The sequence below is a fragment of the Chiloscyllium plagiosum genome, unplaced genomic scaffold (genome assembly GCF_037043375.1).
Source record: "Chiloscyllium plagiosum isolate Xiang-an unplaced genomic scaffold, Cpla_swu_hap1 HiC_scaffold_22, whole genome shotgun sequence".
Taxonomy (NCBI): domain Eukaryota; kingdom Metazoa; phylum Chordata; class Chondrichthyes; order Orectolobiformes; family Hemiscylliidae; genus Chiloscyllium; species Chiloscyllium plagiosum.
Genome location: NW_028270160.1, coordinates 19583789 through 19727967, shown reverse-complemented (window position 1 = coordinate 19727967; position 144179 = coordinate 19583789). Strand labels below are relative to the sequence as shown.

The 144179-nt window shown below is 41.1% G+C and overlaps 1 protein-coding gene across 1 annotated transcript; it reads right to left on the bottom strand.

Moving 5' to 3' along the window:
* Window positions 1–24927: 24927 nt before the first annotated feature.
* Window positions 24928–142434, bottom strand: cacul1 (CDK2 associated cullin domain 1). Its single transcript, XM_043712850.2, has 9 exons — window positions 141954–142434; window positions 119442–119568; window positions 92234–92336; window positions 67651–67746; window positions 58785–58887; window positions 56164–56253; window positions 53103–53241; window positions 43534–43577; window positions 24928–31597 (listed from the first exon to the last, which is right to left on the bottom strand). Exons 1-9 carry the CDS (start codon window positions 142279–142281, stop codon window positions 31548–31550), a joined length of 1080 nt encoding a protein of 359 aa, XP_043568785.1. The 5' UTR covers window positions 142282–142434; the 3' UTR covers window positions 24928–31547.
* Between the last annotated feature and the right edge of the window lie 1745 nt (window positions 142435–144179).

Sequence of the window (144179 nt, the reverse complement as noted above, 5' to 3'; positions counted from 1 at the left end):
AAACTACCTCTGACATCTATCCTATATCTATCACCCCTCAATTTAAAGCTATGCCCCCTCTTGCTCACTGTCACCATACTTGGAAAAAGACTCTCCCTGTCCACCCTATCTAACCCTCTGATTATCTTATATGTCTCTATTAAGTCACCTCTCAACCTTCTTCTAACAAAGGAGAAAGTGAGGTCTGCAGATGCTGGAGATCAAAGTTGAAACTTTATTGCTGGAACAGCACAGCAGGTCAGGCAGCATCCAGGGAACAGGAGATTCGACGTTTCGGGCACAGGCCCTTCTTCAATTCCTGAAGAAGGGCCTGTGCCCGAAACGTCGAATCTCCTGTTCCCTGGATGCTGCCTGACCTGCTGTGCTGTTCCAGCAATAAAGTTTCAACTTCTTCTAACAAAAACAGCCTCAAGTCCCTCAGCCTTTCCTTGTAAGACCTTCCCTCCATACCAGGCAACAGCCTAGTAAATTTCCTATGCACCCTTTGCAAAGCTTCCACATCCTTCTTATAATGTGGTGACCAGAACTGTACACAATACTCCAAGTGTGGCCGTACCAGAGTTTTGTACAGCTGCAGCATAACCTCATGGTTCCGGAACTCGACCCCTCTATTAATAAAAGCTAAAACACTGTATAGCTTCTTAACAACCCTGTCAACCTGGGTGGCAACTTTCAAGGATCTGTGTACCTGGACACCAAGATCTCTCTGCTCATCTACACTACCAAGAATCTTACCATTAGCCCAGTACTTTGCATTCCGGTTATTGTGACCAAAGTGAATCACCTCACACTTCTCCACATTAAACTCCATTTGCCTCTCAGCCCAGCTCTGCAGCTTATCTGTGTCTCTCTGTAACCTACAACATCCTTCGTCACTATCCACAACTCCACTGACCTTAGTGTCATCTGCAAATTTACTAACCCAGCTTTCTACGCCCTCACCCAGGTCATTTATAAAAATGACGAACAGCAGTGGACCCAACACTGACCCTTGTGGTACACCATTGGTAACTGGACTCCAGGATGAACATTTCCCATCAACCACCACCCTCTGTCTTCTTTCAGCAAGCCGATTACTGATCCAAACTGCTATATCCCCCACAATACCATTCTTCCACATTTTGTATAATAGCCTACTGTGGGGAACCTTATCGAATGCCTTGCTGAAATCCATATACACCACATCAACCGGTTTACTCTCATCTACCTGTTTGGTCACCTTCTCAAAGAACTCAATAAAGTTTGTGAGGCATGACCTACCCTTCACAAAACCATGCTGACTATCCCTAATCAAATTATTATTTTCTAGATGATTATAACTCCAATCTCTTATAACCTTTTCCAACACTTTACCAACAACTGAAGTAAGGCTTACTGGTCTATAATTACCTGGGCTGTCTCTACTCCCCTTCTTGAACAGGGGAACCACATTTGCTATCCTCCAGTCTACGGCACTATTCCTGTAGACAATGACGATTTAAAGATCAATGCCAAAGGTTTGGCAATCTCCTCCCTGGCTTCCCAGAGGATCCTAGGATAAATCCCATCTGGCCCAGGGGACTTATCTATTTTCACATTCTGCAGTATGTCTAACACCTCTTCCTTGTGAATCTCAATCATACCTAGTCTAGTAGCCTGTATCTCAGTATTCTCCTCGACAACATTGTTATTTTCTGGAATGAATACTGTCGAAAAATATTAATTAAGTGCTTCCCCTATCTCCTCTGACTCCACACATAACTTCCCACTACCATCCTTGATTAAAATAGGAAAGGTTCCTGTAGAATAGACAAATACTCATTTTGACAAGAAAGAGGTGGATGTAGATGCATATCAAATACTCACACTCAATACACTTAAACATAAGGCAATTGTTTTTTGCTGTCCTCCTGTCAATTTGAAGAATTGAAAGCCCATCCAGCAGTTCCACCTTCTCAGTTTTGAGCCATTCTAGAGCTTTCACTTCTGTCCCTATGACCTGGATATATTCATCTAACACCTCAGCCATGCTTCTTGCCTCCATGTGTAAAACCCCTTTTTTGTTCCTAATTAGCTTTATTCTTCCTTTTATCACCCTTTTACTGTTTATATCCCAAAAGAAAACTTTGGAATTCTCCTTTCTATTGGTCTTTTCTCATAATCTCTCTTTGCTTCTACAGTATGCTTTTACACTTTCTCTCTGTATCTTCTGATTGGTTCTCAATCGTATCTTCCATCTGACAACTGTGAGAAGCATGCTCAATTTCTGCTCAATTTAAATTTCTGTCTTCTTTTTCATCAAGGAAGCTCTAGATTTATTTTCTCTCCCTTTCCTTTTAGAGGGAATGTACCTTGACTGTATCTGAACCATATGCTCTTTGCAAGTAGCCCATTGTTCATTGCTTTTATCCCAGTCTATCTGACCCATTGAAGTTGGCTGTCCCTGTTTTTGGTGATGCTTATACTGGATTGTCTATTGTCCTTTCTCTCATCATCTTAAACCTCATGATAAAATGTTAGTTGAGATTCCCTACAGTATGGAGACAGGCCCTCCGAAGAGTAACCCACCCAGACCCATTCCCCTACCCTATATTTACCCCTGACACCAACACTATAGGCAATTTAGCATGGCCAATTCACCTAACCTGCACATCTTTGGATTGTGGGAGGAAACCGGAGCACCCGGCGGAAACCCATGCAGACACGGGGAGAACATGCAAACTCCACACAGAGAATCACCCTAGGTGGGACTCGAACCCGGGTCCCTGGCACTGTGAGGCAGCAGTGCTAAACACTGAGACACCGTGAATGTTATTTAAAAATCTTGTCTCTGCCCTGCTCCAATTCTAGTTTCTTGCACATTCTTGATTTTTATTGCTCCACCATCACCTTCAGCTGCTAATCCAAGCCTACCTACCCTTTATATCTTCCCCTCACTTTATGATCTTCCCTAAAAACTGTCCATATTGTCAAGGTTTTTTAAGTCATTTGTTCTAATATTCCTTTATGAAGAACAATGTCAAATTGCATCCATTAGGCCACTTGAGGAGGACTTTGGGACAGTTCACTTATGGGCAGCGGAGAAATGCAGGTTGTTGTTAGAAGACCCATCAATCATTCCTGCAATCAAAAGCCACAAAACAGCAAAAGGTTACACAGTCTGTTGTCTGATGTGAGGGAATTATGTAAGCAACACTGTAGTTCTCTAACTGGAAAGAAACTTGGAAATGTATGTGTCAGAACTATTCCAAACACAGCTTAGGTGTCACTTATTATAGTCTGCTAAAGGAAGCAAGATGTGCAATAAAGTTGTTAGTGTTGAATGTTACAGATCACTTAGGGAGACCGGGTTGCTGTGGCAACGTGTCGTTTTACATTCAAGAGTGATGAATAGTCTGAGAGAGGCTCCCAAGTTTTTTTTTCCACAAGGAATTTTCCCTGCTTTTACTGCCTCCCAGATGGAAAAGTCAGTAGAACCGGTGAATGAGACATACTAGTCTGACGTGTCTTGTATATTTCAAAATGGAGCAGTAGTATAACCAGTACATTCATTTCCAAGTATGACTTTCTTTTTCCCTCTGGGCTGCCATTGATGTGTGGATTGATACTTGACTTGCTTGGCCACATTATGATCGCTCATTCCTCGTGGATCAAGTCCCAGGGTTAAATTCCAAGCTGGATGTTCAGTTACAGAGGCAGGGACGGTGCCCACTGTGTCACAAGACCTTTCAGCCTCTGAAAAGGTGTCAATTGCACGATTACTATAGGAGATTAAAACAGATCTCAACAAAGAAACAGCCAAGAGCATTTCATAATTTCCACAATTTATTGCTTTCAGAGAGTGGATTCCTGTTCTACTTGTGCAGGACTGACTGACCTGTCACCTGCAGAAATGGGTTCCCACTAACAGGAGATCCAACTTGCTATTTTCCAGGATACTCAACCTGCATTTACTGACTACCTTCACATGTCAGATCCGTGCCACCAATAGATATCGAACAAGCTTTGTACAAATATGCTCTTTAGAAGATCAGGCAGCATCAAAGGAGCAGGAGAATCGACATTTCAGGCATAAGCCCTTCCTCAGGAATGAGGAGGGTGAAGGAGGAGGGAAAAATGCCGATTCTCCTGCTCCTTGGATGCTGCCTGACCTGCTGCACTTTTCCAGCAACACATTTTTCAGCTCTGATCTCCAGCATCTGCAGTCCTCACTTTCTCCTATGCCCTTTAGAAATCTATTTACAATGACCCTTTCCAACAGTACAATTTTAGACAGGGCCAGAAAGATATTCAGAAGAAACAGTGGGTGGTATAAGGAATAAAAAAAAAGCAAAGCAGCAATTTTGTTTTCAGAATTATATAAGTAGTCTGCTCAGTAGTTAATATTCTATTTTGAAAAGTGTGGCATTTCAAAATTATATTTATGCAAAAGCAATAATAGAAATTACTGAGTTGTGAGCAATGCTTCATATTCTATGTGTGTGGTAGATTAAGTATTTATCTGAATTTTCCTGATGAGAGTGCCTACCCATTGCTTTTTTTTTTAAAGGGAACTAATATTATACCTTAAGTCAGCATGCTTTGTTAACTAGATTATTCCAGTTTGAAAGTTTGAAAATCCACACTTTCTGATCATTTTAAAGGGTGCATTAGTAAAGGATTGTAAGCTGACTGGCATACCGTTTAAAGAATATGGTATACATGCATCTTGACCATATACGACCAGTGCACCCTTGCAAAACCCAAAGCAAAATCTTCATTGTTTGTGTGAGTCAGCAATTGGACAACATTTTCTGAATTTACAATAACTGGTTGAGTTCATAACATGACTCATTTGTACTTGCCAGAAGTGATGAACTTTCAGGAACAGAGACCTCCTTTCTGTACACAAGAAGAATATGTTCAAGCCTTATTGTGTATTTGTGTTATCTGGGAACTCAGAGATGCAACAGCTGCCCATTGCTTTTCCATGACAATGCTTTGGTCAATCAGAGTTGATCTACCAATGAACCAGCAGTCCTCACTTTCTCCTATGCCCTTTAGAAGTCTATTTACAATGACCCTTTCCAACAGTACAATTTTAGACAGGGCCAGAAAGATATTCAGAAGAAACAGTGGGTGGTATAAGGAATAAAAAAAAAGCAAAGCAGCAATTTTGTTTTCAGAATTATATAAGTAGTCTGCTCAGTAGTTAATATTCTATTTTGAAAAGTGTGGCATTTCAAAATTATATTTATGCAAAAGCAATAATAGAAATTACTGAGTTGTGAGCAATGCTTCATATTCTATGTGTGTGGTAGATTAAGTATTTATCTGAATTTTCCTGATGAGAGTGCCTACCCATTGCTTTTTTTTTAAAGGGAACTAATATTATACCTTAAGTCAGAAATTGTTGTAATCATTTGAAACTTGGTCTTCATCCATTTGTCCTGATGAGTGGAAGACAAGTAACTTTAGCAACATGCCTCCTCTCAGCAATATTCAATCCGCTCAAATCATGACACACCATTTTAATCAAAACTGGGAGAACATCAAGTCATTTACAGTAACCGAAAGCTCTGCATTTGATTCTTTAACATGTGTCCATTTCTACATTCAACAAGATTATGCTGGCGTCAGAAGTTTCCATGATTCATTTGTAAATGACTTGTCTTACAGCACAAAATGCCAGCAATTAGAACTAAATAGGCAAACACCATAAGAAAGGCCAAATGGACTTTGTTCACACTTTTGAACTGAAAAATGTAGTAAAGGATTATGGAGGGCAAAGTGTGAAATGAAGCAGAAAAAAATGGTGTTTGAATTTTCAAAGTCTGTTGGAGGGAATTAAGATCCATTGTTTGAAGTTCTATACATGCTGTCTCTAATCGATAATAACTTGCATTCATATAGCGCCTTTCGTGTAGCAGGACATTCCAAGATCTGCAACTGGAGACTTATCAGACAGAACATGGACACTCAATCAAGAGAGATAGTGTTAGAACAGGCATCCAAAAGCTTGGAAAACATGGTGGGTTTGAAGAAACATCTAAAAGGTGATTTCTCAGGGTGCAGTGCCTTCTATAACAAATTAGACCAAAGCTTTCTCCTCACATTTTCACCACTGTCTCCATGAATTATTGATTGGTGACTTTCCTCTGTCTTAAGAGATGATGGTTTTTGCTGAGGTGATCAATTCTATGTTAAGCAGCTCTCAATCTGGCTCAGGAATCCCAGTCCAGCATGACAGTCTGCATTTGGTGTGGATCAGTCTATTCCTTCTCCTTTTCAATTTAGCACTGCAACATTGTCTGTACAATCCTCTTAGAGCAGGGAAGTTCTATGCAGAGGTGAAACATAGATTCCAGTATGGGATAGTTAGAAAAGGTGATGGAAATAATGACCAAAAAGAGGTAGGCTTTGAAAACACTGCCGTAGGGAGAGAGTAAGCTAGTGTTTGTGAAAAAGAGGCTCAGAGGGTTGCAAGACTGCAAATTGCAAATGTCCAGCCTGAAATATTGTAAAATTCAAGTAACGTCATGAGAAATATGAGCATGATTAATCCATTCAACCTCTCAAGCCTGTTCCGCCATTCACTTCGATTGCAGCCTATCTGGGTGTGGCCTTAACTCCATTTTCCTGCTATTCCCTTACAACCCTTAACTGCCTCATCAGTCAAAAAATCCAATTCAGCTCTGAATATATTCACTGGCTCAGCCTTTAGCGTTGTCTGTGGAAGAGAATTCCAAATGATAACGAAATTCTGAGAGAAGAGATGTCTGCCCATCTCCATCCAAAACGGGAGAGCCCCTGTTTTTGCTGTGCTCCTGATTCTGGATTCCATCACAAGACAAAGTATCCTCTCAGCAGCTGTTGTGTCAAGCTCACTCATATTATTATTTGTTTCATTAAGATCACCTCTCTTTCTCTGAAACCTCAATCATTATAAGCTCAACTTGGTCAACCTTTTCTCATAATACTCTGTCAGCTGAGGGAACTTTCTCTAATCTACTTTCTAAGTAATTATAATTCTTCTGAAGGAAGGAAACAAATACTGTCGACAGTACTGGAGGTATGATTTCACCACTGCTCTGTACAATTATGGCAAGATTTCCTGACTTGTATACCCTATCCCTCTTGCAATAAAGGCTAACATACCAATTGCCTCCATAACCATTCCCTGCACTTGTTTGCTAATGTTTTGTGATTCAGATCTCTCTGTATCACGTTAAAAATCACAGTCTGAAAACACTTCAGCAGTCCAGGACATTCAATCTGGGACCTTTGGGTAACCATCCTCCAAGGTGAACTTTGGGACAGGCAACAATGCAAAGTGGCTGAGCAGAGACTGAGAGCCAAGTTCCGTACCCATGAGGATGGCTCAACCTTGGGTTCATGTCACACTACAGGTGACCCCATTTCACTATACACACACACACAAACTCCTACAGTCATTCCTACAGTTGCACACACACACTTCTACAGACCCATACACTTATGCAGACCCTCTCTCAGACACAAGCTCTCTGTCATTCGCACACACATACACTCCCACCCACACATGCGCCCTCTCACAGACTTACACGCCTTTACACTCACACACATTTACATACACACACTCACTCAGAGACAGTCATACTCCTCTGTGAGCGCGTGCACGCACACTCATACACACATTCGTGGGGTGAATTTGTACTTGCAGAATTACATTTTAATTTTCTCAAAAACTACATGAATCCATGTAAGATACAGTGAATCCCTTTTTTAGATTAGAATTAGTCTGAACATTGGGGCACAGACAGCCTCACACAGGGCACCTCACACCTTCAAAGCATTATCTGGGCTGATATGGCACCAATTGTTAATGTAACTTTTAAAAATGTTCTGAGATTTACATATGAAAGAACTGAAACCAACATGATCATCCTAAAAAACAATCTGGGTCTTTTTCAATCTGGCTCAGGAATCCCAGCCCAGCACGACAGTCTGCATTTGGTGTGGATCAGCCTATTCCAACTCCTGTTTCAATTTAGCACTGCAACATTGTCTGTACAATCCCTTTAGAGCAGGGAAGTTCTATGCAGAGGAGAAACATAGATTCCAGTCAGCCAAGGCAGCCAATCACATTCATAGAGCCATACAGCATGAAAACAGACTCTTCGGTCCAACTTGCCCATACCGACCAGATAACCTAAATGAATCTAGTCCCATTTGCCAGCATTTCCTCATCTTCCACCCCACCAACCTCCATCTACATTGCATCATCCTCCACCATTTCCACCACCTACAAATGGACCCTACCATCAGAGAGATATTTCCCTCTCACCCCTATTCACTTTCCATAAAGACCATTTCCTCCGCGATTTTCTTGTCGGGGCCATGCCCCCCAACAACCCACCCTCCCCTCCTGGTACCTTCCCCTGCCACCGCAGGAATTGCAAAACCTGCACCCACACCTCCCTCCTCACCTCCGTCCAAGGCCTCAAAGGAGCCTTCCACATCCAGAGTTTTACCTGCACTTCCACATGTCACTTACTGTATCCGTTGCTCCTGATGCAATCACCTCTACATTAGGGAGACAGGACGCCTATTTGCAGAGCGCTTCAGAGATCATCTCTGGGACACCTGCACCAAGCAACCCCACCATCCCATGGCTGAACACTTCAACTTCCCCTCCCACTCTGCCAAGAACATGTAGGTCCTGGGCCTCCTCCATCGCCACTCCCTAACCACCTGACCCCTGGAGGATTAATGCCTCAACTTCCGCCTTGGGACCCTCCAACCCCATGGCATCAATGTGGATTTCACCAGTTTGCTCATTTTCCCTCCCCCCCACCTTATCCCAGTCCCAACCTTCCAGCTCAGCACTATCTTCATGGCCTAGCCTATCTGTCCATCTTCCTTCCCACCTATCTGCACCACCCTCCTCTCTGACCTATCACCATCACCCCTCCTCCATCAACCTATTGCACTTTCAGCTCCCTCCCCCCCCCCCACCCGGCTCCACCCTCCCCTTTCCGATTCATGTCTCTACCCCCTTGGCTCACAGCCTCATTCCTGGTGAAGGGCTTTTGCCCGAAACATCGATTCTCCTGCTCCTTGGATGCTGCCTGACTTGCTGTGCTTTTCCAGCACCACACACTCGACTCTGATCTCTAACATCTGCAGTCCTCACTTTTTCCCTCTTAAACCTCTATTCATATATCCGTCCAGATGCTGTTTAAATGATGCAATTATCCCAGCCTCCACCACTTCCTCTGGCAGGTCATCCCATACACACACTAACCTCTGCGTGAAAAAGTTACCCCTTAGGTCCCTTTTAAATCCTTCCCCACTCACCAACACCCCTTTCCTCCTGGAGTATAAATTGTTGCAGGTGTTCGAAATTTGGCGATCTTGCAATGGTCCTGGCGAGTGCAAGATACAAAAAGCCTGAGCACCATGTGTCTCTTTTCAGCCATGTTGAAGTTGTGGATGATAAAAAGTTCGAAGGCAGAGTTTAGCTTGGCTGACTACCTGTGTAACTGAGAGTCTGGTTTCTTATGCCCACTATTGACAATGATTGTTATTATGCTGAAACTGGGCAGTTTTTTTGAATGAATAGCGATTTGGCGATGCAAATTACAGTTTGGAAATTTACCGTACTTACTGTGTTTACTCCCTCTCAGATGAAAAGTTAACTCCCTCCAATAATAGCATCAACAACCTCAGACAAATACTATTGCCTCTGCTGGTAGTAACTGGAACTACAAGGTGACAAAGTAGGATGAGTCTCTGGCCATATTACCCTAGTTTTGCACAGGCTCGTTAATCCTGAGTGGTGGCATTTATGATTATTTTGCTGCTCCTGTGGAGGGGTCACTGCTGTGCCATTTCTTTTGACATCCAGGTTCCGTTTTGCCGAGTACTCTCAGATTGAAAAAAAGAGAGCAGCAAATCTATGTTCAAAGTGGACATGGTTCCTGCGTGGAGGAAACCAGCTGGGTGAAGCCATTAGCTGTCGCATCATGACCAACAAAGGCTGTCAGTCTTCGCCTGCGTCTGCCTGCACTAGAGGTTTGTAAAAGGAAAAGTAAATAATGGGTCTTATCCTATCATTTATGTATCTTGAAGCCTCAGTTGTTTTAAGGTGTTTAAAAAAAAAGTCTACTTCACTCAGAGAAGTGCAGGATTATAACCAGTAAATAGATGCAGAATCAAGAAAGCAAAAGAAATGTTTCCGGGGTAAGATCTTGTCACTGCGGGGACTTTTGACATGTATGAGTGACCCACAACAGCAAGGCCCTGCAATCCCACAAACAGCAACAAGATGAATGTGGAGCATCTCGAGACTCGCCATTGGGGGAAAAAAAGAGGAAACCAGGAGGGAAAGAAAAGGAGTGTAAGGAGTGCATTGCCACACCAACGCCTCACCCCACCCCTTCCCATGACCGCCTTCTCCTCAAGTATATCAGAGACTGCGATAGCTGCATCAGTCTGTACAGCCACTTATGCACTCACCCAGAGTGTGGAAGAGAGTCACCCTTGTTCACAAGGGATCACCGATGGATGAATGAATTACGAACTTGCACCACTCCACAAAAAGACCAATGTCAGGAATGAACAGTCTGGATTGTCTCCCCTCTCTCACGTCTGATCCTTTTCAATTCACACTTCAGCTCAATATCTCTGAGCCAGAGTAATTCAAGCTGGATACAACTATTGGAGGTATATTTGCTCAGGACAGTCTCACAATCCACAAACTATGCCACATATCACATTTCAAATAGACAACCTGCCTGGCCATACTTTCATCCAAATTATTTGTTATTTATATACTTTAAATTTGTTTTAAATGTTTTTCTTTGGGTGCAGACTTACACTAAGCACTAAGACACTGAATAATAGGGCTCAATACTTAGTAAGCTCACGTTTATACAAACTATCGCAAGCGTTGAAGGCAAAAAAAGTAGCAGCTCCCTGTGTCTCTCGGCCCTGAATTCTAACACTCCCCAGATTCTCCAAACTCCAGGCTTGGTTTACGGCTACTTTATTTCACCGAGGCAAATCTTTATAAGCATCTCCTTTGCTGAGCTGAAGGTGAATGAATCTGTAGAGGGGACATGTCTTAGTAATGTGCAGTATTGTTTGGGTCTCTCAAAGATTTAGATTTTAGGTTTTATTGTCACATGTACTCAAAGACGGAAGTATAGGAGTATTGTGAAAAGTGTATAATGTCCCGACGCCTCATATGAGGCGTCATCTTAGGTACAAAGATACCTGGGAGAAAAAAACACTTAGGTACAAAGTACTCAGAGAAACAGTCAAAAAGTTAAAATTACCCTCATAGAATAAGTAGAGAAATTGCCGACTGACCGCTGCAAGATGTGAAGAATCTTCCTTGGAGTACGTACATTAAATCAACATTAAATTGCATGCATTTCATACATAGATATTTTTAAGTTATCTGTTCAGAAATATTATGGCACACCTCTGGAGCAGGTGGGACTTGAACCAGGGCCTCCTTGTCCAGGGGAGAAAGTGAGGACCACAGATGCTGGAGATCAGAATAGAGAATGTGGTGCTGGAAAAGCACAGCAGGTCAGGGAGCAGCCAAGGAGCAGGAGAATCAACGTTCATCAGGAATTCCTGATGAAGGGCTTATGCCCGAAACGTCGGTTTTCCTTCTCCTCGGATGCTGCCTGACCTCCTGGTCCAGAGGCAGGGATTCTCTGAGGTGAGCCCTTCTGTTGGGATAGAAGTTCCAACTTCAGCACTTAGCACAGCTCAGAATATTAAGTAGCTACTAATTTATTTCCACAGCCAAGGTGAAGCAATCTTTTAGCCTTTTAATCCTTTTAAATCAAGCATTACTTCCAATCCCACCAAAGGCACTTAGAGTAATTTAAATTCAATTGGTTCAAATTATTCCAAAAAAATCCTAGTCTCTGTAATGATCATGTTACCAATGCACACCTCTGGTTTACTTTATGGAAGGAAACCTGGTGATGAATATTTAAATGACTAATGGAAGGACAAAGAGGCATAGCAATTGTTTCCATCCTCCATGAATGGCGAACCCAGCATGCCCATGTCAAAAGAGGAGTCTGAAGTCTTTGCAATCATCTTCAGCTTGAAGTGCAAAGTGGTGGAACCACCTTGACTTCCTACTCAGTTCCCCAGCATCATAGATGCCAGTCATTGGAACATAGTTAGGTCTCTCAGCCTGTCGGGACTGTTTGGCCAAGAAATATAATCATATCGGATTGACACTCCAATGCCTTCTCCCCCTCCACATAATCCTTTACTCTATTGTGTTATGAAGATGTGAGTGCACTGTACCTTTAACAGAGTAAAAGCTAGCAGTGACAGCACCAAGTGTTCTCAATAAGACACAATGTAACAGGTGTTCCAGCTACCGGGGTAGCTAGTTGCCTGGAAACGACAAAACACACTCAAATTCAGCCACTCAGTTTAAATTATACCTTGAAAAATACCAAATTCAAGTTTGAATGGAGTATATTGACAATCTTAAAAGCCAAAGACACAATCCAATGCTTTGGGTTATAAGACTAGGGAAAAGTGAACAGTTGGGAAGAGAACCGCCATCAGACCAACAGCTGCAGACTGCTAGTCAGAACTTCCTGAGGGGTACCTGTCTAGAAAAGGGATTTGCACAGAGAAAAACCTCGACACTGACCTGGGAGGCAAATCTACCAAAGATAAAGAAAAGATCCGACCGCTGGCTGGTTTTAACATTTGAATTTTTCTGACTAGCATTATACAAGGGAAGGTAAATGATAGTTTAGAGGAAGGAATTGCAAACAGTTGTTAGCTAATTATTCTCTGTTATACATTAAAAAAATCAAGTTGTTAATTTTTACTTTCTTGGACACACGATTTTTTCAGATTACTGCATGGGATAAATCTTTTCTGTGTTACTGGTTTAAATTAAGCAGGAGGGTTGACCCAGTGTTGTAACAGTTTGCAGGCTCGTCCGGGATTTGAACTGGTCGAAAGTGAGGACTGCAGATCCTGGAGATCAGAGTCAAGATTAGAGTGGTGCTGGAAAAGCACAGCAGGTCAGGCAGCATCTAAGGAGCAGGAAAATCGACATTTCGGGCATAAGCCCTTCATCAGAAATGAACTGGTTTAGAATGATTTGAATAGATTTGGGGGTATGAAGAATCCCTGCAGATTTGTCTTTAAATAAAACATAGGTGAGGCAATTTATTTAATTTTGGTGACTTATGGTTGATTAAATTAAAAATGAAAGAAATGGCTCTTAAAATTGCTAAAGAGGTTCTGGGATTTGAAGTTGATTCTCAAATTTGCCAAGAAAGTTTAGAAGGAATGAAAAAAAGCCATACTTTTAGAATTAGCAAATAAGTTAGATTTGGGTTTAACCAATGACAAAAGTAAAGCAGAAATTTTATGGGAGTTATTCACATACTGAGGTGTATCGAGAAACAGATAAGTGCAGTAGAGGTAGAAAAACTTAACTTACAATTGAGGAAATAGAGTTAGAAGATAAGCAAAGAGAGAAAGGAAAAAGAGAGAAAGAGAAGGTTCTTGGCTGAGCAAAGAGAAAGGAGAGAAAGAAAGAAACAGAGACAGGAGAGAAAGAAAGAAACAGAGACAGGAGAGAAAGAAAGAAACAGAGAAAGAAAGAAAGAAAGAAAGAAACAGAGAAAGAAAGAAAGAAAGAAAGAAACAGAGAAAGAAAGAAAGAAAGAAACAGAGAAAGAAAGAAACAGAGAAAGAAACAGAGAAAGAAAGAAACAGAGAAAGAAACAGAGAAAGAAAGAAAGAAACAGAGAAAGAAAGAAAGAAACAGAGAAAGAAAGAAAGAAAGAAAGAAACAGAGAAAGAAAGAAACAGAGAAAGAAAGAAACAGAGAAAGAAAGAAACAGAGAAAGAAAGAAACAGAGAAAGAAAGAAACAGAGAAAGAAAGAAACAGAGAAAGAAAGAAACAGAGAAAGAGAGAAAGAGAGAAAGAGAAAGAGAGAAAGAGAGAAAGAGAGAAAGAGAGAAAGAGAGAAAGAGAGGAAGAAAGAAAGGAAAGAAACAGAGAAAGAAAGAGAGAAAGAGAGAAAGAAAGAGAGAGAGAAAGAGAGAAAGAGAGAAAGAAAGAGAGAGAGAGAGAGAATTTGAACTTGAGAAGTTACGACTTAGTCAGCAAAGTCAAAAAGACACAGTCCAAAAATGTGCAGGTCAGGTGAATTGGCCATTCTAAATTGCCTGTAGTGTTAGGTAAGGGGTAAATGTCGGGGTATAGGTGGGTTGCACTTCGGCGGGTCGGTGTGGACTTGTTGGGCCGAAGGGCCTGATTCCACACTGTAAGTAATCTAATCTAATCTAAACATACATAAATGTCAAAACTCTGCAACATTTTGATGAGAAAGATGTTGAAGCTTTCTTTATTTCATTTGAAAAATTGTCTAGGCAGATGGAGTGTTCCGAGCATTCGTGGGTAATGGTAGTTCAGACTAAACAGAGCTCGTGAGGTATTCGCCGCACTGTCAGATGAGGTGTCAAGAGATTATGATGAGGTGAAATAGGCTATTTTAAGTGATTATGAATTAGTACCAGAAGCATATAGACAGTGGTTCATAAACACAAAGAATGAACCCAGATCAGATTTATGTTGAGTTTGAAAGAATAGTCATTTTGATCGATGGATGCCTGCTTTGAAAATAGATATGACATTTGAGGCTCTAAGAGAGATTATTCTGCTGAAGGAGTTTAACAACTCCAGAGGTGGTAAGAATTCATGTGAAGGAACAGAAAGTTCAGGAAGTGAGAAGGGCAGCAGAATTAACAGATGAGTACATGTTGGTGCATAAGACAAGCTTCCGGCCAGAACTTTGTCCTGTGAGAGATAGAAGTTGAGAGAAGGGGAGATCCTAAAATACGAAACCAAGAGTTTACCACAGGATCAAAAAGAAGCCCAACAGGGTGGAAAGGAGGTGAAAGGCCTCAGGTGTTTCCACTATAATGGAGTGGGACACAGAAAAATTACAGTGCAGGTGGTTTCAGAAGGGCACAGGGCCTGAAGGTGGGATACGTAAAGACACAGTGCTGGTCATTAAAGAAAGGCATTGTGGGAAAAGATGTGGTAAAAGAAGCTAAATCAATGGCATTACTGAAAGTAGTAAAGGAAACCCCAAGAAGAACCAAGGAGCTGCAGGAGAGTGCACAGCCTAGGCAGGGGCTGAGTATGGAATTAGTACCTGATCTCTACAAAGAATTTGCCACTGTGGGTAAAGTTTACTCACAGAGGGAGAAGGACAAGAAGTTATCATTTGGAGAGATACAGGATCTAACCAGTCGCTGAAAGTAAGAGATGAGTGAATATACACTCTTTCTGATCTGTTACCCAACAGAGTGGTCATTTGTGAGGTAGATGAACAGAAATTTAGCTTATGTAAGATGAGGTTGGAGTGCCAACCCAAGACTGGGGAAGTTACAGTGGGAGCAATTGACCGAGTGTCAGTTCCAGGAATTCAGTTTGTTCTTGGGAATGATTTGGCAGGGTCCAAGGTGTGAGTGTCACCCCTTGTTGTGGAGAAGCCCAAGGAAGACCAAGAAACTGAGGAGTGAAAGCAGAAATATCCTGGCATTTTCCCAGACTGTGTGGTAACCAAATCCCACTATATAAGTCACAACACTAAGTGAAAAAGAGTAAAATGAAGGAGTTGAGGTTCAGTTAGCGGATACCGTGTTTGACGTAATGGTGCAGGAAAAACCTGAACAGGCAGAGGGTCGGACAGAAGTGTTTACTCCTGAAAGGCTGAGATACTTGCAACAGCAAGACAAGTTGGTAAAAGAGATATATGTGGATGCGTAATCTGAAAAGAAGGCAGAGAATATTCCGGAGGGTTATTATCTGAAAGGTAGAATCCTAAGACGGAAATGGAGACCACAGCAGGTTAGTGCAGAGGAGAAATGGGCCGAAGTGCACCAGATTGTGTTGTCAGTAGCACACAGACAGGTGGTGTTATGGGTAGCACATGAACTACCTGAGGTGGTCACCTAGGGGTACGAAAGACTCAGGCTAAGATACAAAAACATTTTTATTGGCCTGGAATGCACAAGGATGTGATTTGCCGTATGTGTCATACATGCCAAATGGTAGGTAAGTCACAGGCGGTAATAAGACCAGTACCTTTATTGCCACGTGGGTTATGATTGAATATGGAGGTGCACTCCTGAGAACTAAAAGTGGGAATCAGCATTTGCTAACTATAATGGATGTTTCTACCAGATTTCTGGAGGCAATTCCATTACGGAGTATTAAAGCAAAAAGGGTGGTAGAGGAGTTACAAGCTTTTTTCACATGGGATAGGCTACCCATCTGTTGGACCAAGGGTCTAATATTACTGCTAGGCTGTTTAAAGAAGTCATGGATAGTTTGTAGTACACAGCACTTTAAATCCAGTGTGTATCATCCTGAATCCCAGGGAGCTTTAGAAAGGTGGCACCAGACCTTGGAGACCATGTTGAGAGCATACTGTCAGGATTACCCGAATGATTGGGATAAAGGTATCCCATTCGTATTGTTTGCCATTAGAGATGCCCCAAATGAATCTGCTCAGTTTACTCCCTTCAAGTTAATATTCAGGCATGAAGTGAGAGGCCCTTTGTAATTAATTAAAGAAAATTTGACAGGACCATGGTCAGAGATCTCACACTTAGATTATGTATTGGAGGTGAGGGAGAGACTAAACTGAGCAGGTGAGTTAGCTAAACAGCACCTAAAGAGGACACAGTATAGAATGAAGCAGGTGGCAGATTAAAAACTCAGAGACTCTAACGTTTTCCGAAGGGGATGACGTGTTAGTACTGTTACCAGTGATAGGAGATCCCTTCAAAGCCAGATCTAGTGGTCTCTATCAAATTGAGAACAAGTTGTCAAGTGAACTATTTAGAGCTTAAAACTGTGTTGCTGGAAAAGCGCAGCAGGTCAGGCAGCATCAAAGGAACAGGAGAATCGACGTTTCGGGCATAAGCCATTCTTCAGGAATGAGGAGGGTGTGCCAAGCAGGCTAAGATAAAAGGTAGGGAGGAGGGACTTGGGGGAGGGGCACTGGGAATACGATAAGTGGAAGGAAGTTAAGGTGAGGGTGATGCTGCACTTTTCCAGCAACACATTTTTAAGCTCTGATCTCCAGCATCTGCAGTCCTCACTTTCTCCTAAGTGAACTATTTAGTCAAGATGCCAGATAGGAAAAAATGCATTGCGTATATCATGTGAACATGTTGAAACCGTATTATACTAGAGAGAAAGAACTGGAGAAACAGGTGTTAGTTAATGCCCCGCAGACGGAGGAATCAAATCCAGATGATGTGAACCTTGAGGTGCCTCAAAATAGATTAAAAAATGAAACCCTGAGGAGTGGGATAGTTTAGTAAGCTATCTACCTGTCTCAGGAGCATAGAATGCAGTTGAAAGATTTGCTACTGCAGTACAAGAACATATGTAAGAATCAGATGGGGAGGACCAATGCTATTGTACATGAAGTAGACATAAGGGAATACTGCTCCGACAAAACAACACCCCTACTGGCTTAATCCTTTTAAAGCCAGACAGGTCCAGATGGAGTCGGAGGTCATGCTCAATGAGGATATATTGAACCAAGCCAGAGTGAATGCAGTTTGCCAATCGTTTTCGTTCCCAAACCGAATGGAATTCAACGATTCTGCGTGGATTATCGAATGGTCAATGCCATTACAAAATCAGACTCTCATCCAATTCCTAGACTGGAGGACTGTATCGAGGAGGTCGGACAAGCCAGTTACATCACCAAGTTGGACTTAATGTGTGGTTACTGGCAGATACCTTTATCAGAGACGGTGAAAGAAGTTTCCGCGTTTGTAACCCCAATGGGCTATATATCAGTTTAAAGTGATGCCCTTTGGAATGAAGAAAGCACCTGCCTCATTCCAAACACTCATGAGCAGAGTTGTGGCTGGGTTAACAAACTGTGCATTCTATTTGGACAATAGAAAGATCACATGGTACAGTTGGCAGAGCTCTTTGAATGACGAGAAGCAAAACTGTTGATAAACTTAAATAAAACAGAATTCGCAAAAGCAGAAGTGATGTTCTTGGGACATATCGGTCACGGAAGGTTGACCCCACAGAACGCATAGTCGAAGGCCATTGAGGAAACGACCAACCTTGAAGGAAGAGGTGCTTCAATTCTTAGAACTCATCAGATTCTATCAGAAGTTTGTTTCAAACTTCAGCAATGTAATGGCACCGTTAACCGATTTGCTGAAGAAGAACACAAAGTTATGGTGGACAGAACTACGCCAGGAGGCATTCGACCATTTGAAAGCCATGCTAATCACCAAACCAGTTTTAGCTACTTTCCAAAGCCTTTTAAAAGTCACCATTGATGCTAGTAACATTGGGGTTGAAGCTGTACTCCTACACGAATATGAGGAAGGGAGTGAACTGCCAGTTGGTTACTTTTCGAAGAATATCAACACCAACCAAAGGAAATACTCCAGATCGAAAAAGAACTATTGAGTTTGGTACTGACCTTACAGCATTTTAATGCATATGTCACGAACAATGCGTCACAGTTGGTGGTGTACACGGATAACAATCCGCTTACATTCTTAGAACACTTTAAAGATAAGAATATGAGACTATTTCATTGGAGTCTTACGTTACAGACTTTTAATTTAAAATCATACATGTTGCAGTTCGAAAGTATGTAATTTCAGTGAATTTAACAGTTTAGATGAGATTTGTCTTTATTTAACGTTATGCATATATACAGGTAAATGGGAAGAAGTTAAGGTGAACTTGTATTAAAGTTATCCATATGTTATGGTAATGTATTTAAAAAGTAGAGTTAAAAATGAAGCCATTTCATTATAATGGTTCACTTTTTAAGGGAGAGGTGTTATGAAGATGTGGGTGTACTGTACCTTTGAGAGAGCAAAAGTTAACAGTGACAACACTAAGTGTTCTCAACAAAACACAATGTAGCAATGTGCTCGAGCCACTGGGGTAGCTAGTTGCCTGGAAATGACAAAACAGATTTGAATTAAGCCAATCAATTTAAATTATACCCTGGAAAATACCAATTTCCAATCAAGTTTGAATTGAATATATTTACATTCTTAAAAGCCAATGACACAATTCGATGCTTTGGGGTATAAGACTGGGGAAAATTGAACAGTTGGAAGGAGAACTACCACCAGACCAAAAGCTGTAGACTGCTAGTCAGAACTCTCTGAGAGGTACCTGTCTAGAAAAGGAGCTTGCACAGAGAAAAACCTTAACACTGACCTGGGAGAAAATCGACTGATGAAGATAAACAGATTCGACCGCTGGCTGGTTTTAAAATTTGGATATTTCTGTAAATCTTAATTTGGAGTTTTATCGAACCAGTATTATAGAAGGGCAGGTAAAAGATAGGTTAGAGGAAGGAGTCGTAAATAGTTGTTAATTATTCTAAGAAATAAAGTTGTTAATTTTTACTTTAAATATTTCTTGGCCCACTCAAAACTTTTAGATTAATGCACAGGATAAATCTTTTCTGTGTTGCTGGTTTAAATTAAGCAGGGGGTTTACCCTTGTGTCATAACAATTGATAATTAACAAATACATCAACTTCTTTTATATAAACCCAATCATTAAACTTCAACAGCCCTCTGGGGTAGAGAATTCCAAAGATTCACCACCCTCTGAGAAACAATAAATCTCATCTCAATCCTAAATGACACCCTTTTTTAAAGAAAATAAATGTGTGTCACCTGGATAAGACTCTTCAACCAGGGGAAATATCTGCCATCTACCATCCGTGTCTATCCTTTGAAATCTTTTATAGGTTTCAGTTATGTCTTCTCTCATTCATCAAAACACATCAAAGTACATGTCCAGATTGCTCAATCTCTCTTCATTGGCACTCCTGCCATCCCAAGCACAAGGCTAGTGAAGGTCGTTATATTCCCTCTATGGTGATAATATCTTTCTGGATATAAGGTGACCCATATTAGATACAGTATTCCAGGTGCAGTCTAATTGAGCTCCTATACAATTAAAGCATAACTTCACTATGTATGTACACAAATTCTCTTGCAAAAATGCTAACATCCCATTAGCGTTGCTTGACTTATTGGCAAGGACATTTAGATTCCTTTGTACATCCACACTTCCTAATTTCATACCAATTAAGAATTACTCTGCACATCTATTTTGCCTGAGCCAAAGTGGATAACCTCACACTTTTCCACTTATTATATCCCAGCTACTTTGTTCTTACCCATTCACTAAGCCTGTCTAAGCCCTCCTGAAGCTACTGTATATCTTCCTAACACCACATTCCTGCTTACTGTTGTATCGTCCACAAATTTAGGAATATTACATTTGGTCCCCACCTCCAAATCATTGAGATTTATTGTGAATAGCTGGGGCCCAACTATGGAGCTTTGCAGTAGCCCACTAGTCACAACCTGTCAACTTGCGAGTGACCTAGTTAGTCCTACTGTCCGTTTACTGCCTGTCAGGCCATTTTAATCCTTTCCAGTACATTACTTCATATACCTGGTGCTTTAACTTTGCTAATGAACCTCAAAAACCCATCAGCAAAGGGTACCATAGTCTCTTGCAGAGTTTAGGTTTTACTGTAATTAAAGGCAGTAAGCTAATTTCTTGTCTCCTAAAAGCTTTACTTGGCTATTTTTTTCAAAGTCTTTTAACTTTCTGTAATCAGCACATGGATCACAGTAAACATTGAAATGTTGATCTCATTTTCAAGAAACCAATTGGGTTCACCTCACTCTTCGTAAGGGAAAGAAAAATTCTGTTTAATCCTGAAAGTATCATAACTGTTTGATACCATCTAGTTTTTCACATAGTCCATAAAAACAGATATTTAGTCTCAGCACTTAAATGAAAATAAAAACACAGGTTAATAAGAGCAGACAAAGTTGGAGAAATGGAACAGGGCACTTTGTATTGTGCTAATGGAAATGCCTGACTTCATTCAAAGCCAGATTTCAATAGCATGTGGAGAGTTATAACTGAAAGTACCTATATTATTCCTGTGCTACTGATGAGGAAGGAAACACATACAATGCATTCTACTGCCCTTGCAGATCACCTTTCATTTTAAAGATGTCTGCCTATTTATCACTAATAACATTCAGATACATGAAAGAACATTCATCTGTTAAGATTTCAATATGCCATTAAAATCTTTCCCACACTAAGTCAAATTCAAATGCAGCTTCAAAGTAATGCATTTAGCATGGCTTCAAACATGACTTTAATGATCTCAACCGCATAAACCACTTTGTTATTATAAAGTGCACCGACAACATGTGATGTCAGACAGACTTTAGTGTGCAAATGCAGGAAAATGGTCAAGTAACAGGAAGTTTAAAACAAATTAAAATGGGATAATGTGAAAGGGGATGCAAAGAACAGAAAGATGAATGGGAATGGGGTGATGGAAATTGGGGAGACTGAAGAGAATAAAACATTAATTGGAAGAGGAATAAAAAGCAATAGAAAAATAATTCATTAACTGAAAGTGACATAAGAAACTGGTGTGGCAAATTTAGAATGGCAATTACAAGATAGAGTGAAAAGGAATTCATAAAATGCATTCACTGCACGATGAATGACCAGCAAATGCACCTATAACTCACATCATGTCTGAATCCACAGACATACTGAGTGAGCAGCAACTACGTGTTGGTAAGACCGGAACCATATATGTATATTCTTCAGCCACCAGTACCATCCCCTACTGTAACTGAGCTAGAATATTGGGAACCGGTCTCATATTTGACATGAAGGTTAGTATCCAGCCACCTGGTCAAGTCATCACTAAGACTATATTAACCTCCAATGGCATCAGCTAAATCCAACCCTGCCTCAGCTTACCAGCTATTAGAAGCCTCAGCCACAATCTTGTTATCTCTAGACCTGACGGCTAGAAAGCTGTCCTGGCTGAACCTTCCATGTTCTGTCTCCCAGAAAGTTGAACTTATCCAGAACTTCACAGGACACGCCCTAATTTGCACCAAATTCCACTCATCTGTGCTGAGGTTAGATTCTTCTTAAACAATGTCTCAATTTTAAAATTAAGATCGAGAATTTTAAGTCTCCCCATGGACTCATTCTCTTACTCAATCTCCAGTCCCACAATCTTCAGAAACATCTGCAATTTCAATAAGGCCATCAACGGTGACCATTCCTTCAACTGCCATGCCTCTAAGTTCTGGAATTTTGTTCCTCAATGCTTCCCATCTTTGTTTCATCATTAAGATACTCCTTAAAACTTACATCTTTGGTCAACTTTTAGGCCATCAGCCCTAATAGCTTATGCAAATAATATTACAAGTATTTTTAAAATGACTTATGTTATGACACAGTGACCACATGCCAAATTAGACCAGGCTCACTATCACTGAATTCAAAACATAGTGAAATCAAAACATTCAATGAACTCAAGATTGCACAATTGTTCCTAACCAGACATTACAAATAACAAAATCCACATTTATGACTTCAACAAAAATTAATTTATTAATAATGTAACATTAGCAGAACACAGATGAACAACACAGCAATCTCAATATCACCTATGTTCTCAGCTCAATCTTCTTTAAGTACAACAACTCCCAACACCCCTCTGTCTTGCTTTATTTCTGAAGTTAATGCAAACAGCTTCCACAGATCTCTGGAGAGTTTTGACTTACACACGAGCTTTTTTCTCAGAACTTTTAACAAATAGTCATGGGAGAAAAAAGAAAGGAAGAAAGAAAGAGAGAAACCAAAAATATTTCCCACTCTGGCAGCATTTAAAGCAAATCTGTCTCCTGCTAAAACCCAGTTCACTTTTTAAACATCCTTTTCCTCATTCTCTGTTAATAGCTTTAAAGCACTGATCCTCCCTTGATTGACCAATTCAACATCCAATCAGCTGCCAGTCTCTGTGCATAACAACATGTGTCAAATCATTTAGAGAGTGTTCTTACAGCAATAATTAACCTGTAGCATTTTCCCAGGCCTCTTTTCAGCAGCCAACATCAGTCTTTTGTTCTTTTTTTTAAAAAAACCAAGCTGCTGTTTAAATTTCAATTCTTAACTTCAACTCCGTTCCAAATCAAAAATGAGAAAGTAGTAGTCCTGGTTTCTAACAGTCATTATTATGAAAAGCTTGACTAACCTGGAGATTTTCTATGGATGTAACCATTGAGGAGAAAGTGAGGTCTGCAGATGCTGGAGATCAGAGCTGGAAATGTGTTGCTGGAAAACAACCAAATAGATAAAAGGGTGGGGATACTGGTGGGTGTAGTAAACTTAAGTTTTTCTGGAGGCTTTTGGTAAGATCCTACCCAAGGCTGGCAACAAAATTAGACCACAAAAGATTTGAAGCAACTATAATAACATGAATTGAGAATAGTTTAAATGACAGAAAGAACAAATGGGTAATTTTCAGGTTGACAGCTGTGACTGACGGGATACCAAAGCATCAGTGGTTGGGTCCCAGCTATGTACAGTCCATATCAATCATTGGCAGATGGGGATTAAACAAATTTCCAAAAACAAGGCAAGGTGGGCATGTGAGTTGTGGGGATACAAATGCATTTTAAGGGAATTTGGAAAAGTTAAGTGAGTGTGTGAAATGTTGGCAAATGGAATACAATGTTGAGAAATGTGAGGTTATCCACTTTGGAGGAAAACAGGAATATGGAAAATTTCTTAAATGGTGAGAGATGGGAAGTGTTGAACTTCAAAGGGAATTTGTGTTTCATGTTTCACATGTTAATATACAGGCACACCAAGCAGTTTGGTACCTGAGTCATGTGTTGCTTTTTAATATTTCAGTACAGGACCAAAGATGTCTTACTACAATTACTAGATCCTTGGTGAGATAGGAAATGAAATATCATGTGTAATTTTTGCCATATAGAGTGAAGGTAACTAAGATTCCAAACTGATTCCTGGGTCAGAAGAACTGTCCATGAAGAAAATTAAATGGACTGGGCCTACATTCTTATTTTAGAATTGAAATGAAATTACCTCTCATTCTTCTAATCATACCATAACCAGAGGACATGGTCTCAGAATAAGGGTTAGGACTCTTAGGACTGAGTAAAGGGATGAACACTTGTTCATTCAGATAGTGGTGAACCTTTGGCGTCATTAAGCATATTCAAAATTGACACTAATATACTTCTACATTTCAAAAACATCAAGGAATATAGAGATACTTAATCAAATAGATATTGAAATAAATCAGCCATGACCTCATTGAATGATGGAGCAGACTCAAAGATCTGAATGGCCTAATCCAGTTCCTATTTCTTATGTGCTTATAATGCTCCTGTGAAGCATCTTCAGATGTTATATTACATTAATGAAATTACATAATTGCAAGTTGTTGCTGTTGGCTATCAACCAGTATTCAACTGGCTAGGTAGGTTACTCACATTTAAAGTGGGAGGATATTTCATCCCTGCTATAATTAATAATTCTGATTTGCAAAAGGTATTTATTTTAATTTAAATTTACAATACTGTTTAGTCATAAGATTTCAGCCAGCTAAGTAATATTTCATCTAATGCAGTGGTTAATGTATCTTTTGGCTAATTAATAGGCACGGAGTAAATGAAAAGTCATCCTGTTGGGTGTTCTGCAGAAAACAATAGCTTGATAAATTTTATGATATAGGATAGGTCTTAAGCTGTAATACAAGAGTGTGAATTACGACAGAATTAATGAACTGAATCGTGAGGGCCCCTGATCAAACTGGAGTGCAGTTAGGTATCATAAATGCAAAAAAAAAGCCACTTAACCAAGAGTAAATTAAAAAAACACAACCACACCAAGGCTACAATTTCATATAAACAAAATTGACTGAAACTTTTATTGTCTCACAAAATAATTGAGACAATAAAAATAAACACCATTATTTTCATTATTTAAGGTTATGAAAATAAATCCTGGAAAATTTGCAGCAAACTGGATATTTTTATTGAAAGAGCGGTACACACCCAAGGTACTGCAGATCACATTTCAGACACCCAATACCAAATTAATAATCAATCTTCCTTTAATAAAATAAGTGACTTTACCATATAGTATGACTTTATTTTAGTGCAAACATTAATTATTTCTCTTATGCAACATATCACCTTAATTTCAATTATTTTTTATTCAAAGTGAACGACCTTTTGTTGTTTTCTACAGGTTGCATTTTGAAACCAACTAAACTCACTTTTTTTTTAAACCTGCAATTATTTTCTCCAAGCATATTTGAAAATACATTAACAGGACCACATTAACACAGCAGCATCATTATTTGAAGATACACTAAGTAATCCTACTACAGTACTCAAACAAGATTTCGATAGGAACTGTTTGGATGTTGTTCTACAGGCTTGAGCACTTTCGGAAACCAAGATCTGCTGCAGAGGTCTAAGTTTTAGTTTTAAATGATAGTCTAATTATGCTATCCATAACGAATATCATCTCATTGCAATATGCAACGTGAGAAAAAAATGATATTCCCTTAGTCTTGATGCTGCAATCTCCTAGGAGCTTTAATGATCTCTTACAGTCTAATAATCTTGGAAATCTGTGGAAGGAAGAAGTGTTTATGGGCTCTATAAACTGAAACACAAAAATGGTACCAATTTACTTAAAGTGCCTTATTGAAGAACATATCCAGTTTAGAAAGTTTGCATTCAAAATTAAAATACAATCATATAATCTACACAATAAAATATATTTTCAAAAAGAACATAAGCAAGCAATTTCAGTGTATTCTGTCCATAAACATTTATTACAAAAAGGTAAGCAAAATGTAACTTCTGCCTGTGATGAAATTTCAATTGGCCTCATCATTTCCATACTGCAAGAAACTCATTAAAATAACTTGAGGCTTAATTCTCTTTACCTAGACCTTTTCAAAGGAATAGTGTTTCCCTCCTTCCACAGAGAACTTTGCCACCACATCCTCCTCCTGTCTCCCATCCTGAAGTTGATTCCTCACTTGGGTAAAGGGTTTTAGTTATTAGTGGCCCTCAGATGCTCATCAAGTGACCACTCTTCGTGTGAGAGTCTATATCTAGAATATCAGCTGGGTATTTAGATCCGAAATGCACAACATCAAGTCCCACTGTGCCTTCATCCAATGTCCATTTTTAACAATGAAGCTACAAAACAAAAAAAAGTGAAATCCCTACTAATCTTTCTTCAGGTCTTAGTATTTTAGGTCTCCAACCACTCCCAAACTTTGAACAGTAAATTGAACACAGGTCAGAAATTGAACCTGGTACTTTTAGCTCTGTACCGATTGATACATACTTATACAGTAAGCCCTTAGAGAAGCCTTGTTTGGAGAGCTAAAACCTATATATCTTTGCAATGATCTCAAGGTTTAGTATCAATTGGGAAAAGGAATAAGCCCAATCCTAGTTCTCTGTAGAGGCACTGCAAGAGTTCTTTTCTCCCAAATGAAAACGTAGTTGAGAGCTGGAGACTGCTTTCTGGCTTGCAACAATCAAGACACTAACACTGTTACAGGAGGGCAATCTATTTTGTCTAGGTGCAGAAATCCAGAATAAAAATATGATCAGATGTTTCAGGAACCAATGGTGCTATGCATCAATCAAATACCAATGGGTTAAAGCTTTTCACTTGGAGTAAGTTATACATGGAGAACCATGAGTTCCATTCTGGATCTTCCATATTAAACAATATAGCCCAACTATCTACAGACACTATTCTGATAGGGAATGTAGAATATCAGGTGAATTACACAGTCATCTTTCTCCAGAAAGCTGAAAATAAAATCACTTTAAAATTCAACACCTATAAAGCAGTTCAGGTGAAGATCAGTCAAGTTTTCTAACAGGGTTTACAGATATGCATATTATATTGAAAATACTGCATTTCACCTTTTCAGAATGAAGTGTCCCTTGTAGAAGTTCAGAAAACTGCCTTATTTAAAAAGGAACTACACACCCTAAATGTGAACTAATCTGCATACTTTAGATTTTAGGGTGTGTTTCTTTTTGAAGAGGACCACAATTATGTAGGGTACGTTCTTGGCTTGTTTAGTATGTGTCGAATTACTTTGCAAACATTGTCACCCCATGGAACTTGTTTTCATTGTCTTTAGGATCAGAAAGGCATTTCCCGGAATTATCTTCTTTCTGAATTGGATTAGGGTTTTAATACTAAATGCCTTTCCTGGACAAATACACAGTATGTGGGAAGCATTGAGACTTGCGATGCCAGTTGTAACATACAACAGGACACGTATGATGCGCTAGCTTTAATTTGCCTACCTGTGTTTATGAATATATAAACAATTTTAACATTGGGAATCTTGAAATTTAAATTGTTCAAAATAGAGTCAATAGATTGTTCCACCTAAGTCACTGTGGGTTTCCTTGCACTATACATGTACCTGCAACAGAATAACTCACATTGAAAAGGGAACACATTCACTTTTGAAAAGAAAATTTAGAATATAAATTTGGATCTTTAAACATTAAAAGTGCATTGTTAATTCAAGCTGTAGACAAGGTCAGAATATATATTTCTATCCATATATCTCATTTTTTGTGCACTATCTTCATTTGTAACCCCTTCCTCTCACAAATTTCCCACTTTCAATTTCAATACAAGGTCTCAGTATTGTGCCTTTTGTAAATGGGGTAGGTAACTTGGCAATAAAAAACTATCAGTGTCACTCGTAGTGATCACTGAGGGATGTACAAAGGAAGCCTATTATCAATCATCTTCTGCCATCTTCAAACTTTGTTTAATGCCTTCTATTGTGTTTAGTTGAAAGATTTGAAACTATTCTTTGCTGCACATGCTGGATCACCAGAGCTCCAATTGACAACTATATGAATTTATTGAACTTACAGTCATGAAATTTCATCATAAGCAAAAGATCTTTTGTTGACATATTTAAGATAAAAACTTTTATTATTATACTTTTAAGATAATAATAGCATTTAGAACTTTTTTTTAAAGCGACACTTTTCAGCAAAACCTGCCATTGTGTCTTTGTCTCCTAAGAGGTTACAACCTTTTCATGCCACTTTCTGGGCATCTGCCTGATGAAAAATGCCTGCAGGGATGAAAGGATGACAAAACTGTTCCAGCAATTAAATACAGAGAAGCCTTTAGCATATTAAATAGATTTTGTCTGCAGCCTTGAGTCTTCCCTGAGGGGGCTATGTTGAAATGCAAGCTGAAGCTGCATAGGTTATAAGAAACTAATGCTTTTTGATTTAGACCTTACTTTGATAGATATGCAAACCAACCTGAAAGCTTTGTTCGGCTATGAATCATCCCATCTATCCGCTGTCCTTAACATATTTTAATGCTGTGCGAGTAAGTCAAATTATCTCAACTCTTAATTATACAGTCTGAAAAAATAACTTTGCTATGCACAAATTATGAATCTTAACAGCTTTTCTATTATATCTGAAACAAGCAGAAGATTTCATGATTGAAATTAGTCTGTCGATTTTGACTTAGAGTGGTCAAATCACAGATGCACTCTTTAAATACCCATTTATAATTTCAGTACAAAGAACATAACTGTGGAAATCATACCCCTTCCCTTAACCAAATGTCATAAATATTAGAAACTGGCATCAGCAATATAAAATTAAGATTAATTATTTTCGTTTGAATATCATCGCGATAAGACAGAAAGTCAATTGGTGTCCTCATTATTTCCCAATTTTACATGAAGCACTAAATTTATATCTGGAATGTATAATTGTACATGAAAAGAATTTCCTTTAAAAAGTTTACCCAAAATAGTAAAAGGAAAGCATTTAAGAAAAAAAAAAATATCTTCAGTTTACACAGCAGTATTAGCACAGATGGCCATAATCACTGGGAGAAAATGTAATTAAATATTTTAAATTGATGGTGCGCATGATGTGAAATTAGATGCTGCTGAATGGATACTTAGATTGTTTAGACTCTCCATCACTGTGCTGGGGAAAAACATAAAATAACTGCAATTAAGTCCCTAATGCCTTTTTAAACTATGTTTTTTTGACATATAAGCTAATTACCAGCTCCATCACAGGATTGAAAACTCATGTCCCTCACTACCCCAGCTGGATGAGTCCAAAACGTATGGGCATAAATAGATGATAGGCACTAATAAATCCAATCAATAAGAGGCAGCAAAACATCTTTACTGAGACAGAAGTGAGAATATGACACATGTTCTATATGGGAATAATTAAAGGGAGTAGACCAGATGTATCCAAGAGGAAGTTAGTTAAGTACATGAGATAGAAAGGATTAGAAGCTATTTTGATGAAGTGGGGTAGCAAGATAGTCATGTGGAGCATGAACAATGGCCAACCAATCAGGCTGAATGGCCATTTTTGGTGCTATAAGCTCTATAGTAAATTCAAAGTGGCCTTGAAGGACCAGTCAGAAGTGCAATACTGTTCCACCACAATTGCCAGTTTGCTCAAAAACCCCCTGAAAACAATAATGTGTGCCATTCAGGATCTCAGCTCTGTTGGCACATAGTGCATTAGACTAAAGGGAACTGTCTAATCAATTTCCTGCATCATAGTAAAGCATGGGAAATCCTTACAAATAGTAAAGGATGGGGAAAGGATTGGAATTAAAATATGTATCTGTAAACATCTCTCAAAATTAAGCAAAAATAGCTGGAAGCATTATTAAGAAGAATTTGGAACTGGAATAACATTCACTGGTTTGTTAGGGCCACAAGATCAGTTTGACCAAATGCATAGAGTCCTGTTCAAATTTTTTGTCAATGAACCCCAATTTTTTATTGTGGTCACAAAGGGTGTTGGGATCTGGGAAACAGATCATTATGTTTCAAATTAACAGACAATTCATCTAGAATGTTAAACATGTCTTCTAACATGGAAGTGGCTTTTTAGAAGCATTTTAGACTGCCTGCTGAGGAGTCATACTCCATTGCTTTGTAGAATGAGAAATTACACTTTGCAACACTTGGATATTAGTTTAAATAGATGTCTACATCTACGGGGACCATGGGTTAACTCTGATTTTCATGGTTATGCCTTACCATTAACATGTCACTCACAGGTAAAAATCTACTGCATTATTTATGTTATACAAACAGGTTGCAATTAAAGGCTACAAAGGTAAGCTACTACTAAAATACTTACACAAATGAGCAAAAAAAAAAGTTATCTAATAACCAAAACCAATTTTGGGTTTTATTGCACAATTGAAATAACTGCTATAGCCAAACAGGCAAGAGTTGCTCAATTTTAACCCAAAATTACAATTATTTGTTGTCTCACATTTTTGCTGAGATTTTTAGTCATACTAAACCAACTTAGAAAGTTACCCATGAAATAAGAGTAATAGCAGGATATTACTAAATGCGAAATTGTTAGGACATCTTCCCTCTTGTGCTTTTGTCCTTTCCTGAAAATTCATGTCCTTCGCAATGAGGCAGCAGGTAATATTGAAAACAATAGTAAATGCAATGACACATTAACTGCTCAGATTTAATACAGCAGACCAACTATATGAGGAAAAAATACTTCACATACTCACTCCTGCTCAATTATCCAGATTCAAAATGATAGGCAAGGGGAATAAGGTAAAAAATGGCACAGTCTTCACGCAGTCAAATATCTACAATAGCAAAATATATCAGAATACTAAAATTGATAAAATGCTTCAGAATTGGTACGGTGGCTTAGTCATTATTTAGTAGAGTATTACATAAATATTGACTGATACTGTATTCAATAAAAAATACATTCAATGAAAATGATGCAAATGAGGCTTCACATACGTAGTTTGGGTTTTAAGACTAATTATGATTACTGCTGTGCATACCGTTTTGGTTAATCCTTTACCAACAAAAATGAATTCTCAAGATTTTTTTTAAAAAACAAAAAAATCCCTGTATCACCATATATCCATAGTTGAATATGCATGACTTCTCACTATTGTGAAACCACTTAGTTGCAAATGTAGTAGATTTAGTAAAGATCCTGACAGAGGAGTGTTCTAACAGTTTTAAAACACACAATTCGGTGAGAACGGGGGCTGACGTGGACAGTAAAGACAGAATTACAAAATCTCAGAAATTGAACAAACGCTCAGGAATTAAAGACAAAAAAAATTCCCTGGCCAACATGGCAGAACAGGGAGCACCTTTAATCAGGGTGTTTGGATGATTAGAAGTCATGAAAATGGCAAGCATGTTAGAAGATTGCTGGAAACTGTGCTTCTTGCAAAAAAGGATTAAATTCCATTCAAAAACCATTGCTAGGATGCTGAAGTTCACTCAATGTGAACTTTTACACTATACAACCAGTCCAGGCACAACACCATAGAAATGAGCCTTTGGAAAGAATATTCCCAAGTCTGTTAGCAGCATGATCATCAGAAACAAAACTTAAAAGATGACAAGTCCTTCTCTTAAGAAAGGAGGGCAAGAGTAAAACAGGCTTGAACTTCAGCAAATGCCCCTCCATTGCATGACTCCCTGCACGGTTTAAGAGCCTTTCAGTTTTGTCCTTCTTCCAAGGCAAGAAAAAACAAGTCTTCAGTTTTTCACTATCTGAATCCCCTTGTATTTGCACATGATGATGTTGATGCTGACCCATCTAAAACACAAAAGAGAGAATAAGAATTTTTGAATTAACATGATTAGAATAGGAGGTAAAGAAAAAGTAAACATTTGCAATATTTTTAAAAATGAAAATTTAGTTCCCTCCAGAAAAATTAAGACTTGAAGTTATAGCTAGGAGTTATTGCTTTGGGTAAAATGATCAATCCAGGTACAAACTGTGCCCCAAATTATTCAAGTTTCAAGAGGTTTTTAAACACCTCAAGTTTTTGTATAACAATTAAACCAAAGAGGCCAAATTTTCATTCAGTTGCAGAGTTGAGACCCGTACTTCCCTGCTCATGGCCAATTTTATGCTAACATCCTGCCTTCAAGCAATTTTCATGAACTCAGGATCAGGAGTGGGGAAGGGACAGGTAAAAGCAATGCTCACAAACAGCAGATGGTTAATTAATTCAAGTAAAGGGCCCAATATAGAATCTTACAGCCGGCATACAGCCCTTTTGCTGAGGCCAAGGAATGAAGGCACCCTCCCGATGGCGTTGGTTCATCAGCTTAAAAAAAAAGTATAAACTCTCCAGAGGGGATCGCCATCTCAACACTACCCTCTGTTTTTCCTACCAGCACTTACAACTTCCTGTTGGATGGTGGAGGTATTAATCTCAGAGTCTGAGAATACCTCCTATTGGCCCTCAGCCTCAAAAAACTCAACTAGTCTAGGCTCACAGAGGCAGCCCTTTATTGGCACTCTATTCAAAAAATTGCCCTCTGGCTCTGAGCACCATAATATGAGGCTTCTCTAGCCATGTTCACAATCAAAAGTGTAATAATGCTACTCCTTTAACAAGCTTATGTTGTCCTTGGGTTTTTTTCCAGAAGGGTCATAAAGACACAGATTCCAAAATGTCTGTGCTTATCTATTTAAAGAAACTTTTCGAAGTTTTTAAATAAACACTTGTACAAAGAAAGGGGAGTGTGGCTAGTTCTTCCAGCTGGGGTTGGTTTGATTTTAGCAAGCAGTCAGTTTTTTTGAGGCTGCTGGTCAAAGAAACAGCTACAAGATACTTACCTGGCAGGGGAGGTACTAGGATCAAGAGTGGAGCTTCGAGTCACCAGAGCTAGTGGAGATCATCGCTGGATCGTGATTGGACATTGGAGGATCATTTGGTTGTGCTGACCTGCTCTTAGTGGATCTTCATGTTGGCTTCGGTCTAACGCCAATTCAGGGACCAGCCAACCTCGGAGCTATGGCCTCAGCAGGCGCCCACAGCCCAGGCCAGGGCATTTGCAACACAGTCCAAGTGACTATGAAGAAGGTGGAGGATCGTACACCTGTTGATCGGACAGTGTTTGTCAAAAAGGTTCTGCTAGAGTGCTGTGGGTTTGACGCAGCAGACGTATACTGCCTGCAGGATTTCCCTGGGGCAGGCTATTTTGATGTGACCTTCAGGAGTGTGAAGCAGTGCGAGCAGCTCCTGAAGGTCTTCAAGGAGAAGGAAGGGGAGCCTCTGTTCCCCATCTTATCGGCAGCCCTGTTGTGTGTGTTTCCTGCACAGAGTCGTCGGGTGGTTACAATTCATATGTACAACCCCTACGTCCCAGCAGCTGATGTCCTGACCTTCCTGAGAAAGTACATCCAGGTCGAGGGAGAAAGTACCGATGTGGTCCACCCTTTTGGGATCTGGACCAGCAAACGAGTAACCCTGAGGGTTGATGCCAGTGGGAACATCCTCCACCCACCTCCAGCTTTGCTATCAGAGGGAGCAGAGGGTACCTGACATACGCAGGACAGCCGAAAGTGTGCCGAACCTTGGAAGGTCAGGCCACATGGCGGTGGATTGTAAGGTCGCTATCTGTCGGAACTGCAAGCAGGAGGGTCACCCGACCAAGCAATGCAAAGAGGCCAAGAACTGTAATCTGTGTGGACAGGCGGGCCACGTGTACAAGGCCTGCCCAAGACGAGGGGCCACCACCTACGCACAGATGGCTGGAGGTGGCAATGCGAGCCATAGACCGCAAAAGGCCAGAAAGCTACTACAAACCAGCAGGGGAACGGTATCTGGGGGCACCCAGAAGGATGGAGTGGAGTAGTCGGCAGCCTGCGGGGAGGTTCAGCAGCCAATCCAAGCTCCTACAGGACAGACGGAGGAAACGGAGGAGGAGCGAACCAAGGAGGCAGAGGAGTGGATTCCTGTAAAAAGCAGGAAGAGGAAACCTCATCAGGCCCGCAAAGCCACCCAGCAAAGGGGGAAACAACACCTGCATGAGGAGGATACAGGCAGCTCTTCAGATGGTGAGGACGGGCGCAAGGAGGGTAGTCACTAGGCGAAGAGAAGCGCCGTGGGGAGAAAGGAGGGCAGCACCCCCCAACCAGCAAATGGCGAACCCTCTGAGGGGACTGGTGAAGACCACCCCACTACCAGGTGAGAACCAGGAGGTACCCACCACCCCACAGCTCCAGGTAACTGGGAGCAGCGGTCCTGTGACAGCCCCGCTGTCAGACAGAGAACTGACTGTGCGAACCCTGGTCCCGACCCGAAGACACCAGAGCGGGCAAATGTCCGCGGCGTGGAGCCAGACAGCTACCGCAGCCCTGCAAGTGTCCAGCACTTTGCATTCACTTCAGGAATGCAGATAGTTACCACAGGAAGGCAGGACCAGCAGCAAATGGACACTGGTAACCTCAAACTGTTAAAATGGGGATAAAAATTGCCAATATTAATGTACGTAGCATTAAAACTGCTACGCGATGTGTTTCTACGTTGGTCTTCCTGGCCAACGTTAAAGCCGATGTCCTGTTTCTGCAGGAGTGTGGGATACTGCACCTCAGCAGCTACAGGAGATGGTCGAGCTTGTGGGCCCATGGGCTGTCAGTTTGGTCAGGGGCAACGATAGCCGCGCCTCCGACCTGGGTATCCTGTTGCGAGGAGGCAACGTCACCATCTCCGAGATGAAGGAGGTGATGGGCGGGCGCCTCCTCGTCGCTGATGTCATGTACAGAAATGCTCCCCTGAGACTGATTAATGTGTACGCCCCAACAGGTAAGAGTGAACGGTTGGCCGTCCTGCGGCAGCTTCCACTGTTGCTGGCTATGTCCAGGCCGGTCATTCTGGCCGGAGACTTCAACTGTATCATTGATGCAGATGGACGATCCAGCGGAGGGGGAGGGGGGGGGGGGGGAACAGTAAACTGGATGCCGCGTCCAGAGTCCTGATGGAAACGGTCAAAGATGCCAAGCTGCACGACGTCTTCAGCACCCCTGCAGACGGAGCGCTGCGTAGATACACCTGGTCACGGGCAGACGGGTCTATACACTCAAGGATAGATTACCTGTTTGTGTCCCGAATGGTCCCTGTCAGATCCACCGACGTCAAGCTGGTGTTCTTTTCTGACCACTGCCTCCTGCTGGCCGACTGTCACCTACAGGACGAGCAGCGGGCTGGTAAGGGAATGTGGAAGCTGAACACCAAGCTGTTGACCCCGGGAAACATTGAGGAGCTCAAGAGGGATTACGCAGGTTGGAGAACCGTGAAGGCCCTGTTTGAGTCTCCAGCGGACTGGTGGGAAACAGTAAAAGGGAACATCAAGAGGTTCTTCATCCTCAAAGGTGTTCAAGAGGCGAGAGAGAGGCGGGGAAAACTGTCCAGCTCCAGGAAAGTATGCAGAACCTGCTCCTGCTGCAGACGATGGGGGTCAACGCCACGGAGGACCTCCAGGAAGTGAAGGGCCAGTAAGCCTTGCTCTTTGCCTCAGAGGCCTCCAGGATAATCTTCTGGCCCAGGGTCCGCTCCATGGAGCAGGACAAAACGTGCTCACATTTCTTCTTCCAGAAGGTGCACAGAGAGCCCCAAGCTCAGCAGCCTGAAGGGAGAAGATGGCTCAGGCTGACATCATGAGGATCAGCAAATCCTTCTATGCCAGTCTGTATGACTCAAAGCCAAACGACAGCGCGGCCTCCCAGTCGTTCCTGTCCTCTATCACGGAGGTCTTAGACAACAGAACACGGGAGAGGCTGGACCAGCCGCTATCTCTGGATGAGCTGACCAAGGCCCTCGAATCCTTAGAAAAGAATAAAACTCCTGGAAGTGATGGCTTACCGGTTGAGCTCTATTCTGCTCTGTGGGACTTAATTGGCCAAGACCTGCTGGAGATGTATGTCAGTATGCATCTGGCAGGTATCTTGAGTGAATCCATGAGGAAAGACATCATCACCCTCATCTACAAGCGGAAGGGGGAGAGGGATGAAATCAGAAACTGGAGACCAATCTCACTATTGAATGCGAATTACAAAATCTTGTCAAAGGTCATCGCCAACCAGGTCAGGTCTGCTCTGGGATCGGTGATCCATCCTGACCAAACCTGTGCTGTACTGGGCAGGAAGATCGCTGAGAGTCTCACACTCCACAGGGATACAATCATCTATGTGCAGGACAGGGGGTTGGACACCTGCCTCATCAGACTGGACCAGGAGAAAGCCTTTGACAGGATATCACATACATATATAAGAGATGTTCTCTCCAAAATGGGCTTTAGGGAGGGAATCCATAATTGGATCAGACTGCTCTACACCAACATTGTCAGTGCAGTCTCAATCAATGGGTGGGAATCAGATAGCTTCCTAGTCAGATCTGGAGTCAGGCAGGGCTGCCCTCTCTCTCCTGCCCTGTTTGTGTGCTGCATAGAGCCATTTGCCAAGTCCATCAGGAAGGATGCGAGCCTGAGAGGAGTGACTAATCCTGGCAGCGGGAGCCTACAGGTTAAGGCCTCCCTGTTCATGGATGACGTCGCTGTTTTCTGCTCATATCCGCTGTCCATGCACAGACTCATGTGCATATGTGACCAGTTCGAACGGGCCTCAAGGGCCAAGATCAACCGAGGCAAAAGCAAGGCCATGCTCTTCGGGAACTAGGCAACCAATCCTCCATCCCCTTCAGGACTGACCACCTAAAGGTGCTGGCTATTTGGTTTGGAGGGGCTGGGGCTTGCACCATGTCTTGGGAGGAGGAGTGTATCAGGAAAGTGAGGCAGAAACTGGGCAGATGGAAGCTACGGTCGCTCTCCATCGCGGTAAAAACCTGGCCATTAGGAGATGTGAGGCACTGTCAGTGTTGTTATATGTGGCACAGGTCTGGCCTATTCCCAGAACCTGTGCCGTCGCAGTCACCCGAGCCATCTTCCATTTTATATGGAGATCAAAGGTGGCCAGGGTCCGAAGGGACTCGATGTATAAAGATCTGGGCATGGGGAGAAAAAAAAACACCCAATGCCACCCTCACCCTGATGGCCACCTATGTGTGTGGCTGCATCAAGCTGTGCGTGGATCCCCGGTACGCAAACACCAAGTGTCACTACGTAATGAGGTTCTACCTGTCCCCAGTGTTGCGAAGGATGAGCCTGGCCTTGTTGCCGCGGAACGCTCCAAGTAGTTGGACCGTTCCGTATCACCTGTCCTTCGTAGAGAAATTTATGAAGAAAAACACCTTTGACCACAATTCCATCAGGAAGTGGTCAGCACGTAGTGTCCTTGAGAGCCTTTGGGAAAAGGAGAGGGCGGATCCTGTCGAACGGTTCGCTGAACAGACTGTCAAAGTCATTTGGCAGAATGCCTCATCACCAGAACTTTCCAACAAGCAGCAAGACATGGCTTAGCTGGTGGTGAGAAGGGCTCTGCCTGTGAGATCCTTTAAGCAGGCCCAGTCTCTCTGCCGCACCGCACGCTACCCTTGAAGCAGCTGTGAAGGGGACAAGACTGTCACACACCTCCTTCTGGAATGTGCCTATGCAAAGGAAGTCTGGAGAGGAATGTAGTGGTGTTTGTCGAGGTACGTTCCGAGCAGCTCCATGACGCGGGACTCCGTGCTCTATGGTCTGTTCCCCGGGACGCACACTGAGACGAACATCAACTGTGCTGGAGGATCATCAACTAAGTCAAAGACGCTCTTTGGTCTGTCCGAAACCTGTTGATCTTCCAGCTGAAAGAGCTGACCCCGACTGAGTGTTGCGGACTGGCAAATTCCAAAGTCCAGGACTACATGTTGAGGGACGCGCTGAAGCTTGGGGGCAGCTGCTGCCAAGGAGCGGTGGGGAAAGACCGCTGTGTAATGTCTGTCTGCCAAAGAAGCACAGGGGGCCCACTCAGTAAGCGGGCTCCGCTGGTGCCTCAGCTAAATATATGGATGGTAAACGTACAGAATTATTAATTCCGATCTCTGTATATAAAGAAATGCAAGGTGCGCCTATGAATGGCACCACCAATTGTACAGATCATCAAAATATTTTATGAATAAAGTATTTTTGAAATTAAACAAAAAAGCTACATGGAACAAGGTATTCCATGCTGAATCTCTCTGCCATCTCTCTCTCTCCTGCAAGATCCTGTGTTTGATTTTACTTTTCTTGCCAAGGAGTGTTTATGGGGATTGTTGCAGGAACAGTGTCATTAAGTTGGGAGAATCTGTTGGGTTTTCAGATATGTTATGTTATTCTGCATTCTGCTCTATTTTTGTTTGGTTCATTCAGTACTCTATAAATAAATCCTGTTTTGTTTGAAAGCAAGGGATTTTGACCAGCTGCACTCTTGGATTACTCAAACCAATGAGAAACGTTAGGGTCTGGGCTACCTTCTTGAAATGTTTTGAGGGTGTCTGGCCTGGTCTATAACAGACTGGGGACTCTTTGTGGGATTTGTTCTATAGTTCCAAATTGGGATTGGGTTGCTGGACTCGAAGGCAGCGAGTAGTAGGTGTTAGTGCCTTTTGATCTGGGTGTTGATTTCAGTTGGTTTGAACAGTGCTTGGGATAACAATGGCTCTTTCAGTCACTAAGACTTTTCTGGGGGTGGAAGAAGTGACTGGCGGCGTAAGAAAAAGGCCAAGCTGCTGGAATTGGTAGACAACCTGGCGTTGGAACTGCCTCCTTCCGTGAGAAAAGGAAATATAATTACAGCTTTAGCTCAGGATTTAAATTTGCTGGACAAACTATCAGAATCTTCAGAGATGATTAAAGTTCAATTGAAATTGAAGCAGCTTGAGTTAGAGGCAAAAGACAAGGAATGAATTGCATGAGCAGAACAAAACGAAAAAGAGAGAAAGAGAGAGAGAGAAGAAAGGAAATAAGAAAGAAAATTTGAACTCAAGAGTTGCAACTTTGACAGGAGTTCGAAAACTCCCTTCCTAAAGTAGTGAGAACTCATGAAGAGCAGTAAGTTAAAACAGCAAGATTAGCAGCTGAAATGGCTGATGAATATGAGTTGGTCTATAAATCAAAGTTTGGCTTAAAAACCAATTACAATTGGAGGGACAAAAATCTGGGAAAAGAGAAATCCAAACATGGAAAGGGAAAGGTCGACCTCAGTGAAGATTATAAGGATAACTTACCACAGGGAAAAAGGAAACCCTTGAAGGGTAAAGAGAAGTTAAAAAGCTCAGTGTTTTCACTGCAACAAAGTAGCCACATGAAATCAGTGTTGGTGGGTTAGGAAGCCAGATGTAGGAAAACAGGATAAGCCAGTGAATTTTGATGGAGTGGTAATGGAAAGCACAGTGGAGGCGAGAAAGCTGTACCAGAATTTACAAGCTAGTTGGACGTTGGTTAAGGAGGAAGGGCCAGATCTTTATACCTGCTGAGGTAAAGTTTACTCGTGTAGGCCAGAGGTAAAGAGTTTTCAATATTAAGAGATACAGGATCCTCTCAATGTTTGATGTTGGAAGACTAAGAGATATGTACCTCTGAAGATTGTTGTCGCAAAAAGTGCTAGTAACAGGGAATTCACAGTAAGAAAAGAACTCAATTATTTAGAGAGATGTTAGAGTATCCACTGAAGTGTGGAGAAGTCGTAGTAGGAATACTAGCCAAACTCTCAGCTCCAGGAATATAATCTGTCCTTGCTAACAATATAGTTGATTCACAGGTAGGAATGCTGCCTATTGTGGTTGAAAAGCCAGTGGAAACACAGGCAACTGAACTATTGCAGGACACATATCCTGGGATTTTTCTCAACTGTGTGATAACGAGGTCGCAAAATCACCAGCTGAAACAAGAGGGGTCAGAGTACAGATAAGAAAGTCAAAGTGGAATTAGCAGAAACCCTGTTTGATCAAATGGTTGAGACAAAACAGGAGCCAATGGATGACAAAGCAGACATCTTTGGCTCATAAATTAACTGAGTTACAGCAGAAAGCGGAGAAACTAAACCAATTATATCAAAAGGCATACACAGAAAAGGAATCTGAATATATCCCTGAATGCTACAATGTTCAGCATGATGTCTTAATAATGAAATGGAAACCATCACAATCAGGCAGATGTGAAATGGGCAGAAGTTTAAGTTGTATTGCCAATGGTTTATAGAAAGGTGATATTGTACGTAGCACATGAACTACCAGTAGGGGGTCATTTAAGAGTAAGAAAAAACCCAAGCTAAAATACAAAAAACATTTTTACTGTCCTGGACTGCACAAGGATGTAGTGAATTTTACCGGACAGTTCATACATGTCAGGTAATTGGAAAACTATAGGCAGTAATAAAATCTGCACCTTTAATACCTATTCCTGCATTTGGAGGTTTTTACAAGGGTCTTAGAAGATTGCACGGGACCCTCCCCTAAAACACATCGTGGGAATCAGTATTTGTTAACAATAATGGATGTGTCCACTAGATTTCCAGAGGCCATTCCATTATGCAATGTCACAGCTGAAAGGATTACAGAGGAATTACTCAAAGTTTTCACTAGATACGAGATACAGTCAGATCGAGGGTCAAACTTTACATCAAAATTATCCGAGAAAGTTATGGACAGCTTAGGAATAAAACAATGCAAATCTACTGCATACCATCCAAAGTTGCAGGGAACACTAGAAAGATGGCATCAGATATTAAAGACCACGCTGAGGGCTGTTAGTCAAGACTGCCCAGATGATTGTGATATGGGAATTCTGTCTGTACTTTTTGCGATCAAGGATGCACCACATGAATCGACCAAATTCCGTCCATATGAATTTACTTTTTGGGCATGAAGTGAGAGAACCACTAAATTGATTAAGGAGAAACTGGGTAAGTCAGAATTCAGAGACCACATATTTGGACTGTATGTCAAATTATTGGGAACATTCAGAAGTATCATAGCATACAATGAAATGGGAAGCAGATGAGCAATCAAAAACTTGCATCATCGATAAGGTGTTAGTGTTACTTCCAGTGTTAGGTGAACTCTTTAAAATCAAGGTTTAGTGGATCTTATCAAGTTGCAAGGAGATTGAGTGAGATGAATTATTGATAAGACAGAAAGAAATCTCAGTGTGTCATGGAAATATGCTCATAAGGTATTTTGGCAGCGAAGGAAAGCCAAAGGAGACTGTGTTATCGGTTACAACACAGAGTGAAGAACTGGACATTCCTCAAATTAAACTGGACAATGAGGAAGTTGTAAAAAAACTGGGATAAATTATTGAGTTACCTTCTAGGAAAATCAAAATGACCTGAAAGAGTTATTGCTATCGCACAGGGAGATGCATAGAAATTAGTATAATGCAAGATGTAGATATAGGAGATGCTTTTCCGATTAAGCAACATCCTTATAGGCATAACCCTCTAAAGTTAGCACAGGTTCAAAAGGAGATTGAACGTACGCTCCAAGACGACATAATTGAAGTGAGTTACAGTAACTGGAACTCACCCATAGTAATGGCATCAAGACCAGATGGTACGGTTATGTGTGGACTATCGCAAAGTCAATGCAGTTACAAAGACTGATGCATATCCGATTCAGAGTTTGGAAGACAGTGTTGAAAAAGTAGGACAAACAACTTATATTTCTAAGTTGGACTTGCTCAGAGGGTACTAGCAGGTACCTTTATCTGAAAGAGCGAAGATAAGTTCAGCTTTTGTAATGCCAAATGGACTGTATCAGTTTAAAGTTGTGCCATTTGATATGGAAAACGTGCCAGCCACATTTCAGAGACTAACCAATAAGGTAATTTCCAGATTACCCAATTGTATCATTTGCAACATTTATCAAAATTATTTGATCAACTTCTGGAGACAGACTTGGTGATAAACCTGGCCAAAGTGAATTTTCCAAAGCCCAAGTCATTTTCTTGGGCCATGCTATTGGACGTGGACAAACAGTCCCATGGAATGCAAAAACAAAGAGGTAATTGGGGAGTTTCCCATACCATCGACAAAAAGAGCAGTACTACGGCTTCTGGGATTGAATGGATTTTATCGGAAATCCGTACACAGATTCTGAAATGTGTGGGCTTATACACTTGAAGAAGCTTTTAAGTTTTTAAACAAACAATGAATGTGGAGTTGCCAGTTCTCTCAGCTTAGCTCTATTTTGATTTTAGTTTGGTTTTTAGAAAGCAGTCAGTTTTTTTTGAGGCTGCTGGTCAAAGAAACACCTATATGGAATCTCTCTGCCATCTCTCTTATAAAACCCTGTCTTTGATTTTATCTTTTTTGCCAACACGTATTTATGGGGTTTGTTGCAGGAATTTGGAACAGCATTAAGTTGGGATAGTCTGTTGGGTTTTCAGATAGGCTGTTATTCTGTATTTGGTTCTCTTTTGTTTGCATTTCATTCAGTACTCTGTAAATAAATACTGTTTCTTTTGAAACTAAGGGATTTTGACCAGTTGCATCACTCCTGGAATATCCACTTTAAACCTGTTCAAAACAACTAGAAAAGTCAGGGTCTGGGCTACCTTCTTGAAAAGTTTTGAGGGGGTCTGGTCCATAACAATGTTAGAGACAAAAAAACTGCAGATGCAATCCTGAGGAAGGGTTACATCCGAAACGTCGACTTCTCCACCTCCTGATGCTGCTTGTTCTTCCAGCCTCCTGCTTGTCTAGCCTGGTCCATAACAATAGCAGGATCAGAGTCCACAAAAAAAAATCCAACCTAAAATCTTCCACAGTCCATTGCAATCAAGCAACATTTTTAAAGGATTTTTTTTTTAAAATAGGTTTTCGTAAATATTCTTTAAATTATGCAGGAGTGTTAAGTAACCTGTAGCTTTATTAATACAAATTAATTTATAACAATAGTCACATTTATTAATGGCTAATCCATCACCTGAGAGAAACTCAATAGTTAAAAGCTAAAATGAACATACAGACTATGTAGAACCAAAAACAGAAGTTACTAGAAAAGCTCAGCAAGCATGGCAGCATCTGAGAAGAGAACATTTTGGATCTGGTGACCCTTCCTCAGAACTGATGGTAGCTAGGAAAATGTTGGTTTGTATGCAAAAGATAGGAGGGAATAAGGAGTAAACGATAGGGAGGGACAGAGGTCGAAGAGAGAGAACAACAATTGGACAGATAAGGGGGTCTGTAACGATTTGGCTGGGAGGATGAATAGCTGTCAATGGAGACTGTTAAGCAGCTGACAGTAGGTAGTGTGTAATGGCAGACTATGCAATAACAAGGCGTGAGGAAGGGTCACCAGACCCAAAATGTTAACTTTGATTTCTCCTTCACAGATGCTGCCAGACCTGCTGAGCTTTTCCAGCAACTTCTGTCTTTGTTTTTGATTTACAACATTTGCAGTTCTTTTGGGTTTTATAAACTATATAGAACTATTTACCAGTTTGGTTGGTGGGGAGTGGTCAGATCATTAAAAGGAACAAATTAAAAAAAAGCTTAAAGTGAAGAATCCCTTCAATAGTCAGCAAACAGCCACAATAAGTGAAAACCTCTGATGGTTGTTGGTTTGCTTAGGAACGATGGCCAGTTTTTTCGAAAGGCTGTTTGATAGCATAGTGTATATTTAACCTAGGCCAAAAGATTGTGAAAACCCCATTTATGGTGAACGTAATTTGTCCCCGAAACTCGTCAATATCGAAATTTATCAAAAATTAATGGAATTTGGCAGAAACTCTAAAACAGTATGTTTCACATTCAATGAGCATAGTTTGTAATGTTACGAGAACAAACTTGGAGAAAACACCTTCAAAACCAAAATCACTTACTGAACATTAGCTCCTCTCCAGCTCTTTTCCGCGACTGATCCCCTCTAAATAAATGAGAAAGTAGAAAATAACAGTTAAAATCTCCACATATTTGGGACTGCAACAGTTCAAGCTGTTTTATTAATTGAAATAAAAACACATATACTACAATAACAACATGAACTGCACCTTTGTAAGGAATCTGTTGCAGTCTAGGAGAAAAATAGCTTGTGTTTAGTCTTTGAGAAAAGACAATGACATCAGTTACGAGCAAGTATTTTTTTTCCTGATCATTTGTTCACATTGTCCTGGTATATGGAGTATTTTTGCGATATTTAGTTATTAATTTTGCCGAGCATTATTGACATTGTTGAAGTGGGGAAGTGATTTCAGGTGCCCCAAACATTTTGCTTTAGTGAATTGGATTCATATATCTCAATTACTAAAGAAGATCATGTATAATGATTTGGATGAGCCGGTGTTGGACTGGGATAGACAAAGTTAAAAATCACACAATACCAAGTTACAGTCCAACAGGTTTATTTGGAATCACTAGCCTTCAAAATGCTGCTTCTTCATCAGGTGGTTGTGGAGCAGAATCATAAGACATAGACTTTATGGCAACAGGATTGCAGTGTCATGGAATGTAATATTAAACAAATTTAGCTGAAGTCTTTCATCTTTTAGAAGGACCATGTTGGTTTTGGTTCCTTTAAAAAATTTCTGGGATTTACATATAAAGTTACATTCTCAAGATTAACAATGGGTGTCACACCTCAGCTCATTGAAGGTGTGAAGTTAAAGTCTGTCTGTGTCCAAATGTTAGGTCAGACTGATTCTATTTCTAAAGTGAGATTTGCAGAATCTTACATGGATTTATGCAGTTTTTGAGCAAAATAAAATGTAATTCTGCAAGTACAAATTCACCCCACCACAAACTTTGTGTGTGTAGGGGAGGCTGGTCTGCCCTGCAAACTTGCTTCACATTGCCCCCACATTTTCATCTATATGTATAAGAAACAATTAGGGTCCCAGTGCTGATTTTTGTGGTATACCACTCGACACCAGCCTTCTACCATTACCCTTTGTGTTCTATTTCTAAACCAGTTTCTGATCCAACTCACTCAGTTTCCCTGAATTCCATCCGTTTTCACCTCATCAGTCTCCCATGTAATACCTTGTCAAAAGTTTTGCTAAAGTCCATGTAAACTACATAAACTGAACTTGCTCATATTTTCAAAACACTCAAACAAATTTGTTAGGCATGACCTCCCTCTGACAAAGCCATGCTGACTATCCCTAATTAATCCAGTCTTTTCCAAGTGGATATTAATTCTCTCCTTCAGAATTTTCTCCAATAATTTCCCTATACTGACAGGAGACTAGTCTGCCAAAGAGGAATTAAACATTTGTATCAGAGCCCGTGCAAGTTCTTGCCTCACCTGCAACGGCCCAGGCCGCAATTCACCTGGGACAGGGATTTGTCCACTGTCAAGCCTATCAGATCCTCCAATACCTCCCCATTTCCTATGTCCAACTGTGCAAGCTCCTCACAGTCCCTTTTCCTGAATTCTGTAGCTATGTTTGTTCTTTCCAGAGCGAAGACCGAAAAGTAGAAAGGGTTCAGAAAAGATTTACAAGGATGTTGCCAGGGTTGGAGGATTTGAGCTACAGGGAGAGGCTGAATAGGCTTGGGCTGTTTTCCCTGGAGCGTCGGAGGCTGTGGAGTGACCTTATAGAGGTTTACAAAATTATGAGGGGCAAAGATAGGTTAAATAGACAAAGTCTTTTCCCTGGGGTCGGGGAGTCCAGAACTAGAGGGCATAGGTTTAGGATGAGAGGGGAAAGATATAAAAGAGACCTAAGGGGCAACTTTTTCACGCAGAGTGTGGTATGTGTATGGAATGAGCTGCCAGAGGAAGTGGTGGAGGCTGGTACAATTGCAACATTTAAGAGGCATTTGGATGGGTATATGAATAGGAAGGGTTTGGAGGGATATGGGCCAGGTGCTGGCAGGTGGGACTAGATGGGGTTGGGATATCTTGTCAGCATGGACGGGTTGGACCGAAGGGTCTGTTTCCATGCAGTACATCTCTATGACTCTAAGTAGTAATCATTTAACACATTTTAACATATTTGACATCATTCATTTAGTGGAGGTATATAACTTTTTACTTGAGTTTTGTCTCAATTCCATGATGTTACTAGCAATCCTTCAATGAAATAAACATTCACGTTGCTGTCTAAAAAATCCTCAACTCTTCTTTAGCAAAAGCAAGCTTTTTTAAGCAAGGTCTTGAGTCCTTCTAAATAAGCTGGTCACAACAGTGTTTCATGAGCCTCACAACCACAAAAACAATAACAAAGTAACTCACATTTCTATAGCACCTTTAACACAATAAAAAGCCCAATGTGTGTGACAGGAGCATGATGAAACATAGTATGTCATCACAGAATTACTGAATTGTTACAGTGCGGAAGGAAGCCATTCAGTCCATCATTTCTGAACTGACCCCTCAAATGAACATTAGCTAATACCAATCACCTGCTTTTCCCCCCATACAATTGCAGGTTATTTCTATCCATATAATCATCCAACATTCTGCTGGATGTCTCAATTGAATCTGCCTCCATCATATTTCAAAGCAGTCTATTCTAAACCGGCTGTGTAAAAAATGTTTTTTTCTCACCTCCCATTTCCAAATCAAACCAGATTAGATCAGATTACTAAAAGTCTAGAAAACGGAAGAGGTTTTAAGGAAGGCCTTGAAAGAGGAAAGCAAGATAGAGAACTGTAAAGAGGAACCTCGTAAAATAGCTAGGGGTTTATCTACAACTTGGCATGACCTGCTTACGAATGCGCCATATTGCAAATAATAGCTGGGGGGAGGAAAAGAGCTTTGCCGGACCGAGTGTCACATCGATCAACATTGCCATCTGCCTGACTACTTCTTATACCAGGTGTTTTTGCTGGCAATTTTCCTCAAGCTGAAACCCTGCCAGCAGGACATTTGAAATGACCTGGGGGTAAGAAATCTCTACTCTCAACAGGTAAATGTACTTAACTGAAGTTGACAGAATTTCAGGCTGCAGAATCATACAATCCCAGTGTTCCTCCCAATTTTTTAGCAACAAAATATTGCTTTGCATCTTTGGCAAAGAGAAATAATCTGGAACATTCAACTGTACATTGCATACAAGATGCTCATTGATCCCAAGAATTTATTAAACCAGATTCAACACAACATTCTTATCCATTTATACTCTCGGTGCTTTAAGTCCCAAGGTATGCTAGACCTCCCCCTCTCAAACTCTTGCACTGCTTTTTGAGCTAGAATTTTCAGAAGAGAAATAGAATACAGTATTTGTGAGGATAAACAATTGAAAAAGATGTGTGATTTAAAATCTAACATATTTCATTTCAGTGAATGATGTTCACCAAAGCCAAGTTTACAATTTGATGCTTGGTGCATCCTCATTAAGCAACAATAGTGTCATAAAGAAATGTTATATTGTTCATTCATTCACATTTAATTGATACAAAAGGCTCAAGGGAAAACAATTTAAAAAGTGAAAGCGGTCAAAACAATGCAAGAAGAAAAGAAATATCAAGCACTAGTAGCAGTGAAATTAGTACCCAAATGAATTACAAGGACTGAGGTCTTTAGTGCTCATCTGGTGTCTGACATGACAAAGTCTCCTCTTGTTCTCATCACTGCATAATCTGCATCATATTGATTGTATAAGTACTGCATAGTACAATCAATTCTTAAATGCATCATAAACAGACACACACACAATGAATCGTGGTTATAACTTAAAATACATTCTTTTTGAAATGGTGAAAGCCCAAATTTAATCAAAATCCTCACAAATAACAAATCCATAATCCTGAATTGTAATTACATATTTTACTTTAACCTAAATACATGGGAGTTGATCTATTATAAGTATGAGTCAAAACATTGTCCATGTTGTTCAGCGATTCAATGAAGAATTGGTTGCAAAAATACTGCAAGCTTGGAAAAAACTTCAAAAATAAAGAGAGACCAATTCTGCAACCAAGATTTGAATGATGATAATGAGAACCTTGCTCATGAGTGGAAAAAAGGCTTGTTTGCAGCATTTACAATTAGTAGATTCTAATCTCACTTCAAAGATATGCAGCTTCATATCTTCCCACGCTGGACAGTATCTAGACAGTAACAATTCCCAACAGGAGAGTCAGATTTATATCTGGTAGATCCAGTTTGCTGCTCGCTCCTCTTGACCTCCATCTTAGATAGCGATATTACCCTCCATGGGTGACCACCACCCCACCATCTATGGAGGTTGACATCAGACATCATCACATCATCATAGCACATTTGCAACTTACTCAGGAAACTGTTCTTTAATGTTGCACTTTGGAATGCACTGACACCTTTCATCCCTTTGACTGATCCCTGCTGAAATGGGATTTGCACTCAGGAAGGAACAACCAACCAACTCAAGCAGGACTGAAGCAGGCTGCACCTCAGGAACCCTCGCTTGCCCCAATAGCACTCACTCACTCACTTTGTGCATACTTGGATGCTCACAGCATCTATGCCTTGTCATTTCGCACCAGGCCACCTCATTCAGAACTTAAAGCTCAGAGTATTTCCATCTTGCCTTGCCATTTAACACAGATGCAAAGATAGGTGGCTTGTCATGGTTTTCAGCAGGGATCAGTCAAAAGGGATGAACATGTTGGTGTAAGGCACCCTGCTCCATTAATATCACACTGGCACCATGTGCCAGCAGCTTATGCAGTAAACAGCACATACTTCAACCAAATGTACGTATCTCAAAGTCTAAGGGGAATAGTCCTTGATCAAGTCAAGGGGGACTCCCATCAGTCAAAGGCCTTGGACATAGTTGACTGGCTGTTAGAGGTAGTCAGGGTCAGGAGTACTATATCATTGCAGTGTGGGGAGTGGTCTACCACAAGTTCTGCCAGTTCAGTGTAACCATCAGGGAGTTGTGATGAGTCATTGTTTTGGGGATCGACACGAGAGTCAAGTTGGGGAGAGCTCATCAGGGTCACTGCAGTGATTGGGATAATGGGGAATGTAATTGTGGGGATTGGAGGCAGCATGCTGGCATGCATAGGAGACAACAATAATTAAAAGGGGCAGCTCAATATATAAGAGGAGAAGGGAGCACACCTTGGAAGACATGAGTTATTGTATGTGGGGGAACGGGCTCCCTCGATGATCAGGCTAAGATTGAAACTCTCAGTGCCAAATACGGACTTCCATACTCCAGCAAATCATAAATGATCAATGGGAACAGAAAATGGCTCTTTCCACATCAAGTGGGCAGAGTTATTTTTTTCTCTGACTGAGCTTGTGGGCTCTGTTCATGAATAAATGCGAGGCCCTTCAAGGCACAATTGCCTTAATCAGACACTTACAGACCACAGGTTGAAAGTAACTACAAGCATAGTATCCTGCATCTAAAATGCATGCAGTGTCCAGCTGTGTAGAAGACAAATCCTGGTCACAGGCAATCTTGAGCATGTCACTGGTCACTGTTGATTGGTCACAGTTGCTTCTGTGAAGAAGTGATTACAGGCGACCTTGAAGGTGGCATCCACAGGCAACAATTCAACATGTTAATCCAAGGTAACAGACTGCACAAGGGGCTCTCATCTTACTTTTCTATGCAATACTGCATTTCTTATATGGAGGATGGGTGGAAAAGATATCAGACTTACAATCTTCTATTACATGTAGATGGTAGATGGTACATTACTAAAGATTTGTTCTGTTTCTGATATTCCCTGACTATGTTCATTGGAACAGTGACTAATAGATCCAACCACAGCAACCACACTGTGGCTGTGGTGCAACAACAGCATGGAGAAACCAAGGAGGAAAATAAATAAATATGGCCATAAAATACAATGCATACAAGAGGAATTAGGCTATTTGGCTTGTCGAGTCTGCTTCATCATTCGATCATGGCTGATAGGTTTCTCAACCCCGTTCTCTCTGCAACCATTGATCCTCTTTCTAATGACGAACCTACTTCTGTCTTAAATACACTTAATGATTTATTGTTACAGCCTTCTGTGGAAGTGAGTTCCGCAGATCAATCATACTCTGGCTGAGAAATTAGGAAATCCAGGATCAGTAGCAACCTCGAGCAGCTGCCAAACAGCCTCCACATGACGATGTGGCAGTTAAAGGTCCCCTCAAGATGTGAAAAAGGTGAAGGGGGACCAGAGTCTACTGTTTTCGGTGTTATTTCCTCCAGATGACCAGGATGTGTTGTCACCACAGACCGAGGATGTTCACGGACACCATTGTGGAACGGCACTGTCTGCTGCAGTAGTACTTCCAAACTGAAAGTGGGTTGCCATCCTATCCCAATGGTCCTTTGTATAACTACTGCATCAAAATTTTAAGCAACTAGCTATTTCCAAGGATTCATTGGGATCTATGTGGAATGTCTCAAACCTCAACCTATAACATATCAAGGCTGTTACTGGTGCAATTCAGAGATCTCACTGCTTTTCTTTTTTATAGGATCCCTACAGTGTGGCCCTTTTACCCAACAAGTCCACGCCGACCCTCCAGAATAACCCACCCAGACTCATTCCCCTACATTTCCCGCTGATTAATGCACCTGACCTACATATCCCAAAACACAATGGATTATTTAGCATGGCCACTTCACTTAACTTGCCCATCTTTGGACTGTGGGAGGAAACCGGAGCACTTGGAAGAGACCCACACAGACACGGGGAGAACATGCAAACTCCACACAGACAGTTGCCTGAGGCTGGATTTGAACCCAGGTCTCTGGCGCTGTGAGGAAGCAGTGCTAACCATTGAGCTACCATGCCTTCATCTCACAAGGTCAGTGGTGCAGCCTGGGAGTAGGCTGTGCCACCAGATGCAGGATTCAAAATATTGTATACAACACATTGAGAGGGCCATAATACAGGAACTTTCATTAACAAAAAGGCTTCCGTTCCTTCAAAGAGAGGCTCTGATTCTTGGATAGTGCCTGTGTGTAGCCTTACAGTACACTCCGGACAGAGTGCTCTGCACAAATGAAGTGAAGAGGGAACTCTGAAGAGCTGGAGAATGACAGCAGTTTTCTGAAGAGGAAGATAAGGACACAGGAATATTACCTTCAGGATGACAGAGTGAAGACGCAACAAGTGCAACAAGCCAGACTGTGAGTTTTCCAATAACTGTGAGCAGGAAGCACCAACCATAGATTAACTGTACACTAGTGGTCCAAAAAACAAGTAGTCCTTGTTTGTTCATAGTAGCAAATGTAGTTTTCTTTTGTTTGCATTTTCTTTGCATTGCTGTTGTGGAATAAATGTTAACGTTTTCAACTATTTGAAGTCTTTCCAGTGTGTGATGTCTCCACATTGAAAATGACAAGATGTTAGGTGTTCAAGAAAGAGCACTCCCACAGACAGAATTCTGAAATGGTATGGTGTTAAGAACAGGTAGCCTGTGCAACTTAATTTTTGAATCTGCAGTTATAATGACAATCGATTAGATAGATGGTAGCGTAAAGCAGAAAAACATTTACAAATATGAACTTGCAGTTGCAATTAAGTGTCACCTGTGCTTCCATCTACCCATAGAGGTAGTTTGTTTTAATTTCTCTTTCCAAAAAGAGCATTTTTAATAACAATATAACAGAAAAGTAAACCACAGAACACACGTCTAGTGTGATGAGGTCCAAATAATATGTTTAGTAGCTTCTCAGAACCTAAAAACACACAGTTTTGTCATAGCTAGTATAATCACCACTTCTTGGAAGTCAGTAATTCCCTGTAAATATATTTTGAAACAGCTACAATGGCCAGGTCAGTAATGAATAGCAATTTTTAAGTTTTCTTTGAAGTTTTTAATTATTTATTCCTGGGATATGGATATCACTGGCTGAGTCAGCATTTATTGTTCAGACCTACTTGCCATTTTAAAATTAGTTCTATGGAGGAACCTCGATTATTCGAAGGACACGGGAAGGAAATATTTCGTTTGGTTAATCGAATTCCGGATAATCGAATGCCGGATAACATAGTTTAGCCAAGCATCGAGACCTTGCGATCTTGCTGGATAATAGAGGTTCCTCTGTATTGCATATACGTCAGCAGGACAGTGATACAAAAAAGCATTGCAATTATGTACAATTGATCCTGTAACTGTACTGTTACACCGGTGTGGCAGTTTTAGTCTCCAAGATTGTTGCAAAAGTCAACTTGAATTAATTATGTACTACATTTTCAAGAATGAAAAAGCTAACACAGTAACCAGGCAAACAATAAGCCAGAAATTGTTCCAATGACAAATTCAGTGGTGAATGATGCTAGCTGAATTGTTCACCTCATCATTGTCACCACATCATATTTGCATTGCAAATTGCTGGAATAATGATCTGTTAATGGCACAGCAATTTCAATGTTGTACTTATGGCCTGGTGTGCAATGGTTTAGCTCTATAAACAAATCATATGGCACTATAAAAATGTAAAACAACAACTTTGATGTAGATGTGGCACTGTGAGGTGAGAGACATGCAACTCAAAAAGTTTAAAAGTTTTGGAATGTATTAAGGTAGTAAGCAATTAGGAGTTTTGCATATGTACTTTTCCATATAAATATGCTCTAAGAATCCAGTACATACCAAATATCGAGGCAGGAGGACCTATGGATCTTCTTGAGAAAAATGGAGGGAATTATGAGCAACTTCTGAATATTTTGTGATTGAGATTAGTGTAGTCATACAACAGACATTAGCAGAATCTTGGTCAAAATCCTCATCATGCCAAGGAGAAAGAGCTATTGCAAGGAAAGGTGTAATCATCTGACCAGCATAGGCAAGGTAAACATTCTCAGGGCCTCAATTTGAAGTTTCTTATTAAGAACACAAAGCTTAGTATACTTTTCTTTTAATTCAAAGATTTTCTGAGCCTTGTTCAATTGATCAAACACATATAAAGGTATTTGCCATGTGAAGCAGCCTCTCCACAGTGATAAATTTGCAGGTATTCTCCTGATCGAGAAGATTTCAGTACCTCAAAAGAAACCTTTCACACAAAGCAGTTCATGTAAAACTTCACCTGTTTTGTTATAGCAGACAGGTTTAGTGGCTTATGTGCCAGCATGAATGTGGTTCAGGCAGTGGATCCCCTGATCCTTAAAGAACTTCCTTCATGTAAAGATAGGCACTCATAGTCTATACAGTTGTGGAAGCTGTATTAGAACAGTTGGATTTTAACAGGAAAATAGCTAAATTAAGGAGGCAACTCAAGACTGACCAAATAGCCATGGAATAAGGAATTGCATAGTAAATAAGAGTTTGATAACGTATAAAATAGGACACTGTAAAACAAAAAATACAAAGTACTCCATAGACGATGTCAAAATAACGAAGGCAGATGCTGAGAGATCCAAAACATTCAACATTCCGACATTTTAGGGTCTTTTGGGATGGATGAACCAAATGACAACTGTGCCCCTTGAAAAATAAGCAGTCATATTGACAACGATAGTTTCCAAACAGGTAAATTCCAAATCTGAGACTAAATTTTACCTGGCAAAGCCATTCTGTATCAGTTCTCGCTGGAGTTTTTGGTCTTGAGCAGCATATTCTGAGAGCTTGGATTCCAAAGCAGGGGGAAGGATATTTGGGATAAATTTAGAAAAGAGACTAGGTGCCAGCTGTGCCCAATCTGGGAAAATAATATATAGAACAAACAAGGTTACTAAGATAGTCAATACCTGTATTTTTATTCAGCTGGAGCAAATGCAATTGACGGCTAAAGACTATTAAAAATTATGTTCCTCTTTTTGTCCCATGCTTATATGCATTTGATAACTTCTCCCTACAATAATATATATGGGATCTTATGAAAAATACACCAGATTTCACTCAACTTTAAATGCTCCTTCTAAACTGGAGGCACCTTTGGCACAAATTTCCACAAGCAATACACGCATCTCTATGATTGTAAGCACCTTGGCAAAAAACACAATCTAACTACAGAAATTCGAATTGCAAATAAAAGCTAAAAAAAATTCCATTTTACATGGATGTCTTAATATGAGGAGTACAATTTATATTATCAGAAAACACTGATAATCTCAAATCTAAACTGTGGCAAACGCGCTGTTTATTGATTAAAATCAACGCACAGAAAGTCAGTAGTAGCTACCACTGGCCAACTAGAAAATTCATGATGTTGAGAGACAAATGGAAATATTTTATTTGATCCAAGTGTCATCATCAATAGTTTCTTTAAAATTAATACTTATATAAAATTCAATTAAATGCATCATTCAATTTTATTCAGTGAGTGAACAGGAAAGGCAGCCTTCTGAAAGTAGGATCATTAGAAAGGAAATTTTCTACATTTAGTCTTCATTTTACATGAAATGAATATCCATCAGATACTAAATCTTGAAACCTACGTATTCAAAAATATTTACATACTTTGTTACAAGTTACTGCATTGTGAACATTTTCAACAATACCTTGATTCCCATTGGTTCTACAGTATCAAATAAGAAATAATTTTAATTATCAATTAAATATTTTAAATATTCAAAATAAATAATACCTGAACAAAGTAATTACTCTGTAGCTGAATGCATCTGCATGACACAAAGACAGGATTTTGCACGATGTAATTAGTCTGGAATTCTGTTTTTATTTTTATTTTGTTTCTTTCCAAGTTTGATATACAATGCATATCTTTAATGGGTTGCAGCTACTCAGGGATGAGCCTCATTCTGCACAAACAGATCCCAAAAGGTGAAATTAATTGGCTCTTTGTGCTTCCATTCCCTGATATCTATATCCATTTTCACTTCTGCATTTGTACTTCAGTGTTTCAACAGATGCTTCTTCCTCTACCCACCACCACCACCCTCTATCAAGTTACTTGTAGTTAAGATGTCTCTAAGCTGGTGTGTACAAGGCCAGGAGAGTATGAAATATGCTTATCAAATGACCCAGCTACACATTCATTTCTAGCAGTAGACACATCATTTTGGAAAACCCTTATGAAGAGAAAATGAACATTCATCCTAGCAACTGAATCATATGGTTAAGCACAGTAATGGTTATGCTGCTGGAAGATGTGCCTCGAGGTACTAATCAGCAAATTAGTACAGGAGGACAAACAGGAGTTGGAGGATACTTGCCTTGTTGGACAGTCACAAAGCTTTCTTGAGCCCTCCGCCCGATTATTGTGTCAACTTCAACTGAATGGACCACATCTGCATGCAGAGTTTGGAAAACCCTGTACTAGGATGGCTTCCAAGAGAACTTCTCCTTTAAAGGAGTGGCACGGTGGCTCAATGGTTAGCACTGCTGCCTCACATCACCAGATCCCAGGTTCCATTCCAGCCTTGGGTGACTGTCTGTGTGGAGTTTGCACATTCTCCCTGTGTCTGCGTGGGTTTCCTCTGGGTGCTCTGATTTCCTCCCACAGTCTAAAGATGTACAGGTCAGGTGAATTGGCCATGTTAAATTGCCCATAGTGTTAGGTGCATTACTCAGAGGGAAAGGGTGAGTTTCTCTTCGGAGGGCTGGTGTGGACTTGTTGGGCCGAAGGGTCTGTTTCGACACTGTATGGACTCTAATCTAAAAGGATCACAGTTAAAGATCCACATACTTAAATTTGGTATAGATGGTGATTAAAAATTCAAGGGCAACAATAACGCAGCAAATGTTAATATAGGTCTATATAAATATTTGGATTTAAATTGTAGTGATGGAGCAATCTCCTTCCTTGATGTTTCCATTTTCAATACAGGAGTAGACTGTAAAGTGCTGTTCATCTAATGCCTGGCTCCACTTCTGACTGACATATACAACATGAGAAATCAAATTAGGTTAACACCTGATCTATTATTCAAATAGCCGTGGTACAGGGGGGCCTTGGGGGAATCAGAATATGAAAATTTTCCAGACATTAAAAGGTAATAATTATAAACAAATGTGAATTACATTCCTGTGATAATAAAAACATAAATGAATGAAAGAAACAAACTATCATAAGATTTGTCCTGTTATACAGGCAAAACATTCTCTAAACTCATCGGGGGAAACAACAGGGAGAAAGCAGCACATTCTGACACCAAGTAAATTAATGTAATTATGTTAAGATTTATTCTCTAAAACAAACCAAAAAAAATCAGTTAGAAATTATCAACTAAACAACAAAATGACAAAACATCTCTTTTTCTATATTCGTGTTGAAAATCTGGTTGAATTTTTGAATGAGTAATAGACCTTTAAATTTACCTCTCCTGCAAAGTCTATGCATTTAATTAAACCAATATCGCCCATAACAGGCTTCTATCTTGATGTTTTTTTTGGAATCACGACATTTTGTCGAAGAGATTTGTTCTGTCTCATTTCCATGTTGACAGATTCTAGTGAACCAGTTATTACTTTTTAGGTTACCAGTACTAATGCTAGCTTTTCCTCATAGATACATTTACATTAATTTTGGGGATTTGACTTCATATCTCCATCATTAGTCAAGGCCTTCAGATGGCTAGCCCAGCAATATAACCACTATGCCACTGCAACTTGTCATTGAGTTTTCCATGCTACAAATTGTTTTTTCATTTTCTTTACTTACCAGGTCGAAGTGTATATAAGCCTTTAACTATATTTGCCATGGTTGAAGGGGTGACCTTAAATGGAGTTGACTGAGCTTCTATTAGTAAAGCTGAAATAGAAGCAGAAGAAACATATAAAGCATAACAAAGGCTATAGTACTCAAGCTGAATGAGAGTATTAAGTTGAATCACATTATCGATATTCTGTAAAGTAATGAAGTCAGGAGGCCAACAGCAGGAAGCATTACATTTGCAACAAAAACAGAAAATACTGGAAAATCTCAGCAGGTCTGGCAGCATCTGTGGAGAGAAATCAGAGTTAATGTTTTAGGCCCCATGATCGTGCTCAGAACCAGTAACCCTGTTCTGAAGAAGGGTCATGGGACCCTGAAACGTTAACTCTGATTTCTCTCCACAGATGCTGCCAAACCTGCTGAGATTTTCCAGCATTTCTGTTTTTGTTCCAATTTCCAGCATCTGCAATTCTTTTGTTTTTTTTCACCAGGCATTAAATTAAATTTGCAGTTATATTTTATGCCAAATTAAGTGGCTTCAAGTACATGTTGTCCTGAAGAGCAACAAAAAGAACAGCCAGATCCTGACATATTAAGCAAATACCCTGTACATGTCCATTAAAACCAAATGCAAAGAATACTGCCAAGAAAACTGTTCACATTAGTCAAAGTTTGCAGTGCCTCCAGTAGAACTTAACCCAAATAAAACCTTGTTAAAGGTTTCTTTTTAATCTTATGAAAAAACAGATGCACACATGCTGTTAGCATTTTGAAACCTGAGCTAGGTAATTCAAGGCATGCAGATGCAAAACCCCCGGCTGAGATAGAAATTTAATATGACACGGACCTCTACCAACCACATTATTGCAGTTGGTGGATATGGTTCTGTATGAATACACACAATCCAAATGGTATTGAGCAGAGGCAATCTTTACTTTCAAGATGTTTACTCAATCTCGAGTTAATGCGCATCACTTTATGAAATAAAATTTGTTCACCTTTATTTGTAGAATCAAAGTCAACTCATATGACTTACTGATCTCAAAAATTGTGATCTTATTTCTGTACAGCAATTTATAATTGTCAACTTTGGAACTTATAACACCCCTAAAGAGTCCTCAGAATGCTTAAAAAATAATTATTGCGAAATTGCAGACACTGATGTTCTGCAGGCGAATGGAGTGGCCAATTTGCTCACAGCACTGCCCAATGAAAAGCCTTAATGAACAAGATGAAGTGACTAGTTATGTTTGTTTTTAGTGCGGCTAGTTGAGGGTGTAATGCTGGACAGGACGCAAGAACAACTCATTGCTCCCTTTTAAATAGTGTCATGGGATATTTTAGGGCTGGTCCAATATCTTACTGACTGACGATACTTACTGATGGCAATGCTCCCTCAGTATTGCACTGAAATGAAAGTGTCAGTCTAAATGATGTGCTCAATCCTGGACTACTGCTTGGGCTCATAGCTTTTGCATTCATCAGCATAGTAAACAGCCAATTCAAGCTTACACAACAGCATAAAGAAATAAAAGGATCATTTACCCCAGCAATGTTAGCATCATAAGCTTTCTCACTCACAAAACAAAAGTTGAATACAAAAATGGGACAACCCCCTTGGTATTCTGCTCAAAAATCCTTACTTGGCAAGTTATTGTTACTGCAGTGCTTTAAAATTTCAACCTTATTGATTATAATATTTACATGCCCTAGACCTATCAGTCCTCAAGTAATATTTTTGTTATTGATATATTTAATGCTCAACATTCCTTCACAGGGCCCTGTATTAACCTTTTTTGCTTCAGATCATACAAGTCAATCTTCCTTCTTAGTATAGAGTTTCTGTAATTGAGACTATTTCTATTGCTCTTTCGTTCTATATTTATTTCACTCACTTCTCCCAATATGAAATATTTTAGCTACCAAACTTCATTCTGAAGAAGGATCACTGGACCTCAAACATTAACTCTGCTTTCTCTTTGCAGTTGCTGCCAGACCTGCTGACCTTTTCCAGCTGTTTCTGTTTTTGTACCAAACTTAATTTGTCTGCTCAATTGGACACAAACTTAAATTCATCTGTAGATTAGTGATTGCATCTTACTGTTTCAGGTTTGTATAATTGGAAAATAAAATAAGCTAGTGTATATAAACAGGGGACGTTTCATTTACCAGAAAAACACCCTTCTTTTTAACTTGATTTGTTTTGGAACTTTCTTTCTCTGATGAATAAGAAAAAAAGAAATGAAATATAGAAATGAAGGAGCCAGAAGCACAAACAAATTAGTCATGAAAGGTTAACCTTCAGATTTGGTACAATTAAAGTCCAATAAATCTTAGATTTTCCTAGAAAACTGTATATCCCCAAGACATGCCCCAAAAATGCTGATATGTGCTGACAGCAAAGATTGAGGATCAGGAGAGGATAGTTTTTTTTAAAAGTCAGGAATCTTATGACTGCCAACTCCAAATTATTGATATAGTTTAGAATATCCAAGGAAAAATTTGATAATATTAATACTAAAAGTTGAAATTAAAAGGACAATTTTGAACAAAGGATTTCATCACAGCTTCAGAAATGACCCACGCTTGGCACAAAGTAGGGTGCAAACAAAATTAACACTACTCACGCATTAAGGTAGGAACATGCTTTTCTGCAACCTGTTCTGTAAACAACTTTATGAGGTCATCTTTCAAATCTCTGTTAAGTTTGGTTTCAATGTAAAATTTGTTCTGCAAAAAAGAAGAGAACGACAGAATCATTAACATGTAGATTTGGTCTTGCAACGATTAACTTGCATTTATGTAGCACTTTAATGCAATAAAAACATCCCAAGGTGTTTCACAAGGTTGTGATAAATTTATTTTTATAAAATATGGTTTGGCAGATGGCCAAAAGTTGGTTAAAGATCTAAACAAAGGAAGCTTAAAGACACAGTCACTAATGGAGCAATTAAATCTGGGGATTGTAAAAAAGCCAGAATGAGAAGAGAACAGATATGTTGAAGGTTTACAGAACTGCAGGAATTCACACAGATAGGAAAGGTAAAGATATACAGGAATTTAAGAACAAGATGAGAATTTTCTTGAAAAAGTAGGTATTACTTGACCAGGTACTAGTATTACTTAGCAGGGAGAGGGATGACAGCTGAATGAGATTTGGTGTGAGTAAGGACATGAGCAGATGACCTCACTTTAGGCAAGGTAGAATGTGGAAGTCTAGCTTGCAGTGCGCATTGAATAATCAAGTGTGGAGGTATGGAGAGGTGGTTCAACAAGAGATGAGCTAAAGGAAATTTGGAGGCAGACAATGTCATTGATATGGCAATCTTAATGATGCCACAAAAATGTAGTGAGATGCTCTTTCAACAAAAAACAGTCATTGCTATTGTGTCTACTTTGATCACCTTCCTGGTATTCCAGGCAATTTTCACCCTCTGCATAAAAACCTTGCCTCTCTCATCTCCTTTAAACTTTCCCCATTTCACTTTCACCCTATGTCCCCAATTAACTGACATTTCTACCCTGGGAAAAAAGAAAATTCTGACTATATATTCTATCCATGCCTCTCAACCTTGTAAACTTCTCTCAGGCCACCACCCCTCAGCCTCTGACATCCACGTGAAAAAAAACAAATTTATCCAATACCTCAGGTTAAATATCACACCAACAGTCTGGTTCAACATGAGGCAGTTGCCAGTCTACAGTACATCTTAATGTTACATATGTTATAATTATTCTGTTCTTTTGAACCTCAATTCTAAGTCTAAGTCTAAGTCTGTCAGAATTACTAACAACAGTCTCTTAAGTCTACTTTCAAGTTGAAGGTTCTACAGCTCACAAGGCCCGACGTCTTCATGGAAACCAGAACCGAGGCTTGACCAGCGGAGAACAAGACCTGAACCCACAGTGACCTGATGTCGAGGAGGCCAGACTTCATTAGTAAGTGCGTAGAAGACTACGTACCAAAGCAGTTAATCTGAATGTTTCCCAACCAAAAACCATGGATGAACAGAGAGATCCAGGTCTGAGGCATATGAGTCGAGCAACCCTGACCAATACAGAAAATCCGGATACAACTTTCGTAAGACCAGAGACACCAAGGCAATACCAAACTAAGCTTGAGACCCAAAACACCACATGGACACCCGTCGTATGTGGCAAGGCTTACACAACATAACGAGCTACAAAGCAAAGTTTAACAGAATGGGGGTGAGGGGGTTGTTACAGTACATCCCTACCTGACAAGTTCAAAGCTTTCTGTTCGCTTTAAAACAGAAGGTCAGCGAAACTATATCACCTTTCCCAACAGCATTGGATGCACTTATACCACAGTCACTGCCACAGACATTAAAATGGGCCTCCTTGAGAGTGAACCCACAAAAAGCAACTGGCTCGGATAGAATTCCCAACCATGCACTCAGATCCTGTGTGAACCATGGTGAAAATATTTGCAGACATCTGTAACTTCTCCTTACTATGATTTGAAGTCTCCACCTGCTTCAAGAAGACCACCATCATCCCAGTCCCAAAGAAAAATCATGCAATGTGCCTCAACAACTACTGCCCTGTGGCTCTGACCTCCATAACTATGAAGTGCTTCAAGAGGTTAGTCATGGCTCACATCAACTCCAGCCTATTAAATTAGATTATTGTTACGTGTAATATAAACATATGGAGGAAAAAAGTGTCTTTTCACATGTTATATGCAAAGTGTTGCCACACTCTGGTGCCATTTTGAAACACTGAAAATAATGTGAGATTATACTGCAATAGAGTTCATCTTTCTCTCTTCTCCTTGTTCTTCCTCTGCAGCTCAACATTGACCTGGGTCTCTAAAACAAGTTCTGTGTCTCTGTAATGGGCTCTGTGGTCATGGTTATGGCTCTCCACCACAGACTCTTGTAACCACTGCATCAGAGCTGAAGCCATGGGCCTGGGGACATAGGGGCTCATGACCTCCATCCAACGTTCCTCCAGATGCTATTGCTGGTCGTTGGTCAGCCTGCAAGTCTATGCAAGGGGTGTCAGCCAGGGAGCTGCTCCTCACTCGCCAGGAAAGCCTGGGTTGGGATGGAGCAGAGTCTAGCTCATCCTGTTTTTGCTACCATCAAAGGCCTCCTCCTTCACTCACCACTATTCGGTCTTTAAAGAAGAAAGAAAAAAGAGCAAAAGAAAAAGGAAAATAAAAGGGAAGGAAAGCAGACGGGAGTGGATATGTCTCAGGCTTAGCCCTACTACTCCGCTGCCATCTTGGAGGTGACGTCTCTGATTGCCTTGATCCTTTGCAATTCGTCTACTGGCACAACTGGCTCACAGCAGACAATATCTCCCTGGCCCTACACTCATCCCTGGAACATCTGGATAATAAGGATATGTACGTCAGGATCCGATTGAACCCAAACAAACCTATCTCTAAACTGAGACCTAGGTAAGGTCTCCCCCTTCTGTAACTGGATATTTGATTTCTTGATCCATGGACCACAAACAGTAAAAATAGGCAACACCTTCTCCACCATAATCTTCAACACCAGTGCTCTGCAAGGCTGCGTACTCAGCTTCCTATAATATTCCTTATACACACACTACTGACAGGCCAAATTCCACCCCAACTCCATGTACACATTTGCTGACAACACCACCATTGCAGGTCAGATCTCAAACAATGACAAGACAGAATACAGGAAAGAGATTGAGTGATTAGCGGTATGGTGTAAACATAATAATCTTTCAGTCAACATCAGCAAAACAAAGGAGTTGGTCATTGACATCAACAAGCAGAGGTAGCCCCTGTCTACCTCAATAGTGCTGAGGTGGAGATGGTCGAGAGCATCAAGTTCCTGGGAATGATGATCATCAATCTGTACTGGCCCACCCCCATCAACATGACAGTCAAGAAAGTACAACATCTCTACTTCCTCAGGAGGCGAAGGAAATTTGGCATGTCTACAAGGATGCTTATCAATTTTAGTAGATGCACCATAGAAAGAATTCTATCTGAATGCATCACAGCATGGTATGACAACTGCTCTTCCCAAGACCACAAGAAACTAGTGTGTGTAGTGGACACAACCCAGTCATCATGCCTTCCACCCATTGAATCCATCAACACTCCCTGCTGCTTTGGGAAAGCAAACAACATAATTAAAGAGCTCTTGCATCACAGGTATACTCTTTCACCCTCTTCTGGCAGAAGATATAAAAACTTGAATACACGTATGAATAGATTGAAAAACAGCTTCTTCCCCACTGTTATCTGACTTTTGAATGAACCTCTGAAATGTTAATTCTGATCTCTCTCTCTCTCTCTCTCTGCACCTTCTCTGCAGCTGTAACATTGTATTCTGCATTCTGTTCTCTGAATCTGATGCACTTTTTATGTCCAATCTGCCTGCACAGCATGCAGCACAACACCATGACAACAATAAGTCAGTCAAGAAGAGAGAATGGAGTCAGTAGATAGGGGCCACTGTGTTTTTGGGACAAAGAAATCAGCTTGGGTCTTTTAAGTATTAACTGCTGCTCTCAGCTGCCCCTGAAATAGGCAGTGATTCATACTGGATATCTTCATTTTCAAATGTCAGTCATTTTTGGAGAGGAGGAAATGATATGATTAACTTTTTGCATTATTTCCCAACTATCAAACTAGCCACAAATCACAGGCTATTACAAAATAGTAAGATATTAAATGTCTACTACAAGACATTCAGAAGATCTAGCAAAATTCATTCAACAATTTTAAGGTCAGCTTTGCACTTTTTCATCTTGCATATTTTCTCATGAATTATTAAACCAATTAATGTAATTACTGCCACAAATGGAAATTACCTTGTCTGCCAAGTTGCGAAGAGAACCAACACCAATATGAAGGTGGCAGGTTGCACAAAACAGGTTGTGTTCCAACCTTTGTAGAAAGTTTCAATAATTCCTTTAAACTGAAGTACTTCCACCGTTTAGTCATCAAATTAGGCATCTGTCATTGGAATTTTAACAAGCATAATCCTTTGACCGATGAAATATAATAGAGTACAGGATCTAAAAACATAAGCCTATCAAGCTGCTCTACTATTCTATTAGATCATGGCTGATCATCTACCTCATTATCACTTTTCACTGTTCTCCCTGGTGACATTAGTGCTCAGAAATCTACTATCTTCTGTCTTGAACATGCTGAATGATTCGGCTTTCACTGTTCTCAAGCTCTCACCCAGTAAGTGAAGAAATTTCTCTGTCTCAGTTTAATTAGTCTACTTCTGATCCCAACGTTATGTCCTCTAGTTCTAGTCTTATCAGCCAGGAGAAGCATCCTATTTGTATCTAGCTGTTACACCTACACACAACTCCTTAGCAATATCTCCACTACTCAACTCAATTACAGGTGAGCTGCAATCATCAGTGCAGTGGTTAGCACTGCTGCCTCACAGCGCCAGAGACCCGGGTTCAATTCCCGCCTCAGGCGACTGACTGTGGAGTTTGCACATTCTCCCCGTGTCTGCGTGGGTTTCCTCCGGGTGCTCCGGTTTCCTCCCACAGTCCAAAGATGTGCAGGTCAGGTGAATTGGCCATGCTAAATAGCCCGTAGTGTTAGGTAAGGGGTAAATGTGGGGGTATGGGTGGGTTGCGCTTCGGCCGAAGGGCCTGTTTCCACACTATAATGTAATCTAATCAGGGAGCATTATTTATTTTCTGTGGCTCTTGTGAACTGGAATCCTTGCAATACTTAACAAATAATTTTAGCACCAACCAGATTCCACACAGCAAGGACAATAAAGACCCTTCTCCTGCCCAACACTGTCTTCCTAAGTCACCGCTGCAGGATGCAGCAATGGATGACCAACAAGAGATTTGCTATGTTGTTTCAATCTTGAAGGACCACTTGAAGAAAAGTTTGGTCATCTCAGTAAGCAATGGCAATTTATATGCTGCACGTTGGTTTCAAGAAGTGGCAGAGTTTAAAGACTAGGTCCATGATAAATAGCAGCCACGAAACACAATACTTAGCTGGAGACAGTGTCTGTAGGGATTGCTTCAACTGTGTGCCTAAGATATGTTTAAAGCTCCTGTTCCCTCCTTCTCCCTCTGTAGTAGAGGATCTCTTTCACTGCCTCTGCTTTATCTCCTTCTGATACTACAAGGTAAGGAAGACTGTAATTGTAGCTGCCATAACAGGGAACAGTGTGTACTCTGTACCTTTTCAGTAATAACCAACATGGAAGGGGATTGTTATGGCACAGTTATAGTGTCCATACCTCTGAGACAGGATGTCCAGGTTCAGCTCGCGCCTGCTCCAGAGGTGTGCAATAACACCTCTGAACAGATTGATGTAAAAGAAAACAGCCATAGTCCTAATGCCAGCACTGCTCCCAGCAAACGTCGAGTTTCAGCAAACACACAGTAGCTCCAAATACTTAAAATACTTTAATTAGCGCGCATAGGGCACTTCTCATGGTGCTAAATACACATTCAGCTCAGCATATTGAAGTGAGGATGTTACATAGAGCAGTGATGCTAAATATGGCAAGGGCAGCTGATGTCTCAGTCTCCCTACCTCTGGGATGAGTGTTAAATGCTTATGCTAACGAGCACAATATCATGATGTCTACTGCAGCTCATGCGAAAAGTGGACAAAACTCATTTACGAGGACTGAAGGGTCTATTTCCATGCTGTACATCTTTATGGCTCTATGATTGAATGCAAGTACCTAGACTTTTGCAGGAAGGAGAGAGCCTCTTTCCTAAACCATATCACAAGGTGGATTGCAGATTCACTAATATACTTCTCAGGATGAAGAATTAGAGTTTGGAACAGATATTGGAGAAATGAGGGCTTTTTCACTGGAGATTAGAAAGTTAATGAACTCCTGACCAAAGATATCAATGTAATGAAGGATTAAAATAATTTAACACTGTTAAGACTCTCTTCACTGATTGCTGAAACAATAAAGATCACCATTATTTCTTGTATTGGTAGAACTTCTGAGTTCCCTCCAAACGAAGGCAGGAGTTTCAGACAGTTCACAATTACTGCTTCATTAACATGCTTTGTGATGTAACATTATGAGTTGCAGGTCACGATGTCATTGGCTAATTGAAGGATTAGCTCATATGTCTTTCTCCCATCATTGAAAGCATTAACATTTTCTTGGTGAAAACCCATTAAAAAAATACTCATGACCTTGTGTAAACATCATTAGTGAATCAAAAGACAGCCAACAATGGCTCTCCTTCAGATACTCACCATTTCTGTGCAATCAGCCTTTTACAGAGTTACTGAAATCCAAGTTATTGAACCCACCACCTGCTATGCAGTGTTACCTAGTGACAGGTAACAGCTTCTGTATTTATGGTACCAGGTTTTAACACTGACCTAACTGAAAAAACAGAAGTAATAGGATATAACCTCCAATTTCCACACTGTAGGGAATCTAATCTAATCTATAACCTTCAAGACACAAGGAGGGGTTAGAATTAAAATTCCTTACATGGGCAATAGTCAGAAGTTTAAATTTGATGCCACAAACTGTTATTTTTACTCCAACCTTGAACTGTTATTCAAATTAAGTTAACAAATCCTATTGAAAGGGATAATACCACAGGTTGAAAAACAGGAACAGTGAACCGCATTAACCAAGTAATAGAGTGGAATTGTGGGCAATTGAAAGCGAAAAAAAAACCCTGAAGTAAAGATTTAATGGACGAAATGGTTGCAAACTGGAGCATTTCTATAACAGGCTAGGAGAAGAGACTAGGGCCATCATTAACAGGAAGTCAGTTGCCCAATGCACATTAAAAAAGGAACAGATGCGAATTGGGAAAACCTGTGCAATATAAACCAACCCAATGACAAATTCCTTTTACTCCAGCAATGTTGTCAATAATTTCCACAATCAGCAAATACCTGTTGGATGCAAGGGAGAAAAAGATAGATCTTATGTGGATAGCTGCTTTGTATTAATACAACTCTTTTCCTACTTGCAGATCAGATTTATTCTCGTTAAAATATTCCTGTACAGATCCTTTGTGTACTATTTTATCAAAATTGAGAATCAATTAAAAAGTGAAATGAAAAATGACTTCATTAAATAGGAATATGACAACTCTAACATTACAGACAAAATAAGCATCCAGAACAATTTGCGTTGGAACGAGGCAAGAAGTGCACAGTTTCAATAGCAATGTCATCAAATGATCAGAGAATGCTTTCAGTTTCCTTATTATTTTACTTAAATAAATAGTAAGTTTCAACAGACTTCATGAATACCCACCCAACTTTAGGTCAAAAGAAGTATTTATTAAAGTTATCTGATGTAGTTTAATTAAGCTTCACATGTCAGAGCCTTAGAAAATGCATTTAACATATTTTAAGTTGCAAACCTTCAAGCAGTTTCATGAAAATCGCCAAAGGCCAGGCAGATACCCTGTGGCGATGCATATTTTAGATAAAAACAAATACTCAAGGGATGGCCAAATTTAAATTTCTTTACATGGAGAGTTGTTCAAAGTTAGCTTCAACAACAATCTGTGGCAGTGAATTCTAAGTCCACAAAATATATGTAACTTATTCTAAAGTATGGTTCAAGGTAGTCTTCAGCAAGGAGTACACTTCATCCCTCCTGTAAAAACCCGTTCCCTTACTCCCAATTTCCATGTCTCCATTGTATCTGCTCCCAGGAGAAGATCCACTCCAGGACATCCCCGATGTTTTCCTGTTTCAAGGACCGCAATTTTCCCTCCATGTGAGCAACAATGCCCTCCATCATATCCCCTTCACTTCCTGTACCTCCGCCCTCTAACCCCACCCCTCCAACTATAATAATGATAGAACCTTCAGTCCTCACCTTCCACCCAATGAATCGCTGGATACAGCGCATGATCCTCTGCCATTTCTGCCACCTATAGTCAGACTTCACTACCAGAAATATATTTGCCTCCCCCTGCCATCTGCATTCCCCAGGAACTATTCCATCTGCGACTCCCTCGTCAGGTCCACACCCCCCACCAACCCACCTTCTACACCTGGCACCTTGCCCTGCTGCTGCATGAGGTGCAAAACCTGCACCCTCAGATTTTTCTGCACATCCACCCATCTTATCTACTGCACCTGCTGCTCTCGATGCAACTGGATTCGGTGCAACTGGATAAATGGTGAGTGGCATTAAAAACACAATTGGAATGCATGTCTGAAGAAATAAAACTGACCTGAATGATTCTTTAATAAAGTTTTACAAATGAAGCCCGCTTTCAACAGAATTTCTCAGAGATGCAAAAAAACAGGCAAACTCAAAAACATCTATGTTGAGTTAAATAGAGCTTAACCTTGAAAGTTGTGGACTCTACAATTGATTAATTTGGAAAAACAATAACCTTCCATCAAATTCATATTTGAACAGAGCTAAGGAAAGTGAACTGTTATAATGCTGTTCATTTTCAAGAGGAAAACCAATTCATTACCATTGCAGTTAATCACGAACATCTTGCTGCTGAAGCATTACTCACCATGTAAATGAATAGAGGCACAATGCTCTGTAGAGCTCCCATGTACTGGCTGAGTGCTGCATTAAACCTCTCAATGTATGCGTCTGGACAGCTGACCTGCAGAGAAAATGCAGGATAGGTAATCTGCATACCTAAGTAAACGGAAGGAATATACTATTATATTACAATGAACACAGTATATAAAAAGAATATCATTTATATAGCACCGTTCACAACCACAGGGCATACTAAAGTGCTATACAGTTGATGAAGTACTTCTGAAGTACAGACACCATAGTAATTCTAGGGAACATGCAGTCATTTACAAACATCAATGTGCTGATGACCAATCTGTTTTTGTGATGTTGATTGAGGGTAAAAAAAATTAGCCAGAACACTGGGAATAACTCCCCTCCCCCCGCCAGACTACTCAGAGAACATCTCCGGGACACACGCACCAGTCAATCCCAACGCCCTGTGGCCGATCACTTCAACTGCCCCTCCCACTCCGCCAAAGACATGCAAGTCCTGGATCACCTCCACTGCCAAATCCTAGCCACCCAACACCTTATCTTCCACCTTGGGACTCTCACCAGAGAGTCGCCCAAGGGTGGAATTGAACCCAAATCCCTGGTGATGTGAGGCAGCAATGCTAACCACTGAGCCACCATGCATTTGTCTTTTAGGTAGTAGAACTCATGGGGGTTTGGAAAATATTGTCAAAAAAGACTTGACAAGTGACAGTAAAGCAGCTTGTAAATGGTACATACTGCTACCACTGTGCACGAATGGTGGTGTTAGGTAGGACTAAATGTTTAAGGTTTAAGTTAATTTTGACGTCATCAAACAGGCTGCTCGGTCTAGGAGATAGTTTTAATCAACCTGTGACACCGATATGACACTGCTAAGTTCCTTAAATATTGGTGGAGCTAAACTCATGTGGGAAACTGGAGAATACTCCGTCACACTCCTGACTGGTGCTTTGTTGATAGCAGACAGGCTTTGGGGAGTTTTTTTTTTCCAATTTTAATCACAGGACATGGGCATCACTAGCTAGCCAACATTTATTATTCATCTCCAGTTGCCCTTGAGAAGGTACTGGTACTAGCTGCCTTCTTGAACCATTGCAGATAATGTGCTGTAGGTAGACCCACTCTGCTTTTAGGGAGGGAATTCCAGAAGTTTGGCCCAGCATAGTGAAGGTATGGTGATAATTTTCAAGTAAGGATGGGGAATGACTTGGGAGGGGGACTTGCAGGTGGTGATACTCCCACCTGGTTTTTGTCCTTCTTGACAAAAGTGGTCATGGGCTTGAAAGGTGCCGTCTAAGATCTTTGGCAAATTTCCGCAGTGCATCTTGCAGATAGTACACACTGCTGCTTTAAGCATGGTTCATGGAGGGAATGGGTGTTTGGGTGTGTTGTCAATCAAGTGGACTGCTTTGTCCTGGATGTGGTTAGGCTTGTTAGAGCTGCACTCTCTGGGTAAGTGAGGAATATTCCATTACAGTCCTACTTCTGCCTTGTAGGTGGTGGACAGATTTTTGGGAGTCAGGTGGTGAATTACTCATTGCAGTATTTCTTGCCTCTGACCTGCTCTTGTAGCCACTGTGTTTATGTGGTGAGCCCAGTTGAGTTTCTGGTTAATAGCAACTCCAAGGAAATTGATATTGGGAGATTCAGCGAGGGTAATATAATTAAATATCAAAGAACAGCGACTGTCTCTTATTGGAGATGGCCACTACATGGCATTTGTGTAGCACAAATGTTACTTGGTACCTATGCTGTGCAGAGTTTGTTCAGTATTCAAGGATTTACCAATAGTACAGCAGACTGTAATAATCAGCAAATATCCCCCTTTCTGACATTATGAAGAAGTGAAGTGACCAAGCAGCTGAAGATGGCTGAGATGGCCCATGAGATGGCCCAAGGAACCCCTCCAAAGTACTTAGATCGAAACTAGTGGTTTCCAAAACGGCAACCATTCTTCTTGGTGGTGGATATGACTCTAAGCAGTATAGAATTATTCCGTCCTGATTCCCATTGTCTTCCATTTGACTCTGGTTCCTTAATGTCCGGACATTCACTTACCTGACCACTGTAATACTGCTCTTTTAGCCATATTTGGACCAAAGCTTTAATAGGGGCAAGAGTTAAACATGTGTGACAGAACCCAAGTTGAATATCAAATGGTTGCTACATTATTGCACCAACGACACCTTCCATCACCTTACTGCTGACTGAATGTATATACTTTTAAGCAACCCAGGCAAACATATCTGTTATGACACGGGGTAAACCCTCCTGCTCAATTTAACCCAGCAACACACAAAAGATTTATCCCATGCAGTAACCTGTGAAACTTAGAGTGGCCAAGAACTATTTAAAATAAAATTTAACAACTTTAGTTCTTAAAGTAAAACAGAGAATAATTAACTAACAATGATTTACAACTCCTTCCTTTAACCTATGTTTCACCTTCCCTTCTATAATACTAGTCCAATAAACCCTCTGATTAAGATTGGCAAAACAAAACTTCTTATCTCAAAACCAGGCAGCTTTTGGTTCCTCTGTTTTATGGTCTTCTTTTCTCCTTTTGGGGATTCGGCTTCACAGGTTACTGATTGATAAAGGTATCTTTAAGAAAGCTATGTTTCGGGCAGCCTCTACATGCTAGCTTGGCAGTTCTCCTCTCAACTGTTCAATTTTCCTCGGTCTTATACCCCCAAAGCATCGGATTGTGTCATTGGTTTTTAAGATTGTCAATATACTACATTTAAACTGGATTGAAGTTTGGGTTTTTTTGGGGGAAAAATTTAAACTGATTGGCCTAATTCAAATCTGTTTTTCTCTCTAGGCAATGAGCTATCCTAATTGCTGGACCAAAAGGTTACATTATATCTTTTTCAGAACACCTGGTGCTGTGTCAGGTGGTTCTGTTGCTTTTAACTGTTAAAAGGTGCAGTACACCCACATCTTCATAACAATATCACAATGTATCTCTGCGGCCAATATAACCTGAACCTGGTCTTTCAGGCCAGGGGCTGGCACACCACCACTGTGCCACCAGAACCCTCCAAGAATTCCCTGTTTATTGTGGCAGCTCACAATGGCAAGGAAAAGTTATCCTGACTGAGAATTAAACTGGTCCACATCAATGAAAGCACTAAATCCTAAACACTTGACTACCAGAGAAATTTTTTTTAATAAAACAGTTTGGACATTTTATGATATACCGCCTGGACAGATGGGGACTTGAAAAGAACTTCTGTCCTAAAGATAGGGGGACGACCACTGCACCATAAGATCCTCAACTGAATGACGAAACTACAGTACGGTGGCTCAGTGGTTAGCACCGCTGCCTCACAGCACCAAGGACCCGGGTTCGATTCTGGCCTCGGGCGACTGTCTGCTTGGAGTTTGCACATTCTCCCAGTGTCTGCGTGGGTTTCCTCAGGATGCTCTGGTTTCCTCCCACAATCACAAAGGTTAGGTGAATTGGCAATGTTAAATTGCCCATAGTGTTAGGTGCATTAGTCAGGAATAAATGTAGGGTTTGGGAATGGGTCTGGGTGGGTTACTCTTCAGAGGGCCGGTGTGGACTTGTTGGAACGAAGGGGCTGTTTCCGTGTTGAAGGGAATCTAATCTAAACTAAAAGGGTAATAATTTGTGCTCCAGTTTTTAGAAGGAACAGCTTCGTTAAGGGCTTGACTGGAGTTCTGGAACAGCAGAGAGGGTTAAAATGAATATACAGACAGTGGGTTTCATTGGAAAAATTCAAGTCGCACAAAAGTGGACTTAAATAAATGAGCCCAATGTGACAAAGGGGATGGGATTAAAACATCTAGTTTTCTATTTGACAATCAAGTTAACCAATCAGAGTATATGTTGTGATGTGACAAAATACAGAAGCATGCCAGCAGTAATCAGACACCAGGCAAGTGCTGCCATTGTAAGTGAGAGAAAGATATACATCAAACATTAACCACACTGAGACTTCCCACAAACTCATGTTTGACAGAAAAGCAATGCGGCAATACCTCTAACACTGCCAGAAAAACAAAATCAGTGCTTTGTACTTAGTACTGTAACCAAAGTACTGGCTTTCTGATATGCTGTCAGATCCAGCAGAATTATCCAGATTTGACTGTGGACGATGCTGCATTTTCAAACACAAAAGGCATTATTAGCATCATCTAATTTCATAGATATTAATTGAACATAATAAATGTATATTGGGCGACACGGTGGCACAGTGGTTAGCACTGCTGCCTCACAGCGCCAGAGACCCGGGTTCAATTCCCGCCGTAGTGTTAGGTAAGGGGTATGGGTGGGTTGCGCTTCGGCGGGTTGATGTGGACTTGTTGGGCCGAATGGCCTGTTTCCACACTGTAATGTAATGTAATGTAATGTAATCTAATCTAATCTTAACTATATAAGAAACAAACTTGTGTGTTCGTGGGGTTCTGCAGAATTTTTACAACAGTATCACGGTCCTCAGCAGCAAAAAAAAGCTGAAAATCCCTTTATTGTACAATTTAACAATTCATCTGTCAGAACTATTACGCTCTAGCTCTTTCTCAGTATTTATCACTACTTAATGTCAATATTTGTATGACAGCAACACAATTTTCTTGTCACTCGATAACAAATAGCTTCTACTTAGCTTCTGACAGGTGACAGCCCCATAGTGACATTAGCCTGCTGCCACATTTCAAATAACCCGAGTGATGTCTATATTACACAATCACAAAGTTCACCATCATGTTATAGGATAGCAGGGGATTCAAAGATAATGCTGTTGAATGACAAGGAGAGGTGGTTTTATTGTCTCTTGTTCAAGATGGTTATTGTGTGGCACAACTGTTATTTGATAATTATCAGGCTGAGGCAGAATATTGTCAAGGTTTTCTCCCCCAAGTAATGCGCAACTGAGCTTTGTTGGCGTCCAGGTGATTGGGACTTTGTAAATGGATGATTTCTGACTTTATGGGGTTAATTTTATGCAGTTACTTATTTTCAACAGGTAGGAAATTTGCCTAGATTCACTTCATTGCAAACTTTTAAGTGTTGTTCCTGTCCAGACCTAATCTATTCATTTTTATTATTTGGTTTTACATTACCAACAGTACATGCGTACAGTCGCTTCCCTATCCAGTTCGATATCTTTTCCAAACTACTTAACACACAATAAGCGCTGCCTTGAAGCAGTTTTGAACTTGCAATTGCTACAAACTGTGTGTGTTTTGGCAACTAGTGTGAAATCAACTCATAATGGCAGGAAGCCACATGTTTCCCTGACATTCAATTCACCTGACACAAAAACATGGTGAAAATTACGAACTTTGCACAAAAAGAATAGTAATGAATCACATCATCTTATGGATGAACCATGAGAATAGGAATCCCAACTATTTTTGAAAATAATAGTACTCTACAGAATGTTCATATGTCATTTTTCCTGAGTAATAACTTGCCCTTCAGAGGTGGTATACCCAAACTATCTCCTCAGGCATGCTCCTATTTGTACCACACAAACCAAACAAGGTCAATCAACAGGAGGTAGTAAAAGCAAACTCCTACAGTATGAATCATCAGTTCTCTTTTATTCTGGAGCACAGACAATTTGAACTCATTCTAACTAATCTGCTGGCTGCAGATGGCACCTTTTCATGACAGTATTGGTAACAGCAAACACTGCACAGTTCTTACAAAGACAAAATCCCATCTCCCATTGAAAATACCCTCCATCATGTTGTGTGGCACTGTTCTAAATGGAAAAGGCTTTGAACAGATCTAGTAACTCAAAACTCCATGTGGCACTGAAGGCCATCAACAGCAGTACTGTACTCCCAACATAACCTACAACCTCATGGTCTAGCATACCCATCAAGCTAAGGAATCAAACAAAACACAGAAATTGCTGGAAAAGTTCAGCTGGTATGGCAGCATCTGTGAAGAGAAATCAGAGTTAACGTGTCAGGTCTGTTGACCTTTTCTCAGAACTGTTGGTAGCTAGAAAAATGTTGGTTTTCATGCAGAAGATAAGGTTGGGGGGGGGGGGGGGGGGGTAAGGTGTAAATGATAGTTGGGGATAGAGTCCAAAGAGAGAAGAACAGTTGGACAGACAAAGGAGTGGATAACAATCTGGCTGGGAGGGTGAATAGCTGTTGATGGAGACTGTTAGAGGGTGACCATGGGCTAAGGAATCATGCCTGGATCAGTGGAGAATGCAGGAGTGTATGCCTGTATCAGCACCAGGTATACCTAAAAATGAGATATCAACATGGTGAAGCCACCAAACAGGACTACTTGCATGCCAAACAGCATAAGTAGCAAGTGATAGACAAAGTTGAGCAATCCCACAACCAACAGATTAAAATTGAAGATCGACAGGCCAGCCACATCCACTTGTGAATGGTGGCAGACATCGAAACAACTCACTGGAGGAGGCAGCTCAACAAACAGTTCCATCAATGATGAAAGAGCCCAACACATCAGTGCAAAAGATAGCAAAATTTGAACCAATGGTTATCAAGGGGCAAACTCTCCACTGGTTGGCATCATGCCTTGCACATAGGAAGATGGTTGTGCTTGTAGGAAATAAGTCATCCTGACTCCAGGACATCTCTGCAGGACCTCCTCAGGGTAGTGTCCTACGGCCAATGATCTTCAGCTGCTTCATCAATGTCCTTCCCTCCATCATAAGGTCAGAAGTGTGGATGTTCACCAATAGTTGCACAAAGTTCAGCACCATTCGTGACACCTCAGATCCTGAAGCAGTCCATGTCCAAATGTAACAAGGTTTGAACAATATCCAGACTTGAGCCAACAGGTGGCAAGTAACACTCACATCACACACCAATGCCAGGCAATGACCATCTCCAATAAGAGACAATCTAATCACTGCCCCTTGGTGTTCAATGGTCAGGTTGTAAGTTTGCTGAGCTGGTGGATTTGTTCTCAGAAGTTTCGTCACCATGCTAGGTAACATCAGTGAGCCTCCGATGAAGCACTGGTGTTCTGTCCCACTTGCTATTTATTCTGTTAACTAGACACCAAAAGAAATGACAACTATCACTGGTATCCAAAAACACAGATGATGAGGGTGACGAAACTTCTGAGAACAAATCTACCAGCTCAGAGAGCAAACTTATAACCTGATCCACATCCTGAGCAAAAATCTTCTCTAAAATCACAAACATTCAATGATGTTACTATCACTGAATCCCCCACTACCAACATCCTTGGGGGCTACCATTGACCAGAATCTCAACCGGATTCACCATATGAAAAAAATATCTGCAAGAGGTGGTCATACTCCAGCACGTAACTCACCTCCTGACTGCCCAAAGCCTGTCCATCTACAAGATGGAAGTTAGTAATATGATAGAATACTCCCCAATTGCCTGGATAAGTGCAGCTCAAACAATGCAAGAAGTGTGACACCATCCAGGACAAAGGAGCTCGCTTGATCAAAACCACATCCACAAGCATCCACTCCCATCACTCAGTAGCAACAGTGTATGCCATCTACAAGATACACTGCAGAAATTCACCAAAAATCCTTAGAAAGCATCTTCCAAACCTATGACCACCTCCATCTAGTAGGACAAGCGCAGCAGATATTCAGGAACACCACCATCTGTAAATTCCCCTCCAAGGCACTCACCATTCTGACCTGGAAATGTATCACCGTTCCATCACTGTCGCTGTTTCAAAATCTGGATTGTGGGTCAACCTATAGTACGTGCATTGCAGCTGGTCAAGAAAGCACCTTCTCAATGGCAATGAGGGACAGGCAATAAATGCTGTCCAGCCAGCAATACCCACAACCCCATGAATAAACAATAAACCAGGCTGAAGCATTCACAGAAACCTTCAGCCAGAAGTACCAAGTGGATAAACCATCTTGGTCTCCTCCAGTGGTCCCAAGCATCACAGACACCAGTCTTTAGTTGATTCAATTCACTCCACAGGACATCAAGAAATGGTTGGAGACACTAGATAGTGCAAAGGCTACAGGTATTGACAAAATTCCATCAATAGTTCTGAAGATTTGTGCTCCAAACCTTGTAACTCCCCTCGCCAAGCTCTTCTAGTACAGTTACAAACTGGCATCTACCAGACAGACAATGTGGAAAATTGTCCAGGTGTATCCAATACACAAAAAGCTGAACAAACCCAGCCCAGCTGATTACTGTTCCATCAGTCTACTCTCGATCATCAGTAAAGTGATGGAAGATGTCATTAACAGAGCTATGAAGCAGCATCTGCTCAGCAATAACCTGCTCAGTGACGCCCAGATAAGGTTCCGCCAGGGCCACTCAGCTCCTGACCTCATTACAGCCTCAAACACAGACAAAAATAAAAAGAGCTGAATTCCAGAGGTGAGGGGAGAGCGACAGCCCTTGACATCAAGGTTGCATTTGACCGAATGTGGCATCAAGGAGCCCTAGCAAAACTGGAATTATTGAGTATTGGGGCAAACTCTACTACTAGTAGTGTCAAATTGCTTCCCCATCCATTGGCCTATTAAGAAAACTTAGGCACCAATCTGAGTACTGCAGTTCACTAGGTGAATACTAAAATAGGCATCATTTTCATTTGTCCCATTATTACTTCAAGATGAAGATTTCATTCAAAACCTTTACAAGTAACTTAGTTCCACTTCCCTAAACCCTTGCAATATTGTTCCTGTCCCATATAGTCATGAACACAACCTCCAGCCAATGACATTGTGACCCAGAGGGCAACCATTGGCCTTTCAGGGACACCCTGGAAGTGTAATAGCAAAGCAATAAAAATAAACTCTGCATATCTAATAGTAACTAACATAACCATTCCATTCAAATATTCACACATTGAGCTGAATTTATTATCTAGGGCACTATGCAAATGCAAAAATATGTAACTTCATTTAAAATAAGTTGCTGCTTTCAGGAGAAAATTTTTCACTAAATTTTTGTCACATAGAGGGTGACAACATAAATGGAATGAGCTACCACAGGAAGTGGTAGAGGTAGACACAATTATGACATTTAAAAGACATTTGGACAGGCATATGGATAGGAAAGGTTTAGAGGGATATGAACCAAATTCAGTAAAATGGGACTAGTTCCCCTTTTACAAGAAACCTGGTCAGCATGGACCAGTTGTGCCAGACTGTCAGTTTCCCTGCCGTATATCTCTGACTCTTTATAGAGTCAGGGAGGATGCACAGAAAGATAAACTATACAATCACATGGAAAAATGTTGCCTTTACTTCTCACAAATCTATACTCAAATGGATATTCAGTTGATGAGAAATAACAGCTTTAAATAGAAAGTGTTTTAAAATATGCAAGTGTTTTTCTACCAAATTTAGAAAAAGACTCAACATTTGGAGAACTAGGCAACTGATAGACACTTTATCAAAAGATGTTTTTCTATACATTCTTTTTAAAAACAAAGCGTGTTCTGTATAATTCAAGATCAACTGCGTGTTAACTATATGTTAATGCTGAGTTATTATACTGGCAGTAGATTCCTCCTAATTGTTTACTGTTAAAAAATAAAATGCTCAAATTTAACACCTTTTAATGGAGATTCACACCCATTGTATTAGGATTCATTAACCTCATGAAATTATTTTCACTTTAGGGTTAGTCCTCATTAAAAGTTTGATATTTGCCCCTGCACCAGTTCCATGTTACTGAAGTTCTTAATACAATGGAGATACACTAACGAACTACAGGAGGTAATAAACACATGCAAGGAATAGATTTGGTGAAACTCATCACATACTATAGCACTAAGCTACACATCTAAAGGGAGGAGTAGGTAGCAGCTTTGGTATATTACCCACTGACCACTGAAAGTATGCATTTTAATGGCCACTTGGAAACAGAATAAAGAACCACTTTTAGTATGCAGTAATCAGAAATGATCACTTTCAAGAAATGAAGAAAATGCCTGAGGGGGAACTGATAAAGAAAAGTACATGAGAACACCCTGGAAATGTTTGCATCCCAATGCTACTTGATTTTACATGAGACGAGAATGACACCTACTGGCTAAAATGATCTACTGTTAAGACAGCAGCAAAGCCTTTGCACAAAATTTCATTTTCAGTGCCATCTAGTGTACTGGTCAGCCAACTTTAAGTTGAATTTATTTGCTAGTTATTACAAGCAATCATCCAATACCCAATATATACTGTTTAAATATGTTACCAAGATGTTGTTAAATTATAAGGAAATCACCAGTGCAGCATAGAACAAATGCATAGTAAATAATGAGAATTGTAAATATAATTGCAGTCAACTTAAAAGGAACAAAGAATTGTTCCAAGATGGCAAGATTGCAAGAACAACATTATAATCTTTCTAAATTTCGCTGCCTAAAAAATTTAACATACAGCTTTTACCATTTTACCAGGAATTAATGAATAGGATTGATAGCTACAGAGATATGACTAAGGCTGACCAAAACTGGGGTCTCAACCTTCATGGGTATATAGGTAAAAACAATGACTGCAGATGCTGGAAACCAGATTCTGGATTAGTGGTGCTGGAAGAGCACAGCAGTTCAGGCAGCATCCGAGGAGCAGTAAAATCGACGTTTCGGGCAAAAGCCCTTCATCAGGAATAAAGGCAGAGAGCCTGAAGCGTGAGACATTGTGGAAGAAAAAGCAAAAAGGAAAAGAAGGTGGGGTAGCATTGCTAATAAAGGACAGTACCAGTGCGTGAGTAATGAGTTTGGTGCAACAGACCTTGATGTGGAATCAGTTCAGTGGAAATAAGAAATAGCAAGGGAAAGAAATCCTAGGTGGGTGTCACCAATAGACCCTCAAAGAGTTGTCTCATTGTTAAACAAAGTATAAAATTAGGAAAAAATTGAGACATGGAAGGGCACTACAATTGCCATGGATAAGTTTAATCTGTGTATTCACTCGACAAATCAGATGGGCAAGGATAACATGGGAAGAGAATTTCATACAGTGCATCACAGATTGTTCTTAGAGCTAAATGTTATAGACCAACAGCGGAAGAGGCTAATTTAGATCTAGTAATATGTAATGAGGTAGAATTAAAAACAGATTTCTTGTTAAAGGTTGCAAAGGAGAAAGCAACCACTACATGATAGAATTTCAAATTCCTTTTGAGGGAGTGCAACCCAGATCTCAAACTATTGTCCTCAAACTAAATAAAGGCAATTACATACAGGAAGATAAACTAAAGCAGTTGGAAAAACAGCCTAACGGGAAGGTCTTTATTGAAGCAATGGCAGATATTTAAGCAAATATTTCAGGCCACTCAGTAAAAACTTATCCTGGTTAAACAGAAGTACTGAATAACAATGATGATTCACCCATGATCAATAAAAGGTGGTTGAATAGTGAATCTAATCAAAAACTAAGGTAGACAAAGTGTCAAAAAACTGCTACTTTGCCAGATAATTGGGAATTTCCTAGGAACCTGCTGTGGATGACTACATAAATAATAATTTAAAAATACAATAAATTATTTAATGGCAAGAAATATAAAACACTTCTGAGCTTAAATTTGTACATGGAAAGAAAATAACTGAGGTGAGGATGAAGCCCTTGGAGAACACAACTGGGGAACTAACAATAGGAAATAGGAAAATGGCAGATAATTAAGCCAATATTTTGCAGCAATCATCACAGTGGAGGACACCATATACATCCCAAAAATATCAAATAAATGAAGTGCAAATGGAGGAAAGATCTTCTAACAGTCATGAAAGGTAAAGTATTTGACAAAGACTGAAAGCAGACTAGTTGCCTGGACTAGATGCCCTGCATCAAGGGATTTTAAAGGAAGTGGCTGAAGATATAGTGGAGGAATTCCTGAACACTCAGGATTCTGGAATGGCTCCAGTGGATTAGAAAACTGCTAATGTTGCTTCCCAATGCAAGAAGGGAGGGAGGCAGAAAGCAAGAAGCAATAGGCCAGTAAACTTAACAGGTCATTGGGAAAATTCTAAAGTCCATCATAGAGAAATAAATAACAGGTCATTTAGAAAAGCTTAAGACAATCAAACAATGTGAACATGATCTTGCTTTCAGAAAACTATGTTTGAAGATGCTGCAAGTGTTCTTTGAGAATATTGCAAGCAGAGTTGTTAAAGGGGAACTAGTAGATGGCACATATTTGGATTTCCAGAAGCATTTGATAAGGTGTTACTTAAAAAAGCTACTGTGCAAGATAGGTGCTCACAGATGATCAGTGACAAGCCCAACTGTCCATCAAGAAAGTTTCATGTCACTGGACATGGATGCTGTGGGTTATGTGGCAGATGAGCCTGATCCTAGAGCTGCATGCTGACCGCACAGTTGGCATGCGTTTCCAGGTGTTGAAATTGTGCTTTGGACTGGAGATCGCAGGCATTTCTTTCTCAGACTCGTTTTCCACACCTCATCTTGCCAACAGGTGCTCTTGAAGAATTGCATCCCACCAGACAGAAGGTTCCTTCAAATTAGTTTCTTCTGAGCTGGGGTGTCCCAAGCATTGACTTCTATCTTGTATTTCTTGAAGTAAGGATTCAGTGAGAGTCTCTGAAGCACTTCCTTTGTCCTCCACTTGTTCGCATCCCTTGAGCTGGGCAAAGATGATTTGCTTTGGCAGGGAGAACTCATGCATCCTAAGCAAGTGGCTGGCTCAGTGGAGTTAGTTTTGAATGATCGCACTCGCAATCCTGGTGCTACTGGCTTCTAAAAAAAAAATAAATGTTTGTACGCCTGTCTTTCCAGCAGATGCACAGAATGTGTCTAAACATTGTTGAATAGCATCAAAAAGTGTTCTCCAGCACTTAGAACTATGGGGATATACAGCACGGAAACAGACCCTTCAGTCCAACTCATTCATGCCAACCATTTATCCTGACCTAATCTAGTCCCATTTGCCAGCATTTCCCTCTAAACCCTTCCTATTCATATATCCATCCAGATGCCTTTTAAATGTTGTAATCGTACCAGCCTCCACCACTTCCTTTAGCAGCTCATTCCATACATGTATCACCAAAAAGTTGCCCCTTAGGTCCCTTTTAATCTTTTCCCCTCTCACTATGCCCTCTAGTTCTGGACTCCCCCACCCCAGGGAAAAGACTTTGTGTATTTACCCTATCCATGCCCCTCATGATTTTATAAACCTTTGCTCCAGGAAAAAAAAAGCCCCAAGCCTATTCAGCCTCTACCTATATCTGAAATCCTCCAACCTTGGCAACATCCTTGGAAATCTTTTCTGAACCCTTTATCACATAAAAAAACATAGTCCACAATTCTAAGCAATAGAGACGAATCGGAACACTGACCTCCATATAATTGAGGATCTTAGCACAGCAAGCTTTATTTGAAGCAGCTTCTTATGAACTTGCAATCCCAATAAACCAGAAAAAAATTATATCTTGAAATACCCTAAGTTTACTGCATTATCACAATCTCCACAACGTTCAAGTTGTCAGTTGAGGCTGTGAATGAGAAGACTCTGTCAGTAAGTTTTATTTAAGGCAAAGCTGCATCACTATTTAAGTAATTTATGCTGTAAATAAAAGTCCAACAGTGATGTGTATACCTCCTGCATTATGATTCAATTACTTAGTGTGCACTTTGCCATTGATTATGTGGACCCGCTTGATCAATCGGAATATTTGAACAACTGGCCCATGCCTGTGCCCAAAAATGTCAGTTAAAACAAAGTCTTCTGCATCAGCATAGATGTCATAGTTGTTGAAGACTCTCATCTTAGGGCGTCCATAGGCAGCACTCGCGGTGCTCTGCATCAATGTCTGCCTTAGATGACACATGGCTCTCAGGTTGGGGAATTATTCCACATAAGGGACAACTTCTCTTTTGATCTTAATGGAGGGACAGACCAGACGTCCTGGGTCAGGTTGGGAAAGAAATTGAGTTTTCCGGAGGTTAAAGGCAAGACCAATTCTTCAGTATACTTCTGCAAAAGCATTTTGTGTTGCTGCTCTTCCGACAGAGCAGAGATGGTGTTGTCATCTGCATAAAGTACTGAAGTTCCACAAGCGATGTCAATATAATTTTCTTTGGATTTCAACTGGTCAAAAGGTTATCCATCCATCCTGTAGACAATGTCCTCACCAGTTATTCTGGACAAGGTGAAGTATGGCAGCGACGAAGATGGAGAAAAGGATTGGGGTGATGTTTCCCTACATGTCTCCAGTTTTAATCACGAAGGTTTATGCCATATTCCCATCAGTGAGGACCAACGCCAGTATCTTGTCGTCGAGGATACAGAGAGTGTTGATGAATTTCTCAGAATAGCCGACCTTTGACAAGGTCTTCCATAGCACTTTCCAACTGAATCAAAAGACTTGGTCAGATCAATGAAGATCATGTAACATGGTGGACGTTGTTCCTGACACTTCTCTAGGGGTTTGTCGAGCAGTGAAAATCATGTCCATTGTTCTATAGTTTGATTAGAAGCTACAGTTCCCTTCAGACAGGAAGTTCCTCCAAATTGGGTGTCCCAAGCATTGATTTCTACCTTGTATTTCTTGAGGTAAGCCTTCAGAGAGCCTTTGAAGCACCACCCTTGTTCTCCTCTTGTTCAGAGTCCCTTGTGCTGGCAAAGAAGATTTCCTTTGTCGGTGAGAACCCAGGCATCATAAGCATGTGGCTTGTTCAGCAGGTGAATCGATGCCTTTCTGGAGGGATTTCTTCAGAGTCTGGGAGAAGGCGACTCAGAGTATTGGGGTAATTTACTAGTATAGATCAAAGATTTGAGAACACACAGAAGACAAATTCGGGATTAATGGGTGTTTTTTTAGGTTGGAAAGATATAATTAGTGGATTGCAATAAGGATCAATCTGAGCCCCAATTATTTAGCATCTATATTATTGATTTGTAGGAGGGAGCACAGGGTATTTGTCTAAATCTGCTGATGAAACATAAATAGATGGGATGACATGTTGCTTTGAGGATATAAGGAATATGCAAGGGGATATGGATAGGTTGATCCAGGGAGTCATTAATGCATTAAATTCTCTACCCCAGAGAGCTATAGAGGCTAAATCACAAGATATTTAGAGGAGGTAGTTAGATATTTTAAACAATCGAAGAGTTGAAGGATTTGAGGAGCTGAGGGCTGGGACAGATCAGTCATGATCTTATGAAAGGGTATGGGATACTTGATAAATCAGGAACATAAATATTAACCAATTTTCTTCTGAGTCTAAGATACTGATACCAATTAAAAATATTTATATAGCACTTTCCTCAATCCCAATGCATTCCAAAACTTTTCACAGCCTATAATGCACGATTGAAGGATTCACTGTTGTAATGCATGTGCCCTTACTGCTGTTCAAATTAAGACTAATGCCTTAAACAGAAATCAAAAGTTAAAATCTTGGGCATCCCTGAATCCAAGTATCAATTGAATTAAACACCTTTTCTTTTTTTACAAATACTTTTATTAAAAACTTTTTCAAATCTTTTACAAATAACTACATACAAAAAACGATACCAAAATACAAAAAGATACAGGTAGTACAACAATATCATATCACAATACTATTTACGATAAATTACCTAATATTCTATCAGAACAAACATCTACTTTACTTACGCTAAGCTTCAATCAATTAAATAAAAATTAAATTAAGCTGAATTCAAATTATCTTAAATTATATCACATTATTGAACTTCACTCACCACACTTCCACTAGGGGGCACCAGTCATTGTACCTGTATTTTTTTCCAACCAGCTTCCCCCTCCCAAGGCCCCACAGGCACCCAAGCTGATCCCCATAGCTATATCACGGCCCTAATTAATATTGCCAATAGTGGGCGGCACAGTGGTTAGCACTGCTGCCTCACAGCGCCGGAGACCCGGGTTCAATTCCCGCCTCAGGCGACTGACTGTGTCGAGTTTGCACGTTCTCCCCATATCTGCGTGGGTTTCCTCCGGGTGCTCTGGTTTCCTCCCACAGTCAAAAGATGTGCAGGTCAGATGAATTGGCCATGCTAAATTGCCCGTAGCCTTAGGTAAGGGGTAAATGTAGAGGTATGGGTGGGTTGCGCTTCGGCGGGGCGGTGTGGACTTGTTGGGCCGAAGGGCCTGTTTCCACACTGTAAGTAATCTAAAAAGCAAATCTAATCTAATCGAAGTCTGCATCAGTATAATTTAGAAAGGGCCACTACATCTTATAATACTGCTCCATTTTGTGGTGCAACATATTTGTGAGGTAGTCTTGGGGGAGATGCTCCATCACCAGCCTGCATCACCCCATAAGACCTGGGGATTTGTCCAATGTCGAATTCATTAAAATGTTCTTCTTTGCACAATAGGTTAGAATGTTACCTCAGAAAGGGCAAATTCAACAACCCCAGGAGTAGTACCGGGTGCACTTTGACTTCAATCTTCAGGAATTCCTTCAGCTCCCTTACTATGGCACTCCAGTATCTCCGGATCTTGCAACATGACCAATAGCAGTGTGTGAGGTTGCCTATACTAATTTTACATTTGGGACGCCCTGAAGATCTCCTTCCTTGAACTTAGCTAGCCTCTCTGGCCCCATATGAGCCCTGTATAAAATCTTCAGTTGCAATGGCCTGTGCTTTGTAATATATTGAGATTTCCTTCACATTTTTTCCATATATGTTCCTACGTTTCCAATGAAATATCCTCTCCTCGTTCCTGATTCCAAGTCCTACAGAGTCTTTCCACATCTCCTCAGGCACGTCCTTTCTAAAAATGATACAAAATACTAACTGAAAGAGCGCCCATGCACCAAAGCACTCTTCTCCATGTTTGACTTGAAAGACTGAGCCAGAAGCGTGGTCTTCTTCTGCATATAATCCCTTATCTGAAAGTACCAGAAAAGGCCCCTATTTGACAATCCATATTTCGGACTTAGCTGGCTAAATGACATCAAGACCTCCCCCTCAAATAAATCTCCCAAACAAGAGATTCCCTTATTCTCCCATAGCTTAAAGCCGGAGTCCATTGCCCCAGGTCTAAATCTTTGGGATCCCACCAATGGGATAAATAGCGAGGCCTTAAGCCCATTGCCCTCGTCTTGCCTCAATTTCCTCCAAGCTTTCACCGTATTTAAAATGACTGGGCTCTTACATAGCTCACAGATTTCACCTTATCCACGACTAATAGAATAAGTAGGGGACATTGCGACTATGAGGCTTCAGCATCAAACAAAATTCACTCCGAATGCCTCCTCCCCCCCAATACTCAGTCACCCACATATGCTAACACTGCGCTTATTTGATATCTCTTCAAGTCTGGAAGGTCCACCCCCACCACTTACGCTGCAGCAGCAATTTAGTAAATTTCATTAGGGGGCGCTCGCAACACCAAATAAAGGACCCTAGCCAACCATTGAGCCTGCGTAATACTCTTCTGGGTAGCAACAGGCGAGGAAGAACATTCATTTTAATCAGGACTACTCGGCCTAACCATGATAATGGTAATCTCTCCCACCGCTGCAAATCCTGTTTTATCTTCTCTAATAGTTGCACATAGTTAGCTTTATACAACTGGTGGAAGGCAGGGGTAATAAAAATTCCCAAATATAAAAAAAACCTTTGATGACCATTTAAACAGGAACTGCATTCCATCCTTCAGATCAGGCACCTCCACTAATCCACCAACCAGCATGGCTTCTGATTTTGTAAAGTTGATCTTGTACCCTGAAAAATTGCCAAATAAATAAATTTTTTGAATCTATCAGGGAACAGATTCCTCCGGATTGGCCAAGAACAAAAAGACATGATCAGCGTATAGGGTGATCTTATGCTCACCCATTCCCACCCTTAGCGCCGCTATGTCAGGATCTGTCCTGATAGCCTCAGCTAACAGCTCAATTGCCATTGTAAAAAGCAGCAGTGAAAGAGGACACCCCTGTAAACTACCCCTCCCAATATTAAGGTTATCCAACTTAGTGCCATTTGTGATGACTGCTGCCTTAGGATCATTATACAACACCACCACCCATCTGGCAAAGGTTGCCCCCAGAGCAAAGCGCTCTAGGACCCCAAACAGGTACAGCCATTCTATCTGGTCAAACGCCTTTTCCGTGTCTAGGGAGACCACCAAACCCAGGGTCAATCTTTGCTGGCATATCTGCACTATGTTCAGTGCCCTCCTGATATTGTTGGAGGAGCTACGGCCCTGAACAAAACCTGTCTGATCTTCTTTTATAATATAGGAGAACACCTTTTCCAACCTCAGGGCCAGCACCTTTGACAGAATTTTAAAGTTTACATTCAACAATGAAATTGGTCTGTATGAAGCACATTCTTCGGGGTCTTTCTTCTTTAAAATCAGGGAGATATTAGCTTCCCCAAGAGAGAGGGTGGAAGACAATCCTGTGCATATGAATAGCTATACATTCACAAAAGTGGCTCCACCAACACATTCATGAATTCCTTCTAAAACTTACACAGGAATCCATCTGGTCCCGGTGCTTGGCCACCCTGGAGATGCTTCATTGCTTCCTGCACCTATCGTCATAGGCGCATTTAACAAAGAGACATGTTCCACAATTATACTGGAGAGGTCCAGGTTCTCAAAAAAGAACTGCATTCTCTGTCTTCACTGCCCCCCCGGCCGGTATAACTCTGCAAAGTATTCCCTAAATCTAACATTGATCTTCTTCATCTCAAGGATAATCATGCCAGTCTTCTCTCCAGCAGAAGAAAATGGATTGGAAAGCATTTTTGTTTTTAGTCATATGCCATGTATCTTCCTGGCTTATCTCCAAATTCAAACAAATTTTGTTTAGCAAAGGAGACCTTTTCTTTGCCACCTGTGTGTGCAATGAGTTGAGAGCCGTGATTCACTGCAGCTTGACCAACGAAGGCCTATTATAATATGCTTCCTCAACTACCTACAGCCGGGTCTCTATCATCCATTGTTGCTCCTCCCTCTGCCTCCTTCTAGTTGTTGAATACAAAATAATCAGGCCTCATAAATATGCCTTAGTGGCTTCCCAAAGTATTGCTGGATTACTAGCCGTACCCAAGTTGATATCCCAGAAGGCCCTGAACTCTCTTGTGACGTATTCAACAAACTTGCTATCCCTTAGCAGGAATGGGTTTGTGTGCCAGAGCCGTGCATCTATACTGCCACCCTTGATTTTAACATCTAAATACACTGGCACATGGTCCAAGATAGTTACATTCCCAATTTTGCAAGCCAATGTTGTGTCCAAACAGACAGCATAAGGAACATGTCAATTCTCCTGTGGGTTGGAATAACAAGTAAAGTCTCTTCCATTAGAGTGGAGATGCCTCCACACATCCACTAGTCCCAACTCCTCACACAAGTGCACCAACTGTCTGGATTGCGTGGGCATACCTGCTGGGCCCCTTGGCATCCTGTCCACCCCAGGATTCATTAGGTGGTTAAAATCTCTTCCTATGATTGTGCAGCACACCCCAAGATTCATTAATTTTGCAACTGCATCAATTAGAAATTTAAAAAGGTACGCCGGGGGACATTCAGGACACCATACTCTTCTCCATGTATTACAGCTTTAAGAATGATGAACCATCCATGTTCGTTCTTAATTTGCTCAGTTACCTGGAATGGGAGTTCCTTCTTACCAGTATAACCACTCCTCTACTCTCTAAGAGGAGGAAAAGAATACCCTGTCATAACCCCCCTGCTGCAGCTTCAGATGTTCCTTATCAGTTAAAAGCATCTCCTGCAGCAGGGCAATGTCCACCCTTTCCTTCCTAAGGCTTGACAGCACCTTCTTTCTTTTTAATGGGGGAATGACTCCCCTTTACATTCCAGATGCACCACCTGAACAAATCACTAGCCATGGTCATCCAGGGCAGCTCATGGGTTTCCCAAGCGGAGGAAGCTTACCTGTGGTGCGGCGAGCGAAAAAGACATTAACTTTACAAAGTCTAAAAACGACTCCTATAAAACTATAACAACTGAAAAACTAACCACTACATTTAACAACTCCTTAGCAATATCTCCACTACTCAACTCAATTACAGGTGAGCTGCAATTATCAGTGCAGTGGTTAGCACTGCTGCCTCACAGCGCCAGAGACCCGGGTTCAATTCCCGCCTCAGGCGACTGACTGTGTGGAGTTTGCACGTTCTCCCCGTGTCTGCGTGGGTTTCCTCCGGGTGCTCCGGTTTCCTCCCACAGTCCAAAGATGTGCAGGTCAGGTGAATTGGCCATGCTAAATTGCCCGTAGTGTTAGGTAAGGGGTAAATGTGGGGGTGTGGGTGGGTTGCGCTTCGACAGGGCGGTGTGGATTTGTTGGGCTGAAGGGCCTGTTTCCACACGTAAGTAATCTAATCTAAACAAACACCTGAATAAACCCCAATTTACTAGAGATCTCCCCCATTGCCCACTGGGGGTAATTCTCTCAATCCTTGCAACCATCCTGGCCCCTTCCAGATGAGGCCGCACAAGAGTCCCAGGCAATGCACAGATAAAGGACACATATTATTTACATTCTGAGTGTTAACAATGGATACCCACCCTCCTCCCCTACACACCTCTTCTCCATACATCTTAACCACAGATATAGCCACCCCCAATCCAAACAAAACAGACAGCAGCAAAGGAACCCAGACAATAACCAACCAAAATGATAAATAAATAGGTTTTACATTCAGGCAGTACAAAAGCTATAAAACGGGTAACCACAAAAACAGGGAGAGGGGAGAAAAAGTGGCGCAGAAAAAGTAAAGAAAAACTGTACCACTGTCTGTAACCGTTTCTCTTAACTCCAGCTCGAGAAGTCTTGAAAGAACATTATTCTTCAGCCTTTGTATTTAAAGCCTGTGGATCTCTTCCCAGTCTTCTTGCTGTTTCAATCACTAACTGTTTTTCTTTATAATGCTGGAGTCACACTATGACTGGACGGGGTCACAGATCCGGCCCAGACTTGCTTATTGTGATCCGGCGGGCCCACTCAACATTCACCAGACCCGACTCCAACCCCAGCTCCAGGAATGTCGGGAGCCACTTCTCCAGGAATCCAACAAGGTCCTCACCTTCCTCGCGCTCTGGGAGACACACGAGCCGCAAGTTCTTTCTTCTACTTTTGTTTTCCAGGTCGACCACTTGTTCCTGAAGGACCTGGAGCTGGTCTTCCAGCATTCGGATCTTCCCTCCCACAACGTCCACCACGGTCTCTGATGCCGCTGGCTGTCCTCTGCTCCACTGCTTCTACTCTTCAGTCCAGTGTTTGAATCTCCTGCTCATGCTTTTTCAGCATGGCAGATATTGGCTCCATCGCTGCTTTGATCTTTTCTCGGAGTTTGGCAAACTCTGAAAGTAAATGCTGCTGCCCCATTAAATCCAAAGGGCCAACCCAGGGAGATTGAACAATGGCTACGGGCACCCTGACACAGCAGGGGAGTACCCTGTTTGCTGTACTTCTTTCACCCCTTTTGCTCTATTAGCCTTTATCCTGATCCTGTCAAGCCACAATTTTAGCAACTTCAGGTGTTCAGTAACTTTAACTTTATATTATTGATTTTTCTCCTGGAGTGGTTAACGAGAAGGGGCAAAGGCTCACCTTGCCAGGGGTTATGGCACAGAGCCCAGCACAACAGACCACTTGGACTGCCACGATCTTCGATCTCCAATTTAAGCTCCTTAATTGCAGTTTAATATTAGATATAGAGAAATTACTTGTAAGATGAGAATCTGGGGTCTAAATTCAATCTGGCTATTACATTTTCTGTTACTCTCTCATCTTTTCTCCTTGGGATTCACCTGAACATTGGTATCAGTTCATCCAGAGGCTCAGACTGGATTGTGCCACTGGTATGAGCTGCATCCAGAGATGCCACTGATACCAGCAACCCTCCATCTATTACAACAGGGATTCAAGATTACTTTCTGATCAGCATTGGGCTTCCCAGTTCACCTATAACTCATTTACCTTGATTGGATAGTCATCTTGCAAAATAAAAATAATTCTGTTTAATTAAATTTAGGAAATAAAAGTTCTTACCTCAGAAACATCCGGTGTAATCAAATTTAAATACTCCATACAACAAATCGCATTTGCTGCTACAAAAGGTTTTCTGTCGTACAAGTCAAACAAGGAGCATGTGGATGGTGAAGTTTGAAACTCTGCACTGGCTGATGGGATGAAATCCTACTTTTACTTTAATGCCATGCATTGACAGGAAACTCATACTGTTGATGACATTGCCACAGATGGAAATGACCCATTCTCTGGAATCCTAACTGTACTTGCAAACCAATGATTAAAGACAAAAACCATAGTAAACAAGCATCTTTTATCCCAGAAACCCATCAATGGGATCCACAAACTTCAGCAACTTGATTTAAAGCAGAATAGGAAGGCAACACTCTTGAGATCTTAAAGCTTCACTCGAGCAAGAATTTGCAGATACATAGTGACAATCACACAGTTTCAAAACCATTCAAACACACTGTGCAAGGTAACTAATTTAAACAGAACTAACAACTTAGGTACATATAGCATGTATAAAGCATAAAATATGTCAAGGTGCTTCACAAGAGCAATATGAAACTAAAGTAACACCAGGCCACATTTGACTGAAATCTGGTTACTAAGGCAGGTTTTAAAGTGAAATATAGAGGCAGAAAGGGCATTCCACAGCTTAGGGCTGAGGCAACTGAATTGTGGTGACCAATGATGGAACAAATAAAATTGAAGCGGCACAAGAGGCCAGAATTAAACCAACACCACAGGGAGGTCGCAGGATGTCACAATTGTGGGGTGGGGGTCAACCATGAAGGGGCTTAAAAACAAGATGGAGAATTTTCAAAACAACATGTTGCTTAACCACACATCTAAAGATAGATGAAAAGGAAACAGAATGCCAACAACACAGAACAAAGCCCACTCAGCCTATGTCCATATCAGTTCTCTTTAAGAGTTACTCAAATGGACTCAATCTCTGCCTTAGCTCTTTGCTCTTTAAAAACTCTTCTTCCAACAATTATCCACTTTCTTTTAGCGAGCCATAACTGAATCATCCTCCATCACACCCTCAAGAAGGGCACTCAAGATTCTGAATACTAATATGCAAGAACCTTTTCCTCATGCTGCCTCTAGTTCTTTGACAATTCACTTTAAATCCATGTCCTTTGATTTGTAACCCTTCCACAAATGGGGAGAGTTTCTATCCACTGTGTCCTGACTTTTCACATCTCCTCTCAACACTCATATCTCTAAAGATAACATTTCCAGTTTCACCAAGCAAACGATAGAAGACAAATTGCTGTCAGCAATTGCTCAGTTGGTAGCAATCTCAGCTGAGTTGGTTGAAGACCAATTCCAGAATTTCAACATGGAAAATCAAGGCTGAGCACAGCATCGAGAAAGGGTTGCACTGTTGGAGGTGCCATCTTTAGTATCAGTTTAATGACTGAGGTCCTGTCTACCTTCTCAAGTAGATGGTAAAAGAAATTTACCACTGCCCAGTTTCAAAGTAGAGCAGGAAAATTATTCCCGATGCTCAAACCAATGGCGCCCCTCAAATCAGCATCACAAAAGTTATCTGGTCACGATCACAATGCAGTTCATGGAGGCTAGTTAAACACAAAACAGTTGCCACATTTACTACATTACAATAGTGACCTTCTTTGGTACTTTGGGACATCCGGAGGTAACAAAAGACTTTATTTGAAAGGAAATTGTTCTTAAAATTGATTGTGATCATTTCTCTTTTCTCACACAAAAGAATATGAAATTAAGGAAAGGCTTTGGATGACAAAATTTATGCTGCAAAAGTTTGTGAGCTGATGATGGATGAACTAAAATGGAACAAACCATTTACAACAATGAATGTCGACTAGCAAGAAACAATTGGGTCCAATATCCAACTACCAAAATCAAGACAATAATAGCTTATGTTGGTACAATCCTCAATGTATCAAACTGGATCCAGGTGCAGAGGCTCAAAATTAACATTAGGAGAAAATGAGGACTGCAGATGCTGGAGAGTCAAAGTCAAAAGGTGTGGTGCTGGAAGAACCACAGCAGGTCATACATCATCCGAGGGGGAGAGTCAAGGCTTTGGGCATAAGCCCTTCATCAGAAATGTGAAGAGGAAAGGGGGCTGAGAGAAAAATAGGAGGGCGAGGGTGAAGGTGGATGGGATGGTGTTAGGTGGATGCAGGTAGGAGGTGATCCAACTCAGCACCACCCTCTTGACCTGACCTACCTGTCCATCTTCCTTCCCACCTATCTGCTCCACTCTCCCCACCAACTTATTGCAATTACCTTTTACTGGCATCCACTTATTGTCATTCTACATACCTTCCTCCCAACCCCAACCTAACCTCACCCCCCACCCCCCCAATTTATCTTTCAGCCCCCTTATCGTTCCACATTCCTGATGGGCTTGTGCCGAAAATGTCAATTCTCCTGCTCCTCAAATGCTGCCTGTCCTGCTCTACTGTTTCCAACTTAATATTAACATTATCATGAGAAACACCCCTAGTCTCAGGTTTTAACCAAGAAAGTGACTTCACTTATTTATTATCATGACCATGACCATCATAGTAAAAGCAATGCCCAATAAAAATATAGCAGGTACACAAAGAAAACATCAGATATCCAGAATAATAGTACCTGCAGCTCCTCTGAGACTCGTCTTAAGTGAATGGTTATCTTTGTGATGAGGTCACAGTACATCTGCTCTGAATGCTGCTGGCACACACACTTGTAAACACAGCTAAAAAAAAGAAAAAGAAACATAATCTAGCTTTTAGCCTTAGCATTGCTCATTAGACACTGTACTATTCCTGTATATGTATATCAGATGAGCAGAGAGAAAGTAAAGTTCTGAAAATTGGGCACATTAATTGACCAAGGGATTTGACAGCTTACAACATTTTATTGTATCTGCAAATACCACAGTTCAAATCCAGAACAGGATGAATATATATCTTTACCTACATTCATAGACTATGAGCGCTACTAGAAAGGTCAGCATTTATTGCTCATTGTGAAATGCCTTCAAGAAGATGGTAATGTGCTACCTACACAACTGCAGTCCACATCATCCAAGTACATCCACAGAGATGGGAGGTGGAAACAATGAGATTTTCAATATGTAGTTGTCAGTCATTACCAGTGCACATCAAAATTAACCTTGTGAAAATAATTTAGCAATCTCACTTTGACAAAATCAACAGTGTAATGATTGTAAGAATCATTACCAGGAGAGATTAAAGTGCACTATTGAAGCAGTGTTGCAAGTTTTATTCTGCATTTATCACAGCTACATTTTCCCTTGTTTTAGTTCATCTTTGAAATATGGGAGTCACAGGCAAGAGCATTATTTACTGCACATCTCTAAGTGTCCTTGAGGAGATGGTGGTGAAGAACTTTCTTGAGCTATTGCAGTCTATCGTGCTATTAGATAGGGAGCGACAGGATTTTGACCCAGCAGTAATAAACGAATGGCCATACATTTCTAAATCAGGATGTTCTGCAATTTGGAAGGGTAGTTGCAGGTATTGGCATTTCTATACATCTGCTGCTTTTATCCTTCTAAAGTAATGATTGCGGATTTGAAGGATTTCATGAGGTGCTTTAGTGCATCATTTAGATGGGACACATTGCAGCCACGTGAACAGCAGTAGGCCACTTATCCCTTTGAGTCCGTTCCACCTTTCAGAGAGGTCATAGCACAGATCACAATCTACATCCTGGCTCCATCAACATGTGTCTTTCCCCCAAATATCTTAATACTTTTAGATTAACCAAAATCTCTCCATCAATCTCAGTTTGAAAATGACCAATTACTTGAGCGTGAATTGTCACTTGTGGAAGAGATTTCCAAACTTTGCCTGTGTAGAAGTATTTCATAAAATCACCCTTAAAAGGTCCAGTTCTAATTTTTAAATGATAATGACTGGAACCAAATTCCTAAACCAGTAGAGGTAGGGTAGATAAAGAGGAAGAGGAATTCAGTTCCATTTAGCTTCTTGACAAGTTCAAATCAAATCACACCTAAACCTCGAAATTCAACAAAGCATAAACACTGGCCCCAATTTTCGTTTCCAGGGCAGGGGTGCAAAGTCGAAAAATTCCAAGCTCTATGATCCTGTAATTTATAAATGGCCACCCAAGATTTGGATTTCCAGTCTGGGGGAGGGGCTAGCTTGAGAGTCAGGCTGGTGTGATGAGGGACGAGCCCGAAAGGCTGGCTACTTCCCAAGATGGGCTAGGTGAAAAACCGGTTTCCAAGCTCTGGATCTGCATACAAAATTTGAAAATAAAGATTTCAACAGAAAACCTATCTCCTGCTCTCAACCACTTATCTCTATGTTACCCTATGAGTATTTATCCAAACCTTATGGTTCCTCGTGCTCCTCTGTCAACAGCACCCATTTCCACCTACCACACTTTCCCCTTCACTTATGTCCATCATTGATCATTGAGAATTTGCAGCTCCAACAATGTTCAAGATGCTCAACATCAATCCAGAACAAAGCAGCCAGCTGAAATAAAAGCAAACTACTACAGATGCTGAAAATTCGAAATAAAAACAAAATGCTGGAGAACCACAGTAGGTCTGACAGCATCTGTGGACAGAGAAACAAAGTCACTGTCGAGTCCAACATGACTCTTCTTGCAAATTGAACTGCAATTTGCAATTCCAGAGAGATTCCATTCATTTCATCACAGTGGAGAGGTTCTCCATTCTGGCAAAAACGAAAGCCGTTCTTTTAATTTATAATATTCTGGAATCTGGGTATCATTCTGGTAAATTTATACTACACAAACTTTCAAGGATATCCTTCCTGTGGTGTGGTGACCAGAACTGCTCAGAGCACTCCTAAATATCTTCTATCCAAAGCTACGTACAGCTCAAGTAGTTGGTTAACTGCTGTGGTTCTGTTCGCCGAGCTGGAAGTTTTTGTTGCAAACGTTTCGTCCTCTATCTAGGTGACATCCTCAGTGCTTGGGAGCCTCCTGTGAAGTGCTTCTGTGGTGTTTCCTCCGGCATTTATAGTGGCCTGTCCCTGCCGCTTCTGGTTGTCAGTTTCAGCTGTCCGCTGTAGTGGCCGGTACATTGGGTCCAGGTCGATGTGTTTGTTGATGGAGTTTGTGGATGAGTGCCATGCTTCTAGGGATTCCCTGGCTGTTCTTTGTTTGGCTTGCCCTATAATGGTAGTGTTGTCCCAGTCGAATTCATGTTGCTTGTCGTCTGCGTGTATGGCTACTAGGGATAGCTGGTCGTGTTGTTTCGTGCCAACCTGCTGAACAGACATAACAGACAACAGGACGTTGAACCCATCAACAAAGACGACATACTTAAACTACTGGACTTGTGCCTCACAACACACTTCACATTCAACAACCAGATATACGAACAAATCAACGGAACACCCATGGGCTCACCGATCTCGGGACTCATAGCAGAAGCAGTAATGCAAAGGTTAGAACACACAGTCTTACCACAAATTCAACCCAAACTCTGGGTCAGATACGTTGATGACACTTTTGTAATCATTAAAAACACGGAAATAGAGAAAACACACCGGATCATCAACTCCACACTCACAGGAATCCGATTCACGAGAGAGGAAGAAAAGGACAACCAACTCCCATTCCTAGACGTGAGGGTACAGAGAACACCAAACAAAGAATTCACCACTAAGGTACACAAGAAAGCCACACACACAGACCAAATCCTGAACTATGAAAGCAACCACCCCAATACACACAAACGAAGTTGCATCAAGACACTATTCAAAAGGGCCACAACACACTGCAGCACACCAGAACTGCAAAAAGAGGAAGAGGAACACCTATACAAGGTATTCGCCAAAAACGGATATCCTCGCAATTTCATCAACAGATGCCAAGGGAAAGACAAGGGAACGAGGACATGCCGCAACCCAAAGGACTAGCCACACTATCATACATAAAGAGCATTTCCGAACTGACAGCCACACTACTGCGACCACTAGAACTTATAACAGCACACAAACCAACAGCCACACTCAGACAACAACTCACCAGAACGAAGGACCCGATACCCAGCATGAGCAAAACTAATGTAGTGTACAAAATCCCATGCAAGGACTGCACAAAACACTATATAGGACAAACAGGAAGACAGCTAACGATCCGCATCCACGAACATCAACTAGCCACGAAACAACACGACCAGCTATCCCTAGTAGCCACACACGCAGACGACAAGCAACATGAATTCGACTGGGACAACACTACCATTATAGGGCAAGCCAAACAAAGAACAGCCAGGGAATTCCTAGAAGCATGGCACTCATCCACAAACTCCATCAACAAACACATCGACCTGGACCCAATATATCGGCCACAACAGCGGACAGCTGAAACTGACAACCGGAAGCGGCAGGGACAGACCACTATAAATGCCGGAGGAAACACCACAGAAGCACTTCACAGGAGGCTCCCAAGCACTGAGAATGTCACCTAGACAGGGGACGAAACGTTTGCAACAAAAACTTCCAGCTCAGCGAACAGAACCACAGCAACGATCACCCGAGCTACAAATCTTCTCACAAACTTTGAACACCTAGTTGGTTAACTCTCCAAGCTGCTAAGTTATTGCACAGATGTTCCATCATCATGCTGGATAGCATCATCAGTGCGACCCCCGTAAAGCACTGTTGTTCTGGTTTTTGTGTGGTCTAGTCTGTTAGGGAAGAATGTCACTTCCAGATCTTCTCTGCAGCAGTTTGTACATTGGGTCTATGCATTTGCTGATGGCCTTTTTGGTTGAAAACCCGGCTTCCAAGAAATTTCCGGCGTGTCTCTGGTTGGCTTGTCCTAGAATGGTTACTTTGTCATAGTTGAATTCGTCAGTGTGTATGGAGATGAGAGAGAGTGGATCATGTTTAGTTGCCAGTTGGTGTTCGTGAAGTTGGATAGCTAGTTTTGTGACGTAATGTTTGTTGTAGTTGTTGCAAAGGAATTTGTAAACCACATTGGTCCTACATGTTGCAGGTATGGGGTCCTTTTGCAATGTTAAAAGATTAAATGGGACTATTTCTCTGGACATGAGTGCAATATCAAAGGGTTAAATTACACTGTCTTTGGGCGGGGACAACATTCAGACAAGATGTGAATCACCCACAACCCAATTAGACAGTCATTTGCTACTTCTACCCTATGCTATTATCAAGTTAAATTCTCATTCAATCTCTTTCATTCAGAAATGCTTTCTGGCCAGAGGTATGTTGCACCTGCATTTTCTTGGGAAAATCACTGAGCCAAGAAATAGTCTAGTGGGGTGGCATGGTGGCTCAGTGGTTAGCACTGCTGCCTCACTGCACCTGGGTCCCAGGTTCGATGCCAGCCTCGGGTGACTGTGTGTGTGGAGTTTGCACATTCTCCCAGTGTCTGCATGGGTTTCCTCCGGGTGCTCCGGTTTCCTCCCACAGTCCAAAGATGTGCAGGTTAGGTGAATTGGCCATACTCAATTGTCCATAGTGTTAGATGCATTAGTCAGAGGGAAATGGGTTGGGTTGGTTTACTCTTCAGAGGGTCAGTGTGGACTGGTTGGGCCGAAGAGCCCGTTTCCACACTGTAGGGAATCTAATCCCCCCCAGGATTAGGGCATTTGATTATCTGAGGATGATCTCATCCTACCATTGTGACTGGGGGTTGTCTTGAGTAGCATGTGACTATGGAGGAGCAGTCAGAGTTTCTGTCAGCATTGCCAATTGACCTGTATAAAGGGGATGTGTTTTCTTTGTTCAAGGCGTCACTTTGACTCAACCTTGCAAGCCTGCAAGGGGGGGGTCAAAGGGGATCACCTAGCTTGTACAAGCTTTAATAAACTTTAACTGTTTGCAGAAGTTGGTGTGTGCGAATTCCATCTCATTTGCGAAACCTCAGGGAAGGAACCTAACACTTTGTCCTGGTAAGTGGTTGGCGTAGTGTGCCTGTAGGTTGGTGTGCTACCATAATACCTAGTGGTCATAACAGCCTGGCAGTTAATTCTGATACATTCTTCACATAGGGCAGGGTGGCCATTGTATTGGTGGGTACAGTGTCTTCTTAGCATTGCCCGTTGCACAGACATCAGCGGATGAAACAGATGGTGTACCCATTGCTTGCAAAGACTATGTACAGCTATAGTGTAATTTCAAGCCTCTTGCATTCTGTTCCTCCAAATAAAAGTCTAGCATTTCTTTAGTTTTTTTGATAATTTTCAGCCTCTACTCCAACTCCCAAGATTGAGATTTCCACTGTTTCTAGATTTTTGCCATTTAGAAAACATCCTAGTCTATCTTAGGTTTAAGTAGATCACATGTTGTATTTACCTCCTAAAACCAGTCTTACCCGTACACTCAGTGTTGATATCTGTTGATAATTTTATCCTCCCACTGTTTACAATGCTGCTGTTATTAGTGTCATCACCAAACTTGTTGTTGCTTTCTATCTGATCATTTAAATCACTAATAAATATGGCAAATGAACATTTAAGTGATGGGTGAGGAGCTAATCAAATGGGCTGATCTGTCTTGGATGACACTGAGCATTTCGAGTGTTGCTGGACTCCTCATTTTGGCAAGTGAGATTGCTGATATTATTAATGGGTGTAGCAAAAAATTCCCACTCTGCAGGAGAGACATTACTCATTCTATTCAGCACATGCTTTACACCAGTCCTTTTAAATGATTCAAGGGACAACATTTAAGGTACTTTGTTTTGCCATTAAACTCAACTTGCCAAATAAACATTAGTCTTTCGAAATTAAAACAAGTAAAATGAATAACTGGAAGAGCAAGAAAACGTATATAAATAAAGATGGCCTTAGGATCTCATCTCAGTAATGTTCTTACAAAAAGCAGCAGTCCTGCACATTCAACAGAACTTAGCATTTGCTGTGAGATCAGGAGGAAGCTAAAGGAACATCTCCAGGAAATGTATATGAAAATACGGCAAGCAGCAGCAAATCTTATTAACCAAGTAGATTGGAGTCTCCAAACTGAGACATGCAGCCTTAACCAAGGAACTATAAGTTAGAATATTTAACTCGATGTCAAATTGTACACAGACACTGAAAGAAACATGGTGTGTGTGTTTGTGTGTGTGTTGGGGGGGAGAGAGGAAGTGTTTGGGAGGGGGGGAGAGGAAGAAATAAAGATTGAATTGAGAGAGAGATAAAAATCATGAAAGAGCAAATTTAAACAAAAATTATTTGAAATCTTTAAAATTTACAACAATTAAAATCTGAAGTAATGGCAGTTTATTGGTTAATCAAATTTTCAGTTGCAGAGTAATTACTTGTCATAAATTGGGTTTCATCATGCTGTCAAATGTTCACTTACACAAGAACATGCATACCCAAACTTTCTCTGCACCTAATGGGTAAGTATTCAGCTGAAGTTAAGACCTTCCTGATAGCCCTGTCTAACTACTTGGCACTGATGACAATGTCCTGATTTGCTCCTTAATAATGGTGACTATTAATGGCCTGATAGAAATTTCTAATGTAAAATTGGACTAGTTTCTCCACAGAACACTTAAGGGTAAGGTCCTAGGGAATGCTGCTGAACAAAGAGACCTCGGAGTGCAGGTTCATAGTTTCTTGAAAGTGGAGTCGCAGGTAGATAGGATAGTGAAGGCGGCGTTTGGTATGCTTTCTTTTATTGGTCAGAGTATGGAGTACAGGAGTTGGGAGGTCATGTTGCCGCTGTACAGGACATTGGTTAGACCACTTTTGGAATATTGCATGCAATTCTGGTCTCCTTCCTATGAGAAGGATGTTGTGAAACTTGAAAGGGTTCAGAAAAGATTTACAAGGATGTTGCCAGGATTGGAGGATTTGAGCTACAGGGAGAGGTTGAATAGGCTAGGGCTGTTTTGCCTGGAGCATTGGTGGCTGAGGGGTGACCTTATAGAGGTTTAAAAAATCATGAGGGGCATGGTTAGGGTAAACAGACAAGGTCTTTTCCCTGGGATAGGGGAGTCCAGGACTAGAGGGCATAGATTTAGGGTAAGAGGGGAAAGATATAAAAGAGACCCAAGGTGCAAAGTTTTCATGTAGAGGGTTGTGCGTGTGTGGAATGGGTTGCCATAGAAAGTGGTGGAGGCTAGTACAATTACAACACTTAAAAGTAATCTGGATGGGTATATGAATAGGAAAGGTTTGGAGGGATATGGGCCAGGTGCTGGTAGGTGAGACTAGATTGGGTTGGGATATCTGGTCGGCATGGACGAGTTGGACCGAAGGGTCTGTTTTCGTCCTGTACATCTCTATGACTCTATGAATGCACATTCCAGATCATTGTCAAGATAATCTTGATGATCTATTTAGTGAGTTCATACAGTTAACACTTTACAATCAATTTGATTCATATTCACTTATAAAAGGTGGGCATTTTCAATGTAGAAACTCAAGACTAGTGGATTGTCACATGCATCAGTCCTGGACCACAATTATTTACATTATATATTAATGAATTGGAAGATGGAAATGAATGTACTAATCGCCAAGTTTGCAGAAGTTATAAAAAAAAAGTGAAAAGTCACATAGTGAGGATGGCACAGAGTCCAAAGAGGAACATAAACAAGTTGAGTGAGTGGGCGTGTCGTTCCATTTCCGTATCCCCGTATCAGTCAAAGCAAACTCAGAGACACAGTATGGCTCTACCTTCTTTACTTTATTCCGAGCCATGGAGAAAGTGAACGATCGCCCATGTACATAAAGACATGAGTTCTCAATCTTCTCTCGAACAGCAGATCCTTAAGGAAGTATATAGTCACTTACAGGGAGAAGCATCCAATTAAGGCAACATATATAATGATTGGGTGACCGTTACAATCAGCGAGCATCAACAGTAAAGATCAAGCCATTTGACATTACACAATGGACATTCTCTACCTAGTTAAACCACTACCCCTGCCCCCAACACTTCATTGTTTACTGCAAGCTCTTATCTGGTCAAAGTCATACTAGCTGAGCCTTTGTCCAGCAACCTAAACTTAACTCTTTCCCTACCTGCTCATACCTTACGCATTGTCTCAGGCAGATGCAATATAATGATGTAGAAAAAGGTGAGTATATGCATTTGGTAGGAAGAGCTGAAAAGCTGAATATTCTTTAAATGGGGAAAGACTCAGAAAGCTGCAGCAGAGGGATTTTGGGGGTCCTCATTCGTGAATCACAAAAACTAGTATCTAAGTTCAAGGGAAAGCAAATGGAATGTCGGACTTTAATTTTAAAAAAATGGAGAATAAAAATAGGGTGGTCTTGGTAAAACTATAAGACTACATCTTATCTAAGGTGGTCTCATGGCTTCAGGTTAAACATGGCCAAAGAAACCTCCTGCTGATTACCATGTACTGTTCTCCCTCAGCTGATGAATCAGTACTTCTCCATGTTGAACACCTGGAGGAAGCACTGAGGGTGGCAATTGCACTCTGGGTGGGGGATTGAGCTGGCCAGCTCGTAAAGGACACAGCTGCTATTCTGGGTCTACAGCAACTGGTGAGGGAACCAAGAGGGAAAAATATATTGAACCTCATCCTAACCAATTTTCCAGTTGTAGATGCATCTGTTCAAGACAGTATTGGTAAGAGTGACCAGCATACACTCCTTGTGAAGACAAAATCCCACCTTCACATTGAGAATATTGTCCCATTGTGTTATTTGCACTATCACTGTGCTAAACAGGACAGACTTCAAACAGATCTAGCAACTCAAGACTAGGCATCCATGAGGTCCTATGGGCCATTAACAGCAGCAAAACTAGACTCCAGCACAATCTGCAACCTCATGGCCTGGTATATTCAGCACTCCCCCCAACTCAATTATTATTATCAAGCAACCCCAGTTCAATGGAGATTGCAGGAGGGCATGCCAGAAGCAGTATCAGGCATACCTTAATAAATGAGGTGTCAAACATGGTAAAACTACAAAACAGGACTACTTACATGGCAAACAGGATAAGCAGCAAGTGTTAGAGCTAAACGATCCCACAAATGACAGGTCAGACCTAAGCTCTTGCCATATCCAGTTGTGAATGGTGGTGGACAATTAAATAGGTCACTGGAGAAGGCTCCACAAATATCCCTATTCACCATGATGGAAGTGCCGAACACATCAAAGCAAATTTCAAGGTTGAAGCATTCCCAGCAATCTTCAGCCAGAAGTGCCAAGTGGATGATTCATCTTGGGCTCCTCCAGTGGGCCCCCAGCATCACAGCTACCAGTCTTCAACCAACTTGACTCACTCCACATGATATCAAAAAAATAGACGAAGGCACTGAATAATGTGTAAGCTATGGGTCCAGACAACATTCCAGCAATTGTACTGAACACTTCTGCTCCAGGACTTGCAGGTCCCATAACTAAGCTGTTCTAATCAGTTACAACACCGACTAAGTGGAAAATTGTCTAGGTACACAAAAAGCAGGACACCTCCAAACTGGGCAATTACTGTCCCATCAGTCTACTCTCGATTATTAGTAAAGTGATGATAGGTGTCAATAATGCTATCAAGCAGCACCCACTCAGCCATAACTTGCTCAGTGATGCCTAGTTTGGGTTCCGCCAGAGCCGCTCAACACCAATGCCCCGTTCGACTGAGTGTGGTATCAAGGAGCCCTAGCAAAAATGGAATCAAATGGATTCAGGGGGCAAACTCTCCACTGGCATACAGGAAGGTGGTTGTGGAGTTAGAGATCAGTCATTGCAGCTCCAAGACATCTTTGCAGGAGTTTCTCGGAGTAGTACTTTAAGCCCAACCAGCTTCAGCTACTTCATTAATGACTTTCCCTCCATCCCAAGGTGAGAGAAAGGGCTGTTAACTCTATTTCCAAAGCTATCTCATGGGTGGCGCAGTGGTTAGCACTGCTGTCTCTCAGCACCAGGGTCCCAGGTATGATTCCAGCCTCGGGTGACTGTCTGTGTGGAGTGTGCACATTCTCCCTGTGTCTGCGTGGGTTTCCTCCGGGTGCTCTGGTTTCCTCCTACAGTCCAAAGATGTGCAGGTTAGGTGAATCGGCCAGGCCAAATTAGTCAGAGGGAAATGGCTCTGGGTGGGTTACTCTTCGGAGAGTCGGTGTGGACTGTTTGGGCCGAAGGGCCTGTGTCCACACTGCAGGGAATCTAATCCAACACTGCATATTATTAATGTGTCATTTAAATAAAATGGGAGTTAATTTAAAACTTTCCATTTAGAAGTTCTGTCGAAACATAAATAGCAGTTAACTACTTTTGAATTCAGGAATTAATCAAATAAAAGAAAAGCTCATCTAAAGGCTAAGGAGTTTCAAAATATTGAGCTGCATTGCTCAAAAGGCAGCATGTTATATTTACCAGATAAACAAATGATTCAAGTTATAACTAACATTGTCTTTGAACAGTTTTAAAAGATATTTTGTGGAAAAACACTGAAGCATTTCTGCTAAACTAGATACTTGCTCGTAACTGTTTAAAGGAAAATCAAGGCCAGATAACCTTTCAAAGGCCTGAGAAATGGTTCTCCCATTTCAGCGGTTATTATTCATCAATACACTGCAGTGAGGAGTGCATGAGGCTTAGCACAGTCTGTGATTAGCCTGTCTTGTTATCAAGCATAAAATAATGTCTTGGAGCACTAAGTACATGTAACCATTTAGGTCTTTGAGATTTATTTGTAACACAATGTTAGACAAATTTTAACCACATTATATCATTAGTTTACTAAACAAGTTTAATAATTTAATAAATTTTACAGCTTTGAAGAAATTAAAGAAATTCAGCAATCTTACACCGCTCTTTCAAAGACCTGCCTTTCCAAGTTTTGCCTACACAAGTTTTCCTTTTCAGCAAGAGGTCAGACAATATAAATGCAATCAACTGCTGATCAAGAAAGGATCGAGAATGAGAGTCAGTAGTAATTGGGAAAGGATACAAAACCAATAGGAGAGAGAAAAAAAAATTCACACTGTGAATTGTTAAGGTCTAAATGCACTGCCTGAATCAAAGAAACCCTACAATGTGGAAAGAGGCTATTCGGCCTATTGAATCTGCACAAAATCTCCAAAGAGCACACCGCCCTATCATCGTAACCCCATAATTTAGCATGGCTAACCCATCTACTAAGTCAAATGCTGATTCAGACAGACAGTGAAGATACGATGGGCTGAATGGTCTGCTCCTGCACTGCAATAATTTTGTGATTCTGTAAACCATACTAAAACAAAAACCAGGAAAAGGAGAAAGGAAGAAACAGGCTAAAGGCACACCCAGCTAAACCTAGGCCAGCAAAAGAATAGCAGCAAATATAAACTAAACAGTGTTTCTGCCAAAGGGCTAAAAGAATAAATGAAGCAGAAGGAGGTAGCTCTCCTGAAACAAGAAATACAAACATTTTTGCTATTATAAACATTAGAATTGTATAGTACCATATACACACAACCTTCATCAGAATTAACTTTGCTTTCTGAAAACTGCGCTTTTACCATGTAAGCTACTGATTTTTTTGAGTGTAGACTGGTGAGCAACAACTTGTATGAAAGCAAGGTTAGCTCAAATCTGATCAATCAGAAGTGCTGACCATCAAAGTATTTCACAAACTGTACATGCTGGTGCACAAGAACCGAGCCAGCCAGACTGGTTTTAGTCTACTGTAATATGTCTAACAGCAATTCAATGCTCCAGCTTCTTATGGCCATAACGTGTTACCATACATATCCGTGTAAAAATCGATCTCATGTAAAAGTCAACCCCTTATTTTTGGCCAAACAATCATGTATTTTCCATATATCTCGTGTAAACGTCAACCCTACTATAAACGCATTATAAACCTCTGACAAAGGAAAATGTATATTCTCATTAACCCACTTAAAATCACATTCATTCATTCATTTATACCAGTGACTCTACTGATCGCATTTTGTTTACTATATTGCGTCTCCATTCATTCATAACTCCACTTAGCCCACTTGGTTTACTACAGCACGTTTTCATTTATTCATTCATTCAGACTGGGACTAAGTTGATCAGTAGTTATCGTATTTTGTTAATAATTTTAATTGTGCCATTTTATCTGAATAAAAATAAGATATATTAGCTACACATATCTTTACTTCTTTGACAAATTTGTTAATATTGCTGAGGTTCGCTACAATGGGAGGGAAACGAAAGAATTTGACTGAAAAGTTCAAGATGTTTACACATTCAGAATTTACTAAAATGTTTCATTTTAAATGTGTCATTATACCAGGCCATGACGATGTTGATGGGTGTGATTTTGCAGAATTCCAATCTATCTTTGACGTGTTAAATTTTCGTACTGGTAGGTATAAATAAAATTTACGAGTAATTAGAGTCATAGAGTTATAGAGATGTACAGCATGTAAACAGACCCTTCAGTCCAACCCATCCATGCTGATTAGATATCCCAACCCAATCTAGTCCCACCTGCCAGCACCCGGCCCATATCCTTTCAAACCCTTCCTATTCATATATCCATCTAATTGCCTTTTAAATGTTGCAATTGTACCAGCTACCATCACTTCCGCTGGCAGCTCAGTTCATATACGCACCACCCTCTGCGTGAAAACGTTGGCCCATGGGTCTCTTTTATATCTTTCCGCTCTCACCCTAAACGTTTGCCCTCTAGTTCTGGATTCCCCCAACCCAGGGAAAAATAAACTTTATTTATTCTATCCATGCCCCCATAATTTTGTAAACCTATATAAGGTCACCCCTCAGCCTCCAACACTCCAGGGAAAACAGCCCCAGTCAGTTCAGCCTCTCCCAACCCAAATCCTCAAATCCTCCAACCCTGGCAACATCCTTGCAAATCTTTTCTGAACCCTTTCAAGTTGCACAACATCTTTCCGATAGGAAGACGACCAGAATTGCATGCAATATTCCAACAATGGCCTAACCAATGTCCTGTACAGCCGCAACTTGACCTCCCAACTCCTGTACTCAATACTCTAACCGATAAAAGAAAGCATACCCAATGCCTTCTTCACTATCCTATCTACCCGCGACTCCACTTTCAAGGAGCTATTGCTTTTATCCAGTAATTACTTTTACCATAATTCATTGTGTTTTTTTTCTTTACCCGGGATTTGTTGAGCAATCAAATCGACTTCTGCTAATAATACTGTTTTGAAATGCAGCATGAATTTCAGCCCCTCAAAACTAGTGCCCATGTAATAAGTTGACCCTATAAATTGAACCTTTAAAAATAGTCTAAAACAAAATCGACTTTTACACGAATATATGCAGTAGTTCTATAATTAAATCTAATCATTTTATTCTAAATGGCATATTGTTGCATATTGCATGTCATGCTTCATCTCCAACACTGGACCAAGTGAAAAATGATAATGGTGAGTAAAATAACATCTTTTAAAAATTGGAGTTATGTAAGACAAGGCCTTAGTGCAGGGTAGCAATAGAGCGACAGATAACAGAGAATGACAGGAAGGGACAGAATGTATAAACAAAATAGGTTCACGGGCAAATAATATCAGAGTAGGAAAGAAAGTCAGAGTCAAACAGCACAGAGACCCTTCGCTCCAACATGTCCATGCCAACCATTTATCTCCAAACTAAACAAAGATATGATTAATGGCTCTTTTTCTGAATGTAAACAGCACTCATAATAAAATGGATTGATAACTGAGAGATAAGTAGAAATAGTCAAGAATGACATAATTGTCATGACAGAGATATGGTAAATATATTAAAGGATGAGAGAGTTTTTAAAAAAAAAAACAGTAAAGGGGTCAAGGGTTATGGGGCAAAGATAGGAAAGGAGTTGAGGGTTAGGAGATCAGCTATGATCTCATTGAATGGCAATGGGCAGAAAGATTCACACCTGCTCCTATTCTTTATAGTCCTAGAGAAAAAGGTGAAAGAAAGTAATGGAATTAATGGCTCAGAGATTCTCTGTACCTGATAGCCTGCATCATTGGGTCTTAAATGAAGTCATAATGTCCTACAGCATGGAAACAAACCCTTCAGCCCAACTTGTTCACACTGACCAGGTTTCCTATATTGTACTAGTCCCATTTCCCTGTGTTTATCCCATATCCCTCTAAACCTTTCCTAGCCAAGCAGCTGTCCAACTATCTTCTAAATGTTGTAATTGTACCCACCTCTACCACTTACCCTAGTGACTCGTTCCATATACACACCACCCTCTGTGTGAAACGTTGGCCCTCAGGTCCATTTTACATCTTTCCCCTCTCACCTTAAACCTATGCCCTGGAAATTCACCTTATCTATGCCCCTCGTGATTTTGTCAACCTCTGTAAGGTCACCCTCAGCATTCTACATTCCAGGGAGGAAAAAAGTCCCAGGCTATCCAGCTTCTTTTCGTAATTCAAACCTTCCAGTCTCACTAACATTCTTGTAAGCCATTTTTGCACCTTTACCAGTTCGACAATAGTTATGGACCAGGCCAGACCTCCTCAAAATATTTCAGAAAAGTACCCTGGACCCGAACTTTGCTAGTTGTTTCAAGGAGATGTCAGGTAGATATTCTAGGAGTGATGCAGCTGACCCAACCACTTAGTTTTAAACAAAACAGTTTATTTGCAAGATTACCAAATGAAACACAAACAAAAGAAAACCAAATACAGAATAACCTGTCTGATAATCTGACAAATTATCCCAATTTAGTGATGTTGTTCCAGCTATTTGTAACAATCCCCATAAACATCCCTTCACAAAAAAGGAAAATCAAACAGAGTCTTATAAGAGAGATGACAGAGATTCAGCATGTCACTGTTTCTTTGACCAGCAGCCTCAAAACTGACTGCTTTCTCTGAACAGCTAGACTGCTAAAACCCAAACCAAACCAAACCAGACCAGAGGAAAGCTGAGGTGGGAGAACTGGCCATTCCCCTTTCATGGTACATGTGTTTTTAAAACTTGAAAGCCTTTTGCCTGAGACAGTATCTGTTGGGTATAATTAAATTGGCCCTAAAGCCCATCCAAACAAGGCCTCTCAGCAACTCTGCCCCGTACAACACTTTTGAAAAAAAAACAAGACAACATACACCTTGTTAAAAGAGCAGCATCATCATACTGTTATGGAGTTGAAGGTGTGTAATATACCTTTGAGAGAGAGTGAATGCTGTTTTGCACTGAGAGGTTACAAGCATCTGTCATATGATTAACCAGTTCCAGAGTGTACTGGAAAATTGAAAATATGCAACACTTGGCTGTGAAATAGATACTGGAGCTGGTTGCCTTTTTGACAACAATTTGAATTTAACCAGTTTAAACTATGCCCCAGGATACTAATACCAAATCGAGTTTGAATTTATTGTTTTGCCAATATTGAGCCAAGGAGATGATCTCACGTTGGAGATATAAAAAAGGCAGGTAGTTTGAAAGTCAGACAGAGCAATTGCCATTTGAAAAACTCTAACAAGGGTACCTTTTCACATGAAACATCTTTACAATAAAAAGAAAGAAGACAACTCAGGGGGAGCTTCAGCTGGAAGACAACAGACATTGGAGACAACAGATGCTTTATGGTTTTTGACATTAAGTTGATGTAAGTTTAATAAAAGTGTTTTATTGGAACAATATATTGTTATAGAGTTGGAGACAGCTAATAAGCAGTTAAGAGAAAGTGGGGCTTAGAGTTGTGAATAGTTGTTGTTTAATGTTCACTTTAAGAGTTAAAGAATAAATCAAAACTATTTTCTTTAGATCGTGGCAATTGGGTGTTCTCTGTCACTCATACTTTAACAGATTATGAGTCAGGGGGAGCATGTCATAACAATACCTCCCCACTTAAGGAAAATGAACTATCACTATCCAAAGATGGCTTCATTTTAAAAGTTCTTAATCTCAAATTGGCAAGACATGACAATACCCATATATTTCATTGACAATAATCATGCAAACATGCCCTACTACATTCTGTTTCAGTCTGTTTTACTCCTGTCACCGAACATCTCCATTTCTCATTCAAGTCCCAACAATGCATCGGCAATCATGTTTTCTCGTTCTGCCACATGCACAATTTTCGCAAGTGATATGAGTGTCAATGCGGTGCTCTTACAGGAAAGATGCAAACATAGAAAGACCTATTGGGTGTTTCTCCAAGAAACTGAACATACATCAGTGGAAATATTTGACAGTTGAGGAGAAGACTTTGAGCTTGCTGTTGGGGTTACAACATTTCAGCGTTTACCAGTAATGTATGAAGCAATCATGTCCTGTAGTGTCCAGGGATGTGCAGGTTAGGGTGGATTGGCCATGCTAAATTGTCTTGTAGTGTTCACTGATGCGCAGGTTGGGTGCATTAGTCACTGGCTAACACTGGGGCAGTGGTTAACACAGCTCTCAGGCTGTCAAATGCCTTCTGACAGTCCACTAAAACATCTTGTTTTTCTTTAGCAATTCAGAGTGGTACAACTACACGGCTAAAACTTGGTATGAATTACTGATAAAATCCACTCAATCCCAGGAACGGTAGTAGGTCTATTCTTTTTGTCCATGGTATGGGAAACTCCCCAATTACCTCTTTGGTTTTGTATTCCATTGGACCATTTGTTCATGTCCAATAACGTGGCGCAGGAATGTGACTTGGGCTTTGGTAAATTCACTTCTAGCTAAGTTTATCACTAAGCCTGCCTCCAGAGTCAATCGAATGATTCTAATAAATGTTGCAAATGTTCCTTCCATGTGTGACTAAAAATAATCAGGTCTTCTATGTGTACAACACAATTGGGTAATCTGGAAATGACCTTATTGGTTAGTCTCTGGAATGTGGCTGGTGCATTTTTCAAACCAAATGGCACAACTTTAAACTTATACAATCCACTCAGTGTTACAAAAGCCAAAATTGTCTTCGCTCTTTCAGACAAAGGTACCTGCCTGTACCCTCTGAGCAAGTCCAACTTAAAAACATCAGTTGCTTGTCGCACCTTTTCAATACTGTCTTCCAAACTCGGAATTGAATATCCTTTAACTGCATTGATTTTGCGATAGTCCACAAACAACCACTGGGTACCATCTGGTCTTGACACCATTACTATGGGCGAGCTCCAGTTACTGTTCCCCACATCAATTATGTCGTCTTGGAGCACACGTCCAATCTCTCTTTGAACCTGTGCTAACTTTTAAGAGTTATGCTTTAAGGATGTTGCTTAATCGGAAAAACATCTCCTGTATCTACATCTTGCATTATACTAATTTCCATGCATCTCCCCATGCGATAGCAATAACTCTTTCAGGTCATTTTGAATTTCCTCTGGAAGGTAACTCAATAATTGATCCCAATTTTTGACACTTCCTCATTTTCTAATTTCATTTGAGGAATGTCCGATTCAGAATACTCTGAACCCTCTGTGTTGTAACCAATAACACAGTCTCCTTTGGCTTTCCTTCACTGTCTTTTGAGCACATTCACATGACACAGAGATTTCTTTGTCTGGAGATCTTATCAAATAGTCCACCTCACTCAATCTCCTTTCAACTTGATAAGGTCCACTAAACCTTGATTTTAAAGGGTTCACCTAACACTGGAAGTAACACTAACATCTTATCGATGACAGCAAAATTGTCAGTTTTTGATTGCTCATTTGTTTCCCATTTCATTGTATGCTGTGATACTTTTAAATGCTATCTAGCCAACTCCCCAGCTCTATTTAACACATTGTCCAAATATGTGGTCTCTGAATTCTGATTTACCCAGTTTTTCCTTAATCAATTTTAGTGATCCTCTCACTTCATGACCAAAAACTAATCGATCGATTAATTTGGTGCATCCCTGATCGTAAAAAAATACAAACGGAATTCCCTTGTCAGAATCATCTGGGCAGTCTTGACTAACAGCCCTCAGCGTGGTCTTTAATATCTGATGCCACTTTTCTAGTGTTCCCTGCAACTTTGGATGGTATGCAGTAGATTTGCATTGTTTTATTCCTAAACTGTCCATAACATCCTCATAAAATTTTGATGTAAAGTTTGACCCTTGATCTTACTGTATTTCTGTGGGTAGCCCGCATCTAGTGAAAGCTTTAAGCAATTCCTCTGTAATTCTTTTAGCTGTGATATTGCATAATGGAACGGCCTCTGGAAATCTAGTGGAGACATCAATTATTGTTAACAAATACTCACTCCTACGATATGTTTTAGGTTTGGGTCCTACGCAATCAACTAAGACTCTTGTAAAAGCTTTCTCAAATGCAGGAATAGGTATTAAAGGTGCAGATTTCATTACTGCCTATAGTTTTTCAACTACCTGACATATATGAAATGTCTGGTAAAATTCAACTACATCTTTGTGCAGTCCAGGACAGTAAAAATGTTTTTGTATTTTAGCTTGGGTTTTTCTCACTCATAAATGACACCCTACCAGTAATTCATGCACCATTCACATACCTGCTTTTCATAAGGCAATGGCAATACGACTTGATGAACATCTGCCCATTTCTCGTCTGCCTATGTTGATGGTCTCCACTTCCTCATTAAGATATCATTTTTAAGTTAGTAACATTCAGGGATACATTTTTTGTGTATACTTTTTGATAAATTGCTTTGAATTTTTATCTTTTTGCCATAACTCAGTTAATTTATTTGAGCTATAGATGTCTGCTTTGTCATCTATCTGCTCCTTGTTTATCTCAACCATTTGATCAAACAGGGCCTCTGCTAATTCCATTTCAACTTATCTATACACTTTGACCTCTCCTGTTTCAACTGGTGACTGTGACCTCGTTATCACAGAATCAGGAAAAATCCCATCCCAGGATGTGCAGGATGCGTGTCCTGCAATAGTTCACTTGCCCTGAGTTTCCTCTGGCTTTTCAACCATAGTAGGCACCTGTGAACCAGCTATATTGTTACGAAGGACAAATTGTATTCTTGGAGCTGAGAGTTTGGCCAGTACCCCTACCACGACTTCTCCAATCTTCACTAGGCACTCTAACCTCACTCTACATAATTGAGTGCTTGTCTCACCATGGATTCCCATTACTAGTAACTTTTCTAACAGTAGTCCTTCAGAGGTACATATCTCTTCATCTTTCAACAGCAAGGATTGAGAGGATCCTGTATCTCTTATTACTGTAACCTCTTTACCCTGCTGTTCCTGGCCTATGCGAGTAAACTTTACCTTGGCAGATATATGGCACTTCACCTTTAACCAATCTCCAAGCAGGTTGTACATTCTGGTGCAGCTTTCTCACCTCACTTCCTCTACCTACACATTTTGTTTGGGTTAACAAAACTCACATGGTCACTGGCCGCCTCATTTGTTTTGCCATCTTTACGATTTAGATGAAAAAGGCTTCCACATCCTTCTCATCAAATTTAGGCAATGCGTAAATATATTTAAATAGAACACCACCAGGCCTTTGGCTACCATGAGTTTGCACACCCTCACTCTCTTCCTCACTAAGCTTACCTTCAGCCTTCATCTCCATCCTGTCAAACTGACTTTCCTGTCTAAGTACCAATTTCCGAAGTTCAAACTCCCTCTTTTCCTTTGCGCGCTCTCTATTCCCTCTGCTTTTAATTGTAATTCAAACTGTTTCATTTCTGTTGACCTTCCCTTGTCTTTTGTCTCTAACTCAAGCTGCTTCATATTCAACAAAACAGTTTTCAATAAAACACAAGTTTTTCCCAAGATTACCAAATGAAACAGAAACAAATCAGAACCAAATATAGAATAACTTAACCTACCCAAAAACCTAACAGATTATCCCAAATTAATGCTGTTCCAACTACTTGCAACAATCCCCATAAACACCCCTTCAAAAAAAAAGGAAAAATCAAACACAGGGTTTTACAAGAGAGATATCGGATAGAGGGATGGCAGAGAGATTTAGCATGGATCCATGTTGCAGTTTCTTTGACCAGCAGCCTCAAACCTGACTGATCACTCCACTCTGAAAGCTTCCTGCCTCTATTCCTGATGAAGGGCTTTCGCCCGAAACGTCGATTTACCTGCTCCTCGGATGCTGCCTGACCTGCTGTGCTTTTCCAGCACCACTCTAATCTAGACTCTGGTTTCCAGCATCTGCAGTCCTTGTTTTTACCCTACTTTCTCTGAACAGCTCGACTGCTAAAACCCAAACCAAACTAGAGAAAAGTTAAGCTGAGAGAATTGGCCACTCCCCCTTTATTGCATAAATTTTTTTTAAACTTGAAAGCCTTTTTCCTGAGACAGTATCTGTTAGATATAATCAAATTGGCCCTAAAACACATCCAACCCAGACCTCTTGGCACCTCTGCCTTGTACAACACTTGAAAAAAGAACAAGGACAACATGAACTTTGTTAAACGAACAGCATCATCATAATAACATCATTCTGATAATGGTTGAAAAAATAATGCCTTAGTCGTAATCTTCTAAAATTCTTTAGCAAGGTCCCAGCCACTGCTCTGCGTGTATTGTTATGAAGATGTGGGTGCACTTTAAGAGTACAAACTAGCAGTGACAGCACCAAGTGTCCTTAATAAGGCACAATGTAACATGTGCTCCAGCTACTGGGGTAGCTGGTTGTCTGGAAACAACAACACTGATTCAAATTAGGCCAATCAGTTTAAATTATAACCCCAAAAAAAACAAATGCCAAACAAGTCTGAAATGAATATATTTGCAATCTTAAAAGCCAACGACATAATCTGATGCTTTGGGATACAAGTTTGGGAAAATTGAACAGGTGGGAGGAGAACTACCACCAGACCAACAGATATAGACTGCTAGTCAGAACTGAGAGGTACCTGTTTAGAGGAGGGAATTGTAAATGGTCGTTAGTTAATTATTCTCGGTTATACTTTAAGAAATTAAGTTGTTAATTTTTACTTTACATATTTCTTGGCCACTCGAGTTTTACAGATTACTGCATGGGATAAATCTTTTGTGTTGCTGGTATTAAATTAAGCAGGAAGGTTTACCTCACATCGTAAGAGTTTGAGTTCAAATCCTACCACAGCAGTTGGTGGAACTTAGTTCAAAATGTATTAATTGAACCTAAAAGATAGTCAAAATGACAACCATGAAACGACCATCCATTGCTGCAAAAAAAAATAAATTTGGTTCACTAATCAATGTTCTTTAAGGAAGGAAACTGGGCATGCTTAGCTGATCTGCCGACCTGTGACACTAGTTCCACATTAAATGCAAGCAACATTTAAGTATCCTCCAAAATATCCTCGCAAACCAATCAGTGTGTTAAATCACAAGATGTTTGAAAAAGAAACAAAACCACTCAGCACTGGCTTAGGCAACAATAGCAAGCCCAGTACAGCCGATCCTACAAACTCTTCATTATTAACATCTATGAGATTTGTGCCAAACTTGAGACTGTGTCATTGACTAGTCATAGAGTGATACAGCAGCCTTTGGTTCAAACAGTCCATGCTGAACTAAACTGGTCCCACCTGCCTGTTCCTGGCCCATATCCCTCCAAGCCTTTCCTATTCATGTACTTATCCAAATGTCTTTTAAACGTAATTGTACTCACATCCACCACTTCTTCAGGAAGTTCATTTCATGCGTGAAATACCCTATGTAAAAATTTGCCCCTCATGTAGTTATTAAATCTCTCCTCTCACCTTAAAAATGTGCCCTCTTGTGTTGACATTCCACATCCTAGGGAAAAGACAACTACTAGTAACTATGTATACCCCTCATTTTATAAACTTCTACAAGGCTGCCTCTCAAACTCATACACTCCAGTGAACAAAGTCCCAGCTTTTCTTCAAAACTCAAACCTTCCATACCTGGAAACATTATGCAACATCCTAACCCAGTCATACATGCTGAATCATAACTTAGAGACAAGCTTCCAGACATGACCATCACCATCTTTTAGTAGAAGCTATACCACCAAGAGGACAGACAATTTGGGAGGGAGGTGCCCTGGGAGACTAAAATGTTGACTGCAGACCCTATGAATTCTCATGACATAAGGGTTGAACATGACCAATGAAACTTCCTGCTGATTACCACCTAAATGCTAGTCAACTTCCCCACCCAACAGTCAGATGATAAAATCAGTACTTCTGCTTGTTGAACACCAATTGGGAAAAGCAGCAACAGGGAAAAGGGCACGATATGCTATGAGTGGGTTCTTTCAATGTTCATCTCAAGAATGACTCATCAGCACCAGTAGTGATCAGGCAGGCTATCCTAAAAGACATTGCCGGAAGGCTCCATCTGTGGCCGGTGCAGCTGTATGAACCAACAGGAGGCAAACTCTACTTACCCTCTCCTCACCAATCTAACGGTCACAGATGCAGCCATCCATTGACTGTCCTGGCAGTAGAGACTAACACACAGTCCTTGTGAGAATACCTTTTGTTGTATAGTATAGCACCCATTAAGCAAAATGGGATAGATTTTAAGCAGATCTAGCAACTCAAAAATGAAGCACCCACAACACACAGTGGACATGTTGACAGCAGCTGCAGGGATATGTTCTTATAAATTGTCATTGAATACAAAAGCATAAAAAATCCAGAGGATTAAGCCATTCAGTCTCTTAAGCTTGTCCTGCCATTCCACTAGATCATGGCTGATTTATCTAATCTCAACCCCTCTTGTCTTTGAGCTAGTTATAGCCCTCCTTGACAGTTCAAAACTTGACCCACCTCCTGTTTAAATATTTTTGTGATCTATCCACTACAATCTTCTGATGAATTCCAGACACTCATCACCCTCAGAGACAAAATACATATGCATCTCAGTTTCGAATGAGTGTCCCCTTAATTTGTAACCATGTCCCCCAGTTTGAGATACTCCTATGAGTGGAAGCACCTTTTTAACAATGACCCTGCCATACTTCTTGTATTCTTGGATGCTTCAATAATACCATCAGACAAGCAAAGTTTTGAGGGGGCAACACAGGGTAAATGTTGAGAAGATAACCTCATAGCAGTATGGTGTAATCCTAATTCTACCGTTACCAAAAAGCTGGGGTATTGAATGAAAGCAAAATATTTCGAACACTTTCCAGGTTAAGAAATAGTTTACTAGTACTTCTTACAATCAAGTTTACATCAGTCACTGCTCACAATGTGATCACCTCTACCTTTGTTGAGACCCAAAAGCAGACTGGGTGACCGCTTAGCCAAACACCTCTGCTCCACAAAACAGCTCACTTTGTCCATGAGAATGACTCTGGTCTTCCAGGTGCTTGCCATTTGCAATAAACCATCTTGCTCCAACACTATAAATTTCGGGCCTCAGCCTGCTATAGTGTTCCAGCAAAGCACAATGTAAGCTGGAGGAACACCATCTTATTTTCTGCTTAGGCATAAACTCAGTCATACAACAGAAACAGACCCTTCGGTCCAACTCATTTAGGCCAACCAGGTTTCCTAAACTGAATTAATCCAATTTGCCAGCATTTGCCCCATATCTTTCTAAACCTTTCCTGTATATGCATCTGTTCAAATGTCTTTTAAATATTATAATTGTACCTACCTCTGCCACTTCTTCTGTAAATCATTCCATACATGCACCACACTATTTGGAAAAAGTTGCCCCTCAGGTCCTTTTTAAATCTTTCCTCCCTCACCTTAAACCCACGGCCTCTAGTTTTAGACTGCCTATCCTTGAAAAAAGATTCACATTATCTATGCCTCTCACAAGTTTATAAAGTTCTCCGAGTTCACCCCTCAGCTTCTGACGCTCCAGAGAAAGAAGTCCCACCTATCCAGCCTCTCCTTATACCTCAACCCCTCCAGTCCCAGCAACATCCTTGTTAAACTAGAAAGGATACAGAAAAAATTTACAAGATCCTTCCTATAACAGGGCAACCAGAACTGTACACAGTATTCTAAAAATGGCATCACCAATGTCTCGTACAGTCACAACATAATGTCCCAACTCCGTTACTTGATGTTCTAACCAATAAAGACATGCATGCCAAATGCCTTCTAACCGCAAGTCTGCTTTCATGGAACTAGGTTGCACCCCTAGGTCCCTCTGTTTGACAACAGTCCCCAGGTCTCTGATTCACCTTACCAAAATGCAACAATTCATTTTCATCTAAATTGAATTCTTAACTGCTACTTCTCAGCCCAGTGGCCCAGTTGATCAATATCTTGTTGTACTCTTAGATAACTTTCTTCACAGTCCACTATACCACCAATTTCGGCGTCATCCGCAAACTTACTAACTATACCACCTATAGTACTACCCAAATCGTTGATACATATGCATTTCACAGCTTTCAGAATTAAACAGGTTCACAACTTCAAAGCATGAATATCTGTGCAAAAGACAACATGAAGCAGTCGCAGTCATCTTCAGCCAGAAGTGATCAAGTGGATGATCAATCGTGCCTCCTCCCAACATCTCCAAAATTACAGAGGCCAGTCAATTCAACCTAAGCGATGTCAAGAGATGACTGAAGGCACTGAATATTGTGAAGGGCTAAGGGCTCTGACAACATTCCAGCAACAGTATTTAAGATGTACTCCAGAATTAGCTGCACACATAGTCAAGCTTTTCCAGTACAGCTACAATACTGACATGTACCCAGCAATGTGGACATTGTCCAGGTATGTCCTGTTCACAAAGAGGACAAATTAAATCTTGGCAATTGATCCTCTTTCACCAGTAACATGATTGAAGAGGTCATTGACAGTGCTATCAAGTCAGGAATTTTATCTGGAAGAGCGCTGCTTCAATAACACCATCCAGGACCAAGTTACCCATTTAATATGTACCCCATCTATCATCTTAAATATCCACTTCCATCAACACCAAGACACAGAGGCATCGTGCTTTCTACACATCACTGCAGTCATGCACTGAAATTTCATCTATAGTACGAAACCTGCAACCTCCATCAACCAGAAGGACTGAGCAGCAGATGCATGGGGACACTAACACCCGAAAGTTGCCCTTCAAGCCACATATCCAATATCACCAATCTTTCGCTAGTGCTATATCAAAATCCCTATTGATACTCTGGATATATCTACATGCACTGGTGTGGCTCAAGAGCAGTGAAGGACAGATAGTAAATAGTGGCCTAACCAGCAACACTCTTACTTCAAAAGGATTTTTTTTAAAACTTGCACTGCAAACAGTTCAAAGAAAGACTTCATGATCTTAATTAATACATTAAAAAGAATGAGAACTTTGCTGACTGACCAATTCATTGTGATATTTGAGGAAAATAATTAAGTGTTTTTCATTTAAGTTTGTTACTAGTTAATTGGCAAGCTCCCTTAAGATAGGCAGAGATTAATTTATATTTCTTGAATACCAAACTAAATGCTCAATTGAGCCCTAGGAATACAAAACTAATTCTTCAGGTGTGAACTTAACAAATTTGTGCATGAAATTGTACGGCCTCTGATGTGTGCCGGCATAGGCACATACAATAAGCAAATCAGATATCCTATGCCATTGGTTAAAATGGTTGTAAGTTTTATGGAATTGCATATGCAATTAATATCAAGTTAATCAGAGCCAATAATTTCAGTGATTCAATAAACCCGCAGCAGCTGGTGGAATTTAAAGAAAATCTGGAATTAAAATCCCTGTCTGGCAATTCAATGATTCTATGAAAAGTTGGTCTCAGTGATTGCTATTATTCTTTGTCATTTAAATAAAATGAGTTACTTTCACTAATGTCAGTGAACGCCACTACAAAAGGAAGTTAGCCAAGCTTACCCAGTCTGAACTACATGAGAGTGCAGACCCCCAGCAATGTGGCTGACTTTTGAATGCACTCTGAAATGATTGAGCAATCCACCCAGTTCAAGGGCAGTTAGGGATGGGCAACAAATGCTGACCTTGCAAGCAACACCCACATCCATGAAAGAAGAAAAGAATAAAGTACACAACTTTCTGGGGAGTGTGCTTCTATTTTTAAGTTTAAATTATATATTGCCATAAAAGAGCCACTTTGTTTATTCTTTCAAATTTTAATTTAACTGCTCTCTCAATTTTATCTGTTCCTTTTTTTTGTAAATCCCAGGATCCAAATGAAACATCATAAGCAAAGGCTGGGTCCACACAAAATTTAGATTTGAGTTAATAGCTAAAACAGGTGAAAAGGTGAACAAACAATGTTAAGTATTCTCCATTTACACAGTACTTCAATAAATTATGTAAGATATTCCAAAGCCTTCACAGCAAACAAATTACTTTTGAAATGCTGTCACTTATCATGCAAACAAATGGATAAAAGTTCAAAATAAAAGTGAAAAGTATTTATGATTTTATAGTTTGAATAACTTGGCTGCTCAGTTGTTACTTTGTTACAACTGATCAATCTTTGTTACTATTCAAATTAAGTTTGGTTTGAGTTGCTGCATGTTAATAACATTTGAGCAGCTCAGAGAGACTTGTGAACAAAATGTATGGGATCTCAGAAAAAAGTTGATTAAAAACAAATATGGGATGGTCTATCAATCAAGAAAATTGCTTAAATGAGTTCGAACATAGAGGAAATGCACCAGGGGTATAAAGCAAATAATGTCAGCTCCAGTCATTGTAGTGCAGGGTTAGAACTTCAGACCAGTCTGGGAATCAATTCAGAATCACAAAGAACACAACTACCAAAGGACTGTATGCGAAGGTGGCACTGCCAAGGGATGGGGGCGCGACTTGGGAGCACAGAATTAAAGAAAATCGCAGGAGCAAATAAGTGCAAAAAACATCGTTTTCTGTGGTTATTTGGGAATTAGGTTAGTAATTTTTGTTTACGTTTTCTAGTTCACATATAAATGGGTTTCTCAAACTTATTACAAATGACTAATTTTTGGTCTTCATTGTAAAATTAAGCATCGGAAGTATTACTTTTATAAAATAAACTCATTAAATTCTGATCATTTCTTTAACTGCAGTCTTAACAGTGCCTAAAATTTTCTTTTTCTCACCTGTAGATTTGCTCGTAAGATATAGGTATGCAGTCTCCAGGAGACTGTGTCAAAAGCTGATCAATGGCACTGTCCAATTTTGGCCAGTAAGTACGCTGGTAGTCTTCTGTTGTTATAACGTTCATCACTAAACAGAATATCAAAAATACAAACACAATTTATCAAATTAGACACAGACTACAAGAATTTTAAGAGTGCAAGAAACTTTAATAATCATTTCTAGTACTTTGGATGACCATTAGATAATAGGTCACTCAATCTTAACAACTAAGACTGCTATCTGGCTCACTGACAGACATGAAAGTCACAAGAGTGAGTGATGTGACTTCAGTAGTAGCAAAAATAATAAAAAAATATTATTATTACAATGCTCCAAACAACTTCTAATTCAATGTACATAGTTCTGATATTAACCAAAATATTACTTTCTCCTTGACAATTAAATTTGCTGCATCGGATTTTAAGATAAGTACTGATAAGATTACACAAGTTTCATTTTTTAAAATGTTAAAATTAATTATAGTCAAGAAAATAACTCAAGAGTTTGTGATACAACAATTTGAGATTAGCAGATTATTAATAAAGAATCCCCTATACACTGACTCCAGTCAGAATGTTTCTTTTGAAAAAGAAAATTAATATTCCATTTCTTTCTAACAAACAGTCTCATTTCACAAAAGTTACATTTAAACAGTTAAACCTTACTACCTATGGCGATGACCGAGTGATCTCTAGTACAGCTTAGACCCTCAAATCAATGATTTACTGCTTAAAATGGGAGTTGCATAAAATTAAACCTAAAGCTAGTTATCATTTGCTGCGCTAATTATTGAATATCTTATTTGTTAAACAAGGACAATTTCATTTCATCTATCCTCTACTGCTCAATTTGCAAATAAACACTCAAATATAGGTACTTGTTAAATGTCTTGAAATAAGAAAAATTATTAAGTAAACATGACAAGAGGCTTCAGTTCCAACTTGAATAGAATCAATCCTAGGACACAAAAGGTGGTTATTTGGCAAGTCAAATCTGTGTCAATTCAGCGGGTACCATTTCTCCAATTTTTCCCATGGCCCTGCAGTTTCTTTTCCTTCTGGTGTCGGCCCTTTTGAAAGCTATGATTGAATCTACTTCCACCATTTTCAGGCAGTGAATTAATAAGAGCTTTTCCTCTTTTGCCAAACACCTTAAATCTGAGCCCTTAGCTTCTTTTCCCCTCTGTCAATGGGAATAATACTCCCCCTTCTACTCTGCTTACACTTCCATGATTTCCAACATCGTTTATTAAATCCCCTCTTAACATTCTCTTCCCTAAGACCAACCAATTTGAATCTATCTTCTTGGGAACCATTTTCATAAAGGTGGCTCAGTGGTTAGCACTGCTGCCTCACAGCACCAGGGCCCAGGTTCAATTCCACACTCGGCTATTGCTTGTGCAGAATTTACACATTCTCCCAGGGTCTGCATGGGTTTCCTCCAGGTGTTGCAGTTTCCTCTCACAGTCAGGAAAGGTGGATTGGCTATGTTAAATTGCTCGTAACATCCACGGATATAAAGGCTTGGTGAGTAAGTCATGAGAAATGCAGGGTTAAGGGAGAGAGTAAAGGAGTGGGTCTGGGTGTGATGCTCTTCAGAGGGTCAATGTAGACTCGATAGGCCGAATGGTCTATTTCACACTGTAGGGATTCTATGATATTGCCTTCACCCTCCTTTAAATCCTTTACATCTTTCCTAAACTGCAGTATCAGAATCGGATACAGAATTGAGCCATCAATAGTCTCCAGATTTTATTTTCATACATTTGGTACTATAATGCCTGGTCACAAAGCAAATCTAAACTGAAATAAAAATTGTACAATCACATTAGGTTTATGTTCAAAGCAAGCACATTGGGGTTAACAAAGAGGTCAGTCCTGACTAAGGTTTTATCCCATAAAATTCCCAGTCAAATAATCAGGAGACAAATGATAACAATGGAGTTTCGACTGTGAATTTACAAACTCATTGTACAAAAAGCCCTGACTCAATACGTGTCAGCAACTGTTCAGTGACACTCCTAATTAAGCATGTGGCACACCGCATCAAGTTTTGATTGTTTCCTCATTTGATGTTCAGTCATGCCCACTTCCACAAGGGATTGCAACAAACAAGCTGAAAAATGTGTTGCTGGAAAAGCGCAGCAGGTCAGGCAGCATCCAAGGAGCAGGAGAATCGACGTTTCGGGCATAAGTCCTTCTTCAGGATTCCTGAAGAAGGACTTATGCCCGAAACGTCGATTCCCCTGCTCCTTGGATGCTGCCTGACCTGCTGCGCTTTTCCAGCAACACATTTTTCAGCTCTGATCTCCAACATCTGCAGTCCTCACTTTCTCCCATTGCAACAAATAAGCTGGGCTCAAAGATCCTGAAGCCAAGTAAAGCAATCATAACCTCAACCGAATTCAGTAAATAAGTACAAAATCGACACAATCCTTGTCTGTTTCACTTAGCCTCATACAACACAGTAAATTTACAGTCTTAGATACTGAAAGGAGTTCAGTTAATTGCTCCTTTCGAACAAAGAACTTTACAGCACAGAGGCAGGACGTTCAGCCCTCCAAGCCTGCACCGACACATTTTGCCCTTCCATGCTAAAACTCTCTTCACTTACAGAATCCGTATACCTCTTTTTCCCTTCCCATTCGTATATTTGTCCAGGTGTTTCTAGAATACTGCTATTTTGTTTGCCTCAACCACCATCTCTGACCATCAACTTACCTTGCACATCTCCTTTAAATTTTCCCGACACCTTGAACCTGTGTCTCCTAGTAATTGACACCTCCACCCTGGGAAAAAGATTCATATTTTCCGCAGCATTCACAACCTTAGAAATTTCTATTAGGTCGCCGCTCAAACTCCTGCATTCCAATGAAAACAAACCCAGTCCATCCAACCTTTTCCTTCATAGTGAAAATCCCCATACCAGGCAATATCCTGGGAAACCTTCGGCCCAACGTCCACACCGACCCGCCAAAGCATAACCCACCCAGACCCTTTCCCCTACATTTACCACTTCACCTAACACTACAGGCAATTTATTATGGCCAATTCACCTCACCTGCACATTTTTGGATTGTGGGAGGAAACTGGAGTACCCGGAGGAAACCCATGCAGACACAGGGAGAATGTGCAAACTCCACACAGAGAGTCGTCTGAGGTGGGAATTGAACCCGGGTCTCTGGCGCTGTGAGGCAGCAGTGCTAACCACTGTGCCACCATATCCTTTCCGAAGCATCTACATTCTTCTGGTAGTGTGGCGGCCAGAACTGTACACAATATTTCTCGTAAGCCACCACATTTCAGTCACACATATAATCATATGGACATAACAATTCAAACTAATTCATACACTTCAACTAAAGTGTGAATTTGTCGGCTACAAATCTCAAAACTTGAGAGATTATTCCGCAAATTCCGCAATTGCAGGTTACAGCAGTTTGTACCTCCAGTCGATAGAATTGGCATAGCTTAAAGAAGGCAAGAACAAACACTGGACCTAAATTAGCAGCAGATCTAAAAGAACTGGATCAACTCCATGACAAGTTCAGTTGGCACACAAATCACAATTTCCATCAGCTATCACATGACTTCAAATTCAGACATACAAAGCACAGGAAACCATTTGTTTTATCGAGCCTGTTCTGGATCTTTGAAAAAGCAATCTAACTGGTTCTATTTCCCATCTCTGACACCATTTACCAGTGCATTTTTCTTCTACCGAATACACACCTAATCACCCTTTGGGAGTTACAATCGCATTTGTTTCCATCAGCTTTTTTCATAATGCATTCCAGACCATATCAACTCTCTGCCTAAAACAAATTTTCCTCAGCTCTAATATATCTTAAATTTGCATCATCTCCTCGTGAAAAGCAATACTTCATCAAGCTAACAATGAGGACACCTCTATCAAACACAGAACATAGAACAGTACAGCACAGGAATATGCCTGCACTACCACAATGCCATTCTAAACTAAACTCACCTACCTGCATATGGTCCGTATCCCTCTGTTCCCTGCCTACATGAGTCTTACTATTGCATATGCTTCTACCACCTCCCTGGCACTACCATCGGTGTTTAAAAAAAATGCCTTGCACATCTTTAAACTTTCCCTTCCCCACCTTAACCTATGGTCTTAGTCTTTGACCCATTTCCACCAGATGCAAAAGACTGTCTATCCACCCTATCCATGCCAGGTCAGCCCAATGGTCTCTGTTGCTCTAGGAAAAACAATCCAGGTTGCTCAACCTCTCCTTAAAGCTAATACACTCCAGTCCAGGCAACATCCTGGTAACCTCTTTTGCAGACTCCCCAAAGTTTCTATATCTTTCCTATAGTGCACACAATCCTCCAAAATGTGGAGAAAGTGAGCACTGCAGTTGCTGGAGATCAGAGTCGAGAGTGTGGTGCTGGAAAAGCACAGCAGAGCAGGCAGCATCCGCGGAGCAGGAGAATCAATGTTTTAGGCAATGCCCTTCATCAGGAATGAGGCATGTGAGCTGAGCAGGCGGAGAGATACATGGGGGAAGATTGCTGAGAGGGATAATGGCAATACGTTGGAGAAGAGGGTGGAGCAGATAGGTGGGAAGGACGATGGACAGATAGGACAAGTCATGAGGGCAGTGGCAAGTTGGAAGGTTGGATCTGGGATAAGGTGGGGGGGGGGGGGGAAGAAGGGAAATAAGGAAACTCGTGAAATCCACATCGATGCCAAGACAGGTCCCAAGATGGAAGAGGAGATGTTCTTCCGCCTGTGTCAGGTGGTTAGGGTGTGGCAATGGAGGAGGCCTAGACCTGCATGTCCCTGGTGGAGTGAGAGGGAGTGTTGAAGTGTTCGGGTGGGGCTGATTGGTGCGGGTGTCCCAGAGGTGTTCTTTGCTATCTGGACGACACCTCCTCCCACTCTGCCTCCTACAAAAGTGCTACCCCTTATTCCCACTCCTCCACCTCCGCCCCATCTGTTCCCAAAGGACCAGTTCCACCCGCAGAACACACCAGATGGCCGCCTTCATTATAGACCTTAATTTCCCCTCCCACATGGTTGATGATGCCTTCTCGCACCTCCTCCCTCGAACTACACCCGTCCAACAGCAATAAGGACAGAATGCCCCGGCCCTCACCTTCTACCAAACCAACCTCCATATACATCGCATCATCCTCTGCCATTTCCACCACCTACAAACAGACCCCACTACCAGAGATATATTTCACTCCCCACCCCTAACAGCTTTCCGTAAAGACCATTCTCTCCACGACTCCCTTGTCCGGTCCACACACCCCTACCAACTCACCCTCCCCTACTGGCACCTTCGCCTGCCACCGCAGGAATTGCAAAACCTGCACCCACACCTTCCCCCATCACCTCTGTGCAAGGCCTCAAAGGAGCCTTCCACATCTATCAAAGTTTACCTGCAATTCCACACATGTCATTTGCCATAAGCGCTGCTCCCATCGTGGTCTCCTTAAATTGGGGATGCCTACTTACAGAGCGCTTCAAAGAAAATCTCTGGGACAACCACACCACCAACCCCACCATGGCCAAACACTTCAACTCCCCCTCCCACTACCACTCCACCAAGGACATGCATGTCCTGGGCTTCCTCCATCGCCACACCCTAACCACCCGCCAGGAGAAAGAACACCTCATCTTCTGCCTTGGGATCTTCCAACCACACAGCTTCAATTGGATTCACCAGTTTCCTCATTTCCCCTCCCCCATCTTATCCCGGTTCCAACCTTCCAACTCCAAGATGGGGGATGGGAAAATTTTTTGGCTGTTACAGGCTGCTCCGTTTTTGAGAGACAGACAAAGGCAGCAAGCACATGGTCTGTAAGGGAGAGAGAGAGAGACAGAGAGAGATAGATAGATAGGAGATAGATAGAGAGAGAGAGAAACCCACACTGCTAACCGACACAGTCTTGAATCTGCGCAGTTGAAATCATGTATCTCTGGCCATGGGAGTGTGTTTAGGAAAACTAAATTCACATTCACATTTAATGGTAATGTCTGAGGGAGTGTTGCTGAACAAAGAGACCTTGGAGTGCAGGTTCATAGCTCCTTGAAAGTGGAGTCACAGGTAGATAGAATAGTGAAGACAACGTTTGTTATGCTTTCCTTTATCAGTCAGAGTATTGAGTACAGGAGTTGGGAGGTCATGTTGCGGCTGTACAGGACATTGGTTAGACCACTGCTGGAATATTGCGTGCAATTCTGGTCTCCTTCCTATCGGAAAGATGTTGTGAAACTTGAAAGGGTTCAGAAAAGATTTAAAAGGATGTTGCCAGGGTTGGAGGATTTGAGCTATAGGGAGAGGCTGAACAGCCTTGGAGTGTCACAGACTGAGGGGTGACCTTATAGAGGGTCACAAAATTATGAGGGGCATTGATAGGATAAATGGACAAAGTCTTTTCCCTGGGGTTGGGGAGTCCAGAACTAGAGGGCATAGGTTTAGGGTGAGAGCAGAAAGATATAAAAGAGACCTATGGGGCAACGTTTGCACACAGAGGGTAGTACATGTATGGAATAAGCTGCCAGAGGAAGTGGTGGAGGCTGGTACAATTGCAACATTTAAGAGGCATTTGGATGGGTATATGTATAGGAAGGGTTTGGAGGGATATGGACCGGGAGCTGGCAGGTGGGACTAGATTGGGTTGGGATATCTGGTTGGCATGGCCAGGTTGGACCGAAGGGTCTGTTTACATGCTGTACATCTCTATGACTAAGCAGCTCTAGCAAATCTCCTTGGCAGTATATTAGTCCCCTTGCAATTCAGGTGCAATCCATCCTTCTTGTTCAGGTCACTTCAACCCCAGAAGAGCTTCCAATGATCCAAAAATGTGAATCCTTCTCCCATACACCAGCTCTTCAGCCATACATTCATCTGCTCTATCCTCCCATTCCTACCCTCACTAGCTTGTAGCACAGGGAGTAATCCAGATATTACTACCCATGAAAACCTCCTTATTAAATTCCTGCCGAACCTTTCTATATTTTCCCTTCAGGGTCTCATCCTTTTCCCTTCCTGTCATTGGTACCAATGTGTACAATGACCTCCTGCTGGTCCGTCTCCACTTTGAGAACATCCTGCACCCTCTCGGAGACATCCTTAACCCTGGCACCAGGGTGGTAACACACCATTCTGATTTTTTTGCTGCTGGCCACAGAAACGTCTGTCTGTTCCTCAGACTTGACGGTCCCCTAACTCAATCAATCGCTTGGAACTCAATATACCCCTCATTACATTAGAGCCAGTCTTGATACCAGAAACTTGGCTGTTCAGGCTACATTCCCCTGAAAGTCCATCACCCCCTACATTTTCCAAAATAGTATACTTGTTTGAAATGGGGATAGCCACAGAAGACTCCTGCACTCCCCGCCTACCTCTCATACCTTTCTTGGAGTTAACCCATCTATTTGACTGTATCTGCAGCTTTTCTCCATTCCTATAACTGCCTTCCATCACACACCCTCGCTCTTGTAAATTCCTCACTGCCTCTAACTGTTGCTCCAAAACGATCCATTTGATCCGACAAAATTTGCAACCAACGACATTTATTGCAGATATAATCCTCAGTAACCCTTAAACTCTCCTGAAACTCCCACATCCGACAAGAGGAGCATATTCCTGATGAAGGGCTTTTGCCCAAAACATTGATTTTCCTGCTCCTCAGATGCTGCCTGACCTGCTGTGCTTTTCCAGCACCACTCTGATCTAAACTCTGGTCTCCAGCATCTGCAGTCCTCACTTTTGCCAAGAAGAGCATAGCACTCTAAAGGCCATTTTGCTCCTTTCAATCTACAGACCCAGAAAATAGCACCGTCTCATTGCTCTGCAAAACACTGCTCCAGGCTAGCTTAAAAGTTATGGCTTGTATTTTTAAAATTTAGACAAGAGACAGATGCCAATAAAGACATATAATCAACAAAGAACCCACTCTACTCACTATCGCAAATTTAAAGCAAGGTTCCACTTAAAACTATTTACTTATCTGTTTCTGTGCTGTGACGAAAGACAGAACAAGCCCAAACCAGCCAGACACCTCATCAATCCAGTCACTGTGGCTCCAAGAGCAGGTCAGAGCCTGCGACTGAGTAACTCACTGCATGAATCCCCAAAGCCTGTCCACAGGGCGCAAGTCTGGAGTGTGATGGAATACTCCTGGATGGGTGTAGCTCAAAGAAGACTCAGAAAACTCGACACCACCCAGGACAAAGCAGCCCACTTGACTGGCACCACATCCACAAGCAATGACTCCATTGAACATCAACAGTCAGTAGCAGCAGTGTGCCCCATCCACAGGATACACTATGGCAACTCAGAGGCTCTGAAGCAGTTCTTACCAATCCCCTGACCTCGAAAATCAGATGGATAAGGGCAGGAGACACATGGAAATGCCACTTCATCTAAGTTCCCTCCAAAGGGGCATGCCATCTTGATAAGGGTCGATATCAACATTCATTGAGTGTCGCCGGGTCAGAATCCTGAAACTCCCTCCCTAACACCACTGTGGGTCTACCTACACCAGATGCACCGTCATGGTTCAAAAGAGCAACTCACCAACATTTTTTGAATGCACAATAACTACTGGCCTCACCAACAGTGTCAACACTGGCAGAATGTTGAAAAAGTTATTTTTTGCTTGAAGTAATCAGTTATTCAATGCTTTAGAATGGAGATTGCTTTCATGATGATCATTGAACATGAAAAATGGATTAATCGGTAGCTGATACCAAACTTTGCACGTTTCCATGGCGCTGAGTCAGTGGTATTTTGTGAGCTGCAACTTCCGTGGCAGCTGGGGGAAGAGAGAGGACAGAACCTGGGCCCCCAGTCGAGATTAATGCACTGAAATGTGCAGTTCAGCTTTGCTGTCCATTTTGATGTATATACATTTTGTTTTCCCAAAATGCAGCACTTTGCATTTATCGGAGTTAAACTCCATCTGCCACTCCTCAGCCCATTGGCCCATCTGGTCCAGATCCTGTTGTAATCTGAGGTATCCCTCTTCACTGTCCACGACACCTCCAATTTTGGTGTAATCTGCAAACTTACTAACTGTACCTCTTATGCTCGCATCCTATCATTTATGTAAATGATAAAAAGTAGAGGACCCAGCACCGATCCTTGTGGCACTCCACTGGTCACAGGCCTCCAGTCTGAAGAACAACCCTCCACCACCACCCTCTGTCTTCTACCTTTGAGCCAGTTCTCTATCCAAATGGCTAATTCTCCCTGTATTCCATGAGATCTAACCTTGCTAACCTTGTCGAATGCCTTACTGAAGTCCATATAGATCACATCATCTGCTCTGCCCTCATCAATCCTCTTTGTTACTTCTTCAAAAAACTCAATCAAGTTTGTGAGACATGATTTCCCATGCACAAAGCCATGTTGACCATCCCTAATCAGTCCTTGCCTTTCCAAATACATGCACATCCTGTCCCTCAGGATTCCCTCCAACAACTTGCTGACTACCGACGTCAGGCTCACTGGTCTGTAGGTTCCTAGCTTGTCCTTACCATCCTTCTTAAACAGTGACACCACGTTAGCCAACCTCTTCCGGCACCTCACCTGTGACTATCAATGATACAAATATCTCAGCACGAGGCCCAGCAATCACTTCTCTAGCTTCCCACAGTTCTAGGGTACACCTGATCAGGTCCTAGGGATTTATCCACCTTTATGCATTCCAAGACATCCAGCACTTCCTCCTCTGTAAAATGGACATTTTGCAAGATGTCACTATCTATTTCCCTACAGTCTATACCTTCCATATCCTTTTCCACAGTAAATACTGACACAAAATACTCGTTTAGTATCTCCCCCATTTTCTGTGGCTCCACACAAAGGCCGCCTTGCTGATTCTGAGGGGCCTTATTCTCTCCCTAGTTATCCTTTTGTCCTTAATGTATTTGTAAAAACCCTTTGGATTCTCCTTATTCTATTTGCCAAAGCTATCTCATGTCCCCATTTTGCCCTCCTGATTTCCCTCTTAAGTATACTCCTACTGCCTTTATACACTTCTAAGGATTCATTCGATCTATCCTGTCTATACCTTACATATGCTTCCTTCTTTTTCTTAACCAAACCCTCAATTTCTTTAGTCATCCAGCATTCCCTGTACCTACCAGCCTTCCCTTTCACCCGAACAGGAATATACTTCCTCTGGATTCTAGTTATCTCACTTCTGAAGGCTTCCCATTTTCCAGCCGTCCCTTTACCTGCGAACATCTGCCCCCAATCAGCTTTCAAATGTTCTTGCCTAATACCGTCAAAATTTGCCTTTCTCCAATTTAGAACTTCAACTTGGATACGGGCCAAGTGCTGGCAAATGGGACTAGATTTGTTAGGATATCTGGTTAGCATTGACGAGTTGAACCGAAGGGTCTGTTTCCGTGCTGTACATCTCTATGACTCTAACTCGGCACTGCCCTCGTGACTTGTCCATCTTCCTTCCCACCTATTTGCTTCACCCTCCTTGCCAACCTATCACCATTACCCCCACCTATCTCTCATACTCTCAGCTATCTTCTTCCCAAACCCACCCCTCTCCCATTTATCTCTCACCCCCCTCGCAAGCCTAATTCTTGATGAAGGGCTCTTGCCCGAAACGTCGATTTTCTTGCTCCTCAGATTCTTGCTGACCTTCTGTGCTTTTCCAGCACCATACACTCTACTCAATACTCCAAATGTGGCCTCACTAAAATTTTATATAGCTTCAACATGACTCACCATCTTTTATACTCAATGTCCCAACTGTAAAGTGGGGTAAAACTCCCCATCCAATACCCTGGATTCAAACCCTCTGAGCTTGGGACACGAGTTTGTGGAATTCACATTTGAACTAAGATTCACTGTGCTCTCTGGCTGAGACAGACAAGGCAATGTGCAAACCTATGGGCAGCAGTCTGGAACAGGGGTTTAGCTTGTAACGCTAAAGGAAGTCCCTAACAAACACCTCAGTTACAGACAATGAGCACCAGTCTGCAGACCAAACAACCGAGACATTCTGGAGCCTACAAGAATATCAAACCATTCAACTTTTAATCAATTTGCTCAGACACATACATACTGAACATTCCACACCATTCTACTACATGCGAACCTGTGCACCTCTGAATGTGAAGTCCTTTAATATCAGCAAAACTTTAACCTACTTCCATCCAACAGAAATAAGGGGCATTCAAAACTAACGGAAAGCCATTCACATCTCATCCAGTAATCAGGAGGCTCATTCAACCCGGAGAGGAGTAACAAATGTTCTGTAATCAAACACAGGTTTGAGAGGAGATAAGGAGCAGACAGTTGTTATAAATGCTCCTTATCTCCACTGGTCATCACCTACCACCCCACCAATCTCCATGTACAGCGCATCATCCGCCGTCACTGCCGCCACCTCCAAACAGACCCCAGCACCAAGGATATATTTCCCTCCCCTCCCCTATCAGCTTTCCATAGAGACCACTCCCTCCGCGACTCCCTTGTCAGATCCACACCCCCCACCGACCCAACCTCCACTCCCGGCACCTTCCCTTGCAACCGCAGGAGGTGCAACACTTGCGCCCACACCTCCTCCCTCACTTCTCTCCAAGGCCCCAAAGGAAACTTCCATATCCGCCACAGATTCACCTGCACCTCCACCCACATCATCTACTGCATCCGCTGCAGCCGGTGTGGCCTCCTCTATATTGGGGAGACAGGCCGCCTACTTGCGGAGCGATTCAGAGAGCACCTCTGGGCCACCCGGACGAACCAACCCAACCACCCTGTAGCACAGCATTTCAACTCCCCCTCCCACTCCACCGAGGATATGCAGGTCATTGGACTCATCCACCGCCAAACCACAACAACGCGACGGTCGGAGGAGGAGCGTCTTATCTTCCAACTGGGAACCCTCCAACCACAGGGGATGAACTTGGACTTCACCAGTTTCTTCATCCCCCCTCCCCCCACCTTGTCTCAGCCGAATCCCTCCAGCCCGGCACCGCCTTCCTGACCTGCAGTCTTCTTCTTGACCTCTCCGCCTCCATCCTACTCCGACCTATCACCCTCACCTTGACCTCTTTCCACCTATCACATTTCCAACGCCCCTCCTCCAAGTCCCTCCTCCCTACCTTTTATCTTCTCCTGCTGAACACTCTCTGCTCATTCCTGAAGAAGGGCCTGTGCCCGAAACGTCGAATCTCCTGTTCCCTGGATGCTGCCTGACCTGCTGTGCTGTTCCAGCAATAAAGTTTCAACTTTGATCTCCAACATCTGCAGACCTCACTTTCTCCTGTTATAACTGCTCGCCCTGATCTGGGAGAGCAAGCGAGCCTTTTCCCAACATCAAGCTCCTGCAGAACAGCTTCCCCACAGGCTCTAGCCACAGAAAGCAGCTTTGGAACAAGAACCACAGGGGCCGAACCGAGAAGCTGAATCAGGATGCCAAATCAAGAGCATCATTGCAACAATAGACATCTAAGAGATTAGAAAGCCAACCAAGCCTTATCCAAAGAAGAGCTTCCAGATACAGGCATGTTCCAAGCTAAGAGAACCAACAGCAAGAACCTCAGCAACTGGACAGTCTTTAAAATGGTGTTTTCCCCAGTGGTGAGCTGAAACTCCAGAGACCCCAAAGTTTCCAACCTAGCTAGCAGGGAGGGGAAGGCGGGTGGTGACACTGCAGGGACTCGAGGGGTAGGAAGCCTGAAGAAAGTGCCTGTGGTTAAAACTGCTGTTTAGCTTTGAATAGTGTTTTAAACCTCTGTTTAACTTGATCGTGTATCTAATTCATGTTCTCTGTATAATTGTGTCAATTTCACTATTTTATTCTATTTTCCTTTTTTCTTATTTCTTGTATTATACTTACCTTTTCATAGTTAAATAATTATTTTGCCCTAAAACATCTGTCTATTGCCTTCTTCATTTCACATCCCCTCAATAAGTCCAGTGTCAGAACCAGGGATCTGGGGGTGATTCAAACACACCTAAAAAGCAGCAAATTACGGACCACAAACCAGAAACCTGACAACCAATGAAGGCAAGCATGCCTTATGCCTTCTTTACCATCTTATCCACTTCTATTGGCACTTTTAGGGAGCTATGGGCTTGCAGCTCAAGATTTCTCTGCATATCAATGATAATCAGGGTGCTGACCTTGATTGTATACAGTACTTTTTTCTTCATCTGACGACCCAACCTCACACTTGTCCAGATTTAAACTCCATCTGCTATTTCTCCCACCAATTTTCCAACTGATCTATAGTGTGGTGTATCCCTTGACAACCTTCCTCACAATCCACAGATCCACCAATTTCTGTATGGTCACAACCATGATAATAGCCAGGAAAATTGGTTTTGGACATAGATGAAAATGATCCCTTGGAAAATGTTTGTCAAATATCTCCTTTTAAGGAGAAAATAAAGCATATTTATCTTCAAAATTCAGAACATAATTGCAACCAAATGGGTTATGGCATATTTTGCTGCCACATTTGAGAAAAATTAAAAAAAAACTAAACACTAGAAATAGTTTGGCAGCATCTGGGAAGAAAGAGAAACAAAATTAATGTACCAGGTTGATTACCTTTTATCAGAATTAGTTCTTGACTCAAAACTACAATTCTGTTTCTCTGTCTACTGCTACTACCAAAACAGCTAAGTATTTCCAGTCTTTTCTGTTTTTATTTCAGATTTTCATCCTCCACAGTATTTTACAGTTTGTCTTTGGAAGTCCTGCTCAAGGTAGAATGAGGTGGGAATTAATTCACAACCATTGCTCTTTTTTTAATTCATTCTTGGGATGTGGGTACTGCTAGCTGGCCAGTATTTAATCCCCATCCCAGGTGCCTTTAAGAAGACGGTTGTGACCTGCCTTCCTGAACTACTGCAGTCCACCTGCTGAGGGTTGACTAAAATGCCATTCTGGAGGGAATCAACTTATCATTTAAGTTCTGCATTTGCATTTTTAAATTTTGGAGAGAAAACCAAGGGTGGTGTGTGTATGGAATGAGCTGCCAGAGGAAGTGGTGGCGGCTGATACAATTACAACATTTAAAAGACATCTGGATGGGTAAATGAATAGGAAGAGTTTAGAGGGCTATGTGCCAAAAACCCATCTGGTTCATTAGTGAACCAGATGGGTTTTTACAATAATCAAACACAGTTACACAGCCAGTATCAGGCTTTTTTACTGAATTCAGATTTCATCATCTGCCATGGAGTAATATGACCTCATGTCCCCAAAGCACTAATCTGGAGTTCTGGATTATAAATCCAGTGATATGACCACTATGCTATCATCTGCCCTTAAATGATGCATTTCAGGTGCAAAAGAAGGGATTGAGGGATATCTTAAGACAATGGATTGATAATGGTTTGACTGCAAGAAAGGACAGGGCTCATAAAAGCCCAATGAAAGTTTCCCATTTCTAAAAATATTCAGAAGTAACCCAAAATTGAAAATCCAATGACACCCAACTGTTGTTATTTTATTTGCTTGTTATCAACACTAACAATACCCGATGATTACTAATTAATTAATGTGCCTGTTATGATATCCAAGGCCAGATTTTCAGCTGGAAGCAAATTGAGAGTGTTTCCTGGCTATGCACAACCGTCTTGGGAGACACCTACACCAAAAATGTGATCTTCATTGCCAGGTACCAGATGAAGTCAGGCCGTTCTATCTGAGAAACATTTTGGACAGAGAACCAAGGGCTATTAGAGATGGTTTGCTTAAAAGGGTTATCTTGTCATTCACCCCAACTGCAATATGCAAAAAAAGGCCAGAGCTTTCACACTCCCTACAGTCCCTTGCCTCATCATACACCCCAAATATCCCACCATGCCAAAGTATGCTACTTCCTTCAACTGCCCTTGGGCCACCATGTTCACCATACTTTATAAGGGGTCCCAAAACCCTCATGGCTCCTCGTGCTCCAGACTAACCCTTCTTCAATCCCCATGGTCCTTCAGGTCCTTCCATGTCAATTCAACCATTTCACAGTATAGATGGCAGCTGAATGGGTAATACTAGAGCTTTAAAAGAATCATTCACTGGATAATAATAAACATTAAAATAAAGCAATGATCCAAACCCTTTAAAGTTTTAATAACTGAAATCACAATACATTTGAAACCACTGAACATTTCAAACTAACCTGGTGAAACTGATAAATCTGAGGGGGAGAGCACCCAGCTAGAGTGCAGCTGCTTCAACAATTTAAATGGTTCTCTCAGTGAAGAATACAGAATGAGACTGGGCTCATGAGGGCACGAGGTAAGATAGAAATTAAGAGAAAAAGTTACACATTGAAACCTAGGAAATTTGGCTTGGAAAAGGAAGGAAATGCATATAATTATGGTCACCATATTATGGTGATTTGGAGACAGTGAAGCCAGTGCAGTTTAAAATTTAGAAGAATATTACCAGATGTGTGTGGGTATGCATTTTAAGAAAGGATTTACAGATTGGGTCTCTTCTGTTGAAGAAAAAAGGCAGAGAGATGAACAAATAGACATCTTTCAAATAAGGAAAGATTTTGATAGAGTGAATGCAGAGGGACCGTTTCTTCTCACGAGGAACAGAGCAATTAGAAATAGTTGATATAGCACATTTATCAAGAAATCCAATAGGGAATTTAGAAGAAACTTTTCACCTGAAGAATTGAAGAATGTGGAGCTTGCAAACACAGTAACTGTCTGAGGTGAACAGAATACAATCGTTTTAAGGGGAATCCATAGAAAGAATAGATGGTTATGATAGTAGATTTAATTGAGAAAAATGGGAAGACGTTTGAGTGGGTCATAAACATTAGTATGGAATGGTTAGGGTTGAAACTTTATTGCTGGAACAGCACAGCAGGTCAGGCAGCATCCAGGGAACAGGAGATTCGACGTTTCGGGCACAGGCCCTTCTTCAGGCCCTTATTCCTGAAGAAGGGCCTGTGCCCGAAACGTCGAATCTCCTGTTCCCTGGATGCTGCCTGACCTGCTGTGCTGTTCCAGCAATAAAGTTTCAACTTTGATCTCCAGCATCTGCAGACCTCACTTTCTCCTGGAATGGTTAGGTCACTACTAGTCTGTTTCTGCGCTAAATTTGCTACCAAATAAGTGGCAGAGGCAACTGATCAGATAGCCTGTCACTTATTGATAAGAAATCCCTGAGTTACTCGGACTTGTTAGAGGAGAGGCTGGAGGAGGCTGGAGAGGGTTTAAAACTATAGTTGCAAGAGATAAGTGAACATGGTTATCTCTATTTCAAGATGTCTTTAGAATAGTAAGTGATTCTGGGAGGTGAAAGGAGGACTTAATATTGCTTTGTGAGATTCTGCCAGATCACACAGCAATCAAACCAATTCAATCAACCAAGAACAGAAGAGGCGCAGATCTCAAGATTTTTCGCTTACTTTTTTTGCTTCATTTTCAATCTTGTCGCCTCGCACTGCAGGTACCTATTCTTCAGCCATCTCCACATGCAAGACCCCAGAGACCCCACTTCTCAACAATCTGTTGATTTTTTTGTGGGCTGTTCAACTGCAGTAGTTGCATCTGTAAGTTTGGACCCCAGTACTACTTCTTCCCCGTCTCTTGTCCAAATGTCATCTTTGTTTAAATAACCTCTTTATCATACGATTCACTTTCTCTCCTCTGTGATTCATTTCTTGACTAAGTGTCTTCTCTTACCAAGCTCCATGACCAGAACTAAAGACACCATTAAAATAATGGGAATAAAAGAAACAAAAAAGTAAAAGATGCTAGAAATGAAGCAACTACACTCTTCCAGGCAGAAGTAAATAAACACAAAGACAGCAGTAATCAGGAATGGGCCGATTCCTGATTCGTAGAATTACAAGTGATCTGGCAGAATCTCACAAAGCAATATTAACATACCAACATCTTTCTATAATTGCTTTCTCTTTATCTTTACTCACAAAGAACAGTAAAGCACAGGTACAGGCCCTCCAACCAAACATTCTGATGCTATTCCAAACTAATTCCATCTGCCTGCATATGGTCTGTATCCCCCTATTCCTTGTCTGTTCATGTATCTGTCCAAATGTTGCTCTCATATCTGTATCTACCACCTCCCTTGGCAGTGTGTTCGGAGCACCTACAACCCTGTGTAATAAAAAAACTTTATCTCACACATCTCCTTTAAACTTCCCCTCTCTCACTGAACCAATATGCCCTAGTATTTCCCATTTCCACCGTGGTGAAAAAAAACCGATTATCCACCTTAACAATGCCTCTTATTTTGTATACTTCTATCATCAGGTTGTCTCCTCACCCTCTGATGCTCTAGAAAGAACAATCGAAGTTTATCCAACTTCTCCTTATAGCTAATACATTCCAATCTAGGCAACTTCCTTGCAAACCTCTTATACGCTCACCAAAATCTCAGCATCCCTCCTTAACTGCAGTGACCAGAACTGCACACAATACTCCAAACGTGGTCGAACTAATGTTTTACACAATTGCCACGTGACTAGCCAACTTGTATACGCAATGCTCCGACCAGTGAAGGCAAGCATGCCATTAAATTTTCTTTACCACCTTATCCATTTCTGTTGCCACTTTCAGGGAGCTATGAACTTGCATCCCAAGATCTCTCTCTATAACAATGCTCCTAAGGGTCCTGGCATTAAGTGTATGCTTTCCTCTTGCATTTGAACTCCCAAAATGCATCACCTCGCACCATCCATCTGCCATTTTTCTGCCAAACTTTTCCGACTAACCTATATCTTGCTGTATCCTTTGACAATCTTACTCAGTCAAGGGTTGCGTAATGATTTGTAGCTCAGGTGCCAGTTGTCGTGGTTGTGGGTATGTTTGCTGAGCTGGGAAGTTGATTTGCAGATGTTTCCCCCCTGTCTCGGTGACATCTTCAGTGCTTTGGAGCCTCCTGTGAAGCACTGCTGTACTGTGTCTGCTGGAGCTTATTTGGTTCCATTCCTGCTGCTTCCGGTTATTCATTGTAGTGGCTGGTATACTTGTCTAGGTCTATGTGTTTGTTAATGGAGTCTGTGGATAAATGTCATGCTTCTAGAAATTGTCTGGCTGTCCTCTGTTTATCTTCTCCTATAATTGTTGTGTTGTCCCAGTCACATTTCTGGTCCTCGTCATCTGTGTGTATGGCTACTAGGGACAGCTGGTTGTGGCATTTAATGGCTTGTTAGTGTTCATGGATGCGGACTGCTAGTTGTCTGCCTGTTTGTCCTACATAGTGTTTCATGCACTCTTTGCTTGGAATCTTGTAAACTATGCTTGTCTTGCACATGATGGGTTCAAGGTCCTTTCTTCCTCCTGACTATTCACAGCTCCAACAATTTTCGTCGTCTGCAAACTTACTAATCAGACTACTTACATTTTCATCCAATCATTTAGGTATATTACAAACAACAGAAGTTGCTACACAGATTCTGGCTGAACACCCATTAGTCACAGATCTCCAATTAGAAAATCACCTCTCCACAACTATTCTTTGTCTTCTATGACCAAGCCAATTTCGTATCCAACATACCTACTCACTGCGAATCCCTGTGAGTTAATCTTACAAAAGCATTTGACAAGGTCCCTACAATGAGCGACCTTGTCAAATGCTTAAGTAAAGTCCATGCAGCCAACATCCACTGTCCTACCTCATGATTTCAATGCTCTGAAACCACATATCATTCCTCTTTGAAAAGTGGCAAGTAAGCAGTCAGTTATCCTACCCCAACTTCCGATACTCTAAAATACAAGGAAATCAAAAATATTAAATTGTTCTATATTCCAATGTAGATGTCAACAATTCATTAAGTATTTTATTCCTTCAAGTATAGAGGAAAAAAACTTCTTTCTGGTAGCAAATACAATAGTAAACTTTTGGAAAAGAACATAGTCATAGACATGTACAGCATGGAAACAGATCCTTTGGTCCAACTCCATGCAACCAGATATCTCAATCTAGTCCCACCTGCCAGCATCTGGCTCATATCCCTCCAAACCCTTCCTAGTCATATACCCATCCAGATGCATTTTAAATGTTGCAATTGTACCACCCTCCACCATTTCCTCTGGCAGCTCATTCCATACATGTACCATCCTCTGCGTGAAAAAGTTGCCCTTAGGACCCTTTTATATCTTTCCCCTCTCATCCTAAACCTATGCCCTCTAATTCTGGACTCCCCCATCCCAGGAAAAAGACTTTGTCTATTTATCCTATCCATGCCCCTCATGATTTTATAAACTTCTATAAAGTCACCCCTCACCCTCTGACGCTCCAGGAAAAACAGCCCTAGCTTATTCAACCTCTCCCTATAGGTCAAATCCTCCAACCTTGGCAACATCCTTGTAAATCTTTTCTGAACCCTTTCAAGTTTCACAACATCCTTCCCATAGGAAGTAGACCAGAATTGCACACAATATTCCAACAGTAGCCTAACTAATGTCCTGTACAGACGCAACATGATCTCCCAACTCCTGTACTCAATACACTGACCAATAAAGGAAAGCATATCAAACGCCTTTTTCATTATCCTATCTACCTGTGACTCCACTTTCAAGGAGCTATGAACCTGCACTCAGAGGTCTTTTTGTTCAGCAACACTCCCTAGGACCTTACCATTAAGTGTATAATTCCTGCTAAGATCTGCTTTCTCAAAACGCAGCACTTCACATTTATCTAAATTAAACTCCATCTGCCACTTCTCAGCCCATTGGCCCATGATCAAGATCCCGTTGTAATCTGAGGTAACCTTCTACACCTCCAATCTTGGTGTCATCTGCAAACTTACTAACTCTACCTCTTACGCTCACATCCAAATCATTTATATAAATGATGAAAAGTAGTGGACCCAGCACCAATGGTGGCACTCCACTGGTCACAGGCTCCATGCAAAAGTAAAGAGTCAAAAAATATTTTATAAGAGACAATTTTTAAAATTTCGGGTGAAGTAAACAACATTTCAAAATATTCAATTTGGATACATCAAGAAAAGAACAGACATCATCGGTACAAAATATCTTCTTGGTGTCCAGCCAATGTTTAAAATCCAAAACATTTCAAGGACTTTCTCTCTGCTATAGGAAAAGATGTTGTGAAACTTGAAAGGGTTCAGAAAAGATTTACAAGAATTGCCAGAGTTGGAGGATTTGAGTTATAAGGAGAGGCTGGGGCTGTTGGAAGCTGAGGGATAAAGTTGTCGAGGTTTACAAAATCATGAGCGGCATAAATAATGTGAATAGCCAAGATCTTTTACCAAGGATTGGGGAGCCCAAACTTGAGGGCATAGGTTGAAGGTGAGAAGGGAAAGATGTAAAAGGGTCTTCTATAACTCTATGACTGAAGTAATTCTGAAACAAGTAGTTCCTTCAAACTTTGAACTGATTCTTGCCCAAGTCAGAAAATTGCAGGTTCTTTTCCTAATCTAGCATATTGTTCACCTAATCTAGGTGGTCTCTTCCCATGCAATACCAAAGGAATGCTACACAGCTCATGCCATCTTTTAGTTAAGGCAGTTAAACTAATGCCTGGCCTGTTGTCTCAAGTGAACGAAGACTTCAAGTACTATTACATAGAACAGTAAGGGTGCATGATTTAGTATTGTGGACAATCTTTAGCCCCCAACCAACATTATTAATAACTGCCATTACCTCATTGCTGTTTGCGTGACCTTACTGTACACAGGTTAGCTGCCATGCTTCTCCGTTTTACAACAGTAACTACATCAAAATGGCTAATTGTCTACAAAGCACCTTGAGACCCCCAAGATCATAAATAATGCTTTATAAATAATTCACATTTCATCTGAAGAAAATACTATTTTGTTTCTTTCTTAAACCTATAGCACTGCAACAGGAATTCACTGTACTTCACTGCTAGATTCTATAACAATGTAACCAGTCTGAATTTTCATTTACTTATTCAAGAGTAAACTATAACAAATAAGTTTAGTATAAGTGGAACAACAGTCACAGACCTCTCCAAAAGACCTAAACACACATGGGTTATTTCAACTAGCTCCACAGAATCGATTCTAATGCCTACACAGTGAGTGTTTACTGGCACTGAATGGCTACAGAAGGAAACTATAGTCACTTTTCAAAACCTTAAAAGTAACTTCCAAATCACAAACAAAAACAGAAATTGCTTGGAAATCTCAGCAGATTTGGCAGCATGTATGGAGAGAGAGCAGAATTAAAGTTTAGGCTCCAATGAACTACTTCAGAACATTCTGAAGGGCCACACTGGACCCAAAACATTAATTCTGCTTTCTCTCCACAGATGCTGCCAGATCTGTGGAGGTGTCTGAGCAATTTCTGTTTTTGTTTATGACACCTAAACAAATGAGAGAATGCCAGAAAAACTCTGTAGATCTGGCAGCATCTGTGGCAAGTTAACATTCTTAAGAAGTCATACCAGACTTGCTATGTTAAATGTTTCTCTCTCCAGAGATGCTGCCAGATCTGCAGAGTTTCTCCTGCATTCTCTGTGTTTGCTCCTGATTTCAAGCATCCACAGTATTTTGCCTTCATTCCATTGATTATATCTCTGCTCTGGAAAATCAGGGGAATGAGTAAATCAACAGAGTGTAGGGGATCAACCCAAATCCTTCAGTTCTGTGCGTTTCACCACCACAATCGATTTTGAAGCTGCAGATTTAAATGTTAGAGTGGAGTGATACACAAACATCAGGATAACATGTAGCAAGATTAACTAACCCCCCCCAATTCTGGGTTATAATTATGCTTTTTCTTATTCACAACATAGCTCACCTAAAATGTTAAGAAAACAAAAAAAAATTACAATGGATGTCAGTGATCTTAAGGCAATTTCAATCTCCTGGTTTTGATGCCACTTAAAGAATACTACACCATTCTCACTACATTAATAGAGTCAATTTATTGACTCACTTCCAGTTAACAATTACACTTTATCAATCATCAATGAGGCAAATCCAACATGTACAAAATATCTAAATTAATGCTAAAGACAAGTTACTTGTAGGAAACATCCAAACATTTTGTAAGGCAGCAAAATCTATTCTGCTGAAAATAATCTGTTTTCTTATTTCAATCCAAGACTGATAGCGATTTATTCCTAATAACTCAAACTAAAATCACACAAAATTATTAGTCTTTTAAAGTTTACAAATGGGCTGTTAATTCACGTTTGCACTCAGTTCATGACTAACATTTGGGAAACTAGGCCTTCCAATTGAATTGCATTTCTATTCTAGTTTTTATTGCATAATTGCAATCACAATAAGTTATATACACGCTGCAGTTAAATGAGGCTCATGCCCCTTGTAGAACTGACAGAAGAACGCAAACACTAGTTACCAAGAAGTACACAAAATCCACGGTCTCCAAAAGATTAATCGTAGATTTCAAATTTACACAGCCATCTAAAAAAGAATGCAATCCTAATTGGCTTAACGATCGATTATCGACGCATTTATCTCTCTCTCACACTCAGGTTTCTCCCTGCTTGACTTACAGAACTTGGAGGCCGAGCTGTTGATATTCAAGGTTACTTTGCCGGCCACGGGCTCGGCGTCAGGCTCCCTGTGCGATGCCGGCCCTCGCTCTTCCCCATTAAGAGGCATTGGATGCGGAAGGAGCACTTTGGGATCCTGCTGTGCTCGCGGCGTGCCCCCCGGCTCGGACAGAGCGGGCTGGCTGGGGTGATGGTGGCTGTGGTGTTGATGGCGATGTTGTTGTTGCTGATGGTGATAAGCGTCCGCGTTGGCCTCCCAGTTGTTGTGGTTGTGATCGTCCATCATCAGGGGCTGGTAGCTGGGGTCCTCCTCCATGTTCTCCTCCATCGTTACGGTGGGGACAGGAGGCAGGGAGGGGGTGGGGGAAGGGAGAGGGGATGGGGGAGGGGGTGGGAAAGGGATGTTTAAGCCAGATCTGCAGCTGAACTTTTATATTTCAATGTATTTCCTCCTACATGAATACCAGCGCCTTGCCCACTCCCTCAAACGGACTGAATTCCTTGTTCTACCCAACTCCTCCTCCCTTCCCCCACCCCCTAGCGACGGGACTCTCCTTTACGGCTTTTTGCCGCCGATCAGCTCGACGTCGCGTTTTGCAGCACTTTCACGACGCTTCGTCCCAGCGCCTGCCGGGAGGCGGCGGCGGCGGCGTTCCTTGGTGACGGTTGCCCGGGGAACCCCGCCCTTGGTGACGGTTGCCCGGGGAACCCCGCCGTTGTGAGCTGGGCCTTGGCTGCGGAGAAGTGGTCCCATCCCCCGGGGGTGTCGCCGGTTAGTAAAGCTTTTCCATCTGGTTCTCCATTAACTGCCTCCCGCAAATCCCGGTTGATTTTTATTCTGGGGGACGGGGTATCGCCGAAAAAATAAGACGTGTGTCGGAATTTTGGGCGTAATTCCGCCCGCACCTGCTCTCAGCGGTTTATCCGCCTGTCTCAGTCTCGGGTTGTTCGTGAGTAGAAACTTTTCCGCAGTTTTGTGTGTTCCCAATTTGGAACTCTTCGAATTTACTGTCAGATTGTGCTGCTAATTTTACAGATAAAGACCAATTGGCCAGACCAGCCCATGCTGACCTCTGGTGCGCTCAAGCTTCCTCACTCTTGATTTGGAGATCCCCAAAGTTAAAACCTCACACCTTAAATGCATTACCTGGGCCGACATGACACCAGTTGGTAAAGGTCACTTGAGAATGTAACTTCAAAAAAGTTCTGTGATTTACATTTGAAAGAACTGAAACCAACATGTTCATTCTAAAAGAGGGGAGATTTAACAAACAATCCAGCTCTTTTTCAATATCTAATTTCAGTTACAACACACTGCAAACTTTTGCTGTAAATTCTACCTCTTATGATCTTATACTCCACAACCACCTGATGAAGGAGCTTCGCTCCGAAAGCTTCTAAATAAACCTGTTGGACTATAACCTGGTGTTATGTGATTTTTAACTTCATCCAACTCTTATTAGTGTAACCCTCAATTGCTTGCTCCCTCTTGCACTTTACCTAGCTTCTTCTTAATTGTGTCCATACTATTTGCTTCAACAACACCCTGTGGTCAAGTTCCAAAATTTCTCACCACACTGGAAATTTCTTCTGAATTACGTTTTTGAAATCTTAGTGATCATCTCACATTGATGGCCTTGAGTTTTGCTCATTCCCACAACTGCAAATATTTGATGCCACTCCACCAAAACCCTTTATAATTAAAAAAAAGACTTAATTCACCTCTCAGCCTTCTGTTTTTAAGAGAAAAGAGGATTGGCCTATTTACCTTTTCACATAGGCTTACACTTCATGTCATTGAGATCTACAGCACAGAAAAAGGCCCTTTGGCCCATCATGTCCATGCCAGTCAAAAAGACCTGACTATTCTAACTTCATTTGCTAATAGTCTTGTGTGTCCTGGCATCATAAATGCATATCTAAATATTTCCTAATAAGGTTTTCTGCCCTTGCCACCCTTACAAGCAATAAATTCCATATTCCCATCACCCTCTGATAACATCCTTGTAAATCTGTTTTGCATACTTTCCAGTGTCTTCAAGTTTTTTTATACTATGGCAGCCAGAACTTGCAAACAATTATAATGAGTGTAGTCATTATAATTATTTTCGATTAACTTTAGTGAGCTTTTTTTAAAATGTGGTGACTCTTAATATCAGCATCAAGCTTGTTGATAAATATAACTGTTTGAACAATAAGGGTATGAGTATTAATCCCTTAAAATTC

Coding starts and splice junctions, on each gene's coding strand:
- cacul1 (XM_043712850.2), bottom strand. CDS start 142,281: ATGGAGGAGAACATGGAGGAGGACCCCAGCTACCAGCCCCTGATGATG. Junction 92,337..119,441: donor TCTTACGAGCAAATCTACAG/GTGAGAAAAAGA, acceptor TCTTTTTTTTAG/CTGTGTTTACAAGTGTGTGT. Junction 67,747..92,233: donor GAGTCTCAGAGGAGCTGCAG/GTACTATTATTC, acceptor TTTTCTCTGCAG/GTCAGCTGTCCAGACGCATA.